General features: G+C 46.9%; 5 protein-coding genes and 1 long non-coding RNA gene across 9 annotated transcripts; 2 read left to right on the top strand and 4 right to left on the bottom strand.

Moving 5' to 3' along the window:
- The first annotated feature begins 21666 nt into the window (after positions 1–21666).
- On the top strand, positions 21667–25723 carry BET1 (Bet1 golgi vesicular membrane trafficking protein). The gene is made up of 5 exons (XM_027835869.1): positions 21667–21749; positions 22694–22812; positions 23337–23393; positions 24757–24908; positions 25303–25723. Exons 1-5 carry the CDS (start codon positions 21731–21733, stop codon positions 25658–25660), a joined length of 705 nt encoding a protein of 234 aa, XP_027691670.1. The 5' UTR covers positions 21667–21730; the 3' UTR covers positions 25661–25723.
- A 2679-nt stretch (positions 25724–28402) lies between these two features.
- Positions 28403–65360, bottom strand: LOC114023259 (probable acyl-CoA dehydrogenase 6). 2 transcript variants are annotated; one of them, XM_027835820.1, is made up of 9 exons: positions 64999–65360; positions 50241–50361; positions 45622–45751; positions 44764–44870; positions 40373–40540; positions 32901–33074; positions 31750–31911; positions 31519–31669; positions 28403–28669 (listed from the first exon to the last, which is right to left on the bottom strand). In XM_027835820.1, exons 1-9 carry the CDS (start codon positions 65206–65208, stop codon positions 28567–28569), a joined length of 1326 nt encoding a protein of 441 aa, XP_027691621.1. In that variant the 5' UTR covers positions 65209–65360; the 3' UTR covers positions 28403–28566. The 2 variants fall into 2 exon arrangements, with proteins under 2 accessions (XP_027691621.1, XP_027691622.1); XM_027835821.1 differs by lacking the exon at positions 28403–28669 and having other exon boundaries at positions 31531–31669; positions 31754–31911.
- Positions 61620–64200, bottom strand: LOC114023261. The gene is made up of 2 exons (XR_003566769.1): positions 63563–64200; positions 61620–62618 (listed from the first exon to the last, which is right to left on the bottom strand). It is a non-coding gene; the product is annotated as an uncharacterized LOC114023261 (long non-coding RNA).
- Positions 65361–65466: 106 nt separating the features above from the next.
- Positions 65467–72118, bottom strand: LOC114023260 (guanine nucleotide-binding protein G(I)/G(S)/G(O) subunit gamma-11-like). 3 transcript variants are annotated; one of them, XM_027835823.1, is made up of 4 exons: positions 71933–72118; positions 70694–70796; positions 69867–69980; positions 65467–65906 (listed from the first exon to the last, which is right to left on the bottom strand). In XM_027835823.1, the coding sequence occupies exons 2-4, from the start codon at positions 70787–70789 to the stop codon at positions 65781–65783; spliced, it is 336 nt and encodes a 111-aa protein (XP_027691624.1). In that variant the 5' UTR covers positions 70790–70796; positions 71933–72118; the 3' UTR covers positions 65467–65780. The 3 variants fall into 3 exon arrangements, with proteins under 3 accessions (XP_027691624.1, XP_027691623.1, XP_027691625.1); XM_027835822.1 differs by lacking the exon at positions 71933–72118 and adding an exon at positions 71346–71458; XM_027835824.1 differs by lacking the exons at positions 69867–69980; positions 71933–72118 and adding an exon at positions 71346–71458.
- A 5404-nt stretch (positions 72119–77522) lies between these two features.
- On the bottom strand, positions 77523–84468 carry GNGT1 (G protein subunit gamma transducin 1). Its single transcript, XM_027835934.1, has 2 exons — positions 84017–84468; positions 77523–77935 (listed from the first exon to the last, which is right to left on the bottom strand). Exons 1-2 carry the CDS (start codon positions 84110–84112, stop codon positions 77807–77809), a joined length of 225 nt encoding a protein of 74 aa, XP_027691735.1. The 5' UTR covers positions 84113–84468; the 3' UTR covers positions 77523–77806.
- An 11441-nt stretch (positions 84469–95909) lies between these two features.
- On the top strand, positions 95910–104361 carry TFPI2 (tissue factor pathway inhibitor 2). Its single transcript, XM_027835924.1, is given in 10 exon segments — positions 95910–95958; positions 96866–96927; positions 96972–97216; positions 97466–97528; positions 97643–97793; positions 97795–97942; positions 98563–98745; positions 100493–100672; positions 102172–102342; positions 102903–104361. Coding segments are annotated over 10 exon segments (1329 nt in total). The 3' UTR covers positions 102980–104361.
- Positions 104362–141762: the final 37401 nt, after the last annotated feature.

Raw genomic sequence — 141762 nt, 5'->3', positions numbered from 1 at the left:
TCAGACTACTGACCTTCCTAGGTTCCGGTCTCCCATAGGAGGTTTCCCCAACCCTCTTCATTCCTGTGCCTTCTCTCCGTTCATTCTTTCCCATTCATCCTATCAATAGCTGCTTTGTATATGCTAATTTGCCTGTTGTCTTCCCCACTAGATTGTAACTTTCTTGAGGGCAGGGACTCTTACCTCTTTGTATTCCCAGCACTTAGCACGGGCCCTAGCACACAGTAAATGCTTAATTAAATTTATTTACTAATTGGTTGGTTGAAAATTTGGTAGGAATTAATTGAGGAATGTTAGAGCAGGAAGGCCCCTAGCAATCATCCTGCCTCCCATCAGAGGTGGGTAAACTGAGGCCCAGAGGGTGAGTCACCAGAAGCAGGGTCACCCATGAGGTGGGTGTTGGAGACGGGAATAGAGCTGGGGTCTCCTGATACCCAAATCTGAATTTTGTTGTGGTTTTGGGTTGTGCGCGCTCTAGCACAGAATTGGAGAATTAGAAGGAAACAGAGAGCTGCCCTGATCCCTCTCCTTTTGTCTTCAGGTGGCTGGATATCAAAAATGCCTCAGTGGGTGGCATGTTGAGAGGATGGAGGAGAGACCTGGTATTCAGGATCCCTGAACTCTAGTCTCTGCCTATGACCTCCAGCACATTATTGTATTCTGGTCCTGAGGTCCCTGGTCTGGAGGGTTGGGGAATAGAACAGAGAGTCTAAAGGGCCCCTCTGGCTCTAATATTCTGAGGTTCTTGGCACCCTGGAAGACAAGAGGCTAAGAACCAATCCCAGGGCCATGTGTGAGCACCATGCCCCCATCTGGGACTGCCATGTTTGTGGCTTCTCTGGGGACCTCCTGGGGTTCTGTCAGAGTCCCTTTATTTCATTGTGTCTCTTAACATTCTTCTGATCTCCAAAATGCCATGAAATTGGTGCTTGGAACTCTAGAGTCTTTGCTAATGATAGATAAGTTGGCCTTGTGCTGAGTTTAAAGAATGGCCTTGTTTTGAATGTGCTGATTGATTGATTTGAAAAGATTTCCTCTCTTAGAAGTCTCTTCAACTAAATGGATTTCAATAGGCTAAGACTAGGTGTTTTTCTAGTGAAAAGTGAAAGTGAAGGAGATGGCCAACTCATGATACATTAAGCAAAGACTGGGAAATGTGTTGTTGACTTTTTGTAGATAAAATTCACCCAACAACTAAGGGAAACAAAAAGGGTTCCGTGTCCTGGGAGTCACTGGAGGGGCAGAACCTCTTGATCTCATTTAATATGTGGTCACACATTCTCTGCGTAACACTGGGAGTTTGGGGCATCTCTGTAGAGGGTATAGTTGGCCCCAGAAGCTGTCCAGTTGGGACCAGGGGTGCACCTGAGCCCCTTGAATGGACTTGGGATATTTTCTTGGGAGAAATGGGTCCTGCTACAAATAGGGACTTGACAGTGTTTTAATGATTCGTAGACTTAAGAAAGTGTAAATAATGAAGCTGAAACTGAAAAGTCTGCCCAGACATTTGTCTTTCCAGATAGCTCAGCACTAAAAACATTGCCTGAGCTCACCAGGGGTGTGGCAGACATCTCACAAAATGAGGCCATCACTACTACCTGGAGTCAGGCACAGTTATTATTATTCATTACTACTACTAATGATGTTTTCAAGGTGCCTTAATCCATTATCTCATTTGAAAGTCACATCACCCCTGTAAGAGACCCTGGGCAAGTCAGTGAACCTCAGTTTCCTCATCTGTAAAATGGAAGAATAATAGTACCTACCTCATGAGGTTGTTGAGGATCCTGTGAGACCATATAAAAGCAGAATTTTGCAGCCTTAAAGCACTATACAAATGGAAGCCATCATGAGGAGAAGAAGGAAGCAACATTAGGGCACAAGAACGTTTAGGCAGAGGAAGGCTGCAGGGTGTGTCGCAGTGTCTGTTACTGGACAGGCGTGGGGAAGGGCAAGTGGGGAAAAAGCAGGCTCCCCTCAGTCCTTGAAAAGGTAGGCTCAGCCAGTGGCATCAGCCCAAGTCTCCCCCTCTGAAGGTCCTGTGGAAAGTGGCTGATGCGTCTCATTTCAAGCTTCTGTTTTCACCTGCTTCCCGGGGCCCTCCTGTATTTCTAGTTCAGCTGCTCTTCTGCCGCTACGTGGCTGTGCTGCCACTCTGCTCAGTTCCTAAGGTCCCTCATCTTTCCTCCCAGTCTGTCTCCCATGCTGTATGTGTGCCGCCTTTAAGAGTTCAAGGGCATGACTTCTGTCATATCTAAGATCGACAATCTTGAATCACTCTCGGGACTGAGCAGAGAATGCTTGTCTCTCTGAACCAAAACCTCAGACTGCCGGGCAGTTCTCAAACACCCATCCCCCCACTTGTTTAGGGGTTCCAGGAAGAGTACGGGTGGATTTCAGTCTCAGATTGTTGAGATTTAGAGTTGGGAGAGCTGGTTCAGGTGTGAAAGAATTCACTTAGACCTTCTCTGTAACCACTGGGAGCTTTATTGATGCAAAAGCAGCGGGCTAGCTCTGGAAAGAGAACTAGCAACTTACAGAGGGATAGGGGTCTGTTTTATCTTACAAGATAAGGGGAGGGGTTGTCATGACACAGGATGAGGAAGATGGATGGCAGAATAGGGACTCAGGATAAGGAAGATGGGAAATTTTATGACTCAGGATGAGGGAGACAAGGAAGGTTTATGGTCCAGGATAGGGGGGAAGTTTTATGGCATCCCAAGATAAGGGAAAGAGACCCTACGACGCCCTCAAGTTCAGGAGGGGCCTCACAAGGAGCTGGAAAAACAACTCTTAATTAAAATTTGTTTCTTTAAAAAGCTTTTAGTTTTTAGGGCACTGTATGCCTTCTACTTCAAGATCACCTCCCAAGAGAAACATCATGGTCGCCCAGCAAAGCCATGAGCTCCCAAGGGCAGAAGGGTCCTCAGATTTGTCTCTGGATCACTTCCAACATCGCTACTCAAGCATCTAATAGTTTGCTGTTCTTTTTGGCTATGACCAAGGCAGCCAAGCCCCAAGTCCATTTCATATCCATCCTCCCTGACAGATCCTCTAAACTGCAATATACTCAGGCAGTTACTCAGAGTATAACATATGCTGAATTTGATGGACATCTGGATAAAAGCTGGACCCTGGCTTAAGAGCAAGAAGGTATCTAAAATTTGATATAGCCCACCAGCCCCTCCAGTTTATGGGGAAAACTTTGACCCTAGAAGAAGGAAGAAACTCACTCAAAACCACTCAGCTAGTAAGTATTAGAGGCAGGATTTCAGTCAATCAGTCAATAAATATTTGCTAACCACCTACTATGTGCCAGGCACTGTGCTAAGTGCTGGGGACACAAATACAAAAAAAAAAAAGGGAAAAAGTTTCTGCTCTTAAGGAGCTTACAGTCTAATGGGGGAAGACAAGAGAGGAAAGATTGAAAAGTTGGGGTGGGGGAGGTAGCTGATGCAGGGGTGTTGTGAAGTCAGAGATGTCCCAGAGGAGGGCAGCCAGGAGAGAAATGTCTGAGCCGAGCTCTCTCCTTCATTCATGGCCCTGCCCTCCAATCAGAGGGATGGAAGATAGTGATGGGGTGGAGTCCCAAGACTGATGGGACCTTATAGGATGATGAGGTGATCCCAATCATGAGCTTCCTGGGGCCCAAGGGAGAAGTCAGTCAGAGAAGTCCCAGAGGAGTGCAGCCAGGAGAGAATTATTTGAACTGAGGTCATCGGACTCCATAGCCAGGGATTGAATTCCACTGCACCATGTTGCCATTCAGAGTGTGGGAACTCCATTTTGGAAGTTTCACAAAGAAGCTTTGGAGGGGCAGCTAGGTGGTGCAGTGAATAGAGCTCTGACCTTGTAGTCAGGAGGACCTGAGTTCAAATCCAGCCTCAGACACATGAAACTTACTAGCTGTGTGACCCTGGGCAAGTCACTTAACCCCAATTGCCTCACCCCCCCCCAAAAAATTAATTAATTAATTTTAAAAAAAAGAAGCTTTGGGAATATAAAACAAATTCTTGAATGTATAGGTGTAGATGAAAGGAAAGTCTGAGGGCACAACTAGGAAGGGCTCTCTTCTGGGCACTTGGCTCCCTTTGTACCTCAATCCAGCTAGTTGTGAGGGGGACTCTTGGAGAGGGACACATTAGACTAGGTGGCCATTGATACCTGCCCCAGCTTTTAACTTGTGTGATTTTGTGAATTGAATTTTGGTAGTCCCATGGTTCATGGCTGCTATGGAGAGCAGCCTAGCTAAATCTGAGGAGGGTAGTCCCTGCCCTCATGGGACTCATGTTCCACTTGGGGATGGGATATGTGAGACAGTTAGAACTCTGGACACACACAGTGGTGCATGGTGTTGGGTGCTATCTGAGGGGAAGCAACCCTGGTGCTAGACTGAGTGGGCTGAGCAGGGATGACAAGTACAGAGCCCAGGAAGGGGGTGGGTATGAAAAAATCAACTTCTTAAATGCAACAAAGTATTAGTTAAATAGAAATTGTTCTGAGGAAGATTTGAGGGTCTGAGGAAACTGCAAGCTTGATATGAGTCAGTTTTTTGATAAGGCAGCTCAAAAATTGAATGTGATCTTGGGCTGTGTGTGCCCATGTAAGAAATCTATGTCCACATAGGGCTTGGAAGAGGCATTAATCAATATCTCTTCAGGGGTGACTATGGAAGCCCAGATTGCACAGGAGTAGCAGGAGCTCATCCCACTGTACTCTGCCCCCATTAGACTCATGTGGAGAATTTGCCAAGTTCAGAGCAGCACAACAGAAGAGGTTCATTGCTCAGCTTCAGAGTGTCCAGAGGTGGGCAGCCAAGATAGGGAGCAGCCTTGGGTCCACGTCAGATAAGGCCTGACTGAAAGACATGGAGAAGAGATAACTGGGGGAGGGGAGGTGTAGTGAGAGCTGTCTTCAAGTATTTGGGGGATTGTGTGGAGGAAAGACTAGGCTTGCTCTACGTGGCCCCAAAAAGAAGAACAAGGAGCCACGGAGGGGAGTTGTAGGGAGGCCCATTTGGGGCTGAGGTTGGAAAAACCTTCCCTACAATGGGTGCTGTCCAGGGTGCTGGAGCAGCTCCCAGGGCTCCTGAGAGCCCATGGTAAATGTTCAGTGTGAGTATCGACACCTTGGAAATTGGCAAACACTACAAATCTGGGTTTGACTTATTGTTTCGTTGATTGTCCAAACTTAGCTGACCCAGAACTTAATGGCTCAGGTGCTAACTGATGGTGGAAATGCTAATAATGAAAACTAAGCATGAAAGTGTGTCAAGTGGCCCTTATTGTGGGAAAGCTGGTTGTTGAACATTTACCAGCACACCACTGACTGTCCATGGTGAAACAGGCTGTCCTGAGAAGCTGTGGGCTGTCCTTGCTTGGAGGTCTCCAAGCAGATTCTGGACAGCCACTTGGCTGGTCTGTGACAGTGGAGATTCCTTTGGGGTATAGATCAAATTAGAAACTTCTAGGGTTTCTTCCAATTCAGAGATTAGGGGATCTGCTAAGCCATAAACATCAAGTCTAATTCACTGTTTGATGCCTCCAGTAGATGTTATTTGCGTATTGGCTATACCTTGTGATGCATAAAGCAGCAAGGTGTCTGTCATTATGCTAATTAGATTAAAATCATTGCATCTCAAGGAAGCGAAGGACTTCTAGTCCAATCCATACATGGTCCCTGCCAAGTGTTCATCCAGCCTGTGTTGAAGCCCTCCAGTGAGGCTCCACAGCCTTCCAACATGGAGCCTCGTGTGCCTCTGTCAGTTGCCACCTGCTGCTTCTGGTTGTCCTCTCTGTGGAGGAGCAGTGTCACCCCTCTTGGAGCTCATAGCTCTTCAGACAGGTGATGGCAGCTCTCATGTCCTTGGCAGTGTTTTCCTCTGTGTCCCTTCTCTCCTTGCTTACTTAATAAAAACAGCCACACCAGTGAAATCTGGACAGTCTACCAGCACCACACCAGGAAACTGAATCGCTTCCATTTCAATTGTCTTAGGAAGATTTTGAAGATCACTTGGCATGATAAGGTACCAGACACTGAGGTCCTTTCTTGAGCTAAATTGCCAAGCATTCAAAGTCTACTGAAGAGAGTGCAACTCCAATGGGCTGGCCATGTTGTTCAAATGACAAACGTAAGTTTGCCTAAAGGACTATGGTATGGAGAACTCATGCAAGGAAGGCGCTCGCATGGTGGTCAGAAGGAGTGATACAAGGCTCCTCTCAAGGTCTCCCTGAAGAACTTTGGAATCGATTGCATGACATGGGAAACACTGACACAGGACCTCTCAGCACCATGTGCTCACATAAAGATGGCTCTATACTCTATGAGCAAAGCAGAATTGGAGTAGCTCAAAAGAAATGTGAGATGTGCAAATTTAGAGACATCTCCACCCCAAATGTTCACGTGGACTATTTGTGGCCAACTCGTGGTAGAGCCTTCCGAGCTCATATTGGTCTGGTCAGCCACAGTTGGACTGTACCTTGACCTCAACATAGTGGTGTCATTTTGGCCCTCTTCAAGCATGAAGGACAACAAACATTAAAAATAGCCACAACATGGTGGGTTAGCAGTTCTGAAAAGACTGCATTGTTACTACAGCCTTGACTCCCTTACCCATGTCCTTTGGCCAGCCACACCAAGCCAGAACCTCCGGCATCCTCCTTCTCTGTAGAGAAGCTTCTAAGCAAAAATGGTGGGAGGCATCCAATGGTGTTGATGAAGCCACTAATGTTGGCGGCATTTCAGAGGCTCCAGTCCCTGATTCCCTTCTCCTGACATCAGCCATCTCCCATTTTTGAGTCTGAGAAAAAGGACAAAGGATTTTTTTTATTGATTTGATTCAAAGATAAACACCCTAGAGATTATAATAATGATAAAAATAATATCAATTGCTAGTATATGCATAATACTTTAAGGTCTGCAAAGTGCCTTTCTTACAAATAGTGACTTATTTGATCATCATAGCACTCCTGGGAGGAAGGTGTTATTGTTACTATTCCCATTTTGCAGATGAGGAAACTAAGGCAGACAGAAGCTGAGGGATTTGACCAGGGTCCCGTAGTTAAGAAGTGTCTTCCTGATGGGGTGCTTGAGTGGTTGTATTGGGACCCCAGTTCCATGACCATGTTTCTCCCTAGCCTCAGAAACACTGTCACTGGTGCAACCTTGACTGGGCCCTGAGCCACCCCAAGGTCTGTGACTTTGATCCTCTTTCTTTAAGTACCTTTCTTCTCTTCCCTCCTGTCCTCTCCTCTCCTCACTTCCCTTCCCTTTCCTTCCCTTCCCTGCCCTTCTCTTTGCCTTCCCTCCGTCCCCTTCTCTTCCCTTCCCTTTCCCTCCTTTCCCTTCTCTTTCCCTCTCCTCCTTTCCCTTCCCCTCCCCTCTTCTCCTCTTCCTTCCCCTATCTTATCTTCCCCTCCTTTCCCTCTCCTGATGAAGCAATCCATCCCATTGGTGGACAACTCCAGTGATCTCGGTGTTTTGGCTCCATTTAGGCTTAGGGTTATGTTCGGTTGTTTCAGTCGTGTCCGACTCTTCGTGACCCCATCTGGAGTCTCCTTGGCAGAGATACTGGAGAGGTTTGCCATTTCCTCCTCCAGTTAATTTTACAGAGGATGAAACTGAGGCAAATAGGGCGAAGTGACTTGCCCAGGGTTACATAGCTAGTAAGTGTCTGAGGCCAGATTTGAACTCACAAATATGAATCTTCCCGACTCTAGATGTGGTGCTCTGTGCACTGCAGCACCACCTAGCTGTACCTGTCCCATGCCCCATCACTTGCCCTATCCCTACTATCTCACATACAAAGTCTGCCCTGAGGGAAGGGTTATTGTTTGGACTGGATCTCCCACTTTTTATTTATTTATTTTTTTCAGTCCAAGACAAGGTTTATTAAAGATCCGCCATATTAGCCAGACTTTTAAGGAATCTGAGCATGAGCTATTGGCTAGATTTTAAGAATCTGAACCTATCTCCTACTTTTTAAAGGAGGGGACAGTGGTCCTTGACACTGATTCCTTCAGGCACCGACAGAATGAGAGAATCAGAGACAGAGACTGACAAAGACCAGGAAGAGATAAAGGGAAGAGGCATATGGTAAGAAGGACGCTGAATTTGGAATCAGGAGCATTAGAGAGCCTAGACCAAATCCCACGGGGTAGGATTTGAATCCAGCTTATCTGATTCTAAGTCCAGGCTTTTACTCAGGCTGCTCCTGGACTTAGCAGGAAGAACTAGATTCAAGTCCCACGTCTGACCACGAACAGCTTCGTGGCCCTGAGTAAGTCACTTAACAATTCTGAGCCTCAGTGACCTCATCTCTGAAATAGGGATCCAATTCAACGAGCATTTTTAAGTAACTACTGTGTGTTAAGCGCTGAGGACAAAAAGGAAACAAAGCAGTCCCTGCTGCAGAGCAGCTTACATTATATTGATGGTTACAAGAGATAATAGTAATAATAATTACATAACATTCAATATTATTATATTGTCACATTAATAATTATATAAAATTATAATTATTAGTAACATTTACAGTGCACCTACTATGTGCCCTGCACTGTGCTAAACACTTTACAAATATTTTCTCATTCAATCCTCAAAATCACCCTGGGAGGCAGATGCTATTATTATCCTCATTTTACAGATGAGGAAACTGAGGAAAATGGCAGTTAAGCGACTTACCCAAGGTCATACAACTAGTAAGCATCTGTGGCTGGATTTGAACTCAGGTCTTCCTGACTCCAGGCCCAGCACTCTATCCACTGACACACATAGCTGCCCCACAACTATGTATAGGACAGAGAATCACAACTTGTGTAAGGAAGACCTGAGTTTAAATCTGTCCTTAGTTACCAGCTATGTGACCAACCCTTATCAAGTCAGTTCCTGTAACCTCTGTCTGCCTCAGTTTCCTAATCTGTAGAATGGAGATAACAATCTTCAAATGAGATAATATCTGTCATGCCACCTAGCTCTCTCAATGCCCACCAGGATTATTATGAAGTGAAGACAAAGACTGCAAAGTGATACAAAGTGACTTCTTTCATTGTTACAGAAGCCACGAAAGAGGAAGGAGAAGAGTCTGGCCCCCTTCCCAGAGGGGCATCCCTGGAAGCTGGGGACTGCACGAAGCACAGAGGTGAGGGGAGGGGAGGGCATTTCCACAAGAGACGTCCAGGTGTGTGGGAGGACCAGGAGCAGGCTAGTCGGACTAGATAGGAGGTCTTCAAAGGGGAGCAATATGGAAAAGGACAAGAAAGCCAGTCGTGGAGAGGTTTAAACGCTGGGCGGAAGATTTTGAATTTCATCCCAGAGGCAGCAGGAGCCATTGAAGATTTTTGAGGAGGGAAGGTGACATATAGTCGGAGCTTCATGTTACCAATGTCAGATCGAAAGATACGTGGAAAGTGGCTTGGAGAAGAGAGAGATGAGGCAGAGAGATCAGCTCGGAAGTTATTGGTGATGCGAGAGATAATAAGGTTCTGGACCAGAGAAGAAGCTGTGTTCGTAGAGATAAGGGGAGCTGTTGGGGAGGTGGGATTGATGGTACTTGGCAGCCGATGTGGGGGATGGGAGGCAGAAAGTGGTGAAAGTCAAGGATGATGCCTGGGTTATAAGCCTGGAGACGGAGCAGGTTGGGGGGTCAGTTACACAGCAGTGACTCTCTCAGGGCCTCTGGGCACCTGTCCCATCCCCCTGGACAACTTCTTGTCCCTGTCTCAGGCTTTCTCTTTTCTAGCCTCATCACCAAACTCCTTTGTCCTTCTCTGGATCCTTCACTACCCTGTCCTGAGGGCTGATCTGACGTAAAGACCCACAAACAGCTAAGCTATGAATGGCTGCCTGGGCAGTAAAGCCTGACCCTACCAACACCACCCCCAATAAAGGGGCTTCCTTTTTAATAGAGAGGGGCTGAATTCCCGGCAGGAGGTTGAAGGTAGTGCTCTTGAACACATGCTGCTGGCTTTGGGGCATTATCCAGTCAAGTCCAATATATGTTGGGAAAATGCCACAGTCCAGGGTGCCACCCACCCCTGCCTGGGAATAGGATGAGGATTCCTTGCACTGCTGAAGATAGGGAAAGAAGAGCACAGAAGCCCAAAGCAGCACAGTCGGCAGACTCATAACCCTCGAGATGTGGGGGGGGAGGGGCAGCTATGTGGCACAGTGCACTGGCCTTGGAGTCAGGAGGACCTGAGTTCAAATCTGGCCTCAGACACTTGACACTTACTAGCTGTGTGACCCTGGGCAATTCACTTAACCCCATTGCCTAGTCAAAAAAAAAATCCTCAAGACAAAAACATAACACACTAAAATGAAGAGTTTAGCAAAGTATGCCCCCCCAAAAATCATCCATGCCACAGGGAGAGAGCCGAGGCTGCTCAGAAGAACCACTTGCCCTCTCTGGAAGCAATCGTAATTATTCATGCTACAGGGGCCCAACATATGGATATGACTCACTTAGCATAATTTCCTGGAAAATTACGTAGAAACCAGACTGAATGTTGAGATGAGCTGACTATTTTTAGAGGAATCCTGGTAAATCTCCCCCCCCCAAAAAAAACCCTGAGTAAAATGAGGCTTCATTCCATGATTGAGGGTTTCCATTGTCTGGATTTGCTTTCGTCAGATTTTCTCAAAGGGAGTCAGTCATCCACAAGTGGTTCATGAGGACAGTGAGGGCTATGAGGCTGCTGGGGATGGTGATGATGATGGAGAAGGTAATGTGGAAGAGAAGGACCACTGGACATTTCTAGCTAAGAATCAGACATCAAGCTCCTCCCAAAGAGGGAGAAAGAAAGAACACGCTCCACAGAATAGTTTGTCTTCCAAGGAACCATGCTATGGCAGTTAGGTAGTGAGTAGTGCACTAGGAAGATCTGAGTTCAAATCTGACCTCAGACACTTACTGTCTGTGATGCTGGGCAAGTCACTTAATCTCTGTCTGCCTCAGTTTTCTCAACTGTAAAATGGGAGTCATAAAAGCACCTGCTTCCCAGGGTTGTGAGATCATATATATATTTTTTAAATTGCTTAGCACAATCCCTGGCACATAGTAGGTACTTAATCAATGCTTGTTCCTTCCCTCATTCATTCCTTCAGATGAAGAAATTGATCCATGAAGGGTTGTCTTTCCAGAGGTCACACTGTTAGAAAGTAAAAGGTGAGATTTAAACTGGGCCCCCTGCCTCCAGGATCAGTCTCCCTGCCCCTCCCCTGGCCAAACATTCCAGCTCAGTCTTGCCAGAGCAGCAAGCCTTGTGGAGAAGGAGTCCACCATCCCTGCCACTCACAAAGCCAACTAAAGACAGATAAGGTAAGGAGCCCTGGCAGCCACCATGCCCCCTAGACTGCCAGCCATAGTCCAAGGAAGCAGCCTCCTCTCGAAGGTGCTGTAGCCTCCCCCTCCTCAGCAGCTGCAGTCACGGAGGGCCCAGAAAAGAGAGTTCTCACCCCAACATTCTGGGCTCTTCAAATAGCTAAATGTCAAAACTGGCAGGAGAAGCATTTATCAGGAGCCTACTATGTGCCGGGCACTGTGCTAAGCACTTTTTTGAAATTAACATCCCATTTGATCCACACAACAACCCTGGAAGGCAGGGTTTTTATAGTAGGGTTTTTTTTTAACATTTACATGTATTTTATATATATATATGTATATATAAAATTTACTTACATATTTTAAACAAATTTTACAGTTGGGGAAACTGAAGCAGAGGTCATTGACTTGCCCAGGGTCACACAGCTAGGAAGTATCTAAGACCAGATTTGAACTCAAGTCCTTCTGACTCCAGGGCCCAGGTCTCTATCCACTGAGCCACCCAGCTCACTGATAGGGTTTTATCAATAGAAATGACACTAAAAAAAATGCTGCACATTAAAAACTCCATTTTTAGGTTACACGAAAATTTTAAGACATGATATTTTCTTTAGTCTAAAAGCCCTGTTACCAGAGCTTCTCCCTTTAGGAAAGTAAGACCAGAAGCACCTTCACAAGTGAGTGGATCAAATGGGGAGCCTGACCCCCAAAGTGGCACAGTGACCCACTGGAAAGCACCATCCTGTCTCCCATTCAAGGCTGCAATATTGATGGTGGGAGGAAGCTTTTTTCAGTCCTGGAGAGGGGCAGTCAAGTAAGGAACCAGCCTGGAGTCCAGGCTGGCAGGTCAAAGGAGGATCTAACCAGGAGCCTTGGAAATATTAGTGCAAAGCTGCATCTTCCTTGTTTGAGATGCCTATGAGGGGGACCTGAAATCATCCTGGGTAGGACATGGGAGATAATGCCAGTTTGGGTTGTTCTCTCTCTCTCTTTCTTTCTGTCTGTCTGTCTGTCTGTCTCTCTCTCTCTCTCTGTCTCTGTCTGTTTGTCTCTCTCTTTCTCTCCTCTCCCTTTCTCTGTTTCTTGTTCTCCGCTGTCTCTGTTTGTGTCTCTCTAGCTCTCCATCTCTATCTCTCTGTATCTCTGAGCATCTCTGTGTCTATCCATCTCTATCTCTATCTGTCTATCTGTCTCTCTGTCTCTAAAATAGACATGGCTTGGGTATTAGATCAACATTAAATGAAATAACCTCATTTCTTGCCAATGTTCACCCCAAAAGCATTCAGTATCAATCTGTCTGTGATGGCACCTTTCCATCTGCTTGGCCACTGCCCCAGAGGACGCTGGGGCCCTTCTGTCAGCCCAGCATCTCTAACCTCCTCCATGTGGACTCACTTCCATCCAGGGTTTGTCCCCCCTGAGCTTGGCCCAGTCCTTGGCCTGTCCTGAGTGCTTCCTAAGCTTTTTTCATTCATTCATTTCTAGAATATGTTGTGGAATTTCTCTTCCTCAGCAGATGCAGGCACGTAAGCTGTGATGACCGCCTTAATGGTGGTCCTGAGGGGCTGACCATATGTCCCATGACACAGAGCTTCCTGGGGCCCATGGGGGCCTTGGGGGCTTCCTCAAGCCCCTTGAGGTCCTTCTCCAGAGGATCCTGGGAGCCGCCTTTCTGCGGAGTCTTCTGAGGTTCACTTCCTCCCACTGTGTGTCCACTTGTGGGCCACTTGGCAGGGATCAAAGGCCAGTTGAGTGTTTCCTGAGGTCTAGAAGCTTGTGCTCAGTGCAATGCCTAGCAGCCTCTGCCTTCTTTTCCACCACCAGTCAACCCATAGAGGAACCAATGACCCTTCCTGAAGCACCTATTGTGTGCCAGGCACTGTGCTAAGCTCTGGGGATAAACAGAAAGGCAAAGACAGCCTCTGTCCTCCAGGAGCTCCGTCTGATGGAAGAGGACATTCAGTCAATAGTTGGGCACCACATACATAAAGGGTGTATGGAAGGCTATCTCAGAGGGGAAGGACTTGATCCTGGAGGCCATAGGGAGCCGTTGGAGTTTACTAGGGTGGGGGGTGAACTGGGATGTAGGAAAAATCCCCTTGAGGGTTAAACGAAGAATGGGCTGAAGGGAGGGACCTACCCCCCTCAGCTAGGTCCATAGTCTGGAGGGCTTGTCCCAGGGCAGGGGCTTACACCAGACATATTGTGAAGGTAGAAAGAACAGGACATGGACACATCAGATATGTGGTGTGAGAGTGAGAGGAGATGCGGATGCCCCAAGGTGCTGAGCTTGAATGACTTTGGGGCATGCAGGGCCCAGGACAGGAATTAGTTTGCATGGGCATTGTCACTTAATGTATAGGAAGGAAATTGAGCAGAGGGGAAGGCTTGGGGGAGAGATCACTCCAAGTAAGGGGTCTGGAAGGACAGAGGCCTCTTGGTGGTTTTTCTTTTCTTCCCAGGCCACCAAGGCCATGAGGCAGGTTTATAGCACTGAGCCCCAGGAGATCATAAGAAGACTGGCCACCTGGTGTAGGCTCAGGCTGCTGTCCATACTATTCCTGCAGGCTTTCCAGCTTGATAGAGCCCACTAGGGCTAGAGCTTGGCTGGGACAGCCTTGAAGCCAAAGGCTGAGTCACCTTCACACCCCAAGAAGATGTCAGGAGGATTTGGGGAAGAGGTTGGATCCTGTTGACACTCATTCCCATTCTACTGATAAGGAGCCAGGGACCTGGGTTCGAATCCTGACTCTGCCATTGACTGCCTTTGTCACCCTCGCTATCGGTCTGAGCTTCGCCCTCAGTGAAATGCAAGGGTTGGCCTAACTAACCAGGAGCTCCCTCTCAGCTGCGTCTCTAGGCACTTGGCTCCCAAACAGGGACAGAACACACTCTGTGGGGCTGGAGCAGATGTCAGAGAAGCAAGGTCCCTGGACCCTCAGGCTGAGGAGAAGGGGCTCTGCGTCATCCCCCCACACAGATTCAGGCTCCTTTGTGTTGTCTTTATATTGCTGGTGACCAAGCTACATGCAGTAGGTGCTTAATAAAGGCTTGTAGAATTCCTTCCCAGCAATGTGGGAAACTTACAAGGCATGCCCTGCCTGCCTTTGTCTCCCCCCAGTGCCTACAACTGAGCTGGGCATATTTTTGTGGTTATTGTTCAGTCCTTTCAGTCCTGCTCGATTCGTCATTTGGTGTTTTCTTGGCAGAGATACTGGAATGGCTTGCCATCTCCTTCTCCAGCTCATTCTACAGATGAGGAAACTGAGGCAAACAGGGTGAAGTGACTTGCCCAGGGTCACCCAGCTAGTCAGTGTCTGAGGCCGGATTAGAACTCAGAAGATGAGTCTTCCTGACTCCAGGCCTAGGGCTATGTGCGCTATGGCGCCCCTTGGCTGCCCCAAGCTGGGCATATAGTAGAGCCCAATCAGTCCTTGGCCAATGCTTGGATGGATGGAAGTGCCCGGCCCTGGGGATGCGGTTGGGAGGAGGCAGCGGGAGACAGCTGAGCTTGGATGCCAGTGAGTCATGGGACCGAGGCACTTTCTGCTCATTGACGGAGGGGGGATGAGAACTGGCCGCCCCAGAAACCCTTCGCCCTCCCCCCGCCCAGGCTGGGCTGCGCACGAGGACATAGTGACGAGGGCTGAGCCCCGGCTGGTTCTGGGGCTGCGTGACTCACCCGGGGAGGATGTGAGTCAGCGCCCCAAAGGGCACGCTTCGCCCGGGACACGCGAGTCAGCGCCTGGGACACGGGCACCTGGCTCCTGGCCCCGCGGCCACCCGACGCTGGCCTCTCCTGGCTGTCCACTTGTCCCCATCCACGCTGGAGGGGCATCTGTCCCCACTCCTTAAAAATGATTTAGTTTATTTTTCATTTGCGAAATAGAGCAAGCATTTCCGTAACATGGTAGAAGCACAAAGACGATCGCCCAAGAAGCTTGGCTAACCGCTGTCCCTCCGCCCTGCCATCCCCCCCCCGCCACGGCCCCTGCAGAGTGACGCTCTCCCCCAGCTCGGTCCTGCGCTGTCCAGCGCCAGCCCAGCCTCCTTCGGCCTTTGTTCCAGATGGGCGGCTGAACGAAGCTGAGATCGCAAAACCCGGACGGCTCGATCCTGAACCGGGCCTTGGAGGCCCCTCCCGCGTCCCTCCGCTCCCCACCAGGCGGTCCTGGGCCCTCCCCAATTCTCCCTGCACACTGCTCCGCATCAGCCTCAGGCCCCCTTCTGTCCTCGGTCACGGCCGCCCTGCAGCTGGCTCTCATCACTTGGCACAGCTGGCAGCTGCCGGTCACCCGGCTCATCCTCTCAGGTGTCAGATCCGACCAGACCGCCTTTTTTTTAAAAAAATTAATTTATTTTGATTTATCAACAGTCACTTCCATAAGCTTTTGAGTTTTAAATTTTTCTACCCCTCCCTCCCCACCTCCCTCTCCAAGACGGCGGCAATCTGATACAGGCTTTACATATTCATTCCTATTAAACATATTTTCACATTAGTCATGTTGTAAGGCAGAATTAGAAGCAATAGGAGGAACCACCAGAAAGAGAAAACAAAACAAAACAATGAAAGAAAAGGAGAGCAAATAGTCTGCTTCCCTCTGCATTCAGACTCCATAGTTCTTTCTTTGGATGCGGATAGCATTTTCCATCACTAGGCCTTTGGAGATGTCTTCGATCCTTGTATTGCTGGAAAGGGTTAAGTTTATCAATAGTAGTCATTGCACAACATGGCTGTTATTGTGTGCAACATTCCCTTGGTTCTGCTCACTTCACTCAGCATCAGACCATACAAGTCTTTCCAGGTTTTTCTGAAGTCAGCCTGTTCATCATTTCTTATGGCACAATAGTATTCCATCACATTCATATACCACAACTTGCTCAGCCATTCCCCAATTGATGGGCATCCTATCCATTTCCAATTCTTTACCACAAAAAAAAGAACTGCTATGAATATTGTTGTACATGTGGGTCCTTTCCCCATTGGTATGATCTGTTTGAGATACAGCCCGAGAAGTGCTATTACTAGGTCAAAGAGTATGCACATTTTTATAGCCCTTTGGGCATAGTTCCAAATTGTTTGGATCATTTCACAACTCCACCAACAATGCATTAGTGTTCCAATTTTCCCACATCTTCTCCAACATTTATCATTTTCCTGTTTTGTCATGTTGGCCATTCTGATAGGTGTGATGTGGTACCTCAGAGTTGTTTTGATTTTCATTTCTCTAATCAATAGTGATTTAGAGCATTTTTTCATATGACTATAGATGGCTTTAATTTCTTCATCTGAGAACTGTCTGTTCATATCCTTTGACCATTTATCAATTGGTGAATGGCTTGTATTCTTATAAATTTGACTTAATTCTCTCTATATTTTAGAAATGAGGTACTCATCAGAGAGACTGGTTGTAAAAATTCTTTCCCAATTTTCTACCTTCCTTCTAATTTTAGTTGCATTGGCTTTGTTTGTGCAAAAACTTTTCAATTTAATGTAATCAAAATTATCTATTTTGCTTTTCATAATGTTCTCTATCTCCGGTTTAGTCATGAATTCTTCTGTTCTCCATAGATCTGACAGGTAAACTATTCCTTGCTCTCCCAGTTTGCTTATAGTATCAGTCTTTATATCTAAATCATGAACCCATTTTGACTTTATTTTGGTATATGGTGTGAGATTTTGGTCTATGCTTAGTTTCTGCCATACTCTTTTCCAGTTTTCCCAGCAGTTTTTTTCAAAGAGTGGGTTCTTATCCCAGAAGCTGGGGTCTTTGGGTTTATCAAATAATAGATTACTATAGTCATTGACTACTGTGTTTTGCATACTTAACCTATTCCACTGATCTACCACTCTATTTCTTAGCCAGTACCAGGCAGTTTTGATGATTGCTGCTTTATAATACAATTTAAGATCTGGAATGGCTAGGCCATCTTCCCCTGCATTTCTTTTTATTAATTCTCTTGATATTCTGGACCTTCTGTTCTTTCAAATGAATCTCGTTATTATCTTTTCTAGCTCTATAAAACAATTTTTTGGTAGTTTGATTGGTATGGCACTGAATAAGTAAATTAGCATAGGTAGAATTGTCATTTTTATTATATTAGCTCGGCCTACCCGTGAGCAACTGATGTTTTTCCAATTATTTAGATCTGACTTTATTTGTGTGAAAAGTGTTTTGTGATTGTGTTCATAGAGTTCCTGGGTTTGTTTCAGGAGGTAGACTCCTAAATATTTTATAATGTCTACCGTAAGTTTAAATGGAATTTCTCTTTCTATGTCTTGCTGTTGGGCTTTGTTGGTAATATATAGAAATGCCAATGATTTATGTGGGTTTATTTTATAGCCTGTAACTTTGCTAAAGCTGTTTATTATTTCAAGTAGTTTTTTACTTGATTCTCTGGGATTCTCTAAGTATATCATCATATCATCTGCAAAGAGTGATAGCTTTGTTTCTTCTTTGCCTATTCAATACCTTCAATTTCTTTTTCTTCTCTTACTGCTAAAGCTAACATTTCTAGTACAATATTGAAAAACAGTGGTGATCATGGACAAAATTGTCTCACCCCCGATCTTATTGGAAATTCTTCTAGCTTGTCCCCATTATATACAATGCTTGCTGAAGGTTTTAGGTAGATGCTATTTATTATTTTAAGGAAGACTCCATTCATACCTGTGCTCTCTAGTGTTTTTAATAGGAATGGGTGTTATATTTTGTCAAAAGCCTTTTCTGCATCTATTGAGAGGATCATATGGTTTCTGTTAGTTTCGATGTTGATATGATCAATTATGCTGATAGTTTTCCTAATATTGAACCAGCCCTGCATTCCTGGTATAAATCCTACCTGGTCATAGTGTATTATTCTTGTGATAAGTTGCTTTAATCTATTTGCTAATATTTTATTTAAAATTTTTGCATCTATATTCACTAGAGAATTTGGTTTATAATTTTATTTCTCTGTTTTGACTCTTCCTGGTTTAGGTATCAGCACCATATTTGCATCATAAAAAGAATTTAGTAAGACTCCTTCTTCACCTATTTTCCCAAATAGTCTATATAGTATTGGAATTAATTGTTCTTTAAATGTTTGATAGAATTCGCGTGTAAATCCATCTGGCCCTGGAGATTTTTTCCTAGGGAGTTCATTAATGGCTTGTTCAATTTCTTTTTCTCAGATGGGGTTATTTAGGTATTTTACTTCCTCTTCTGTTAATCTGGGCAATTTATATTTTTGTAAATATGTATCCATTTCACTAAGATTGTCAAATTTGTTGGCATATAGTTGGGCAAAATAATTCCTAATTGTTGTTTTAATTTCCTCTTCCTTGGTGGTAGATTCACCTTTTTCATTCTTGATACTAGTATTGGTTTTCTCCTTTCTTTTTTAAAATTAAATTAACCAAAGGTTTATCTATTTTATTGGGTTTTTTTTTTCATAAAACCCGCTCTTAGTTTTATTTATTAGTTCAATAGTTTTCTTAATTTCAATTTTCTTAACTTTTCCTTTGGTTTTCAATATTTCTAATTTGTTGTTTAATTGAGGATTTTTCATTTGTTCTTTTTCTAGTTCTTTTAGTTGTGTGCCCAATTCATTGATCTCCTCTTTTTCTATTTTATTTATGTCAGCATTTAGAGATATAAAACTTCCCCTGAGACCTGCTTTTGCTGCATCCCATAAGTTTTGGTATATTGGCTCATTATTGTCATTCTCTTGAATGAAATTATTGATTGTTTCTATGATTTGTTGTTTGACTCACCCATTTTTTAGGATTAGATCATTTAGTTTCCAATTATTTTTTAGTTTATCTTTCCATGACCCTTTATTACATATAATTTTTATTGCATCCGATAGGCCTTCCTTAATAAAGGTCTGACCATGGCACCCTCTTCTTCATTCAAACCCACAGGCTCCCTGTTGTCACTAGGGCCAGACATAAACTCGTGGCCTGTTGCTACTTTGCAGTGGGTGTCCTTGCCTCTCCTAAGTCCACACGTTTGGTGACTGCCCCCCATGCCTCATTCTCTCCCTCTTTATTTCTGCCTCCTGGCTCAGCTAGAGCACTCTCCTCCTCCCCCCCTCCTCACCCAGCCCTCCTGCCTTCCCCTCCCTGGGTCACCTCCAGTTTATCCCATCTGTTCCCCTCCCCCCATTGGGCCAGAAGCTCCCCCTGTGAAAGCAGGGACCATCCTTGGCCTTTCTTGTACCCCCAGGACTTAGCACAAGCCCAGCACAATAGTCAGTTTCTCCTGAATGCTTGACTTGCCTAGACCTCTCTGCCCTCACCTCCTGGAAGTATTATTCATTCCCATGGATTCAATGACCGTCTCTCTGCTGGGATTCTCAGATCTACTTCTGCTCTGACCTCCAGCCTCACATCTCTCCCCACCATTTCCTCAGACTGGATGCCCCAGAGGCACCTCCAAAGCAGAACTCACTCTATTTCCCCCAAACCTTCCTCTCTTCCAAATCCCCCCATCACTGCAGAGGGCACCCCCACTCCCCAGGCTCCCAATCCAGGAATCCTCCACCAGCCCCCCCAGATCCAAGATGGTGACAAGGCCTGACAACTGCCCGTTCCTCAAATCTCTCCCCTCTATTTCCTTCCAGGCTATTAGAACAGCTTGATATTGGGTCTTCTGGTTCCACTCTCTTCTCCAATACATCTTCCATAGGGGCAGTTAGGTCGTGTAGTGGAGAGAGTACCAGGCCTGGAGTCAGGAAAACTCGATCATCTTCCTGAGTTCAAATCTGGCTTCAGACACTTACTAGCTGTGTGACCTTGGGTACATCACTTAACTCTCTTTGCCTCAGTTTCCTCATCTGTAGAATGAGCTGGAAAAGGAAATGTATCTTTGGTCCAGTATCTTTGCCAGGAAAACCCCAAATGGGGTCACAATGTGTTGGACACGACTGAACAACACCACATCTTCCATGTGGGCTCCTAAGGTAAGAGTTGGTGACACCTTCCTCACTACAAACTCCTCAGCCTGGCATTCAAGGCCCTACGTAAACTTGTTCCTACTACCTTCCAGTTTTATTTCACATTCCTCACCTTCACACATGCACACTTCAAATTCAATCCATCAATTAAGTGGCATTTATCAAGTTCCTAGACAAACAAAGACAAAAGTAACATGCCCTCACCCAGCAGGCACACCCAGAAACATGCCTGGGGGGTGGAGTACCTGGGCAGGGGTAGGGTGGGAGCCGTGGGCACCTTTGGGGAGGGGGCAGGAGAGCACCTCTCCTCCTCTCCCCCAGCCTCTGAAAAGCCCTGGCCTTTCTCCTTGCCAAGGCCAGTGCTGCTTCACGGCAGGCAGTCCCACCCCACTCCTCCAGCAGATGAGTATAGCCTCAGTTCTCTCCCCCCAAACTCTTCAGGTCTACCAGGTCCTTCCCTACTGCCCCTGTCTCTATCTCTGTCTGTCTGTCTCTCTTCTCTCCATCTCTTTCTGACTCCTCTCTTGGTCTTTCCCTCCCCTTCCCCTGTCTCTGTCTCTCTCCCCCAGAAACACATCGGTTTCAAACCAGTTCCTTCCCTCTTCCTGGGGTGCTACCTCTCACATGCCTGAAGTTAACAGCGCTCCTAAAGACAAGGTGACCCTTCAAAGCAAATAAAGGTACCCCCCCCTTTTAAGAAACAGGGAAAGGATCCGCTTTTAGGAGAGAGTGGAAGGAACTACAGAGTAACTGACTAGGGTCTGTAATTGATTGATGGGACCAGGATGTGCAGGCTGGGCTCAGGCTGGGCTCAGGCTGGGCTCAGGCTGGGGATGAGGGGTGAGGACCCGAGGAGGGCGCTGCCCCTGGTGCTGGGAGGGTGGGCGCTGGGGCTTGTTTCAAATTCTGGGTAGTTCATTTATTTATCCATAATTTACTAAGAGCCCACCGGGTGCCAGACGGGGACTCGTGCTGAGGGTCCAAGGAAAGGCAAGAGCAGGGCCCCTGCCCCCAAAAGGCTTACATTCTAACGGGGGAGACACACACACACGGGGTAGGGGGGTGGGGGACGTGACCAGCAGGCGTTCCTCCCCCTGCCCCCCATCTCCGCGTGGGAGAGGGTTAGGGTTGGTGTCTCTGGTTGGGTCCAGTCAACCAGGAACGCACTGCCCCGCCCCCCTCCCAACCCCCCTCCCCAAGAGGACCTGAGTGTCCTCCGCCGTGGGAATCTCCCCAAGCACGTCCCGGCAGGGACGTCTCCGCCCGCCTCCCTCCCACCCTGCCGGGGGTCTCAGGGGCTCCCTCGGCCTTTCCTGGACTGCATTTCCCAGAAGCCCCCGCGGCGCCCCGCCTTTTAGGCTTCTGTTTCCTGGCCGCGCGGGCCATGACGTCATCCCCCCGCGCAGACTTCGGCGCTGACGTGGCGGGAGCGAGGACGGGGTTTGGGGCTCCTCGGGTTTGGGGGTCACGATGCGGCGCGCGGGCCTCGGTGAGGGGGGCGGGGAAACTGAGGCAGGGCAGGGGGCGGGGCTGCAGGGCGCCTTCCCAGACTGAAGAGCGAGGGGGCCGGGATCAGCGGTCTTGGAGGGAGGCGCGCCCTTGGGCCTTCTGCCACCTGGGGAGTTAATACTCTGTGTAGACTGGGAGCCCTGTGGCCTTTACCTGCAGGGAGCGCTTTACCCTGGGCAGGTCACGCCCTCTGGCCGCCTCAGTTTCCCCAACTGTACAGTGGGGGTCGTCCTCGCCCCTCCTTCCCAGGGCCCAAATCTTCCCCCTCCCCCAGTCGCCCCCTGGTGCCCCCTCCCCTCCTGGCATCGGGGTCAGTGCTTCCCCCGCCCCCCCCGCCGGTGCTGGACTTTGCTGACCGACAGACCCCAGGGGGGGTGGGGGGATGGGAGCTCACCTCCTACTGGGCGATGGAGGGAGAAGGGGGCTCGGACCTGTGGCCTGAGGTGACCTGGGGGCCCCTCCCCCAAGCTGCCTCGGCACACAGTAGGTGCCCTGGGTCTACGGCCACTCTTGTTCCCTGTAAAGAGGCATTTGGGACCCTTGTGGCAGATCTGGCATCATGGGGGGGGGGGGCAGCACCAGGGGTGGAGCCTCCCAACCCCAGCCTCCTCCCTGCCCACTGAAGGCAAACACACATCCAGGCACTTATTGAGTGCCTACTGCATGCCAGGCACCTGGCCAAGTGCTGGGGATGCAAAGAAAGGCAGAGCACAGTGCCTGCTGGGTGGGGCACGGCAGCAGGATAAATTGGGGAGGGTCTGGGGAAGGGGGAGTGCTGGGAGGGGCCTCTTTCAGAAGAGGGGGCCGGGAGACCAAGGTGGAAGGGGGCAGAGCAGGCTTCCTGGGGGGGGGGGCCTGGCTGGGAGAGGATCCCTGCCATCCCTGCGTGGGCCTCCCGCTAACCCGCTCCCTGTGCTCCTCCAGGCGAAGGTGGGCCACCTGCTGGGCACCACGGCTATGCCAACAGTGGCTACAGCTCCTTGGAAGAGGAGAACGCCCGCCTGACGGAGAGCCTGCGCACCAAGGTGACCGCCATCAAGTCGGTGAGTGGGAGCCATGCGGCCTGGAATCTGGGAGCTGGGGCCCAAAGCTAGCTTCCTAGGGCCTCCGGGAACATCCCCTCCAGAGCCAGTCAGCAAGCACTCAGTGGAGGCCTTGAACCTGGGGAGGGCCCGGCACAGGCCCCTCTCCCTAACAGGCTTTCTGAGGCCCCGTCTGAAAAGTTGCTGGGGGGGAGGGGAAGGGGGGGACTGCAGGGGGGAAATCCCCCTCGCCCTTCTCCCTCCCCACCTCCCATAGTGTTTGCTTGCACACTCAGAATAAGTCACAAAGCCTGTTTTAGGGCTCTCCCTTTCTTTGCCTGGATTGGTGACTTCACTTGCACAGGAAAGTTCCAGGGCACATGTTGAAGTAGAACAGACAGAAATGTAGGGGACAGAGCCTGGAGCGAAGTCGGGTCTGGGTGAGAAGGTGGTGCTCGAAGTCAGGAAGGAGAAGGAAGGGCCCTGACCTCCGCCTCCCTGGCCCCCCAGCGCCTCTCATGCTCTGCCTCCACTGTCCCCGGCAGCTTTCCATCGAAATCGGGCACGAAGTGAAGCATCAGAACAAGATGTTGGCAGAAATGGTGAGTGTTGGGCCAGGGGCGTCAAGAAACTTGGTCCAGTGGGACAGACCCTGACTTCTTTTTATATGGAAGTTTAGTTTTCCAGTGATCAGGTTTGTGTTTCTCTTCCTGTCTTCCCCTCCTGAAAGAAGAAAAAGAAAAACAAGCCATGTCCTCATTAGCCATGCGCTAGATGGGGGCCCATGGCCTCTCACATCTCAGTCAGGCCCTGGTGGTCACTGCACTGGCCAGAGAGCCTTCCAGAGGCTTGGGCCTCACAGACCACTTTATGTTTATGGGAGTGAAGCCGTGGCAGGGACTCCTTTCTTGGTTCTGTATCTTCCAGGCTTTGCCAAAACTGCCTTTCTTTTTGTTTTCTCTCTCTCTCTCTTTCTTTCTGTTATCCTTTCTTTCCCTTTCCTCCTCCCTCTCTTTTTTCCCTCCTTCCTTCCTCCCTTCCTCCCTCCATTCCTTCCTTCTTTCCCATACATGTGCCTTCATTCGTTCAGCCATCTCCCAGTAGTTTTGGGGTATAGACCTACTGATGTCGCTGGATCAAAGGGTTCACACAGTTAGTTCCACACTGCTTTCCAGAATGGCAGGGCCAGACCACAGCTCCACCAACAATGCATGAGCGTGCCTGTGTCTCCACAGTCCCTCCAGCCTTGGTCATTTTCCTTTTTTGTTATCTTTGCTATTCTGATGGAAATGAGGTGGTAGTTCAGAGTTGCTTTAATTTACGTTCCTTTTATTGTTACTGATTTGGAGCATTTGTTCATAGGGGTGTTGATGGCTTGGATTTCTTCCCTTGAGAACTGCCTGTCTATATCCTGTGACCATAGTCAGTTGGGAAATGGGGAACTTAGATGAACCAAGCAGCCCGCAGAGTGATTCTGCCTTCCAGCACGTCTCCTCTTAGACCAGAGGGGCCCCAAAGGAAGACCCCTCCCCCTCGGGAATAGCAGGAGGCAGAAGTCTCCATGGAAGGCAGGAGCTGACCCCCCTTCCTGCCAGGCTGGTCTGCCAGTGCATTGAGGGCTCCTGACTTGGGCATCCTACAGACAGCAGAGGGGATGGGAGACGACTGGGCTTGCTGGGGGTGGGGCTTCTTCCCGTCTTTCCCTAGAGGAGCCTCTTTCATCAGGGTCAGTCTTGTTCCTGACCCAGACTCCTCCTTCTCAGGTTTCTGCCTCCTCACTGACTGCTCTGTGGGGGAAGGGGTCAGATCCAGACCTGGCCAGAGGTCTGAGCTGGGTGACCACACTACTCTGCTCTCTGCAGGGGTTCAGGGAAGGCCACTCCTCAGATCACGTCAGGTTCGTGGGGGGTCAGGGCGTGGCCTGCACCTCACGGACCCCTGACCGCAGTTGCCTCCCTCTCACAGGACTCAGAGTTCGATTCGACCACCGGCTTTCTGAGCAAGACCATGGGGAGGCTGAAGGTCCTGTCCCGAGGGAGCCAGGCTAAGCTCCTGGCCTACATGGCCCTTTTCTCCTGCTTCGTCTTCTTTGTCATTTATTGGATCATTAAACTGAGGTGATGCCAGTGGCTCTGAGCTCACGTTTGTGCAGCAGGCAGCTGCCTCTCCTCTCCCGTGGGGACCAGGCTTGGTTTGTGTCCCCTTCGCCCGGGGGCTCAACTTGGCTCAGGGCTGAGGATCCCAGCGCGTGGGAGCCATGTGTGGGCTTTGGGAAGAGTGACGTCCCTAGAGGGCCTCTGGGGTCCAGGCAGGATTCCCCTACTCCTCCTCTCAGCCCCCTCCCCTTCTTTCGTCCCTCTTTCCTCCACCTTCCCACCCACCCCGTTGGTTCCCTTTGTAGATAAGTCGATTCCACGTGGAGAGACATTCTGGCATTTTCCTTCCTCTTCTCTCAAACATTCCTTCCTTCCTTCCATAAGATACTTTGGTCTTGGGGAATGTTTTTGGTAGAACCCAAAGCAGATTTGCCAGCCGAGGAAGTGTGATGATGAATTTCTCAGGCTATGACTTCCGCCTCCTGTGGCCGAGTTGTGGGGCGAAAGATGATTCCTTGGATCCCGGTGGGTCGAGGTCGCTGCCTGGCTTTCGGGCTGCTCTTCTGGTTTGGGCATCTCAGCCGCGGCTCGGCCCCAGCTCTGGTCCCCTTGGATCGCTGCTGTTTCCTCATGGAGATGAGGGCGTGGCAGAAGAGCCCTGGGGAGAATCGCGCACCCAACTTCCAGGAACTGTCTTCTTTGGACAATCTAAAAATAAATTTGCTTTAAAAGCAACAAAAGCTTGTTGGTACCTGGTTGTCAAATTGCTTTAGAATGAAAACACCTGTAATTTAATTCTTGTGTAACTGGGTTAGAAATAAAGGTCTGTCAGCATCCTTCTGTGGTCGAGACATCCATCAGCATGATATCACCAGACCCAGTGAGTCACAGCTTGCTCTTTCTGTCCTGTAAGGGTCCTGTTGGGTAATCGGGGAGGGGCCCTCCAGTGATGCAGATTACAGCCCCTCCAGGAGCTTCCCCCTGTAGCCAGCCTAAGGGTGAACCCCTTTGGCCTTAGCTCAGCCAGCTGGTCCTCGGGTGGCAGGCAGCCATCACTTTACCTTTGCCTGCCTCAGTTTCCTCCTCATAGCCCCTACCTTCCAGGATGGGTTTTTTTTCCCCCCGAAGTACAGGCATTTATTGAGATTGATACCTTTCATGAATCGAGCTAAGTTCCAAGAGGTACCAGCAGCTTTAGTGAAAGCAAGACAGATTTTTATAGGGTAAAGATGCAATTACGTAACAGGAATTATGAATATTAAAAAGGCAGGAGGGGTTTGTTAAGGGATTAGGTAATGGGGGAGTGGAACAGCCATGCGATTACCCACAATGCATACAGAAAACCCATGGGGGGGTATGTATGTATGATAATGATATCATAATAAGCCTCTCTACGTCATAAGTTCACCTAAAGGATGGCTTTTGCCATTACTGCACAGGTGCCTACTTAGGGAAAGTCCTTTCTGTTTTGGGATCCACATCCTGCTCGGGCATCCTGGTGGCGCTGCTTTCTGATTGGCTGGCTATTGTGGTCCTGTCTGAGATGAGATCGATGTGGTTGTGGTTGGGTGCATGGACACACCGGTCTGGGGGCAGTGGCTAGCTAGAGGCAGTGGCTGGGATCCCAGCACATGGACACACCTGTTCATGGACACACCTGTTCTAGATAGATGGAGAAGTTAGGGTATTGAGTCAGGGTGCCGGGCAGTGGGGCCTATAAGGAAGTTAGAATATTGGGGCTGGGGGCAGCTTTATTAGGATTCCATCATTCTCCCCTCAAAGTGCTGGGGCCCCAGTTCCTTTGGGGAAAGGTGAAGGTCTCTGCTTCTGCAGCTTCAGGCTGGCAAGGGGCATAGAGTCGTCCCTTCCTCAGTGGGTCCTGAGGAGGAGGTTGACTGGAACTAGACGGAGGCCACATCCAGGGGATGATTGTGTGGGTATGGGCTGGTATCCACTGTTTGCTGCCAACTGTAGGTGAATTGGCATACACAAGAAGTTTCACTTAACATCTTTACTTGCTTTTCTTTCCTTCAAGTTTAAATTTATTCTTTGAATTAGAGGGGTCCAAATCAGAGACTCCCCCCAAAACTGTTGCGGTTTCATGATGTGATGTGGCAGAACCACCTCAGAGAATTCAGTCAGACCGCCTCTAGTCCAGGTATAGGCATTTACTGAGATGAAGTGGTCTAAGTTCCAAGAGGAACCAGCCACCTTCCAGGACTGTCGAGAGGCTCCAGTGGGATAATGATTGTGACATACTTAGCACAGACCTGGCACCTAGTAGGTGCTTAATGAATGTTTGTTCCCTGCCACAGGTGGAGTGCTTTCTGCCCCAGTAATATCCCTAATGAGCTCCCTCCGCCTTCTCAGTCATTGTAGCCCGAGTGGACACTGCCTCACCCACTCTGTGGAAATCACCCCCGCCACACCCCTTTGGTTTTTTTGTTCATGGCCCTGCTCTGGTCTGATGACTGACAAGGGCTTGAATGAAGGTGGTGGGAGGGGAGGACAGAAGGGAGCCCATTGTTAGGAAAGAATCATTGAGAACACATGACTTTTGACCTCTCAGGATGGACCGTGGACAGAAATGACTGAGCCCGAAGGCAGCACAGCTGGATTGGAAGGGATTTAATTTTGCGTGTTTTTGGAGGTCGTGATGTAACATCCAACAGGAAACGTCTCAAGCTCCCATGGAGAGCTCAGGCTCAGACAGGAGGCAGCAGGCCTCTGGGGGTGGTCCAGAGATTGGCTGGCCTCCCTGCCTCTGGGCTTCCACCTCTGCTCAGCCTACAGTGATCTCCCTGGTAGCTCCAGGGTCACACATCAGTTCCTCTGGCATTGGAAGGCCATCAGAGCCAACCCCCACCTGCCTCTCCAGGCTTCCTACACATTATCCACCTTCTGTGCCTTTGCATTGGCTATGCCCCATGATGTCATCCCGTGATGGTGATGTCATTCCATGATGGTGATGGCATTCCATGTCTCTTCACCTCCACTACTCAGAAGCCCTAGTTTGATAGGTACATACTTTTATCCCTAGTTGATCTCACTGGGAGGCCCTCCACCTTCCCTAAAACGTGGCTTCCAGACTGGATTGCCACTCTCATGGAGAAGTTGGACCAGGAGGGGACAGAGGGCCCAGCCCCAAATCCAGCAGTTGGAGCCCGAGGCTGCAGGAACTGCCTCTTGGCTCCAATTTCACCATGTTATCCTGAAGCCTCTAAGGAGGGACTTTGCCCACACCTTTCTGAAGTCCAGACTGCCTAACCCATCTGAGGGCCTTCCCGTTTGCTGATCCCATGAGAACAGAGATGAGGCAGATATGATGGCCTGAGCTCATGAGGACCCGGGCTGGTCTCTGCTTTCTTTACAAGGGATCTCTTGTAAGACCTCTTTCTCCCCCCGACCCCACCTCAGGCTTTCTAGAATTGTTTTCAAGGCACCAGTATGTGTTCACCCCCTCAAAGAATCTTCCCAAGATGAGCAGTTCCAATAAATAATCCACAGATGGGGGCTTCAGTCATGTAATTTATTCAATCAACATACAGGACATTTGTTCGACCAGCAAGCGGGAAGGTGATGTTTGGCACTTTCCCTGGAAACATTCACGGTCTGCTCAGAGGGGTCTGTGTAGTGCCTGGGGCAGCCTGGCCGGCCTCCTGAGAAGTTTCCATTTGGATCATTTCATTGATTTGGTCGTTGGAAGTATGTCCATGTACTTGCATATGACAGAAAGCATGACTTCATCTGCACCTGCCCCTATGGATACTAGTCGCAGGTCTCTGAAATGAAGGGATAGCAGGGAAGGCGTCAGACCTTGGAATGGGGTTTCTCCCATGCTAGCCATGACACTGACCAATTAATAGCATTCTGTTTTTTTAAAAGAGAAATTTAATTATTTACTTTTTAACATTCTTTTTAAAATTTTGAGTTCCCTATTCCCTCCAGCCCCTTCCTTAGCCATTGAGAAGGCAAGCAATATATCAGTTATAAGTGTGAAATCATGCAAAACATTTCCAGATTTGCCATTTCTTTCTCTCTCTCTCTCTCTCTCTCTCTCTCTCTCTCTCTCTTTCTCTCTCTCTCACACACACGCACACACGCACACACACACAAGAAATAAAGAAAGTGAAAGAATGAGGCTTCACTGTACTCGGTTCAGCTCTCTGGATGTGGACAGTATTGTAGTGTATTGATCAGAGTAGCCAAGTCTTTCACAGATTAACAGCACTCTAAAAGCATATTCCTCACAGCTCCCTTATGACAACTGAGATGACTGCCTGTCCCACCGTGGAGTGGTTCCCCACGGTCATCTCTACTGGATCACAATGGGCCAGGATATCTCTCCTGAGAGGGCCAAGTTTTCAGTGGATTCCTGAGCCTGAGCCCTGCCTTCCATGCCCATTCCCAGAATCCTAGTGCTTCTTTTTATCCCCTCCTTTTGTCTGAGAGTTTGTATTCTTAGCTGAGGAATCACACTGGCCCCCCAAAGTGTCACTGCTAACTGACATGCCCTCCACTTATCTCAGTACTGAAAGGATCTATTGGACCCCTGCTTTATTCCATCCCTGCTTTAGGAGTTGGTCTCTGAATGTCACCTGAGTGGCTAGCTCCCAGGTGTTAGCTGGACTGAATTCAGGTGGATGGTGATGGTGCTAAGTGTCTATGGACTGAGCCAGAGGATGGTCTGTTGTTTGAGCTGGGTGGTGTCAGAGGAGGGCATTGCCAGAAAATGGAGACACCCTTTCCAGCAGCCCAAGGCCCCTCCTGAAGAGGCTTTGGGTTTGGAGAAGCCCTTATTAGGAGTGCTGCCTACATTCTCCATTCTTTGGGTTCCAAGTTTTGTACACTGAGTTTCCCTAAAACTCATGTAGGCCCTTCTGGTGTGTGTGTGTGGCCTTCCATGACATGGTTGGCATAAGCAGAGGCAGTCCTGCTGATGATGGCAGACTGAATGTCCACAGCCCTAGGTGGACCAACGTCCAAAGAATCTCCACCAAAAAACTATGTTTGATATCCACAAGCTCCTTCCAGCAATTAGATGTATGTGTGTGGTCACACCCCTGTCTAACCTGAAGGGACCTGAGAGTTCATCTGGCCCAAGCCCCAGGTCTTAGGACATTGAGGCCCAGAGAAGGGAAGGGGCTACTCCTGGTTAATGCCTGATAGCCAATAGGGTGAGGCTAACCATGAGAAGGCACAGACAGAACAACAGTCACTTCACTAACTCTGCCTGCCTCAGTTTCCTCATCTGTAAAATGGGAATATTAATACCTATTTTTTTTTCCCAAGGCTATTATGAGGATCAAATGAGATATTTATAGAGTGATTTGTAAACTTTAAAGTGCTATATAAATTCTGGCTGTTTTTTATTATTATTACGTTCTGGTTTGGGGAGGATACAGGGGATGGGAAACCAATCTGTATGTAAGTTAAGTATGCATATTTTGGGAGGATCAAGGAGGACCTTGTGGAGAAGCTGATGAGTCTGCTCAGCTATGAGATACTGTCGTGGGAAAGAAACCTTTGGGACTCGAGGGATCATAATCATCTGAAATGCTGATTTCCTATCTTCTATGAGGACGATTGGGCCCTGCATCCTGGAGGCAGCCCCTCAAGGAGGGAGGGGGAGTTATCCTCTGACAGGCCAAGTGTGATGGATTTGGGGTCAAGACACTTGGGCTTGCATCTCAGCTCAGATGCTTACTGAGTCAGGAGGACAATGGGCGCGCTGCTGCACCGCTCAGAACCAGCCTCAGCTTCCTCATGGGTAGAACAGGGGAAGCTGTCCTACCTCCCTTACATAGGGCTGCACAAAGAAAGTGCCCTGCGAGCCCATGCTGCCCTCTCAAGGCCAGGTACCTTTTTTTTCCATGTTTTGTTCCAGTTTCTTTACTGATTCCTATTCTAATTGTGTGATGTCTATAAAAATGTACTTTTAGCAGTTCTTGATGACCTATGATATGACCAGGTCGCTGCCTTGTGTACATATTAATAAAATTAACTTATCTAATAAGTCCATAGATCTGGGGAGAGGGGAATAGGGGGGAACAGCCTTTCCTTAAAGCCCTACCGTGTGCCGGGCACTGTGCTGAGCATGTTGAGGGGATGATCTCATTTGTTATGTCTATTTAATTTATCTAGCACGCTGCACAATTCTACATATGGATTTTCTTCTTTCTGTTCGATTTGTCATATTCTAAATATCGGGCGTTGAAATCTCCCACTCTTCAGTTCAGTCATTTTTAAATGCAGGTAACATTTCCCTTAAACACTTAAGAGCTGCTGTGCCCTGCAGTAGACATATGTATTTAACATTGACACCTTTACCCTGACAATAGTTTCCTTAACCAGGATACAGTTTCTATGTTGTCTCATTTAAAATCAACTGTATCGAAAATCATGTGAGTAACACCCCCGTGCTCCAGAAGCAGTTGGCACATTCTCCTGGTAAACACATTTTGTCTTAACAGTGTTTCCTACTGGAACCCTAATGTTTGGCTTTTCAAGTACATCTAAAGCCTTCAGAAGACCCCAATCAACCCATCCCATCACTGAAATTAGGAATGCCAGCTGATGGTAGAATAAAAGAAAGGATAATTGTTCTGTCAATTTTCTGAAACAAGCTCACCTGAAGAGTCTGCTGACCAAGGCTTTGTGAGTGTATCCCATGGCCCCCCAGTACTGGAGACAGCTGTCAGTCACCTCATGAGAAAGACGACCTGCCTTTAACTTACTCATTGACACCAGCTTGGTTGCATCAAGGCCTTGCGTGTACTGGGCTAGAGAAGGGGAGACGAGTGTGAACTGATGTGACTTGCTCAGAGCCCCCCTTTTGCCTCACAGGCTCTGGCCCCCTCACCTACAGTCCGGTACAACAGTGACCGAAGCAGCTCCAGTTCTGTGGACAGCTCTGCCAGACGGAAGTGCACGACCTGGCTGTCCAGCAGGGGCTTGTTGAAGACGATGCGATTCCGGGCATACTCTATGGTCTGGTGGATGATGTTGGTCAATGGGCTCAGCACTAAGGGACAGAGAACAGCATGACCACTTCTGGAGAGTGGCTGTTAGCCCTCCCCACCATGAGGCCTTTTATAAACAGACAAACCATGACAAAACCCTGAAAAACCTGAATTCTGACCCAGCGTCACAGACCTGCCCTCACTGAGTCCTCAAAGCCTTCCAAGAACCATTGGAAGTCTGTTTCCTGCTGTGGAAAGATGGGACAAAAACCCAGAACCCAGAAGACAAAGGAAATTTAATTAAAGCCACATTGTTTTGAATATAGCTGGCATGAATATGCATATAGAAATACTGTATGTAGAGGACCTGAGGAGGGTGAATGTCCAACTGGATCTATGTCATGAACCAAGGAGAATGAAACAGGGGAAGCCCCTGGAAAGAACAAGACCACCTTTATAGTCTATGGGGTTAAGTTACTTGCCCAGGGTCACATAGCTAGTAAGTGTTATGTGTCTGAGGCCGGATTTGAACTCGGGTCCTCCTGAATCCAGGGCTGGTGCTCTATCTACTGTGCCACCTAGGTGCCCCATAATATTTGTTTAAAAAAAATAGTGCCTAGCACATAGTAGGGACTATAGAACGTCTAACCCTTTTCCTCTCCCCTCCCCCCTTTCCCTCCCGTGGTCTCCATTTTAGAAACCCCCATATAAACTCTGATCTGGAAATGACAATCCCACAGCCTGAAAGTTTCAGCTGTGTGCTGTGGAACACACTGGGGACTTTGAGAGGAGATAAAATTCTCCAAGGTGTCACCTTGTCATTCCCAGTTCACATGTACAATTACACCAGAATGATGCTACAGGCTCATGTCTGCGTGAGAAAAGTCATGACTTCTGACCTGTGCTATGGAACCTCTGGTAAAGGAGATGGCCAATGAGAATGACTCACTGGGGGCAGATGACCAGGGGGCTGCTCCTGGCTGCCCAGGAAGTCGAGACAAAGGGCAGAGCTAGCAACATCCCCTCCCCTCCAACCAGCCCTGTACTTTACCCAGGGCTGTGCTAGACATCCTCTCCTCTTGGAACTGGAGCATCTGGTACTGGAAGCCCCGGCCTTCCTCCCCAATGAGAAACCGTCTGGGCACTCGGACATCCTCGAAAAAGACCTGCACTGTGTCTGATGCCCACATGCCCAACTTTTCTATGTTCTTGGAGACGTGAATGCCTAGGAAGGAGCAAAGACATTGTGAGCGTGGTGTGCAGCCCACACTCTGGACCAGGATGTATAGGAAGTAGCGCCAGGATGTGTAGGAAGTAGCGCTTTTCCCTTCTCGTCAGTGAGAGGAAAACTCCAGCACAGATGGACCTGGGGCTGCAGGAGAGCCTGGTGGGGTGGCTCAAGCCACTTTGTATTCCATGATGGAGACTCTGCTCTCTGGCTCTCACTGGCAATAGGGTGCTGGTCTTGGACTCAAGACCTGAGTGGTTATCCTGGCCCTGACCCTTGCTGGCGAAGTGACCAGGAAAAATCACTTACTCTGTGCTTCAGTTTGCTTTCTTGTAGGATGAAGCTTGTCATTACGAGTCTTTCTCCAGTCCTAAAATGTCACACGAACAGCCCCACATATATCCTCACAACAGTCTGGGGCTGGACAGTCTGGAGTGGAAGGGACCATGATGGGTTTGTGGGACCAGATCTCTTACAATCTCAACTCAAATAAGACATGAAGTAAGAGTGAAGCATGCAGAACCTATATCCGATTGCTTACTGTCTCAGGCAGGGGGGAGAAAGGGATAGAATTTGGAACTCAACAATTTACCAAAAAATGTTAAGAATTGTAATTGGGGTGGGGGGAATAAAACACGTAAAAATAAGAGTGGTGTCAGGTGACCTCAAACAGAGCATTTCTTGGGGGAGACAGGAAAGGGGCTTGGAGACAGGAGAGAGGGAGACAGAAAGCATCATTGTCCTCATCCTTGTTGGCACCTGGTGGGAGGTACTATGCTATCATAATTCCCATTTTACAGATGTGGAAACTGACCCTCAGAGAGGTGAAATGACTTGCCCAGGTTGCCCACATGGTGTCAGATGCACAATTAAAATCCAGTTCACTGCTGCATCTTCATGAACAGAGAAAAGCAGGCAGTTGTAGTGGAGAAAAGAAAGACTCAGAAGAGTCAGAGAGGAGGGGTGAGTGGAAGAACATTCCTCCAGGAGGAAGCAAGGCCTGAGTGACATGTGGTGGTCAGGAGCACATTTGGGGCTCTCCCTGAAGAGGCAGGACCTGGCTCTTTGAGGGACTCAGGAGCTGCTCTCCCCGCCCAAGGAAGAGAGCATGGTGGCTCCCAGGTTGGTCAGGGGAGAGAGCAGCTGGTGATGATCTCAGAAAAAATGGAAGCCAGTGGGTCCTGACCAGACTATTTGTCCCCCTAGAACAGGGGTGGGGAACCTTTTCATGTTGGAAGGCCACATTAATATTTAGCTGTAATCAAATAAGGATGCATTCAAGAAACTTCAATTAGATATACCTAAAAATGTACATTATTTTGTAAAAATCTAACTACTATGTACTTAATAATTTCAAAAAATGAAAACTGTCTGTTAATTTTAAAGTTAACTAACCTTTTAATGATTTTGATGGGTCTGCTTTTTGTTAGAAAGCTTTTGAATATTTGGTTGCAGCACAGAGGCTCTCAGTTTCAGTTGGTCCTCTAGGTGGGTATCAGTCATTTGTGACCTTAAGAGCATCTTGATTGGGGCTAGGTGGGAGAACGTAGATTCATAGAAATAAGTGCTTGAAAAGCAAGAAAGCATTTTTTGGGCATGTTGCTGAGGCTATGGGTATTCTACTGTATTTCTCCATATTTCAACTGGATCTTTCTTAGCATCTAACAATGACTTTAAAATGTAATCTACTGAGAACTCAATCAGTTCCATCTGTAGTTCTTTAGGTGCCTTGGTGATATCAACTAGGTGAGGCTGAAATGCTAATTTGAGTGTGATATTATGATTCTCAAAGTCAGTGAATCTTTCATTGTATTCTCCAATCAAGAGGTGAATAACAGCTGCATATTCTTCAAATAATTCGAATATCTCATCCTGCTCATCAATGACCTTTGCTAAGTGGGAAAAATGTTCATCTGAAATTTCATTTTGAAGAAGTGTTTTGAAAAAAAGATAGCTTTTTTGCAAAATGCTTGGATTTTTTTTTGCCACATATCATGTATAAACTTAATTTTACCTTGCAAAGACATATTCAAGTCATTTTAATTTGATGTGATATCACACAGAAATGCAGCATTCTCGTAGAAATCTTCTTTCAATAATTCACATTTCTGATTCTGTTCTTCATCTGTTCTTACAGAGATAAAATTTTGACTAACACCTGTCCCTGCAATAGCCAATGAGCTTTAGAATGAAATGGCAAATCCACACCGAATGCCTCATTGTTCAACTTTAGCATGTTACAAAACTGATGATGCCGTATTGTATTTGCATGAATATAGTTAACAATACTTATAACTTGTTTCAAAGTGTCACTTAAAATAGTAACTTTAACACAGAGATTTTGCTGATGTAAGACACAATGAAAAGAAATGAGAGCATCTGGATCTGTTAATGCTTTCTCTTTTTTTCATATGTGGGATAACCCTTCATGTTTTCCTGTCGTGAAAGGTGCACCATCTGTACACACACTCACTAAATTTACCAAATTCAGTCCAGCTTCATGACATTTATCTTGAAAGTTGTTGAAGATATCAATTCCCCATGTTCTGTTTGCAAGAGTGGCCAAAGCAAGTAACCCTTTGTAACAGAGAAAATTTTCTATTATGGCCTGAATGAAGTATAAAACCTGCATTGAGTCAGTAGTATCAGTTGATTCATCCAGAACAATTGAATAATAATTATTTTCCTTTTGAAGTATTGCATGCAGTTGTTCTGTTAAGTTGAAGATTAATTTATGCTGCCAGTCAGTTATGGTTCTCCTTGAAAGAGGCAGTTGTTTGTACTTTGAAACACTATCGGGGGTCTAAGAATCCCACAACTTCCACAATGCATTCTTTCACAGTTCATACATCACTGAATGGCTTACCTTTTTTTCCCCCAAGTATATAAGCTACTTTATAAGTTGCTTCAGCGGCATTATTTCCAGGTCTTATTGCTGCCTGAAAGAATTGTCTTTGCTTTTGCTTTTCATCTTTTAATTTCAGCAACACAACCTTTCATGCTTCTCCCTCTAATTTAAAATATTTGTGTTCCTCATGAGTGTTATAATGCTGATGAGCATTGAATTTCTTTAATGTTGATATTGCAGTATCACAAAGCAAGCAAATCATCTTATCTGTAGCAGAAACAAGATAATATTGCAATTCCCAATCCTCATTTAAAAAAATCTGTTTTCTCCCTTCAGCTTTCTCTTGGTCTTCTTTGACATGATGGGCTATTAAGCAGACAGAATTAAAAAATACTGTCAAGCTGTGCAACTATTCACAAATTTCCACTTCAAACAGAAACACTGTGCACCGTTGTCAAAAGCTGATAACAGTCCAGCAAACTCCACCCCCATAAACCTTCACCAACAAGCCTCATGTGGTAGTGGCACCAGTCATGAGGAGGAAGTTTAGAACTAAATAATGAGTGTAGCAGCCATCGATTTAGCCCTTATGACTTACTAATGTTCTAATTGTTCTGGTCAGTCTGGAGGATTATTTTGTTGAAATTTATTTTATTCTTTGGTATTTTGAATACTTTCATTTTAAAAATAAAATATAAATATAAAAGATGAACAAGAATGTATTAATAAAAATAAAAGGATTCAGTCAAAAAACTGCACGTAAGGACCTAGAAGGCCACATGTGGCCTTAAGGCTGCAGGTTCCCTACCCCTGTCCTAGAACAATAGAGAGCTCTTATTTTCCAAAAGCATGTGTCCAAAGTGGGACAGAAATCTCCACCCAGACCAAACCAGACTGAACCCCAAATATGCACTGCCGCCTGCTTCTGGTGGTGGTCATGGGCACCAATGATTGCCCCACTTTGAGGAAGATTGTGAAGTTTTAGTTAAGCAACTGAAAATATCAGGAAGAAAGGCAGCCCTCTCTGCATTACTGCTCACCACAGTTCACCTGTCTCCTCCAGCTCATCCTTAGAAGACTCACTTCACTGTATCTTCCTTCAGGGCTCAGTTCAAAAGGCTGGCCTATCCTGATCTTCCCAGCTAACAGTGCCCACTTCTCCCTACCCCATTACTTTGAATTTACTTATCAGCAGCTGCCCTGTTTACTTACAATAGAACATAAGCTTTCTGTGTGCAAGACTAACTTCACTTTTGTATTGTTTTCCCCAGCTCCCAGCCCAGAGCTTGGCACATAGTATGCATGAATGAAGCAAAAATATATTTTTTGTAGGGAGGACAGAATATTTAGACCTGGGAAGTCACAGGAATAATGAGAAGAAAAATAGCACAGTCAACTGCTATTCCTCTTTCAGATGAAATGGCCTTTTTGAAAGTGTTCCTGGGACCAGCAAGAGCACGGCAGGAAAATGGCCACAGAGAGGCGGGGGTTGGAGTCAGCTACTTGAGCTTGCCCACCATGGTCACCCCTTAGGGCAGAAGTGCCACAGGGCATCGAGCAAGCACTTAAATGAGCCCTGAATGAATGGATTTAGAAAGTGACAATAGTGTCTGAGGAGTGAATTAGGATTTGGGGAATGACCAGCTCCTGACCTGGCCCAAGGTTCTGGGAAGATTCAATCTTCCTAGAGTCATAAAAGGGTTGGATTTCATCAACCAGTCCACAAGCATTTATTAAGCACTCACTATGTGCCAGGTATCAGGCTAAGCCCTGGGAATAAAAAGAAAGACAAGAAGATGGTCCTGTCTCAAGGAACTCACAGTCCAATGGGAGAGAAAACTTATTCACAAACATGAACAAACACACTCCATCCAGGACACACTGGAAGTCACCCACAGGGGGAAGGTGCCAGAAGGAAGGGAGTTGGGAAAGGCTTCTTGTAGATGAAGCCTGGGATTGTGGCTGAAATAGAAGGGAAGTTAGGAGATGGAGACAAGCAATCCAGGCATGGAGCACACCCAGTTGCAAATACAGAGTTAGGAGAGTTTTGTGCAATGACTAGCCAAGAGGTCAGTATCACCAGACTGAATGGAGGTGGCTTAGAATGGGGAGAGACTGGAGGCAGGCAGACCCACCCCCATCCCTACTGCCCCTACCAGCAGGCCATGGCAATAGTCCAGGTGAGGTGAGGTGACCAGGGTCTGCATCAGGGTGAGAGAAGGGTCAGAGCAGGGAAGGAGACACATACAAGGGATGTTATTAAGGTACAACATGACATGACTCCATATTGCGTATGGAGAAAAGAACCTTTGGGGTGGATGGGACCAGGACTTCTGACCTTGAAAGAAGGTAGAACTTCATCCTCACTGGTTCCCCGTCCTCTGCCAAGGAGAGTGACCTTTCCCTTGGCAATGACAGAGCAACACTGAGTCACAGGGTGTTAGTCCCCAGCAGAAGCAAGGCTGGAGTGAGAGGGCAGCCCCCATGAACCCTGGGGGTGGGGGTGGGGGCTCTGGAGAGGTAAAGACTGGGCAGGGGACTTGGCCTCACTTAAGAAGAGGCCTTTTGATCAGGCAGATCTTCTGCTAGGCGCTTTGCCCCTGGCTCCGCCTCCTGCCCCTTCTGTACCCAGGATGGAACAAAGCCATGCGCCTCCCTGGGTTTCCCTCCAAGACTGTGAAAGAGTTCAACTGCTTCATGCTGCGGAGGCAGCACAATAGGAGAACACCTGCTCTCAAGGAATCACCATGTGCTGGGGAGGAGGTTCTAGGGATTGGTGCACTCAGTGCGTTCCAAAAGAACAAGGACTGCTGGAAACAGGGAGAAATTTGGTTGGCTTGGCAGCATCCTAGCAAACACCACCAGTTCTTCACCTCAGGCTCCCAACTCTGCCTGTAAAAATAAGCAGGAGCTAGTGTTCGGGGAAGGAGTGGACAAGCCTGCAGCCCCGGGGGGTGGGGTTGGCCAGTAAGCCTGCCTCTGGGGTACAGATGGAGCCACTTTTCTCCTCCGATTTTGTGACAACCGCCTTAGTGGCTGAGGTAGCCAAGTCTGACATTGGAGAGAACTAATCACTAGATCCAGTGGATTGGACCTGTCTCAAGGGGCAGGGCCCAGTTATCTACAGAGTAGCCAATTTCGGAATCCAAGGGACAGTCAAAGGTCTGTTTCAGAGTCTGGGAATACGCTACTTGTGGTCTGTCCATTGGGCGACTGCACAATTGGCCTGCCATAGTGGCTGTGACTTCCTTTCCTTATAACAAATGTGCTCATTCCCCCACTGACCACATCCAAAAATGGATCTCATTCTGCATGTCTCATGTGCCACCTCTCTGTCAGGAGGTGGCCAGCATTCCCCATCACTGTCCTCTGGAATAGGGTTCATCGCTGTTCTTAAATTGTTGATTGTCTTGACCTTGATACCGATATTTCAAAAGTTGTCTCTGCTTGATTCCCTCTGCATCTGTCCAGACGGGTCTTCTCAGGTTTCCCTGATGGACTAGTCTGACCACTGGTCTCCCTGTCTCAGATCTCTCCCCACCTGAGCCCATCCTCCACTCACCTGCCAAAGCGGTCCTCCCAAATCGATCTTAGTAACCTGTGTCTCCCAGTCCCAGGCACTTTCAATGGCTGCCTCCCATGCCTGGTACTCTCTCCCCCTCCCCTCTCTGCCTTTCCTGATATAGCTTCCTTTTGGTGCCTTCCTTCCATTGGTGAACTCTGATTTATCTTGTATGTATCTTGTCTGTCCAGAGGCATTGTACCTTCTGTGACCTTGGTATCCAATAGACTGGGAGCTCCTTGAGGGCAGGGGCTGGTTTTTGCCTTTCTTTGTATCTCCAGCACTTAGCACAGTGCTTGGTACATTTGTTGTTCAGTCATTTCAGCCGTGAACACTCTCTGTGACCCCATTTGGGATTTTCATGGATACTGGAAGGGTTTGCCATTTCCTTCTTCAGCTCATTTTATAGATGAGGAAACTGAGGCAAACAGGATGAAATGACTTGCCCAGGGTCACACAACTAGTAAGTGCCTGAGGCCAGATTTGAGCTCAAGTCTTCCTGACTCCAGGCCAACCGCTATATCCACTGCCCATCCTGGCACATAGTAGGTGCTTAATCCATGTTTATTAACTGACTCAGCAACAACTAGACTGGCATAACGTTGCTTCATTCTCATTTGCCACCCACCACCCTCCATAGCCACTCCCACATGCGACAAGCCTTATTACGGTTTATCAGAACCCTGCTCTCAGAGACGGAGAAGAGACTACTCATGGCCAGCCAGGTATGCCTTTCTTGGACCATGCAGCCATGCAGAGCATGCAGCCCCTCTACCTTTACAAGAGTAGGAGCTGGCATCCTGACCCTGGCCCCAGTCTCAAGGTCCAGTCCTCTTTCTAGTGCCCCACTCGACCCCTCCAGGACATCGAAGTGCCTGATCTTACCAGCCAGGTTCATGGGCAGACAAAAGAGGGACTTGTTGAGGTGGGGTGGTCCTGTGCTGGTGTTGGCCAGCAGACACATCCAGTCAGCTTGGCTCCCAGATGTTGTCCACATCTTGCTACCATTGATGATATAATCATCCCCTTTGAGCACAGCCTTTGTCTTGATACCTGTTGGCAAAAGAGGAAAGAGGAAGACAATGACTTTCCACACTCCAATTAATCTGGAAAGGCTGTGAGAATGGTTAAGGGATTCTGATCTGGGAGGTGCCTCAGGGGCTGTTGTTAATCAGCCAATTAACAAACATTTACAAGCACCTCTTCTGTCCTTTGCCTTGCTAAATTCTGGGGGGACAAAGGCAAAAATGGAAGCAGTCACTGCCATCGAATGGGTTATATTCTTTTTTTTTTTATTAATTTATTTTGATTTATCAATAATCACTTCCATATGCTATTGAGTTTAAAATTTTCTCCACCTCCCTCCTCTCCTCCCTCCCCAAGACAGTGTGCAATCTGATATAGGCTCTATGTATACATTCTTATTAATCGTATTTTCACATTAGTCATGTTGTAAAGAAGAATTAGAATGCATGGGAGGAACCATGAAATAGAAGAAACAAAATTAAAAAGAGAGAGAGTGAGCAAAGATTGTGTTTTGATCTGCATTCAGACTCCATAGTTCTTCCTCTGGATGTGGATAGCATTTTCCATCATGAGTCTTTTGGAGTTGCCTTAAATCTTTGTATTACTGAGAAGAACTAAGTCTATCAAAGTTAGTCATCATCAAATTACTTTTATGACACAAATATGGTGCTTATACTTAAACCAGGAATAGACAACTCAGAGAAAGAAAATTATAGACCAATTTCCCTAATGAATACTAATGCACAAATTTTAAATAAAATACAAGCAAAGAGACTATAGCACTATATCACAAGGATCATACACTATAACCAGGTGGAATTTATACCAGGAATGAAGGGCTGGTTCAATATTAGGAAAACTACCAACACAACTGACCATATTGTAACAAAACCAACAGAAATCATATGATTATCTCAATAGATGCAGAAAAAGCCTTTGACAAAATACAGCACCCATTCCTACTAAAAACACCATAGAGTGTGGGAATAAATTGAGCTTAATTTAAAATGATAAGTAATATTCATCTAAAACCATCAGGAAGCATTATCTATAATGAGGGTAAGCTAGAAGCCTTCCCAATACAATCAAGGCTGAATCAAGAATGCCCATTATCACTTCTATTATTCAATATAGTACTAGAAATGTTAGCTATAGCAATAAGAGAAGAAAAAGAAATTGAAGGAATTAGAATAGTCATTGAGGAAACAAAACCATCACACTTTGCAGATCATATGATGTTAATACTTAGAAAATTCTAGAGAATCAATTAAAAAACTACTTGAAATTATTAACAACTTTTGCAAAGTTGGAGGATAAAAAAATAAACCCACATAAATCATCAGCATTTCTATATATTATCAATAAAGTTCAGCAGCAAGAGGTAGAAAGAAAAATTCCATTTAAAATAACCATAGACAATATGAAATATTTGGAAGTCTACCTGCCAACACAAACCCAGGAACTATATGAACACAACTATAAAACACTTTATGAAATAAAGTCAGATCTAAAACAATTGGGAAAATAATAATTGCTCATGAGTAGACTAAGCCAATTTAATAAAAATGACAATTCTACTTAAATTAATCTATTAATTCAGTTCCATATCAATTGAACAATCAGAAAATTATTTTGTAGAACTAGAAAAAATAACAAAATTCATCTGGAGGAACAAAAACATAAGGATATCAAGGGAATCAATGAAAAAAAAATTAGAAAGAAGGTGGTATAGCCATACCAGATCTCAAACCATACTATAAAGTGGTAATTATCAAAACAATCTGGTACTAGCTAAGAAACAGAGTGGTGGATCAGTGGAATAGATTAGGTATAAATTACATTATAGTAAATTACCATAGTATTCTAGCATATGATAAACCCAAGGATCCAAGCTTTTGGAACAAAAACTCATTATTTGACAAGAACTGCTGAGAAAACTGGAAAACAGTATGACAGAAACTAGGTATAGACCAATATCTCACACCTTATACTAAGATAAGGTCAAAATGGGTGCATGGTTTACACAAATGGTGATACCATAAGCAAATTAAGAGAGTATGGAATAGTTTATCTGTCAGCTTTATGGATAAAGGAAGAATTTAAGACCAAAGAAGATATAGAGAGCATTACAAAATGTAAAATAGATAATTTTGGTTATAGAAAATTAAAAAGGTTTTGCACAAACAAAACCAATGCAACCAAAATTATAAGGGAAGCCAATGGGGGGGCAATTTGCAACAACTATCTCTGATAAAGGCCTCATTTCTCAACTATATAGAGAACTGAAGCAAATCTATAAAAACACAAGTCATTCCCCAATTGATGAATGATCAAAGTATATGAACAAGCAGTTTTCAGACAAAGAAATCAAAACTATCTATAGTCACATGAAAAAATGCTCTAAATCACTATTCATCAGAGAAATGCAAATTAAAACAACTCAGAGGTACTCCTTCACACCCATCAGATTGACTAATAAGACAAAAAAAGGAAAATGTTGGAAGGGATGTGAGAAAACTGGGATATTAATGCATTGTTGGTGGAGTTGTGAACTGATCCAATCATTCTGGAGAGCAATTTGGAATTATGCTCAAAGGGCTATAAAACTGTGCATACCCTTTGATCCAGCAATACCACTGCTAGGTCTATATCCCAAAGACATCCCCTAAATGGGAAAAAGATCTATTTGTACAAAAATATTTACAACAGCTCTTTTTGTGGTGGCTAAGAACTGGAAATCAAATGGATGCCCATCAATTAGGGAATGGCTAAACACGCTGTGGTATATAATTGTAATGGATAGTGTTGTGCTATAAGAAATGACAAGCAGAATGATTTCAGAAAAATCTGGAAAATCTTACATGAACTGATACATAGTGAAGTGAACAGAACCAAGAGAACATTGTACACAGTGACAGCAATATTGTTCAATGAAGAACTGTGAATGACTTAGCTATTCTCAGCAATACAATGATCCAAGACAAACCCAAAGGACTAATGACGAAGCATGCTATCTGCATCCCAAGAAAGAACTCATATTGTCTGAATACAGACTGAAGCAGGCTGTTTTTCACTTTCTTTCATTTTTTTCCTTTGTTTGAGACTTCTTATACAAAATTACTAATATGGAAATTTTTTACAGAATTGCACATGCATAACCTATATCTAGTAGCTTACTGTCTCAGGGAGGGGGTGAGGGAGGTGGGGGGCAGATAGAATTTGGAACTAAAAACTTTAAATAAAAATGTAAAAAAAACTGCTAATAGGCAAAAAGGAGAAATCAACAGATTATCTAGATATGCCAAACATCACATCAAATGTATATAAAATATTAATATTTAATAAATCTATGTGAAATTTTAAAAAGTTATGCCCTTTTGTTAGCTATAGTCCAGGCTCTCTCCACCAAATCTCTGGGAGGTCCCATTTGCCTCCTTGCATTAGAATCTGAAGTTCCTCCTTTTTTAAACTCCTCTTTTATAAATTTATGGATAGACATGGAGTAAGATGAGTTTTACTACTGGCTCCTTTCTTGGACTTTAATACCTTTTTTGAAGTTCTGTGTGTCTCAGCTGCCATTCTTTCTACATTGTAGATGCTTTCTATAGTAGCCCTTCATTGGATAGACATGAGAAGTTACCCCCCTCCCCCTTTTCTTCTTACTTTCAAAACATTTTGATTCAATTTGTAAACCACTAGGCAAATGCATCCTTAAGGAGCCCCCATTGGTTAGTTACTCTCTATTCCTGGTCAGAAGCCTGTTATTCATACATTTTTAAGAGAATGGTCGAAGATTCCAGATATCACTCTCATATATCATCTTTCTAGCCAATGGTTCATTTTCCAAATCTTGCTTTTGAATTTGTATCCCTAGTTCTTGGCACATAGAAATGATTCACTTTTGTTTTATGATTTGTCTCTGTTCTGTCCATCCACCTCTTTTGAATCCCTCACTTTTCATGACCATTGTTTCTGAGGTCTTGCTCCTTCCTAAAAGGAACCCCAGGAATCACCCAACACTCCCAGTTATGGCTGTCATTTAGCACCCAAGGGGAGGCAGCCCCAATAGCTGCTCACATCTTCCATTGTTCTCAATCGTCTATATAACCAGCATCACCTAACGAGGACGTTCGAAAAAGAAAGGGGTGAGCCAACACAGACGACTCAGCAGCCTCCATTATAGGGTAACAAGGCTCATCAATAGAACTCGGGAGAATCTACAGGTCTGTCACATGCACTCATTCACTCACTTGCAACATCAGAACCTGCTCCGGGCTCACTGACTCCAAGGCAGGCCACAAAATCTCCAGCAATGGATGGAACCAGGAATTGCTGCTTTAGCTCTTCGGCCCCAAACCTGAAAGTGGAAGAAAAGAACATGAAGAATTCAGGGCTAAAATTGTTTGGGAAAACAGAGTTTTCCCTGCACCAGGAGCCCACAGGCAATTCTAGGCTGTTGGAATAGCTGTGTGTATGTACATGTGTGCTGGTGCTTCCTCTTCACTTTTGAAACCACAAGATAAGAGGTAAAGGTCTTTCCGATACAACCCTTTCGAGCTGTCTAGCCCCACACATGTGCTCAGAAGCTTGAAGACCATGAGGAGTCAAGATGACAGTAATGGAAGATGAGTGATTTGATGCTTAGCCCTTAGAGAAGGCAATCTTCAGTAATCAAACCTGTCAAGGGACCTTACCTGTACAGGTAAGCTTATTAAGAAAGGAAGATAGACAAATGACAGATAGATAGATAGGATATGAATATGGATATTGCAGGAATAGATGTGTGCAATATGTAATATATACACATAATCCAAGAATTGTGAAGTAATGAATCTACATCAGTCAATCAACTACCTGTGCTAACAGCTTTGAGGGGTGAAAAGCATCTCTCCAACTAAATTAACTGATAAAAAGGCCACACTCTGGTACCATAATCATGTGAGAACTCTTTTCAATGGAATCAGCTCAATTAAAGACATTCCAACTAAGTGTGAAAAGGCCTTGATCAATGTAGACCTCTCCAATGTGTCATTGAATGAACTGGAAGTCTATTCAGATCAACTGAGGAAGCTTGGTCATGACCCAGGGAGGCATGCTTGTGAACATACCTTTCAAGGGCAGGGGTGGCCATGTCAGTCTGCAAGATGATGGCCATGGCAATGCCCATTGCACTGATATTCCCCAGTTCTTCGACCACTGCAATTTGATGAGATAACTCCAAGTTCTGGCCTCCATACTCTGCCAAGGAGGAGAGAGGTGAGGTCAGTGATGACAGCTGGACATGACACTCCTCCCTCCAGGGACCTTGGCATGCCTGGCAGTGAGATGAGCACACTCACCTGTTCCTGTTTGCCCCAAGAGCTCTACCATGGTGCTGTAAGTGGAGCATGTGATAGGACACCCAATAGGTGCTGAATAAATGTTTGTTGGATGAAAGACCTTTTAGAATCTTCTCAGTATGTTTCCTGAAGTGTGGCACCCAGAATTAAACAGAATCCTGCATCACCCTCAGGAGGGGGAAGGAAGGGGAGCCCATCCTCTCCCCATTCCTGATGAAATGGTCACTCAGTGGAGCCCAAGCCTGGGCTTGGTCTTGGCCTGCAGTGCCCTCCTTTGAGATCTCTGTCCTGTGAAGCCCTCAGGGCTCTTTCACTGCCCTTCCCCCATCCTGTGTTTGTGCATTGGACCATCTGAACCCACAGGTAGGAGTTGACATTTGTCACTAAATAGCACAGTATTCCATTCTGCCCTGAAGATTCTGGCCTGAAAAATCAAGGGTTAGCTGACTAAGGGCCCTTCTGACTTTTTTTGTCCTGCCATTGTCCAAGTGTTTTTGCAGTCTTGTCAAGTGACTAAAGATCATTCCAGATGGACATGGCACTGATCCCAGCACTGCCAGCAGGAGAAGAGTGGGCTGGGTAGCTGCAGAGGTTTCACTCTGAAAGAGTCTGATGGTCTAGTTAACACCAAGACAGTTAAACCAGCTGTGTGATCCTGGGCAAGTCACTTAGTCTCCCATTGCCTCAGTTTCCTCAACTGTAAAATGGAGGAAATTGTAGCACCTGCCTTGTAGGGTTGTTGGGAGAATCAAATGGGATCATATTGGTTAAGTGTTTAGCACAGTGACTAGCAAATAGTAGGCCTGCTCCAGATCTAGCCTATTGGGAGACCCACCATCCCACCCTGCCAAGTCAAAGTTCTGCTGCCACAGATTGGGCAAATGCAGAAGACATAATTACAAAATATAGGACTTAATCTATAAGAATAAAGACTCTAAAATTTTTGAGAGGTCAGGGAAGGCCATGCGGTGCTGTAGATAGCATGAGATGTGGAGTCAGGGGCTCTGGGTTCAAATTCTGGTTCTGCCATTTGGGATGCCTGAGCCCCAGTTTCATCTATAAAATGAAGGCATTCCACTAGATAGAGATCTGTGGCCATTGTGTCATGCAGTCCCTAAGCTTGGGGAAGAATGACAAAAGTCTGTAAGCAAGTACAAGACCTGGAGCTGTGACCCTGACTAAATATGGGATGCCATTAATGCAGGACCAGCCTGTGAGAGCCTGGAATGATGACCATCCACATACTCATCTTGGCAATGCAAATAAAAATATGGCACTGCCCTGGAGCCCAGGTGGCTTCTTCTCTGCCTCTCCTTCTCTACTCAGTGCATGTCCCTCCTCGGCTGAGGGAGGCAAAACGCCCTCTTTGGACCTTCTTCAGGAGAGAGAGGAAGGCAAAAAAGTAGATTTGGGAATTGTCTGTAAAGAAATGATCATCATGGGAGGTGAATACCAAGGAAGTCTGGAGAAAAAGAAGAGACAAGGCCCTTCAAGGGAAAGCGGGAAGGGGGACACCCCACATGCTATGGCTGTGACACGACTGATATTCTAACAAAGGAGGCTGAGAACTGAAGTCAGACAGGGAGGAGAACAAGAGGTCATGACAACCCAGAGAAGAGAGAGGATCAACAGTGTCTAAGACTGGACAGAGCCTGGGAATGGCCATCAGTTGGAGAGTGTAAGGATTCATTAGAGGGGGAGCCAAAGCCCAGCTGCAGGATGTCCTTAATAAGGTGAGCAGGGATGACGAAGGTGAGCCAGAGAGAGCAGACTCTGCTGTAGGGTTTGGAAAAGGTGACGGGATGATTGATACCTTGAGGGATGGCAGGATCAATGAAGAGTCTTTGTAGTTGCTGGTTGGATTTTTAAGGTTTGGAGAGATCTAGGCATGTCTGTCAGTAGCGAGGAAGGAGCCAGACTGAAGACGGGGCCTGGGGTAGAGGAGGTGGGGAAATAGCATGGGGAAAGACTTCCAGAGGAACCTGGGATGGAGAGCACCTCTTCCGCACCTCCCAGGAAAGCATGGCTGGCGGTGTGAAGACAGGATGGGGAGATGAGAGCATTTGCAACAGATAGCCTTGGTTTTCTCTGCTGAGAGACAGGAGGTTGGAAACGGGAGTGTTTGGGGCCAGCTGCTGAGGGGAGTGTCCGCCAGGTGAAAATCAAAGGGCACAGGAGGAAACCCAGGAACCAGGGGAGCTGTAGCTGAGTAGGCAGGTGGCAAGGTGACCCAGTGTGAAGGACTGCCGTCCACCTCCTGACCCACAGCAGTTGCTGATAATGTCACTAATGGCCTCCAGTTCATCATGGATATCTTCCTCACCTTGTCCTGGAGCACCTTGGGCAGCCCCAGAGCCCAAGACAACTAGATTCTTCAGAGACTCAGCCCTGGTGCCACTCCCACCCCCAGTCCTCCCTGGGCTGTGCCCAAGCTGAAGCCCCCTGCCCCAACTCCTGAGCACAGTTTTCCTCTTGGTAGCAGTTCTTCCTAGGAGTACAAGTGTTGACAGAAGGACCCACTTTCTCCTCAACCATCTCCCAAGTCCTGAACTTCCTTACGAATCAATTGAACAGTTGGGGGAATTACAAAATTATCTCAGGCTATTATTTTTCGTTATCTCTCAGGGAAGGGGGCTGGAGAGGACGGCACTCCCTGGGCAGGCTGGGCATCGAAATATGGGTGTATGTGTTAGTCTGGTTAGGGCCTGGAAGAGAAGCCAGAGAGGCTTGGGGTGGGGGACAGTTCCTCCTCTCCCCCTCCCTCTCTGCTCTGCTGAGAACACATCTGCCTTCAGAGCCTCCTTCCTTGGAGGCTGAACTGGGGAAGCTGCTCATTCAGCACAGGAAGCCCAGCTTGGAAAGGAAACATGGCCCTATCCTGATAAATATCAGGAAACTGCTTTGTGTTTCCGGCTGCCTAAGCCAACCCCCCCGCCCCCGAATGTTGTCATGTTCTTCTAGAGCAAGGCAGGAGCTGCAGAGCCATGCGTCCACCTCCCCAACTGGAGGCTTCCTCCGGGGCCTGACCCTGAATCCAGAAGCCTCCCTCTCTCTCCTCAGGCCAGGTTGGACTTTGGGGCATGTACAAACATTCTGTTCCTGGTCCTGCTCTGCCAACCACATGGTAAAGAGCAGTCTCTAAAACTGGCTGTGTGACCAGAACTGGGAGTGACAGTCAATCGCCCAGAGCTCGTCCCTTTCCTTAGGCAACTTCTTCCTGCCTGATAGGGCAAGAAAGCCCCAGTGTTGTAGGGGGAGGTGCCTTGGAGCTTCCCCCATCAGTGGGGGACATGATAGTGGCCCATGAATAGGGACTGCTGTTCTTTGCCTCAGCGCCAAAGGGAAGGAGGTTGGAGTCCACAGCCTAATGGGTTTCGAAAGGTCCAAGTTCACGTCCAACCTCGAGGCCATGAAGATCCAGGAGTGACCTTCAACCTCTGGGCCCCACCATTGAGGCGAAGATAAGGGGTCACCCTGTGTCAAGACCATATTTGGACATGAACTTGGTGAGAACAAATCAATACTGTACAGAAACTGCCTTAACTTTGGGCCCCTTGTCCCCAGAGGTGATGTGAAGTAGCAGGGAATGTGACCATCCCCCCCACACACACACTGTACAGGGAGACGGTTCTGACTACGTCTTTCCATATCCCTTTGTAAAAAGAAAGGGAGGTGAAATAGAAGCAGGACACTCAAGGCTAACTGAGGAGGGAAACCACATCAGAACGTGGTGCCAGTCAATAGCAGTAGAGGGAGACAACCCCAGTCCCTCAGGGGTATCTGTAGAACCCCTGAGAGGGAGAGGAGGTGGAGCCCCCCTGACTTTGGGAGAGTGAGACCAGATCATACTCACTGCTGAGGGATGGAAGACAATGTCTTAAAATACCCTCAAATCCCTCAGCCTAAGCCAGGTTGTCACATCCCATTAGAGAAGCAGCTACTGAGATCAGAAGGAAGGTCTGAGCCTGGCTGAGCACCCTCCTAGGCCTGCCCCCTCCTCACACTAATTCTCCTTTGCCCTTTCCTATTAGTCCTCTGCATTCTGCTAAGTCAGCATTTCCTGGGCCATTGTGAGTCAAACTGATGGGATCTGTCCACTGATGCCTGAGGTCAGGCAGTTCTTGGAACTCCTCCCTCCCCCAAATGCTCCAGAAAGAGGAGAAAAGTCTTTCTGGCCTCAAGAGAATGGTCCAGGTCTGGGCTTTGATCAACTCTCATTGGGACTCACAGTAAGTCGCAGAAAATATGGTTCTGCATGAATTGCCAGGGACCATCTCCTTAAAGCATACTATGTGTGAGCACTAATTTTCAAAGACAGCATTTGAAACAGCAGTTCACTGACTCAGTGTTTCAGCTGAACCACACATATCTCGCCCCCCCCCTCTTACTCTTAGCTTTGTTCACACCCAGGAAGCCAGCTTGCCCTAGAATCTTGAATATGTGATGGGCTGGGAAGCATCGATCCTCTTCCCATTTGTCCACAAATGGGTTAATCTCCTTATCAATAATCTACAATAAAAAGAAAAACAAAATAAATTTTGTTAGAAAGATGGGATGTTTCCTGCAAGAGCCCCAGTTTCTCTCCTGAAGGTTGCATTAATCCTTAGGCGTTCTGTCTTCCAAGGCCCTGGCACCAGAGACTGAGGCCATTCATGTTGCTGAGTGTTTCATGACCAACATCAATCTTGAATGAGTCTCCCCCATTACAGAAAGAAATCCTATTCATTTCTTCAGTCTCTGAGGCTGAATAAATAACAAACAGCCTTCTCACTGAATACTGAGTGCCTCTCCTATGATAATCTAGCAGGTTCACCCATGTTAGCTGTCCTGGAACTGTGCTAGACACCATAAGCTTGACACAGTGGAAGACATCGGGGGATGCAGACAGAGCCAGATAGGGAGTGAGGAAGACCTGGGCCCAAGCCCTGCTTGGTCATGCAGTAAGAACACTGGCTGTAGGACCCCAGTGATTCATTTAGCCCTCGATGTTTTGGGTCACTCTCTGAAACCTGAACTGGTGGAAAGAGTTCACTGGGGGTTCCCGCACAGATGAAATCAGAAGTTGAATCCCCCCTTCTACTCGTGATAATTACCTATGGTACAGAAGAACTGTGTACACGTGTGCATGTTTATAAACACATATGCTGGATTAAACACCCAATGTCTCAATATGATTACATAAAATCACTTGGTTTCCCTGTCTCCTGTCCCCTTGCACTTCTGTGTGTGTGTGTGTGTGTGTGTGTGTGTGTGTGTGTGTGTGTTTGGGAGGAGAGGGGACCATATGTAAGGATGGCTAAAGAACACCTATGATAATGCTGCATTTAGGGTCTTCCCCTGCCCTGCTAGGGTATTGAATGGTAGCTCCCTCCCCTTGTGAATGTGGCCAACCAGCGATCTCTGGCATGCTGGGGTCTGATCAGCCTGAGCACCAGCTTTGGACAACAAAAGTGGGCATGCAATTCCTGTGCTTTCTAATGCCATGATTCAATACTCACTGAGTTTGCCATAATTTGTTTTCTCCCCTTAAACACAACACAAACCCCTTCAAATGAGCAGATAACCCTAAATGCCTACAGACTGGCCAGGCAGTTTGACATTCATTTGACAAGTTTTTGTAATGACTAGGTACCAGGCAGGCTCCATGCTGGCCATCAAGGATGCACACACGCCCCAGTCCCTCCCCTCAAGAATTGTGGGAATGAATGAACCACACTGACTCCATCTTGTGACTCAATTCTGTATCTAGCTCAGTTCCCTTTCTATTCAACTATGGGTCTAGTCCAATGTCTGAATTGTGAAAAAACTTTATTCAGCTATGGGAATTGTGAGAAACCTTTATCGCATTGTTTGAACCTAGCCCTGAGGGCTGGGAAGCTGAACTACTCCTACCTGTTGCTTAGAGACCCTCGGTTATGCTGACCAGAAACCTGGTCATCTGCTAAGATTGATGAAAGGAGTTTTCTCACAATTACACATCTCAAGAAACCCATATGTCTTATCTAAAAACTAGCTCTGTCTGGTCAATCAGTTATTGTTTCCATGTTCCTTTAATTAAACACTGGCAGTTGGGGAATGGGGTGTGAGACACCTCTTTTTCTGAATTCAGGGAATTGCACCTGTTCACTCTCCCCCTCCCAACTTGGAAAGCCCCTATTTTTCCTCCAATTAGAAATCAGATTACCTAAGCTTGTATCCTGGTTTATATGCTGTTGTTTACTCTTAATGCATAAAAATCTATTTCTTCTTGTAGGCAGGGTTCAGTGCCAACTTGAGAAGGCCAGGTTCCAACTTGTTATGCAATTAGCATGCATTGCTTGCTCGAACCTTTGTCTCCTCAGTCGTTTCATCTTTTACCTGCCACGTCCCTCAGAATTTTATCATCTCTAGGGCTATTAGAGGGATTCTAATTAGACAAAAGGTCTTGGCGTGATTCTGTTGTTTGGAATGATCTCAAGAGAAGAATGGAAGAATGGGGAAGAAGAATGAACTGGGAAAGAAGGAAGGATGAATGGGAAAATTTATCTCCCAAAAGTGGAGTGAGAAAGAGAGTTTATGCAATGGAGGGGGCACAGGAGGAAAGCAGGCAACACTTACATTTTATTTTCATCTAAACTGGATCAAGGAGGGAAGAAAAAACATGAACAATTGGGTGTAGAAATTCACCTCACCCAACAGGGAAGTAGGAGGGAAAGGGTGAGAGAAGATGGAAAACAGGCCAAAGGAAAGATTAATCAGAAGCAAAACAGACTCTTGAGATGGAGACAGGGTAAAAACAAGAGAAGGATACATATAGGAAAATAAGATGGAGGGAAACACGCAGTTAACAATTACAACTATGAGTGTGAATGGGATGAATTCATGCATAAAACAAGAGACAGCAGAACAGACTAGAAACAAGAATGCAGCAATATGTTTTAAGAAACACAATTGAGGGCAGCTAGGTGGTGCAGTGGATAGCACACCAGCCCTGGATTCAGGAGGACCTGAGTTCAAATCCAGCCTCAAACACATAACATTTACTAGTTGTGTGAGCTTGGGCAAGTCACTTAATCCCACTGCCTAGCCAAAAAAAAAAAAAAGAAAGAAAGAAAAAGAACAAAAAATAAACACATTTGAAACAGAAAGATTCACATAGAGTTAAAATAAGGGTCTGGAGCAGAATCTATTGTGTTTTAACTAAAATAAAAAAGAACTGTGTGGCAATCAGACCAAGCAAAAGCAAAAATAGAACTAATTAAAAGAGATAAAGAGGGAAACTTATTTTGCTAAAAGGTACCATACACAAACTGAATATCAGTATTGGACAAACATATGCTACATAGCACAACATGCAAAGTCTTTTTTTTTTTTAAGATTCATTCATTTATTTATTTTTAGTTTTCAACATTCACTTCCACAAGATTTTGAGTAACAAATTTTCTCCCCATCTCATCCCTCCACCAACCTCAAGACAATGTGCATTCTGAACACCCTTTCCCCTAATCTGCCCTCTCTTCTATCTCTCCCCCTTCTCTTATCCCCTTCCTCTTCTATTTTCCTGTAGGGCAGGATAAATTTCTATACCCCATTACCTGTATATCTTATTTCCCAGTTGTTGGTGGAAACAAATTTTTAACATTTGTTTTTAAAACTTTGGGTTCCAAATTTTCTCCCTTCCTCCCTCTCCACTTACCCTCATTGAAAAGGCAAGCATCTTGATACAGGTTATACATGTGTAGTCATGTAAAACCCTTCCAAAGTAGTCATGCTGTGAAAAACTAACCATATTTCCCTTCATCCTATCCTGCCCCCCCATTTATTCTATTCTCTCTTTTGACCCTGTCCCTCCTCAAAAGTGTTTGCTTCTGATTACCCCCTTCCCTAATTTGCCCTCCCCTCTATCATCCCCACAATCTCAACCCCTTGCCCCCTATTTTCCTGTAGGGTAAGATAGCTTTCCATACCCAATTGAGTGTATATGTTATTCCCTCCTTAAGCCAAATCTGATGAGAATAAGATTCACTCATTCCCTCTCACCATCCCCCACTTCCCTTCCACTGTAAAAGCCTTTTCTTGTCTGTTTTATGTGAGATAATTTACCCCATTCTACCTCTCCCTTTCTTCTTCTCCCAGTATAATCCTCTCTCACTGCTTAATTTTATTCTCCAGATATCACCCCTTTATCTTCAATTCATCCTGTGTCCTCTATCTATCAATCTATCTATACATACAATTTTTTTCCCCTCCAACTACCCTAATACTGACAAAGGATTCATGAGTTACAAATATCATCTTTCCATGTAGGAATGTAAACAGTTCAACCTTAATAAGTCCCTTATGATTTCTCTTTCTTGTTTATCTCTTCATGCTTCTCTTGAGTCTTATATTTGAAAGTCAAATTTTCTATTCAGCTCTGTTTTTTTCATCAAGAATGCTTGAAAGTCCTCTATTTCACTGAATATCCATTTTTCCCCTGAAGGATTATTCTCAGTTTTGCTAGGTAGGTGATTCTTGGCTATAATCCTATCTTCTTTGCCCTCTGGAATACCATATTCCAAGCCTCTGTGGTCCCTTAATGTAGAAGCTGCCAAATCCTGTGTTATCCTGATTCTGTTTCCACAGTATTTGAATTGTTTCTTTCTGTCTGCTTGCAATATTTTCTCCTTGACCTGGGAAGCCTGAAATTTGGCTACAATATTCCTAGGAGTTTTCCTTTGGGGGTCTCTTTCAGGAGGTGATCAGTGGATTCTCTCAATTTCTATTTTGCCCTCTGGTTCTAGAATATCAGGGCAGTTTTCCTTGATAATTTCTTGAAAAATGATGTCTAGGCTCTTTTTTTTGATCATGGTTTTCAGATAGTCCAATAATTTTTAAATTCTCTCTCCTGGATCTATTTTCCAGGTCAGTTGTTTTTCCAATGAGATATTTCACATTGTCTTCTATTTTTTCATTCTTTTGGATTTGTTTTACAATGTTTTGATTTCTCATAAAGTCACTAGCTTCCAATTGCTCCATTCTAATTTTTAAGGAAGTATTTTTTTTTGGACTTCCTTTTCCATTTGGCCAATTCTGCTTTTGAAGGCATTCTTCTCTTCATTGACTTTTTGGACCTCTTTTGCCATTTGGGTTAGGCTATTTTTTAAGGTGTTATTTTCTTCAATGGTTTTTTTTTGGGTCTCCTTTAGCAAGCTGTTGACTAGTTGTTCATGATTTTCTTGCATCAGTCTCATTTCTCTTCCCAGTTTTTCCACTACTTCTCTTACTTGTTTCTCAAAATTCTTTTTGAGCTCTTCCATGGCCTGGAACTGATTCATATTTTTCTTGGAGGCTTTGGATACAGGAGCTTTGAATTTGTTGTCTTCTTCTGGTTGTATGTTTTGATCTTCTTTGTCACCAAAGAAAGATTCTATGGTCTGACTTTTTTTTTGTGAGGTTTGGTCATGATCCCAGTCAATTTCTTGAGTTTTAAACTCTTTGTTAAGGTAGGGGTCTGCTTCCAGTGTAGAGAATGTACTGTCCCAAGCTTTGGGGGTTTTGTGCAGCTGTTTTCAGAGATTCTTCCAGGGACCTGTAAATTTTCAGTTCTTTCAAGGTGCTATGATCAAGGGTGAGGTGTTTACTCCTTTTCTTGCCTGTGCTCTGGTCTATGAGTGACCACAAGCATTCTTTTCCACCTTGGAACTGTGAGAAGGATTCCCTCTCCACCACCACTACAAGCTCCACCATGCCAGCATCAGTACTGTCACCCAGAACTGTGACCCAGATCTAAGCACAGGCAAAGCAAGAGAATCCTGCCTCAGCACTGGCAAAGAGATCCCTGAAATCCACCTCTGATCAGCCACTGGATTCCCCCTCAGTCTGTGGGCTGGAAGCTCTGGAAGCAGCTGCTGCCCTGGGGCTGCACCTGGCCTGGGTTAGGACCAAGCTTCTCTCTCACAGCAGTCACAGATTTTTCCTACTGACCTTCTAAGTTGTCTGTGGTGTTTGTGGATTGAGAAGTCTGGAAACCGCCACAGCTGCCTGTGATTCAGTCCTCCGAGGCCTGCTCCAGATTCACTGAGGCCTGGTCTTTGTCTGCATGAGCTCCCAGCCTGGTGTGATGGACCTTTCTAATTAACCACCCAGGTTGTCTTGGGCTGGAAATTTGTTTCACTCTGTCTTTTTGTGGGTTCTGCTAATCTAGAATTTGTTTAGAGCCATTTTTTATAGGTATTTGGAGTGATTTGGGGGAGGTCAAGCAAGTCACTGCTTTTCCATCCAAAGTCTTAAAGGAAAAGTTGGATGAGTTACAGGATAAAACAGGAAGTAGAACTATACTAGTAGGGGACCTCAATTTATCCTTCTCAGACCTAGATAAACCTGACTATAAAATAAAAAAAATTAAGGAGATAGTAGAATTTCAGAAAAGTTATATACAATAGACTTCTGGAGAATAAACTGTAGAAGAGTTTTTCATTTTTCTATTTTTTTGTGACTCATTAACCAAATATGACTTAAGCATTCTGAAAATTTCTTTGTTACAAGTAATTAAAAATCACTATGTGAAATAAGTCAATATGTATTGCTAAAAATCAGTATATTTTCAAAAGCAAGTTTCAATATTAAAATAATCACAATATACTATTCATCAAATAAAATGAGTTAAGTACTTTAGGTTTCAGAACGCAGTCTAATTTATGGATAGTAATTAATTGCTAACTGGAAAAGGAAATGGCAAACCACTCCAGTATCTTTGCCAAGAAAACCCCATGGTCAACATTGGCTTGCTGTGGTCCACAGGGTCAGAAAGAGTCAGACACTATTAAATGATTGAACAACCACAACCTGGAGAATAATGAATAAGAATAGAAAGGAGTATACCTTTTTCTTAACTATGTATGACACCTTCACAAAAATTGGCCATAAAAACCTCACAAATAAATGCAGGAAATCAGAAATATTAATGCACCCTTTTTAGACCACAAAGCAATAAAATTATTTTCAATAAAGGGCCTTTAAACCATAAACTAAACAGTCGTCAGAAACCAAATTACTTAATCCTAAAAAATGAGTTAAAATTGTCTTTACATGTAATTAGGAAAAAATAAAATAAGAGGCAGAGTCAAGATGGAGGGAAAAAGGCAGGGAGTTGCCTGAGGTCTTCTCAGTTTCCCTTGAAACAACTTTAAATCAAGCCTCAAAATGAATCTAGAGTGACAGAACCCATAAAAGGATGGGGTAAAACAATTTTCCAGCCCAAGATACTTAGAAGGTCTGCAGGAAAGGTCTCTCTCACTTGGATAAAAGAAGAGTGCAGCCCAGCTTGGACAGTGTCCAGGCAAGCCAGCGTCAGGCTCCTAGGCCCAGCACAGATCAGTAACTGAGGCTGAGTTGTCCTGGCTCAGCAGGCCAGCGGCACAGTGGGTCAGCAGGTGAACCCCCAGCCCTGGTGGCCCCAGGGCAGAAATCCAGAGATCAGGCCTCTGACTCCAGTGGGATGATGGTCCCTGTACCCTAGGAGCAAAGCTCAACTTTAAAAGTCATGAAATAGCCTGGAAAATGAGCAAATAACAAAAACAAAAAGAAACCCTGACCATAGAAGGCTACTATAGTGACAGGAGAAATCAAAACACAAACTCAGAAGAGTACAACAATGTCAAGAAGCTTGCATGTGAAGCTTCAAGGAAAAATATTAATTGGTCTCAAGCCCAAAAAGTCCTCCTGGGAGAGCCCAAAAAGGATTTTAAAAATCAAATAAGAGAGGTTGAAGAAAATTGGGAAGAGAAATGAAGGTGATGCAAGAGAATTGTAAAAAAAAGAGTCAACAGCTTGGAAAAATAAAACAACTTCTTTAAAAAGTAGAATTGGCCAAATGAAAAAGGAGGTAAAAAAGCTAACTCAAGAAAATAATTCCTTAAAAATTAAAGTCAGGCAAGTGGAAGCTAAAGACTCTATGAGACATCAAGAATCAGTCAAACAAAATCAAAAGAATGAAAAAAATAGAAGAAAATGCAAGATATATCATTGGGAAAACAACTGACCTGGAAAATAGGTCCAGGAGAGATAATTTAAGAATTATTGGACTACCTAAAAGCCATGATCAAAAAAAAAAGAGCCTGGACATTATCTTTCAAGAAATTATCAAGGAGAACTGCCCTGATACCCTAAAACCAGAGGGTAAAATAGTAATTGATAGAACTCACCAATCACTTCCTGAAAGAAATCCCAAAATGAAAACTCTCAGGAACATTATAGCCAAATTCCACAATGATAAAGTCAAGGAGAAAATACTGCAAGCAGCCAGAAAGAAGTAATTCAAATATCAAGTAGCCACAGTAAAGGATCAGAGGGCTTGGAATATGATATTCTTGAAAGCAAAGGAAATTGGATTACAACCAAGAACCAACTAGCCAGCAAAATTGAGCATAATCTTTCAGGGGGGAAAATGAAAATTCAATGAAATAAGGGACCTTCAAGCTTTCACGGTTAAAAGATCAGAGCTGAACAGAAAATTCAATTTTCAAATACAAGATTCAAGAGAAGAATAAAAAGGTAAACAGGGAAAAAATCCCATGTTATTCAATGAGGTCAAACTGTTTACATCCCTAAATGGGAAGTTGATACTTGTAACTCTTAAGAACTGTATCTCTATTAGGGCAGTTAAAAAAAGTATTTATATAGACAGAGGGTGTGGGTATAAATTAACTTTGATGTGATGATATAAAAAATTGAGGAGTGGAAAAAAGAGTTATACTGGGAGAAGAGGAAAGGGGGAGGCAGAATGAGGTAAATTATGTCACATGAAGAGGAACAAAAGACCTGTTACAGTAAAGGGAAAGAAAGGAGGGGGATGAGCACTGTTTGAACCTTACTCTCATTGGATTTGGCCCAAAGAGGGAATAACACACACTCAATTGGGTATAGAAATATATCTTACCCTATAGCTAAGTAAGAGGGGAGAGGAACAAGAAAAGTCAGGAGAAGGCCTGATAGAAAGGAGGGCAGATTGGTGGTCAGAAGCAAAACACTCTTGAGGAGGAACAGGGTGAAGTGGGGGAGAGAAAGAGAGAGAGAGAGAGAGAGAGAGAGAGAGAGAGAGAGAGAGAGAGAAAGTATAAACAGAGAAAAATAGGATGGAGGGAAATAGTAATCATAACTATGAATGTGAATGGGATAAACCTTCCCATAAAATGGAGATGGATTGCAGAGTAGATTAAAAACTGGAATCCTAGAATATGTTGTTTACAAGAAACACACCTGAAGCAGAGAGACATATACAGAGTAAAGGTAAAAAACTGGAGCAGAATCTATTATGCTTCAGTTGAAGTAAAAAAAAAAAAAAGCGGGGGTAGCAATCTTGCTCTCAGACAAAGCAAAAGCAAAAATAGATCTAATTAAAAGAGACAAGGAAAGAAACTATACCTTGCTAAAAGGTAACTGAGAAAATGAAGTAATATCAATACTAAACATATACACCAAATGGTATAGCATCCAAATTTCTAAAGGAGAAGTTAAATAAATTAGAGGAGGAAATAGATAATAAAGCTATACTCATGGGGGACCTCAACTTTCCCCTCTCAGAACTAGATAAATTTAATCACCAAATAAACAAGAAAGAAGTTAAGAAGGTGAATATAATTTTAGAAAATTTAGATATGATGGACATCTGGAAAAAATTGAATGGGGATAGAAAGGAATATACCTTTTTCTCAGTGGCACAGGGCACCTACCCAAAAATTGACCATGTATTAGGGCATAAAACCTACAATCAAATGCAGAAGGGCAGAGATATTAAATGTATCCTTTTCAGATCATGATGCAATAAAATTACACTTAATAAAAGGCCATGGAAAGATAGCTTAAAAATTAATTGGAAACAAAATAATCTAAACCTAAAGAATGAGTGGGTCAAAGAATAAATCATAGAAACAATCAATAATTTCATCAAAGAGAATGGCAATGAGACAACATATCAAAATTTATGGGTTGCAGCCAAAGCAATACTTAGGGGGAAATTTATATCTTTAAATGTGTGTATCAATAAAACAGAGAAAGAACAACTCAATAAATTAGGCATGCAACTAAAAAAAAACTAGAAAAAGAACAAATTCAAAATCCCCAATTGAATACCAAATTGGAAATCCTGAAAATCAAAGGAGAGACTAATAAAATTCAAAGTAATAAAACTATTGAATGGAGCAGCTGGGTGGCACAGTGGATAGAGCTTTGGTCCTGGAGTCAGGAAGACTTGAGTTCAAATCTAGCCTCAGACACTTGACACTTACTAGCTGTGTGACCCTGGGCAAGTCACTTAACCCCAATTGCATCACCAAAAATTAAAAAAAAACTATTGAACTAATAAATAAAACTAAGGTCTGGTTTTATGAAAAGGTTAACAAAATAGATAAACCTTTGGTTAATTTGATTTAAAACAAAAAAGAAGAAAGTCAAAATACCAGTATCAAAAATGAAAAAGCTGAATTCACCACCAATGAAGAGGAGATTAAAGAAATAATGGAGAAATTTTGTTTTACATGACTACTCATATTTGTAATAAGTTTTGTTTTTCTTGCCTTCTCTTTGGGTGCGGTGAGAGGGAGGGAAGGAGAGAATTTGGCAATGGGGGAGGGTAAAATAATTTAAAAGTCTCTGTGATTTAAAGAATAAAAGAAAGTTGTTACTACAGCCATGTCACTGGGAAAGAGCAAAAGAGGGTCTTCTGCTCCCCCACTCTCTCACTGCCAATGTGGGATGCAGCTGGAGACTGTCCAAGCCCCACAGAAATCCATCCTCCCTCCCACATCCTCCCTCCAACAAGCCTTCTTGCCTGAGGCAAGCAACAAAGGAGGCTCAGGTTGGGCTCTTTGCCACCTGGCATGCAGGACAAGAGGCCAGCTTCTTTGGAAGCCAAGATCTCAGGGTGCCCTGTGGCCTCCAGATTTGGAGTGTAGAAGACTGAGCATGCCCCTTTTTCTGGGCACCAAAGGAGATTAAGAGGAACTGGACTAGAAGGACTGGACAGTCCAGTGGGGAGGGTAGCTTCAGATGGAGGTAGAATTGACAACTGGCAATTGATTGGATAAGAGAGGAATCCAAGTGATTCCAAGGTTGCAATTCTGAGTGCTTGGAGGGCAAGGGTGCCTGAAATGCCCTCACCACAAGATTACTCAGGCTTTGGTCCTCTCACACCTTCTCAACTCTCCCTCCTTGACCTGTTCCCTCTAACTGGAGGGCTGGAGGGTAGAGCAAAGCCTTCCTTGTTAGAAGGCTCACAACCTTTCAGGTAAAGTGATGCGTAGCTTTGACTCCATGGAACTTTCTGCCCTGGTATTGGGTACCTCCCATCCCTTCCCATTAGATTATAAACTCCCTGAGGGTAAGGACTGTCCCTCTTTCTTATTTGTGACCCCAGCACTTAGGACAAGTGCCTGGTACATTACTATATGCTTAATAAATATTTATTGAATTGATAGGTTAGGGGCAATATTATGTGATCTGTTTTGCACAGGATGCATTTGAGATGCCTAAAGCAATTGGAATGGTGTTGTGTCCAGTAGCGTCCAAGCACAAGTGAGTGCTTAATTGAGAGCCCGAATGGCCAGATAGAGAGAATGTTGGACTTAGATTCCCAAAGGCCTGAAATTCCACCACAGACACCTACTAGCTTCTGTGACCCTGGGAAAGTCACGTGACTTCTCTGAGGCTCTGTTTCTTCATCAGTAGATTGGGATAATGGCTGAGGGGCTTATCTCACAGGGCTGTCTTGAGGGCCAGATGAGTTAATGGGTACAAAATGAACTCTGAACTTTAAGGTGCTGCATAAATATCAGTTATTAACACTTTTTATTTTATCATGTATGTGTGGACTGGCTGGTTCTCAGAGGTTCTGATGTGGGGGAAAGGAGAGAGGTTTCACATCAACCTTCAATAAGAAAATAAGCCCTCACACCAGCAAGCTTCAGGCGACCCACCCACAACCCCACAAGATAGAATATATGTGTTCGATTGCCCCATTTGGCATGTGAGGAAATCCAAGCACAGAGGGTCTAAAGCAGGTCAGATCCAGGTTCCCCATGCAGAACTCTGCACCACAATGTCCACCAACCCCAGGACACAGGAGCCCCTATTCCTAGGACAGTAACTGCTAACTAGTCCCAAGGGGCTATCATTTCTTTGGGAAGGGAATCCCTCTTTCCCTCCAACCCCTACCCCAGAGAGGCTTCTTGGTCCTGAGTTGAAGCAAATGGAATTGGGGGCCTCCGTCTCTTCTAAGGAAGGGGAGAATCCCACATTAAAGGGAGCTGAAAGAGTCAATGTTCATCCAGTTATTAGAGAAAGCTTTCCTTCCAAGAAGTGGATGCCTAGCAACCAGAGAGCGATGGTGCTGTCATAAGACTGATCCAGATCAAAGTCCAGCCTGCTAGAGGGGAAGCTAGATCAGGTTAGGGGAGGTACTGAACTGTGCCCAGAAAAAAGGGCCTGAGACTGTGAGGGCCATATCCCTGGGTCAGAGACTGCTGAGGTGAAGGGAGATCTCTGAGGATAAACTCAGCACAGGTAGAATCTGAAGGTGGGTAGCAAAGGAGGAAACACAGTGAGTAGCCTTGCAAGTTGCAAAGCGTGAACTGCCCCCCTCCATCTCCCCTCTCCCCAGAGGAAATCCAGGGTCCAGCCAAATTGAGTCACAGGCTAGAGGCCAGTGCCAGTGAGCAGGAGCCTTGCAGACTTCTTCCAGGATGGTCAAAGCAGTAGCCACTGCAGAGGGACAACCAAACCCCGCTGCTCTAGCCAAGGATAATTGTGTCCTGAGTGAAAAACACAAAAGCCCAAAACCACTCCTAAGACAGGCACAGGAGAATGGCACATGTGGACGGATGCCCAGTTGGATCACGTCCAGATGAAGGTAGCCAGGCTGGTGGTGAGATGACTGGGCAGCAGACCAGGTGAAGAGGAGAAGGAAGAGGGAAGAAGAAGAAGAGGAGGAAGAGGGGGGGAAGAAGGAGGAGGGAAAAGAGAGTCATTTTGAATCATATTTCAGTCATATTCAACTCCTTGTGACCCCAATTGGGGTTTTCTTGACAAAGATACTGCAGTAGTTTGCCATTTCCTTCTCCAGCTCATTTTTACAGATGAGTAGACTGAGGCAAATGGTAACTTGCCCAGAAAGAGGAGAAGAGGGTTCCAGGGACCCGGCTATGGGACAAACTTTTCCTGGTCACCAGGAGGGTCCACCAACAAACCTGCTCTTTTATTTGTAACAAATAAATAAACAAGTCACTCCCCCGTGTGGAAGGCTCACACTTGCAGCATGAAACATGGAGCCAGAGGACTCATTTCCACACTCCTCAAGGAGAAGACAAAGGGGAGCCCCAAAATTACCAAAAGGAAACATGATTTTCTAAAAGGTGCTTCAGGGAAATGTGGCCCTTTCAGAAAAGACCCCTCTGGGTTTGTTTTTTGAAATCAGTTCAAAGAGTGTTAGGGAACCACAGGCATTGTCCTTCTCAAACCACTGGAAAACTGCCCAGGGAACAGGGTTCATGCTCTCCATTGTCACAGACTCAGACTGGGGCTCCCTCCCTGTGGTCTGGTCCTAATTATAGACCTGGGGAACAGGAAGGACCTGGAAATCCAGATGGATCACCTGATCCCTAACAGAAGGGTCAGGAACCAGCCCCACAAAAGCCTGAATTTCCTGTGGAGGCAAGCCCAGGGTTGGGGTGGGGTGGGGAGTAGGAAGCAAGCTAACCTGATGTTTTACAGCCTCGTCAACCAGGCTGGGATCTGGGACAAAAGTGAGTGGGCGCAATAATTTCACTCTCTCCTTCCACTTGTTAGATTTTTGTGGGGATTTCTGTCTGTAACTAAACAAACAAGAAATGTCAGGGCTCTTAGCCAGCTTACACAGGAGAAAAGGCAGAAAAAGAATTCAAGGTAAACTTGCCTGGGCAAGATGTATTCAGATTTCAAAATCACTGGCAAATGCAGCTGAACTGATGTGACCCTGTCCCTGTGGCCCGCCTCGGACCTCCACTTTGTGGAGAGGCCCAGGCCACCAGCCATCCTTACCCTCTTGGCTCTGCTGCCGACTGCTGGACCCCCTCCCCCACAGGGTACCTCCCCAGCTGCTGATTCACTTGTGTTGGTCCTCCCAGCCTTTAGCACCGTGCCTGACACACAAAGACCCTGAAATGCTCCTTCTCTTCTTTCTTCCTAGAGCCTTAGATCATAGAGCATATTCCTAATGGTGCTTGTCATGCGTCTTCTCACTGCCTCCTCCACATCCTTTGAGGGTAGGTGGCATGAATAGTGTTATCCTAATTTTATAGACAACATAAGGGGAAGGGGAGGGGGGAGGGCGAAAGACAGACAGGCAGAGGCCCAGAGAGCTGCAGAGACAACAGAGACAGAGAAAGAGACAGCAAAGGAAGAAGAGAAATAAAACGGCAGACTGAGAAAGAGACAGAAAGAGGGACACAGAGACAGAAACAGAGAGGCAGAGACAGAGAAAGAAACAGACCGAGAGAATGAGAGAAGCAAAGACAGGGACAGAAAGACAGAGAGAAAGGTGTGTAAACAGTAGCCAGAGGTCACTCAGCTGGCAGCACCAGAACATCTCCTGGCTCCCACACCAGAGCTCTCGCCACGATCCTGCAGGGGCTTGGACAAAGCACTCTCCTCCCTTGCCCAAACCTCCTGCCCCAGGAACCAAAGGCACCAGCCCCATGTCCTGACAAAGCCTAATTTAGCACCCACCACACCGAGGCCCACACCCTGAAAAGCTCAAAGAAATAGCCACTTTCAGCCGTAGGTCCGAGCCCGCTGGACTGCCAAGGTCACCCCTTCATACGAACTGAAGGGAACGAAGACCAGATGCCTGCCTGGCAAGGGGAGGGTCAGACCTCTCCCTGCACAGGAGAGCTCAGCGTGGCTACCGGATCTTCCAGCCCTGGGTGGTCTGCTTCCTTAGGGGAATTCCCCAGGGGGTCAGTTAGCAGGGAAGCAAGTCGCTTAGCTGTACAGCTGAGCAGAGACCTTCGTGTCGGGCTCCCAGAGCCCGCTGGGGCTCAGGGCCTCAGCTAAGAGGAAAGGAAGGGCAAGAGAGGAAGAAGAAGGGAGGAGAAAGAAGGGGGAGCGCTCCCGGGAGTTGGTGGGGGCCCTCCTTGGACTGATGGCCGCTGCTACCTTCCTCAGGGAAGCCCGCAGGGCCCGGTGCTCCTCCGTGTAGCTCAGCGGGTCTGCGCTGCTGGGGCTGCCACCTTCCTGGGTAGTCTGTGGGGAGGAGGGATGCGAGGAGCAGCTGCGGCTGCCCTTGGGGATCCCTGGAAAAAGGGACTGGGCCCCGTCTGGACTGCTCAGCCAGCGTCCAGCCAGCGCAGCGCAGCGGCGGGCCATGATGTACAGAGACAAGGGAGTACCGGAGAGGCCAGCAGGCTAGGGAGTGGGCCAGCACGGAGTGGGGCCTCAGCTCCCAACCTCTCTCGGCTAGGCCGCCTCTACCACCCACCTCCCTCCAGTCAGCCCCTCCCAGGACAAAGTTCGTCTAGCCCTGGTGCGTAGGTAGCCACCCCTCAGGCTCAGGGAGCATCCTGGCTGCCTACCCACCAGCCCAGCCTCCCAGAACCCAGGCCCGATTTTGGCAGAGAGGGATGGTGAAAAGGGGGGACAGAGCTTTATTGAGGGAAAGGAGGACTGGAGGCGTGGGCGGGGCTGCTCCCCAGCAGAGCGTTGTCGGAGCCGGCGCCTCTTTCGGCAGCCCAGGGGCGAGGGTCGGGAAGACTTCCAGAATCCGCTTCTGGAGCCGCCGGAATCATAGGGCCAGAGCTTTAGCGTTTCCCTGCAAAGCCGCGAGGAAACACACACTTGTGACTATGTCCGGGGGAACCTAAGGTCTGGGCAGAGCCGCCTTGGCCTTGGCCTTGGCCTTGACCTTGGCTGGCAGCCGGGGCGGGGGAGGGGGGAGCCGCTCAGGAGATCGTGCAGCCTGCTTTCTCCTTGTACGGATTCTTGTCTTCCGGGATGCCCTTCACCAGAGGGTCTTCACCACAGCGCGCCTCGATGTACTTCTTGATTTCTTCGGAACACTTGGAAACCTGAAAGCAGAGAACAATGTGTCAGGTGGGACTGCCTGAGGAGGCCACCAAAGGCCTGGTTCTACCTGCCCAGCTGCCAGTGCCCTCTCAGAAAGCTTTCCGTTTCCTGTCTACCTGGCTCTCTGCATGTGGTCTGCCCATCAGACTATGAGCTCCCTTTGAGCAGAGACGGGCCTTTTTTCTTAGCCTCAGGGCTCAACAGAACAGTGCCTGGCACACAGTTGGTGCCTAATACATGCTTCTTGGTTTGACGGGGCCTCAAGTGAGTGCAAAGCTCTGGGGACAGTGGCCACAGAACCTTCTCCTGTGGAAGCTGTTACAATTTTCCCATTCATGTGAGGAAGGAGAGAGCCTGTTTCCATGATTTCTGTCCTTTCCATAGTTACTCTGCAAGGCTATAGCTTGCTTTTAAGCCCTGCTACTTGTGAATGTGGACTGGAATGTTTATTCTTGCCCTGTTGTTCAGGCATGTCCAACTCTTCCTGACCCCGTCTGGGATTTTCTTGGCAAAGATACTGGAGTGATTTGCCATTTCCTTCTGCAGCTCATTATACAAATGAGAAGCTGAGGTAAACAGGGTTAAGTGACTTACCCAGGGTCGCACAGCTAGTAACTGTCTGAGGCCATATTTGAACTCAGGAAGATGAGTCTTCCTGACTCTAGGCCAGGCGCTCTATCCACAGTGACACTTAGCTGCCCCAGACCATTTGTTAGGGGTTACAAAGACCTGGAAAATGACATCTGCCCTTAAGGAGCGAATGTTTTGCTCTACTGTGTACAGAGTTTAGCAAACAGGAAAATCTGAGGTGGAACATTAACCCATGGGGACATTCGACATTGCACTTCAGAAATGAAGGGGTGCTGAGCAGCCCCAAAGGAATTCTGATGAATGCTCCTCCGTGCAGTCTTTGCTTGACCACCTCTGCAAAGGGGAAGTCCGCCAACTCTGACTCCACCACCATCTTCACAGTTCTCAGCTTTTCTTCACATCAGACCTTCCTACCCACTGCTCCAGTCTCTGCCCTCTGGGGCCAAGCTGAACTGAGAGTAACCCTTCACATCTTAGCCCTTCAAAGGCTTTTGTCACCCCTTAATGGTCTGTTTTCCAGCCTAAATAAGCCCAATTTTTTCAATCAGCCTTCCTAGGGCACAGACTTGAGGCTCTTCACTGGTCACCCACCCCGAACACTCTCCAGATTCTTAATATCCTTCCTAAAATGTAATACCCAGAGAGGGTTGGGCACCAGACCTGTTATTTCACGGGTCTACAGAATTCCTGGGAGAGGAAACTCTCTCTACTAATGCATTGTGACACCGACCTTGCAATTTACTGGCTTTGACAGTTGCCTAGAACGGTGAGAGGCACAGTGACTTGCCTAGGGTCATAATCCTGATATGTCTGAAGTGAGACGTGAACTTCCAATGAGATAAAATGTGTAAAGCACTTAGCACATATTTGGTGCTAAATAAACGCTTGTTTCCTTCCTTCCTGGCTTAGAGGCAGGCTTGTAGCCACCATGCCACACTGCTTCCAACTGAACCCAATATTGCAAGCATAGTCTGCCCAGGGCAGAGTAAAGGAGGTCTCTTTCCAGCCTGTCCCTGGATGTTCTCCCAGGATTGCATTCACTGTCTCACCCACAACATCACTGACTCTTCCCAGTCACCACCAAGTCACATTGCCTGCACTCTAGCAGAGTCCATCCTCCCCATTCTCCTCCCACTGGAATTTGGACTCCACTGGGACCCTAGGCTCAAACTGGTGAGTTTTGCCTTATCTTGTCTGGTCCTGGGCCCACCCTACCACTCCCTGACCATCTTTAAGATATGCTAACCTCCTGATTTCCAACTCCATTAGTCACCCCAAATGAAAAGGCATGGGAGAGTTGTGATCTTCACCCTTGAAGGGATGCTGTCATCGATGAGGTGCTGGCTCCAGGATCAGATGTGACCCACATTTCTTGATATGGATCTCTCAGGACCAAGAGAAGGGATTTATCTAGAATCCCGCATCAGGCCGATATTCAGTCTGGGACCATCGTATGGATTTTGCTCTTTGAAAGCTAAATGTCTCCCCATTTGAGCTCTAACCTTGACATCCCAATCCCCAGGATGCTACCAAAAGATATGCCTTTCAACAAACATTTAATGCTAAGTATCTGCAAGGCACTGAGGTAAAATAGACATAGTCATTACCCTCAAGAAGCTTACAGTGTAATAGAAGGTATGAAACATGTAAAGAAGCTTGAATAAGTGAGGTTAGGGGAGGGGTACAGCAATAATGTATCCTGACAGATTCGAGGACTCAGGGTTCATGTTGAACTGAAAATATCTGGGAAAGTTTCATGGAAGAGGCAGCATCTGTGCTGGACCATCAGAAGAATGACTTGGACAAGCAGAGATGGCAGGAACGATCTGTCCTGGGCATGCCTGAATACACTGAGACAAGAGGTGTCCAGTGAGTATAGAGTATGCACAAGAGAATATGATAAAATAAGGCTAGAAAGGAAGATTGGAGCCTGACCTCAGAGAGCCTGGAATGCCAGGTTAAGTCTGCATTTTAATCAGTAAAAAATAGAGAGCTACGAAAGACAATCAATGAGATTGTCCCTTGAAGAAGTTGTTGGTTAAAGGAAGCTAAAGAATGGCTTGGAGAGACAAGAGAAAGGAGGCAGAGTGGCCAATGAGGAGATGGTGGCTCTTGCAATATCCCAGGTGAGAGGAGATAAGACCTGAATTATAGAGGTAACCATGGGAGCAGAGAGAAGGGACCAGATTCAAGAGATGACATGGCAGCTGGATTGACCAGACCTGCTTGGCTTTCAAAGAAAGTCAATGGGAACAGCTAGTTGGGCCCTCCATGGGAATAGAGATCTACTTTGGAAGAGGCCATTTAGGGACATGGGGATTGAGGACCTTGTGGGCTGGGGAGAAGGAGGACAGACACAGGACCACATTCCAGGGGAGAGGTCATCTTCCTAGAAGTGATATTTGAAGTCATGGCAGAAGATGCAAACATAAAAGGAGAGAATGTAGAAACAGAAGACAGCAGAGGAATGAGTCTTGAGGGGCATCCATGCTGAGGAGCTGGAAGAAGGAAAAGAAATAGCAAAGCACCCCAAGAAGGACCATTCAGAGAAGAGGATAGAGAACCAGACAGGAATCAAAAACAGAAGCTGCAAGCATAGGACAAGATCATTGGGCTGGGTTTCTGAGACCTCGGGGTGTAGGTGAAACTGGACAAGCCTGTTCACCTCTTCGGGACTCAGTCTCCTCATCTATAAAATAAAGCAATTGAACTAGATGGCCTTTGGGGTCCTCTCTAGGTCTGCTAGAGAGAGAGAGAAAAAGAGAGAGAGAGAGAGAGAGAGACGAGGGGGAGAGAGAGAGAAAGAGAGAGAAAAAGAGAGAGAGAGAGAGAGAGAGAAAAAGAGAGAGAGAGAGAGAGAGAGAGAAAGAGAGAGAGAGAGAGAGAGAGAGAGAGAGAGAGAGAGAGAGAGAGAAAGAGAGAGAGAGGTCGAGAGGTCTGATGGTTGCATAGCATCTCCCTTATTCCCATGGAAAAAATCAAAATAACCACATTAAAGGAAACATTATTGGTTTTTTGGGTGTTCTAGGAAGCTGGAAGCTGGCTCAGCCAGTGTGTGACTGTCCCAAAAGGCAGGTCTTTGAAAAAATACACCCCATAAGTTTCATCCTTTAACCCTCTATGAACAGGAGTTGTCTCCAGGCACAGCCCAAAGACAGATCTGACCAAAAGGAGACCAAGCCTGCAGTCCTTAGTCTCCCTAATTACACTGTACACCAGTGCAGCAAGGATTGATTAAGCTCTTACCTTGTGCCAAGTACTGCACTAGGCCCTGGGGACCCAAAGACAAAACTAAAACAGTCTCTGCCTTCCAGGAACTTGGGAGGGGGAGGAAGGAAGGAGAAGGGAGGTCAAAGCTCACATAAACATACAGAATGAGGAGACTTCGCTTGTGCAGGGCACTCTGGCCAACCTTCCCAGCCAGTCCCCAGGAGACCTCCATGGGCAGAGGGAAGCCCACAGCACTTCCCTAATGTTATTTCATTCTGTGGAGAGAATGTTGGGGTCAGCACAGTCCCCTTGGGCTCCTCTTGCCTCTTGGCTCCCTGGGCTTGAATCCACTGGTATAGGTGAATGAAGGAAACCATTTATTTTATCTTAAGAAATGCTTGTTGATTGAGAGATTAAGGGAAGAAAAGTTATCTCCTCAAAGAATTCCTAGAAAGAACTGGGCCAGGACAGGATTTGGATACTTCTGCCTTGAGGCCCAGTTCCCTGAAGTTGGGCCTGGAACCTTGCCCCCATCCTTTCCTCCATATTCCCCAGAAAAGGCAGCCTGTCAGAGGCGGGAGGTTTGGGGCAGAGGAGCACAGAGCTGCCACAGGGATAGGAGTTTTAGGAAGGAAACCTAAGGCTGTCTCCTGTGGCTCTAGAGACACCAGAAAGGCTGCTGTCTCTGCCTTAGCTACTAAGCCCCGGGATGCGGCTGGAAGGACTTGACCCCACACTTCCTCCCACGGGTGGTGGCCTCAAAGTTCTTCTTCCAGCGGGGAGGAACAAAGAGCATACCGACCTTGGCTGCCCAGCTCTCGATTCCCATCTGCCCTCACCTCACTCCTCACTAGGCCGCTGCTCCCAGGCGGGCTCCCCCCTCCCATCTCAGCCTGGAGAGCCCTGGGGGCCAGAGAGGCTCGCTTCCCCAGCACGAAACCCGCCTCTGGCCAGCGGTCTGGGTTATGGGGGTGGGGCTAGGGGTCACCTGCTGCCTCTGCAGCTTCGCCTCCTTCCGGAGCTGCGCCACCTCCATCTTCAGCTTGTCCTTCTCCGACAGGTCTTCGACGTGAACTGCGGGCATCTTCTCTCTGCGGAAGGTAGAGGAAGGGGCTCCAAGCCGGACCCGGAGCTGCCTCGGTAGCAGGGCTTGTGGAGGTTGGCCCAGAGCGGAAGCTGCGCCTGCCTCACCTCGCCCAACTCACTGCCATCGAGGCATGGGGCCCTCGCGCCCCAGCTCCTCCTGGGCACAGTTTCCCCTCCCAGGGCTCATGGCACAACGTCTACCAAGATCTAGATGCCCCGCGATGCGGATCTTCTCGCCTGTCCAGTCCCATCTCATCGCCAAGGGGACGTCCCAGCTCTTCCTGGGCACAGCCTCCTCTCCCAGCTCCCAAGGGTCCGGCCGATGCCCCACGACCCCGACCTTCCCGCTGAGCCTCCACGCGCCCAGTCCCATCCTACCTCTGTAGGGTCGGAGCCCCGATTCTCAGTTCTCGGCACACAGAGACACCCTTCCCGGCTCCTAGCACTGAGTGTAGCCCTGCCCTGGGATGTTCCAAGCGAAGCATCCCCCCAGCCACACACACACACACACACACACACACACACACACACACACACACACTACTTCTACTCACATCTGGTCCAATCCCACTGCCATAGGGGCCCAGCACCCAGCTTCTCAGCTCCTCATGGCCACAGACTCCCCACCCAGAGGACCCTGGAGGACCCTGGCACGGCTTCCACCAAGGCCTCGGGATGTCCCACACTCGAGACCCTCCCACTGTTCTTCCTCGGTCCCTGACCGGTCCCACCGCGGGTGGCGACGCTCGTGATCTCCAGCTCCCTGAACCCCGTCCCCTTCTGGCTCCTGACGGTGCATCCACTTGGGCCTCGTGGTTATCGAAACCCAGAATCTCCCCTGGGTCTTTTAGGACCTTTGGAGCCCTGTCCCAGAAAGGGGCCAGGGCCCTTACAGGGTACCTGCCGGAGGGGAGGGGGTCAGGGCAGTTGAGGAGCGAGGGGGTTACTCATGGGCTTCCCAGGCTACCCTTCAGAGTGCTGGCGGACCCCCAAGGCTGGATCCCCGGATCTCAGACTTAAACCTAGGAGAACATTGGAGATCCTCGAGTCTTCTCTCCTGTTCCAAGCCCTGCCCCCTCCCACTCCAACCCTTACAAGGGAAAAACCCTGACAAGTAATCTAGAGAAGGAGAGAGACTTGCCTGAGATCACCCAGCTAGTAAGTAGCACGGTCACAATTCAAACTCAGGATCTCTGCTGCCAGCGCCAGCGCTCTGCCTACTGCGCAGCCCGCCTGGACCCCCGGGGCCCAAGAGCAGGGAGGCGGCTCTGAAGCGAAGCAGGTCAGAGGGTTGGGGCTGGGTTTCTTGTTTTTAGAAGTTACATCCGGGCTTTGTGTGTGAATCAAGGAAGAGGATGCGGCCCTTCCAGAACCCTAGTCCCCTATGGGGCCATCCTTCCCTCCCGTCCCGGGCTCCACACCGCCCCTCTCCAGCCAAGTCTGTTTTCCCTGGGGCAGGGGTGGGGGGCAGCTGAGGAGGAGAGGTTGGGAGGAGGCTGTGGTTGGGAATCAGCTGACAGGGCAGATTGCCTTCTTGTCGGGTTCCTAAGACCCAGGTTGGTTTTCCAAGGACCTAGCATTAGCCATGTGTAACTGGGGCCCCCAGGGGACTCAGCCTGAAGGCAGGATCTGGTTAGCTGGATCTGAGACGCCCCATGAACCGTTTGATAATTAGGGAGAAGTGGGGGAAAGCTAATAAATGCAACAAAAACTGGGGATCAGAGAGCCTTTTAAAGATTAAATCTTCATACCTACTGTCTCCTTTGATCTTCAAAATGACCTAGTGAGCATACCCTGCAGGTATCATTATGCCTGTTTTTTTTCATTTGGGGAAACTGAGTCACTGAGCGATGAAGTGGCTTCCCATGGTTAACACAGTAGTGTCTGAGGCAGACCTTGACCATGGGTCTGCTTGAACCCAGGACTCTTTCAGGAGAAAGAGGCAACATTGCCTATGGGCAGTCCTCCCCTCCCCCCATGCCCTCCAGTACCTACACACACACATATACACACACACAGACATACACACACAGAGACATACACACACACATGCCTCCTGCTGCTGGTTTGATAGTTTTGTGTGCTGTACACTCACCTACAAACCCTCAGATTGCTCATCCAGATGTCTGGAAGGCTCAGGAAACAGCAGAACCAAACAGAAACTCAGAACTTTTTTTTAATTCAGAATTTAACAAGCATCAAATAAAATGGGTATCTCCATAGACAGAGTAGAACAGGAAGAGAAGCTTCGGTGTGAAGCTGTGGGTCTCCTCTGTCCAGTTTGATTTTCCTTGTTCACCTATAAGAAGTCCGTCCTGCAGCTTTGGTCGCTGTCCTGCTGTCTGTCAGTTTTTTGGCCTTCCTTCTGTTTGCTGCATTTTTGAAAAGGGTGCCTCAATGCCCCTCTCCTTTGTTTTGTTTTTTTTTTTCTCATCTTGATCCACTCTAATTCCTCGCACCTTCACCCTCTGGGGAAAAAAAGGAAAAAGAAAGCCCTTGTAACAAACACGCACAGTCCAGCAGAACTGACTGACCTTGGCTGTGTCCTAACATGGACATTTAATTCTGTTTCTTGGGTCCGTTGCCCAGCTGTCAGGAGGTGGGCAGAATGCTTCATTATACATCCTCCAGAGCTGTGCTTGGTCACTGGACTAAACAACCCAACTCTCAACGAGATGCAAAAGCACTAGGTGAACCCTAGATGGGACCTCAGTTGTCAAAGGAGCCGTCCAGCCAGGTGCAGTCATGTTCACCATTTTGAGGGTAATTACCATTCCATCTGCTTCTTGGGCCTCTGGGAGTGGCTGCTTAAATCTCCACCCTAACTCCTCTGATCTTCAAGGCCCCTTCCCTGAGGCCTACAAACAGTCACAGGTCTCCTCCAGCCTTAAAGCCCCCAGGTTGTTGTACAGCATCCTTCTTCCCTTTCAGTCAAACACTCCTTGACTTCTCTTCCCTTCTCCTCATTCTCTTCTCAACCCAGTGGCTTCCACCTGGGCCCCTGGACTGGAACTGCTCTTCCCAAGGTTTCCATTGATGGCTTACTTGCCAAATCTGACAGCCTTTGCTGCATCCTTATCTTTCTTGGCCCCTCTACAGCCTTCAGCATTGTTTTCAGGATCCACTCTCCCCTCTGGGTTTTCATGACCCTGCTTACCCTTTCCTGATCATCCTCCTTCCTGTCCAGCTCTTCCTTCTTAGTACCACTTTCTGAATCATCACCTACAGTCTGGACCCTATGAATGAGAGAGAGCTTCAACCCTCTAGCCTTGGTCTTATCTCTCTATACTATCTCTCTTGGTGATCTCATCTGCTCCCATGGGTTCACTGATCATCCCTGTGCAGATGACCCCCACGTGTATCAATACAGCCCCAGCCTCTCTCCTAAACTCCAGTCCCCCATTACTGACTGCCTTGTGGATATTTTGAAATGGATGCTCCATAGGCATCTCAAACTCAACAGGCCTAACATGGATCTCATTGACTCCTGCCTCAAACTTACCCCTTCCCAACTTACCTGTTTTTGCCATACGCCTCCAGAAGAATCTCAGCTCTATGGGGGAGAAAACTATTTTTGTTTGATCTTTGTTTCTCCAACAGCTCAAGAGATTGGATTGGATTGGATGCCAGCTCCTGTGGCAGAGTGGGCTTGTGGGTCTAGTGGATAAGGAATGTTGTGCTGTCACAGATAAAGTCACAACTGTTTCAAAATGGGTTTATATAATCACACATTATATGGACTATTTGTGCCCAACCAGTGGTAGAGCCTTCCAAGCTTGTATTGGTCTGGTCAGCCACAGTTAGGGACACTGTACATTGACCCCATCACAGAGATGCCATTTTGGTTGTCTCCACGAAATACAACCAACTAAGCATGTGATGGCATTAATAATCAGTTAACAAGCATCACTTAAGCACTTATTATGTGCTTAAGCCAAGCAATTTAGATCAATTAAACAAATGTTTAAAGAGCTCCTGCTGGGCTAGACATTGGAGATAACAAGACAGACATAGACCCTGCTCTCAAGACTGAGTGTGGGGAAGGGGTCAGGTATAGAAAGAACTGATACAGTGGAGAGGGAACATCAGGGATGGTGGAGTCATGGAAGCTGTGTGAAGGTGAGGGCATTGAAGGAGAGGAACAGTGACAGAGGGTGGGGGTGGGTGCCAGTCCAGGCAAGATGAACCATGGGATCCAAATCATAGGGATGGGAGAGGGAAGGACAAGAGCAAGGGTGGGAAATAGACCACTTTGGCCTAAAGATAAAGGATGGAATGTGTAGTGGTGTGGGATGGAAGTTGGGGCAAATTGAGGACAAATCCTCAAATCAGGATCAGAAGTTTGGGCTTTATTCGGTTTTATTCTGCTTTATGGCAATTGTGAGTGGCGGTGGCCCTATCCAGGTCCCTTCAGATTTCAAGCTGCACTTCTACCATTCAGGTCCTGTAGCAGCAAATCATATTTGGGCTGAGGCATACTGACTTTCGACAAGAAAAGCAACTTCCAAGGGGCTCCTTCCTGTTCCTAGTCCTTACATATGGGTAAGGCATGCGGAAGACTGAATTTACAAAATATCAGCTGGAGAGAGATAGACAGATGAAGACACAGAGACAAGAGAGACAGAGACACACAGAGAGAAGAGAGACAAAGACAAACAGAGAGACAAGAGAGACAGAGACACACAGAGAGAGACAGAAAGCCAAGAGAGACAGACAAGAGAGGCAAAGACAAGAGAGACAGAGACAGAGAGACAAAGAAAACAGAGAGAAAATGGAGAGACAAGAGAGACAGAGACATAGAGAAGAGAGACAGAGAGACAGAAAGTCAAGAGAGACAGACAAGAGAGACAGAGAAAGACAAGAGACAGAGTCAGAGAGACAAAAAAGACCAAGAGAAAACAGAGACAGAGACAAGAGAGACAGAGACAGACAGAGAGACAAGAGAGACAGAGACACAGAGACAGAAAGCCAAGAGAGACAAAAACAAGAGAGACAGAGACAGACAAGAGAGACGGACACAGAGACAGAGAGAGCCCCCAGCTCAGGTGCTCTGGGCAGTGAATAGCTACAGCCCTCCCTGGGCTCCCCCATTCTCCTTTCTCTATTACCTTTAACCTAATTCCCTGGGTTTCCGAAGAAGCAAGCCCTGAAGACAACAGGAAGGAGTGGCCAGCAGCCTCTGGTCAGGGACAATGGCAGTGATTTCATTTCCTCTTTGGTCTCTATCCTGCCCCAAACCCTCCAGAGTGTCTACTTTAAGTGCCCTGGTCCTAGATTCCTCCCAACAGTGAGGTGGCCTGGCTTTCAGAATGCTTCCAGCTCCTTTTGTCCAAACTAGTGGTCTCTGGGAACCGGAGAACTTACATGAAATGCCAGACACACCCTCCCTGGCCTGAGAGAAGTGTGAAACATTCTCCCACCTCCACCAAATTCCTGTAGCCTGAAGGCAAATGTAAAAGGAACACCGTCTGGGATAGAAAGAGCCATCAATGGGGCCATGTTTGATGTCATCAAACGCTCCCTCTCTCCCTCTCTTTGGGTCTGGCCAGGCAGCCATCACACTCTCCACCTGGCACCAGAAAACCACTGGGGAGCTTATCTTGGCTAAAGTCTAGTTGAGCTGTATCTTCAAACCCTTTTGATTTACCAGTCTCAGAATTCTGTCAAAAAAGGGAAATGAAGTTAGCTTGCCATAAATTGTTCTTAAAACCACCATCTGGTCTTATGTGATGGCTGCTTCCTTTTCTAGATGTCCACTAACCATCCCTTGAAGAATGCATTATGAAACATGAATAACGTGTCTTATCATTTTTCTAGGCTCCCTGGCCTAGACTTATAGACTATTCTCTTCCCTCTCAGACCTCAACATTCCTCTCCCGATTTGTGAAAGGAGACAGAGCAGGGGACCCAGCCCAGGGGAGTGAGAAGAGCAATGGCTGAGGAGTTGGGAGGTTGGGCTCATCTTAGATTTGCTGCCTTTGAGGTGGGGAGCCTTTGGTAGGTCACTGAACTTCTCGGGACTCTGGTTTCCACAACTATCAAGTGAGGGAGTTGGGACGACCCCGCTTCTAAGGTCCTTTCCTGTCAGAACTAGGGTTCTACTCAGCTTTTCTCTCTTCTCAGTTCTCAGCATCCAGAGGTGGAGCTGAGCCAAGGCATAGCCCAGGGCCCTCCGCAAGGGAAGGCTGATCTCTAATAGAGATGGGGGCTGTGTTCTGGGGGCTCAGATGGGGGGGAGGGAGGGCATCTCCAGCCCTACTCAGCTCCTGGCGGCCAAGGACAGCAGGTGGCTGACTCAGTTGGGTCTGGCGCCTTCCTGATGATGCTGGGAGCCAGGGACCCCCTTTCTGGCGCAGCCTGGTCCACAAGACACTGAGAGCTGACTGGCTCTGGAGTCAAGTCTGGAGGAGCTGAGGTTGATGGAAAGGATGATGGAGCCCTCAATGAGTGGTTTTCTAGACAGAATTGTCTGAATGTAGAATAAGAAATGAGGCAACTGAAAACCTGGTCATTAATGGATACCAGCACCTGGGTACATGCCAGATCCCTGGGGAGGCTGTGGGGATTGCTTTTGTGACAATGATAGAGAACAGGGAGAGGGGAAACCCTCCTTAGGGATCCCAGAGTGAAAGTCTTAATGAAAGAGATTGATGATCACCAAACAACCCAAAAAGTTCATTGAGCCCAAGAGAAACCGGAGAGAGACACAGACAGAGACTCAGATCTGCCACTTCAATGAACTGCCTTCCAATCTTTATTAAAAGTGAATCCTGAGAGTGGGGGCAGGGGAGGGAACAGCAGTCCTCAGCCTGTCGCCAAGGGTCTGCATCTTCTCCCACTGTGAATGGCACCCCTGCAGGTGGGGAGGGGCTGCCCTGATTCCCACAGAGACGGCCGTGGTGAGCCTCAGAGTTTTGGTACAGGATCCTTTCATTCTGGTCTGTTACAGCAAAGGGGTTTTAAACTAATTTTAAAGCATCTTGGTCATTCCACGGTCCTCAATGCACCAGGGCCTTCAGGAAATGGTGCAGCCTCCCTTGAGCTCCTTGAAGGGGTTCTTGTCCTCAGGGATCCCCTTCACAAGAGGGTCCTCACCAGACCTTTCCTCAATGTAGTCCTTCACGTCTTCACAACATTTTGAAACCTTTGAAAAAAGAAAGGGTGGGAGAATTGCTGCTGCTGGATGGATGTCATGGCCCTAGTGCACAGAGCACCCCCAAAGACAGGCCATATCCGAGGACGGCTGGCTCCCACTTCTTCCTTTCTCCAACTTTTCTTAAGAGTCTCGGATCCTCTGGGAGGCTTCAACCTGCATGCTCTCCCTTGTGCTAAGTGATGAGGACCCTGCTGGGACCTTCCAGGGCAGTGATTAATTTGGTGCTCTAGTAGGCACGGGGGTGGCAGAGAAAGAAAAATCAGCCCCTATCTTCTGGGGGCTGACATTTGGCTTGGGGGCAAAAACCCATGAAATAATCTGAGGAAGGGGGATGCAGTCATGACCAGATGGTCAGGAAAAGCTTCCTGCTGAGGCAGCCCCTGAGCCTTGCGAGAAGGCATGAATTATAAAAGGGTGTTAAGCGCTGAGCTCAGGGAGCAGCCAGGGTAACTGGAAAGTGCCTGCCTCACAGAGGGGCTGCTGTGATGCTGTGCACCTGCAGCAGTCATCAGAATAATGGAGTGCTGCGAAGCATTTAGAAGGCAGGTGAGCCTTAAATATCACCACAGCCCAAGCATGTGTGACTGTGCATGCCAGCTGCCATGGGAACAGAGACAAGAATGGAGGAGCCCCATGGCCCCCAATGAAGAGTGCATCTTGGACCATGAGCAATGGCCACTTGGAGGCTGAGCACAGGATCAGCGCCCAAGGGCCTGGAGGGGCAGCTCTGCTAGGCCTCAGACTTCCTGGGGCGTGTGAAGACACTACTACTTCTGCCTCTCCTTCTGCACCAGGGGCTTTGGGAGCAGTGGGGACAGAGAGCTTGCTCCTTGACCCTTGAGTCTCACCCAAAGCAGGAGTTCCATGTTTCCCCTGACAAAGCAGAGCATTGTTGCTTTGTGCTTGGTGATCAAGCCCTAGAACATGAGCAAGGGAAGGGAGGGATGGCTGCTTTGTCTGAGCTGGCTCTGAAAGTGGCATGGATGTGAGCAGGGCATCCACATGACTGGTCCGAAGGGGGCATCCCACTCCTAATCCTGACTCAGCTTATTGCACCCAACTTCCTAAGTGGCTCACCACCTGCCTCTGGGAGGGGGTGGGGAGGGGAAGGCAGTTGTCCTACAAGCTCAGGGGCCACTAGATGTGGGGCTGGGAGGGACAGAACAAGGGACAAGATGGCATCAGGACCACACCCTCCCAGAGGCTTCAGCACAGGATAGGGGTACAACGTGCTCCCTGATAACTACCACCACCAGAAGAGTAGGGGGATGGAGCCCCCCGACAGTGGTCTGTCATGGGCACTGAGTCCCTGACCCCAGTCTCATTCCAGGGCACCCTTTCCAGTTGGCCTGGAAGCATCAGCATTAGGAGCCACTGAGCATAAACCAAGGGCAGTCTGGCCACTGCCCTTCAACTGAGACTCAGGCCCTCAGTGGCTTATGGCCATCAAGGTCTTCACCTTTAGGCCATTCCTTGGGCCTGGGATGTGACTATGAACTGCTTGGATCAGGAGCTCACACAGAATCCCAGCCCTCTCCTCACATCCCCTCCGATGAGCCAAGATGCCCTCAGTCTATGCCCAGAGGGTCCTGCCAAGATGAACGGGCCCTGGACATAGGCCCAGTGATGGAGAGTGTGAGTGTTGTCATTCAAGGCCTGGTCTTCCTGGGCTCAGATGCACCTGGCGGCACAAAGCTAGGCATGAAGCCTCTCTAGGGGCGGGAGCAGAGCTCCCCCTGACACTGGCCTCCCGGCAGCTGGCCTCCTGGGACCAAGGGAAGCCCCAACAAATTAGGTTTCTCAGCACCTTCTCTGCATCTAACTCAGGCATCAAATCCTCAGCCCCCTTCACCCCTACCCCCACCTCTAGGAGTCAGGGGCAGCTTTACCTAAGGGCAGGTGGGACAGTACAGAATCCCCTGGAAGGCAGGCCTGGCTGCTTACCGTATCTCCTATTGTCATGGATCAGGAGAGAGGTATGTGAGTGTGTTGTGCATGCATGATGTACATTGTGCTAGTGTGCATTTATGTGTGTTGTGAGTGTGTTGTGTTAGTGTGTGTATGTATGTTAATGTGTGCATATGTGTGTGGTATGTATTTGTGAGTCTGCATGGTACATGTGTGAATGTGTGTGTGGTGTGTGAGTATGGGTGTCAAGGTATATGTGTTGTGAGTGTGGTGTGTATATGTGCATGGTATGTGAGTGTGTATGTGTGTGATATGTGAGTATGGGTATCAGTGTATGTGTGGTGTGTGTATATGGGTGTAAGAGTGTGTGAATGTGAGTGTGGTGTGTCAGTGTGTATGTGGTATATGAATGTGTATGTGGGGTGTGTGAGCATGGGGATCTGTATATGTGTGTGTGTGGTATGTGTATGAATATGTGTGTGGTGCGTGGGAACAGGTGTCAGAGTGTATGTGTGTGAGTGTGATATGTATATGTGTATTTGTGTATGGTATGGTGTGTGAGTATGGGTGTCTGTGTGTGTGATGTGTATATGGCTGTGAGTGTGTGTAGATATGTGTGTGGTATGTGAATGTGTGTGTTTTGTGATATAAGTATGTGGTATATGCATGTATGTGTTGGTGTGGTATGTGAGAGTGTATGTGTGTGTGAGTGTGAATGCACATGGTTTTTGTGTCGCTCGGGCCTCAAACTCCAAGGCATTGTGACTCCCTTGATGGACTCATCTTGAGCCCTTCTTGGCCATGTTCTCCAAACAGCTCAGCCCAGATGAGGGCTTCATCCGCCATATTGGAAGCCTTCCTCCTTCTTGATGCATGCACCAAGAGCCACCTTGATACTAGGCCATGCTCAGGTTTCAGACCCCAGAGTTAGGGTGAGGACTGCCATGCCCAGATCCACAGGGCAGACATGTCGTGGCAGCCTGTCCTCAGCCCAGGGTCCTGCTGGAGGACTACCATGCCAGGGAGGCCATCAAGGCAGGGCAGGAAGCTGGACAAGGACCCAGAGCCTGACGGAGAGGCAGTGAGAGAGTCTTTGGGCCAGCAGTTCTATGTGGGGGACACAGCTATGGGAGAAGCATTGTAAGGGAGGGAAGGAGTTGCTGGGGGTGGATGGGTGTGAGATGTGTCAAAGGGCAGGGAAGAGGGACTCATAGAGGAGGGGGGACTGACCTTCTGTAGGAGCTGAAGAAAGTTTTTGGCCCTATTCCAGCCAGGGGGATTGGGGGAGCAGCTGCTCAATCAGGGGCAGGACACAGCCAGGAGACCAAGGCCACTGGACCACAGAGTACATGAAGGGGGGTCTGGTTAGGAAAGGCTTTAAACACCAAACAGAATATTTTGTATTTAATCCTGGAGGGGACAGAGAGCCCCCAGAGTTTGTTGGTTAGGGGGTGACATGGTCAGACCTTCCCTTAGGAAGATCCCTTTGGCGGCTGAGCGGAGGATGGACCAGAGCAGGGAGACATGTGAGCAGGCAGCCAGCCAGCAGTGACTCCCATAGTCCAGGCACTCAGCACTGAGGGTCTCCAGAGTGTGGATGCCCCGGAAACCTTTTCTCCCCATCCATGGAGGGCACAGTCCCTTACCTCTCTCTGAGGCTACGGAACAGTCCCTCTCTGCTGTTTTTCTCTTTCTGACATCAGAATGAGTTTGCATTTCCTGGAGCCCACACCCCATGCTGCTGGGAAGTGGGGTGAGTGTGCAGGCTGGCCTGAGGTTGCAGCCTCATGGCCAAGAGGGGCCCTCAAGCACATCAGGAGGGGGTCTCTGGGGCACTCAGGTGGCATGATCCCCTTTCCCTTCTTTCTCAGGAATGGGGCTAGGGAGGGACTTCTTTTGCCCTTTGGTTCTCTGGGATGTCCGGACAGAGTTTTGGGGTCTGACTAGGGTTGTGCCCTAAGCCCTGGGCCATGACTTACGGACAGGATGAATGCCACATCACTGCTTCTGGTCATGAGGAGAGCTGGCCTGAACTTCCTAGGAAGCATCCTGTCCTTTTTCACTTTGACAGTGGGCACACACAAGGTGAGCCAGAGGTGATGCGCAGGCAGATGGAGGGGGCGAGGCCCAGCTTTGGGTCACTGAGGAAGCCTCGCGTGTGGGAGACACCAGAGAGCATACATGACTATTTTTAGTCACCCAGGGGGTGTCATGGAAGGTGAGAGCGAAAACACACTGTGGCAGACCGCGGCACCCCCAGAGAAGGCTAAGATTTAATGCTTAGCACACTGCCTGGTGCCGAGTAGGCGCTTACAAAATGTTTGTAGACTGAATGACTCCAGGTCCACGGAGGCTAGAAGAGGCCTGCTCCTTGTGGAAGATGGGATGAGAACAGGTCTCCAGAGAGGACAGGGTGGGCCTCAAGGGTCTTGCCCCGCCCTGGGGGAGGTACTAAGTCCATCAAACGTTTGCCGTAAAGAATTGGATTAAACAGAAATGACTGGAAAGAGGGTAGACTTTTCTCTCTAACGACCTGGAAGATGGGCAATGGCCGAGGTGCCTCACAGGGCCGGAGATTGGAAGCAAGGCCCTGCTCAAGACAAGGTAACCCCCAAGCCACCTGACTTCTGGTCCAGGCTCTTGGCGCGCTCTTAACCCAGGTCTGGTGAAGCGCATCTGTTCCTTAGATTGCTGGTTTGTGTTACACCAGCAGACCACAAGGACTGCAGGCAAGAGGGACTTGAGAACCAGAGTGGACCAAATGTCTTGTCCAGGGCTCTAGCAACAGTCAAAATATCGACGATGGAAGGCTCAGAGCCTCTGTGTCCTCCCACGCATCCTCCACGGCTGACAAAGTCTAGCCAGGCCTCCTCTACTCAGTCACCACCAACCCCTGGGAGCAAAGAGTATCTTTCTTTAGGCATATGAAGCCTTTCCTAACCTTGCACTGGACACTCCTCACCCCGTCCCCAACAGGGAGTGGGCTAACCCTGGCTTCCTTCAGGACAGTCCCAGTGCCCCCTCCTCGGAGGCCAGCAGCCTACCCCTCCCTCTAAGGATAGCCTGCACCTACACCCGGATGTGTCTGTACATGAGCATAAACACTTGAGGCCAGGAACTATTTCTCTTTTGTCTTCGCATCCCCAGCACCAGCTGGCCACTCATCAATAGTTATTGATTGGCTGCCGGATTGATTGATGCTACAGTTCAGGCCTTGGAAGCCTGGTGGCAGACACTTTGTGTATCCCTAGCTTAAAAGGCAACAAGAGGGAGCCCACAAACAGAATGGAACCCAATGCTCCTCTCTTCCCTTCCCTCCCTTCCTTCACTTGGTCAGGGAGTCTGCAGGCAGACAGATGTGGGTCTGGCAATGGAGATGACCCTAAATGGGCTGCTGTTCGACCTCAGGATCCATCATGGTCATGATGATCCTGTGGTGTGGAGGGTTTGGGGAGAAATGCCCCAACTGCAGTGTTTTTAGAGGCCATCTGATGGCTGAAGGCCAAGGCAAAACAGCGTTGCATAATGGGTGGAGAGCCAGCCTCTGCACTGGGAAGACTGCCTCTGACACGTCCCTGTGCTGTGGACCACGGGCAGCTAGCTACCCAAGACCACGCATTATAGTCAGCTGCTGGGATGAGCCCATTTTGCAGGTTAGAACAGAAGAATGGGATGGGGAGATGGGGAGGGTGGCAGCAGCCCCCCATGAGCATTTCAGAATATTTCATCTGCTCTTTTGCAGGGAGTGCTGGGCCCAACGCCCTGGCAGGCAGGTAAAGAATGCAGGGACATCCCCATAGTGCAGGTGATGAAGATGAGGCTTCAGAGCCAGCCTTCACCCCGGGGCCTGAGGGCCTTCCCCTGGACTGACCCTGAAGTTTTTGACCAAGCAGCTCCTTGCAGAAGTGAGCGGCTTCACAGCCTCCTGGGACTGGGCCTGGTCTGGGGTCAGGCACGCGTGTGAGTGGAGGGCACTGCTGGCCTGGCCTGGGAGCCTCCTCCCTGCTCCTGGGGCTGGCCTAAGCAGGGGCAATCCCCAGTGGTTTCCCCCAATGTCATATCTTTTCAAGTCTGAATTGGTGAGGCTCTTCCTCCCCAGGAACCTCCCCTGTCCTGGTCCTGGCCCTAGAAGTCCCAGGCCTCCCCAAAGCGGCCACTTACCACCATCCTTTCCAGTGTCACCTCTTTCTTCAGCTGGTCTACTTCCATCTTCAGCTTGTCCTTCTCTGTCAGGTCTTCAATATTTATCACTGGCATGTTGTCCCTGGGCTGGCCCTTCCACCAGAGCCTCCCTCACTTCCTTCTGCCAAGGGCTCGGTCTGCCTCACAGTCTGCCTTTCCCTGACTGGCTTGTCAGGCCTGGCTCTTGCCCCTCTCCTGCCTGACTGCCCAGTCCCAGGGTTTTAAAGCAACTTGACATAAGCTCTCCTAATGTGATTAAGCCACGGGTTTAGCGCTCTGCCCAAGGCTGCGGTCACTGAGTCTACAGTGTGGACTGAAGATAGAGGGGGTCTCTCCACAGCCCACTGTGGTTTTCCTTCTCAGTGAAACTGTATTTTTTTCTAAGTACTCACGGGATGATTCATATGTTTTCTCCTCCTTTTTGAGGTCATTGAGGAAACTGACCACTAATCCACGAAAGTGCTGATGTGATTAATCTGGTATTATGGGGCCCCAGGAAGAGGTGAGCATCATTCTGAAGGTCTGGACCAGAGCCAGGAGCCCTGGAATAAAAACACAGCCAGGGAGGAGCATGCACTGCCCACCAGTGACCAAGATACTTCCTGGGAGGAAGTAGCTCCAAGAAAGTGTTCAGAGCTGCCAAAACAATCATGGCCTGGGGAGAAAGAGGAGCGATGTGCCAACCAAGCCCACCATGTTTATTTATCAGGCCTGATTCCTATGGGCTCTCCTCCAACGAGGGACTCCAACCACAGAAGGAGGGACTCAGGCTCCTGCCCTGTTAAGGTTAAATGCTAGGTGGCTTTACCAGGCATCCCTTAAGCTCCCCAGGGTTGGACCGGGGGACCGAAGATGGAAGAGGTCACTATGGATTCTAAGGGGGAGGAAGAGGAGGGCTGTCATCCAATCCTGGAAAGAGGGCAAAGTGCCCTCCAGACCATTAGCTGAGAATTGGGTCCCCTGCATTGTTGACCCAGAGAGGACCTGGAGGAGGCCAGTGACACCTCCTCCCTCCTTCCACCTAGCTCTGCTCCACCCGGACTCCACTTGGGTGCAGAAGGGGTAGAGAGCTTCCCTGGCAATCATGCGTTGCATTGCTTCCTATCTTCTTGACAGGGTGTAGGGGAGAGGAATCAAAACAAGACAAAGAGAGGTCTGGGAATCTCCTCCCTAAATGTTCCCTTCGTTCCTAAGCTTTTAACCAAGGATAAAAAGCTGATGGGTGCCCCCATCCCACCCCTATGCTGCATCTTCCTGCATGGCCTTTTCTTAATCTTCGCCTGACCACTTGACCTCAGCAGCCTGTGACCCTGAGGATGATCCCTCTCTCCTCCTTGACACTCTTTTCTCTAGGTTTTTGGGACAGAGCTCTCCTGGTTCTCTTCCTTCCTATACAATGGCTCCTCAATTCCCTTTGCTGGATCTTCTCCCAGCTCTTACTCAATAACAGTGGGGGTCCCTCAAGGCTGTGCCCTAGACCCTCCTCTTTTCTCCCTCCATGCTTCACTTGATGATCTCATCAGCTCCCAAGGATTCAATTATCATCTCTATGTTGATGATTCACAAATCTTCTCATTCAGCCCTAACCTCTCTGCTGACTACCAGTCTCAAATCTCCAGCTTCCTTTTCAGACATCTTGAACTGGATGTCCTGTAGACATCTTAAACTCAACATGTCCAAAACAGAATGATTTCTACCTCCCCCCCCCAAATCCTCTTCTCTTTCTAATTTCCCTATTTCTGTCAAAAATACCACCTTCTTCCCAATCACCCAGCCTTGCAACCAAAGTGCCATCCTTCATTTCTTATTCTCAACTTCCATATACAATTTATTGCCAAGGCCTGTGGATTTCACCTCAGCAACACCTCTGGTGGATTTCACCTCTGCAGCATCTCTGGTTGATCTTCCCCACTCTGCAGCATCTCTCCTATGTGCCCCCTTTTCTCCTCTGACCCTGCCCCCACTCTGATCCAGGCCTTCATCCCCTCCTAGGCTATTGCAATAGCTGCTCATAGGTCTCCCTGACTCAAGTCTCTCCCCACTCTACTCCATTCTCCGTTCAGCCACCAAAGTGATTTTCCTAAAGCACAGGTGCAACCATGTCACCCCCATACTCTATAAACTCTAGTAGTTCCCCTTCATCTCTAGGATCAAACATAAAATTCACTGTTTGACATTCAGAGGTCTTCATAACCCTGTCTCCCCATACCATTCCAGTCTTATACTTTACAACACCCCTCACCCCCCACCTCCAGGTACTCTGTGATCCAGTGACACTAGCCCATTGTTATTCCTTAAACAAGATCCTCTGTCTCTTGACTCAAGGCATTTTCACTGGCTATCCTACACTGGCTATTCTCTACACAGGGAGAGAATGCCCTCCCTGCTCACCTTTACCTCCTGGCTCCCCTGGCTGACATTCCCAGAATGTTTATTTCATGAAGGTGCCCAGGTCTGGATAGCTAGGTGGCACAGTAGATGTAGCACTGGGCCTGGAGTCAGGAAGAACTGAGTTTAGATCCAGCCTCAGACACTTACTAACTGTGTAACCTTGCTTTCCTCAGTTTCCTCATTTGTAAAATGAGCTGGAGAAGTAAATGGCAAACTACTCTGGTATCTCTGCCAAGAAAACCCCAATGAAGTCATGAAGAGTTGGATACAACTGAAATAACCAAACAACAACAGCCAGGCCACCCTGGTTCACTTTCCTCCAGATTTCACTCTAGACCTTCTGTACCATGGCCTCCTTGCTGGTGCTCAGCTGTATGATGTAAATGTTGCCTCCTTTGGGCTTTGTTTTCCCTTCACAAGCCCAGAGACCCCAGGTTCAAATGTGCCCTGAGACAACCTACACAATGCCCCAGCCCTCCCCACCAACCTGTTTACAAACTTCTCAGTGGAAAAAATTCAGCAAAGCAAAGAGAGCCTAGAATGATCCTTACTAGACCTGCAAGTCAGCTGACTCAGTTCATAGAACTGCAAATCACCCCCAGCACCTCCTGCAACCACTGCCTGCTCTCCGCTCACATGGTCCTACCTGGTCCAGGCCATCATTGCACGCACCACATGCAGCCCTCTGTGATACCTTTAGCTGCTAATGCCAAACTGTCTTGGATGGATTTCATATGTAACATGAATATATTCTGCACAGTCTAATACACACATCTGTTGTCTCTCCCCTCAGACTGCACACTCCTTGTGGACAAGGACTAACATTTTCTTCATAGACCTAGTACCAAGCAAAGCTCCTGGAACACAGTAGGTGATTATTAGTCATTGATGTTGTGGGAAAGGAGTGTGTCCAAGTGGCTGGAGATTGCAGTGAAGACAGGGAAGCCAAGTTAACCAGCATTCATAAAGTGCTCATTAGGTGACAAATGCTGCTAAGAGATAGTTGGTGGATCAGTAGATAGCGCTGGGCCTGGAGTGAGGAAGACCTGAGTTCAAATCTAGCCCTTCTCAGCAATGCAAGGACCTAAGACATCTCCAAAGAGACCTAGTTGAAGTTCAGTAATGTATATTTGTAGTAGGTCCAGTTGACAAGGCTGTGATTTCTTCACTAATGAAGCAGGAGAAGAGGAGGTGGGTGGGGAGAAGAACCCAGAGGCATCCCCCAGGGGTGAGGCTTGGCCAGGAGTTAGAGGGGAAATGATCAGGTTGAGGTCAGAGCTTGGCTGAACAGTCAACCAAAGTGTCAGGGTTTTGAAGGGTTAAAAGCCTGCCCAGAGAAGCTGTGAAAGGCACAGGGTGGTTCTGCGTCCGACCCGGAGGGCAGAATTCTGTGCAAAAAGGGGCAGAGTCAAACTCGCGGAGTAGGACAACAAAGTACAGCCTCACTCCCCTCCCATACTTCCTCTACCAAGATCTAGAAAGAGCATCAACCTGCATGCTGACCTGGAAATCCAGTCCAAAACATCCCAGTGCATCATTCTTGTGGCTCGGGCTGTCTTGTGGATCCCAGGAGTGAGGTCTGGCTGAGAGTGAACCTCACATGGAACATTACAGTGCCCAGGACTGAAGGAGGGCCTGTCTGAGGACCAGAACTGGAAGAGATCCTGGGGACTGCTGCGCTGGCACAGCGGGCAGGAACAGGTTCCATCGGGCAGGAACAGGTTCCATCGGGCAGTTCTGTTCCCCCATCCTCAGTTCCAGGACAGACTCAGGTTGGACTGAGGAGGTGTGGCCCAGCCATGTGCTGAGTGAAGAGCACATTAAGGAGCAAACACATGCTGCATGACTGACCCCAGGAACAGAGCAGAGGTTCAGTACTAGCCCCCAGACCAGGCTGAAGCTGCCATGGAATAACCTGGGCAGGTGCTCCAGACCAAAGGGCAGCCAGCACTGAAGTCACTCTGAGCCTGCAGAGAGAGCCTTCTAGTGGTGGAGTCCAGCAGCAGTCTGCTGAAACTTCCCACCCTGGGTCAGAAACTTGCAGATATCAGGCAAGGAGAGCAGGAAGCCGATTGGCCCCAGGTCACATCTCTTTGGAGCTTTGAAAGCTTGCAGGCCCAAGGAAGAGGACACTAGCTCCAGCCAGACATCCAGCCCAGAAGTGTGCCAGCCCACTGTGAACAAAGTTCAGAGAAAAGGTTGGAAGAAAGAGCAAACACATACACTCAGAATTCTGTCATGAAGAACTGTTATGGCCACAGGGCAACTCAAGAAGCAAACCCAGAAGAAGAGAATAACTCAAAATTATCTACAAGCAAAGTCTCAAGTGAAAATGCAACTTGGGCACAAGTCCAACAAGAATTCTTAAAAGAACTAAACCAAGAATTTTAAATAGAACTAAAAATGATTATAAAAACCAGATGAGAGGGATATGAAAAAATGGGAAAAGGAATGAGAGCTGTGGAAGAAAGACATGAAAGGAGAATTAAAAGCTCAGAACAAGATGTACAAAACCTTGCCCAAGAAAGCAACACCCTGAACATTAGAAGTGACTAAAATGAAAATTCCCAGCATCACTGTAGCCAAAATGCAAAGCTCTCAGGTCAAGGCAAAGCAGTCAGAAAGAAAGAATTCAAGTACCTAGAAGCCACAGTCAGGGTCTGCAAGACTTAGCTTGGAATATGATATTCTAGAAATCAAAAGATCTAGGCTCACAACCAAGAATCAACTTTATTCATCAAGGCTGAGTATAATACTACAGAGGAGAAATGGACCCTGATGAAAAGACCATATCTGGGTAGGAAATCTGACATACAAACACAGAAGTTAAAAGAAACATGAAAAGGAAAACATGAGCAAGCAAACATATGGTACCAAACTAGGTTAAACTGTGTACATTCTTAGATGAAGAGATATACATGTATCCTTTCAAAATTCTATCATTATCAAGGGTCACGGAAGAAGTCTAATTAGACAGACAGGCAGGGAGTGATTCTGTTATGTTTTGATAATCATAAAAGAAGAATTTAAGGGAGTGGGATGGGAAAGAGGAATACTAAATATATATCTACCAAATGGCATAGCATCTAAATTCCTAAATGTTAAATGAGTTACAGGGAAAAATAGTAAAACTGTGGTAGTGAAGGCCCTCAATTTAACTCTTCTGAGACCTAAATCAATCTAAACTTCTTCCTCCACAAAACAAACAAAAAAGTATGAAGGACCTGAATAAAGTTTTATGGAAGTTAGATACGCTAGACCTCTGAAGAACACTGGATAAAAAATATAAAGGAGTATGCTTATTTTTCAGCTGTGCATGGCACTTTCACACACACAAAAAATTGATCATATATTAGGGCATGAAAACTTCACAAACAAATGTAGAAAAGCAGAAATATTAAATGGATATTTTACCAACCATAATACAATGAAATTATATTCAATAAAGGATCTTTGAAGCAAAGATTAAAAATTAATTGGAAACTAAATAACTTTATCTAAAGAATAGGTATGTTAAATAATAAGTCTTAGAAACAGTCAATATTTTCATTAAAAATAATCATAGCAATAAGACAATATACCAACATTTTTGTGATGCATCCAAAACAATACTTATTGGAGATTTTATATCCCTAAACATTTCCATCAATAAAAAAAGAGAGCAAATCAATAAATTGAGCACACCACTAAAAGAACAACAACTAGAAAAATAACAAGTCAAAAACCATGAATTAAATGCCAAAATAGAAATCCAGAAAATCAAAGGAGAGATTAACATAATTGAAAGAAAAAAATTAAATTAAAAATAAAACTATAAGCTGGTTTTCTGAGGGAAAAAAAGCCTTTAGTGAAATTGATTTTTAAAAAGAAAGGAGAAAACCAAACTACCAGTATCAAAAATAAAAAAGTAAATTCAATGAACACTACAACACAAGAAACAATACAAGAGAACTGCCTACAACTTCTGAACACAAAAGAATTCACAATGACCCCCAGAAAGAAATAAAACACCCCAAGGCTGCACTATGACCCTGGGCAAATCACTTAACTTCTGTTTGCCCTAATGCACTGGAGAAGTAATTGGCAAACCACTCTAGTATTTTTGCTAAGAAAACCTCACGGACAGTGTGGTCCATGGTCATGAAGAATCAGACATCACTGAGTGACTTAATAACAACATTAAAACTGGAAGGGTACATCAAAGGTGGAGGGAAGCAGAGGGATAGGGAGGAGTGTGTATGGAATCCAACTGAGGGCCAACAATGAGCGAAAGTGACCCTGTGGTCTCTGAGGAAGAAAATAATCTACAGAGGAGTGGGTGCAGAGGAGAAGGGAAAAGATCGAAAAGCAAAGGCAAAAGGTTGGGGACTTCATTTGGAGAGGGTTCTACTGACAAATGCTCCTATGGGTGAAGAAAGATGTACTGTGAAGGCAATGAAGACCTTGTGCTGGGACTAGGGGATTTGTTGCTTGAAAAGATGGCAACTGGGGGAATGGGAGTGGGGCATGTACCAAGGGATGAGATTTTGAGGCAAATGAGGAAAAGAAGGTAGCCAGGAGGAGGGTGTGGATCAGTCATGGTCTGCATAATCAAAGAGATGAAGAGGAGGAGAGGGATCTACCATAGGACAGTGTTTTCTCTAATACCTACAGTAATCGGCATTATTCTGGGAGTGAGGCACAATGGAAAAGAACAATCCAAGGAGAAAGTTCTACAGGGCAGCCTTAGAAACCACCTAGAAGAGAGAGCCTAGAATGGATACCTTGAAAGCTTTAATTACATGAGAAATATGGAGGATAGAGAGAGACTAAGTCTAAGAGAAAGATAAACAAAAGTGAAAATACAGAACTGACCAAATTGCTGGAGAAAGTAGAGTTAAAAGACTTATGGAGTCTTCTAAATGGGAGAGTGAAAGAATGTACATATTCTCAGAACCATAGGGAACTTTTGCAAAAATTGACCTGGTTACTAGGGCATGGAAATATTGCAAATAAATGTTAAAAAGCAAAAATAGTTAATATATCCTTTACAGACCATAACACAGCAAAAATAAATAAATAGTCATTGGCTCAAGGACCTTAAGAAAAAGACACAGACTCAAATGGAGACTTAACAATGAAATCCTAAATTATTAGATGGTCAGAGAAAAAAATCATAGAAATAATTAATAATTATGTGAAAGAAAATAACAATGATGAAACAACATACCAAAATTTCTGGGATGCAGCTAAAGCAGTCCTCAGGAGGAAAATCATATCTTGACAAGCATGCATTAACAAAAATTTTTAAAAGAGAGGATTAATAAATTAAATATGTATTTAAAAAATTAGAAAGTCAAAAAAAGAAACAAACCTAAAAGAAGCACAAATGAGGGGATATTAGAAATTAGAAAAGAAATAGATAAGTTGGAAAGAAAAATTCCATAGAAATGATAAATGAAACTAAAAGCTGGTTCTTTGAAAAGATTAATAAAATTCGTAAGCCCTTAGCTAATCTGATTAAAAAGAAGAGGACAGAAAATCCAATCAACAAAATAGCAAATAAAGTGAAATCACAATAAAACCAGAAGAAATGAAAAGAATGATTAGAACATATTATGCACAGTTATAAGCTAACAAAACTGAGAACATAAAAGAAATAGAGGAATACCTACCTTCAAAAATATAAAATACCCAAACTATCAGAAGACCACATAGGGACTTTAGATAAGTCAATCTCAGAAAAAGAAATAGATCTAGCTGTAAAGAAATTACCAAAATTGGGGGGTGGGGACAGAAATCCTGGTCTTGGTAGACTTACAGGTGAAATCTATCAACCTTTTTTTTTTTTTTTTTTTTTTTTGGTGAGGCAATTGGGGTTAAGTGGCTTGCCCAGGATCACACAGCTAGTGTCATATGTCTGATGCCAGATTTGAACTCAGATCCTCCTGATTCCATGGCTGGAACTTTATCCACTGCACCACCTAGCTGCCCTTCAGAAATCTATCAAAATTTTAAAGAACTATTAGTACCTATACTTCACAAATTGTTCTCAAAAATTGAGAAAGACCCCCCCACATACACCAAAATCCTTTTATGAGACAAATGTAGTCCTTATACCTAAACCAGGGAATGATAAAACACAGAAGGAAAACTATAGGCCAACTTCACTCAAAAATTTTAAGCAAAATCCTAACAAACTAGAGCAATTTATCCAAGAAATCATTAATTATGATTTAGTGGGATTTATATCAAGAATGCAAGAATATTCAACATTAGGAAAACAACCAACCTAATTAATCATATTAAAAACCAAAACATCCAAAATCACAGGATCATCTCAATAGATGCAGAAAAAGCCTTTGACAAAGTAAGGCACTCTTTTTTGCTTTAAAAAAAAACATACAAAGTATAGGTATAGAGTGACCTTGTTTTAATCTGATAAAAGCATCTTTCTAAAACTAACAGTGTCATATACAATGAAGACATATTAAAATTCTTTCCAATACATACAGTAGTAAAGCAAGAATGTTCATTTTTCCCACCATTATTTAACATATTCTGGAAATGCTAGAAACAACAGTAAGACAATAGAAAGAAATTAAAGGCATAAAGATAAGCAAAGAAGAACTCAAACTATTCCTATTTGCTGATGATGTGACGATATACTTAAAAAATCCTAGGGACTCAACAAAGATACTAATTGAGACAATTAAGAGCTTCAGCAAAGTTGCAGACTACAAAATAAACCCTTAAAAATCAATGGCATTTCTATTTAACAATAACAAAACACGAGAAACAAAAATAAAAGGGGAAATTCCAGTCCAACTAACTCTAAAATACATAAAATATATGGTGTTTGACCTAACAAAACATACAAAACACTTACTACAAAATGTTCCTTAAAGAAATAAAGAACAACTTAAATAGCTGGAGTAACATTCAGTGCTCATGGCTAGGTCATGCCAATATAATAAAAATGATAATATTATCAAAGTTAATTTATACTTTTAATGATAGCTATACCAAATTACCAATGAGGATACTTTGTAGAACTTAATAAAATAACAGAATTCATTTGGGCAAAAACAATATCTAGAATGTCAAAGGAAATTATTCAAAGGAATAAAAATGAAGAAATAGTACTCCTAGGCCTCAAATCATATTATAAAGCATCAGTCATCAAAACCATCTACACTTGCTAAAGAACAGAGGGATAGACCACTGGAACAGACTAGATGAGAGAGAATCAGAAACAATGGAACTCAATAACCCAGTGTTCAATAAAGTGGAAAACATAAATGGTCTAGGGGAAAATATTCTAATTTGATAAAAACTCCTGGGAAAACTAGAAAGCAGTCTGGTAGAAATTAGACTTGGACTGGCATCTTACACCATATTCCATAATGCATTCTAGATGGGCATGCAACTTCAATGTTAAAAAATCTTATTAAAAAATTAGGAGACACGCAGTTTGTATGCCTCTCATAGCTATAGTTAGAGATTTTTTTTTTTAACAAATAAGGGATAGAGGCAATTTAAAAAGATAAACTGAAAAGCTTCTGAACAGACAAAATTAATGCACTTAGGCTAAGAAGAGAAGTGTTGGAATGGGAAAAAAATCTTTGTATCAAATATCTCTGATAAAGGTTTGGTATCCAAGATACATAAACTATATTTGTGTGTGTGTGTGTGTGTGTGTGTGTGTGTGTGTGTGTGTATGTCTATGTGTAACTAATAACATTCCTGGTCACAGGATATGAACAAACAGTTCTCAAAAGAACTGCGGAGTATTCATAACCACATGAAAGAATGCTCTAGTTTAAATCACTAATAATAATAGGAATGCACATCAAAACAACCCTGAGGTTTCACCTCATACCCTGCAAATCAGCAAAGACAACAAAAGATGAGAATAGTTAATGGTGGAAGGGTTATGGAATGATAGATACAATACCATATTGTTGGTAGAGCTGTGAAATGGTATAAATATTTTGGAAAGCAATTTGGAATTTTGTGAATAAAGTAACAAAGATTTCTACACCCTCTGAAGCAAGGATTTCATTATTGGGGCTTATGCCCCAAGGAAACCATTGATAAGAATAAAGGCCCCTTACATGACAAAATATTTATAGCAGCCTTTTTTGTGACAGCAAAGAATTGGAAACAAAGTAGATTAACACAGATTGGAGAATGGCTAAACAAATTATGGTACACGAATGTAATGGAATATTAATATCCTGTAAGAAGTGTGTGTGTGTGTGTGTGCATGTGTGTGTGTGTGTGTGTGTGTGTGTGTGTGTGTGTGTGTGTGTGTAGAAGCCTGGAAAGATCTATATGGACTGATGCAGAGTGAAGTGAACAAAGCCAAGAAAACATACAATATAATTACACTGATGTGAATGTTAAGAGCAAATAAAAATCACCAAAAAAAAAAAAAGTCAAAAGTGAATTCAATAAAAATTTAAAGATAAAGCATGACTCTAATGGAGAGATGTGAGAAGAGACTCCCAACCCACTTGTTGTGGAGGCACAAGGGCTCTGTGTGTTCTACATTGCACAGGTTTGGGAACTTTTTCAAATGTATTGATCAGTCACTGATTTTTTCTTCCTCTTCAAAAAATTCTATGTGTAATGCATGTGTAATATGTAATGTAATGTAATGTATAATACATGTGTAATACATGTAAATATTGTTATATGGGACAGCTCTCAGAGAGGGAGGGGGATGCTGGGCATAACTGTGATGATGTAGGAAACAGAAGACATCAATAAAAACTTGTTTTAAAAAAGAACTAGTGGATGTGAGGAAGAACAAAAAAGGAACAGGGCTTCTGCTCACAACGAATGGGACAACATTATCACAAACATCGGTCTACTGAATCTCAGTGTTGGAACATGGTATAGAAGGAAGTCAGGCATGTGTCAGACTACTCTGAAGTTCTCTGATTCTGCAAGTCTATTTATAGTTTTACCTGCAGCCCTTTCAGCTTTGGAAGGGTAGAGGCCAAGGAGTAAGTCACTAATGGGGACCCTCACTACTCAAGGCTCCACTGACTCAACTAGGAAGCACGTATCAAGAAGCACCGTGTTGGCACACAATTCCCAATTCAGCTAAATCGTCTAACTTTGCATGGCTCTCTCACTCAGCTTCTGGCAATTTGATGGCTCAAGCAGCTCTGATTCACATGGGGAAAATTCTCTAGTGGTTAGAGTCTGAGCTGTGGAAGCAATCTTTGCCTTCTCCTTCCAGGGGAGTAACTCCTCGATGCTTTGCCGAATCTTACCATTGAAAGGAAATGAATGCTTTTGTGGTTTACATTTTTGCTTATTGTCCCAAACTTTTCACTAGATCATCTATATTCTTGTCATATCCTCCCCCACCCTTCCAACCCATCCTCAGATACTCAGTAGAGGGCCAAGACCATATTCCTTTCCTCTTCCTAACCTCCTCTTGTGAGCTCAGTGTTATAGCTAGCTATCCTTCCAACTAAGGTTGGCCATGAGGGGCCTCAGGATGCTGGGCGTGAGCATGTTTGAGGACGAGATAGGTTGAGAGAAGTTTGGAGGTTGCCCCTGAGACCCTTCCTAGCCCTTGTCTGGTGGAAGCATTGGCTGTCTTCTCAAGACTGGTGACTGGTTCCTTGGATTGAGAATGAATAGGGAAACACAAGATGTAAGACCAAAGATGGACAGGGCCAGAGCAACGTCAGAGCACATTCGTGGTGTGCCATGAGGGCAAACAAAGTATCTAGGGTGGATGACCGGTGGGGGGATGGGGCTAGAGGAGAGTCCTTAGGTAAGAGGAGAACCTGTGGGAGGGGCCCTGGGCTCCCCATGAAGCAAGGCATTCCCTCCAGCTTTTAGCCTGAGTGTGGAGATTCAATAAGGGCCTAAAGAAATCCATTTTTTTCCTGGAGGCCAATGGTGACTTAGGGTACAGTGTTACACACCCACACAAACACACACACTTTCGGGCTTCGGGGGCACTGAACATTGTCCCATCCCAGAGATACCAGGAACCTCTTCTGGGGCAGCAATGAAAAGGGCCCTGGGGCAACGGAGCATTGTTTCTGGAGAAGGGGGGCAGCTAATTAACACTGCCCATCTCTTAGACAGTCACACTGATAAATGCCATGTTAATAAAATTCAGGGAGATGAACAAGGTTATTTGAAACTCTATGTGTAGATTTTCCTGTTCTCAAAAGTCTTTTTTTCCCTCCAGCTGCTTCTTCCCCAACCTATCTGGGACCAGAGCATTTTAAGAGCTAGTGGGCCACTGAGGGGTCCTAGAGTCTGCCCCACAATCCATTTTATGAAGGACGACACTGAGGTCTAGGAAGAGACGGTTTTAATCCAAGGTCACTCGGACAGTTACTAACCGGCCAGGTAATAGGGCTTCCGGTCTAATTCAATACCCATTATACGACACAGCCGCGTGTTCCCTCTCCACGCCAGGGTTTCCCAAGTACGTGCTAACAGCCCCCCCCCGATTCCCCGCAGTAATTAGGGGGTGTGTGGTGGGGGGGGGGGGGAGGTCACCTCCTCTGATGCCATTCCTAAGCCAGTGACAAAGAGGCTGCTGGGAAGAGCCGAACAGGCACAGCCTCCAGATTCCCCAGCATCGGAAAAGTGCTTCTGGCTCGCCTCGGGCCTTCCCAGAAGTTTGGAAGTGAACTGGCTTGGGGAGTCTGGCTCTTTCTGCCACGGCTGTCTTCCCCCGCGTGTGGCTACCAGAAGCTGCAGGTGCACGCACCGCACGGTGTCGCGAACCGAGAGTGACTGGCCCGTAAACAAGCTAGCCACCAAGTGAGGGTTTTTTGGTGAGATCTTCCTGGAGAGTGGGGACTGCCTTTTGCCTTTCTTTCTCCCCCCAGCGCCTAGCCCCGTGCCTGGCACACAGCAGGAGATTAATAAATGCTAGCTGACTGACTGACTGATCGTATAAGTCTTAGCTCCCTGGGATGTGCTTGGGTGTGAGAGAGAGAGGAGGAGCCTCTCCTCCTCGCCTTTCCCTCCCTCCCCCCCACACACCATTTCTTGGTTCCCTCCCCCTAGCCCCGTGGCCTTGCCCTCTCCCTCCTCCTCCCCGCCTTGCTTGGAGAGCAGGAGATGCGCAGGGTGCGCCCTGGACCTAGGCCATCCCTTTCCTTCCTCCCCTCCTCCAGCTGGTTGTTGGCGCCAAGTTCAAGTTCTCTGACTGAGAACCGCCCCCGCGCACCCACCCCGCCCCAGTCCGACCCGCTCCGCCCCAGGGCTGGGCCCAGAGCAAGGGACGATCACTCCCCTAAATAAATCGGGAACCCCCGCCTGGCCCGGCCAGCACCCGCGGGCGTCCAGGCTGAGACCCAGCAGCTCCGAGCCAGCCGCCTTCCGTCCTACAGTCGGTCAGTCAGTCTACCGCCCAACTCTCATCCCCTCATCTCGGACCCGGACCGGAACGCAGTCCCTTCATCATGCTCACGCTCCTGCTACTGCTGTGGTCCGCTCTGCTCTCCCGGCCAGCGCTGGGGCAGCCTCTGCCAGAGTCCAGAGGTAAGGAACAGAGAGCCATGGGGAGAGGGGAGGGTCGCTGTCCAGAGCTCGGGTCCGTCCAGCCTCGGGGTGCGGGGTCCGCACTGAAACCTCGGCCCTCTTTTGCCCTCTTTTTCCTGCTCAGCGCCCCATCCCACCCCTCGCCTCGGAATTCTTCCCTCCTCTTCACACCCCGCCTCCCCCCACCGTCCTCCCCTTCCTCCACCTCTTCCACTCTCTCCCCCCTCCCCCATTCCCCGATCTCCCTGTCTCTCAACTCCTCTCTGTCCTCTTGGTCTCTCCATTCCCTCCCCGCCCCATACACACCCCATTCTTCTTTCCGTCCCCCTCCCTCCCCTTCTCCTGATGCCTGTCTCCTCCCCTCACCCTTTCTCTTGGCCTCCCAGTCATCTGGTCTCCTCTTCCTCCTCGTCCCCTCACGCCACCTCGGCTCCTTGTGCCCCCTGCCGGGGGAAGGGGCTCTGCCCCTCTCCCCACTTTCCCCCTCTCCACTTTCTTTCCCCTCCCCATCTGTCTTATTCTCCCCCCGCCGCTGCCTCCCCTCTGTGTCCTCTGGTCGTGTCCTCTGGCCTCCTCTTCCTCCCAGGGCTCTCACTCCTCTCTTCTTCCTACGCCCATAGACGTCCCTCCGGCGCGTTGTCTGCTGCCCCCCGACGAAGGGCCATGCCGAGCCCGCCTCCCCAGCTTCTATTATGACCGCCACCTGCAGAGCTGCCGCCTCTTCTTCTTCGGGGGCTGCCAGGGCAACGACAACAACTTCGAGACTTCGGAAGACTGTGAGCAGGAGTGCGGGTGGATTCCGAGTAAGTGGGACCTCCCAGGGCGCCGCTGCTTGACCCTCCCCCATCCTGGCGCTGCCGCGACCCGCCCAGGCTTCCCGGTGTTAGCTCTGAGCCCCCATCCCTCTCGTCCTGTCCAGCACCTCCCCTTCTCCTCCTGCCTGTCTCTTCCTGGTCACGGGCTCCCCGGTGTTAGCTCTGAGCCCCCATCCCTCTCGTCCTGTCCAGCACACCCCACACGTCCCCCTCCCCAGTATCCAGACATAGTCCCACCATCGTCATCGTTGCCCATAACCAGTAATTTTGTCCCTTCGGTCCTCAGACCTCATTCCTAGGTGACTCATTCCTTCGTTCATTCATTCAGTCAATCAGTTATTACGGCTCAGTTATGGGCCCACTCGGGTGCTAGTGGTTGGAGATTAAAAAAAAAAAAAGAGTCGTGTGAAGGAGTCTCTGCTCTCAAGGAACTTGAGGGAAAGGCCCCAACAATAAGCACCGAGGAGAAGGCACTATAGTGGTGAAGGGAGGGAGTCCCGAGAGCTGCCTGTAAGAGGTAGCACTGGAGCTGACAGAGGCCTGACAGAAGCCCAAGATTCCGAGCAGCCTCAGAGGTGAGGTGGGAGGGCCAGACTTCAGCCCCACCTGCCCTGGCCCCACTCTAGGCATGTAAGGGACAGATGCAAAGTGGCTGCTCCTAGATCTGATCAGCTCAAGGACCCCTGAAGATTTCTTTGCTTTTAGATAAAATCCTTCTGCCACTTGAGTCACAATCAACTCCACATGACTTGCACTAGTAGCCTTTGTTAACTGGCTGCCTAATTTTAATTGTTATAGCCTTAGACCATGATTTAAAAATGCTATTTTTTCTGGCAAATTGGAAATTCTCACCCCTCCTCCCAGACAGCAAGACTTTCTTGTGGTCCCTGCCACAAGGAATGGGTCCTAGGGAAGGGAGCAACAAAGACTCTGGTTTTCCCTTTGACCCAAAGACTGACTTACTTGGCAGAGCTCCCATCTATGTTCACAGAAAACCAGGGCACAGTAGCCAAGGCCTTTCAATAAGCAATGCATGGTGAGTATGGAGCCCCAGCTGAGGCTGTAGCCACCCGAGTCTGGCTATTGGCCCCCATGTGCTTTTGAATTAGTACCTCAGGACTACTCTTTACTCATTTGAGAGGGAACCAGGTCACAGTGCCCTGGAGTCCTCAGGGCTTGAGTCTCACCTTGGCCATTGCCTGGCTGTGTGACCCTGGGCAAGTCTTTTCACTTCTTCTTGACCTCTCTGCAGCCTTTGGCATTGTTGACCCCCTTCCACTAGATGCTCTCTCTCCCCGGGTTTTCATGACATCTTCTGACTCTGGACATTTTCAGAGGCTGTCCCCTCACCTCCACCTTCTGGCTTCCCTGACTTCCTTCCAGATTCAGATTGAATCCCATATGCTGCAAAAGCCTCTCTAACCTGAAATCCGTTTCAAGCCTTTCCACCCTCCCAATCCTTTCCCTCTGACCTCACCTCCAGTTACTCTACCTGTCTATCTTGTATGTACCTAGCTATCAGCATGGTGTCTCTCCTATTAGAATGTAAGCTCCTTGAAGGCAGGAATTCTTTCTGCTCTTTTCTATTGCCAACATTTAGCACAGTGCCATGCGCGTGCACACAAATATTTAGTTACTGCTTACTAAACAGAGTGCTGTAAACCTTGAAAGGCTAGAGGAACACACATCGTTATCCTCACTGTCTAATGATGCTTAAATGTCCTCCTTCTCCTAGGAGTTCCCAAAATATGCAGGCTGGAAGTCGATGGAGCAGAGTTTGGGGAGCACCAGGAGCAATATTTCTTCAATCTCAGCTCCATGGCCTGTGAGAAGTTTGTATTCGGTGGTGGTCATGGCAATCGCAACCGATTCCCCGATGCTGCCATGTGCAAGAACTTTTGTGCTCCCGTGAAAAGTAAGACATTCTCTTACTTGAGCGATGTACTTGAAATGCCTCAGGTATAACTCAGACATCACTGTCCAGGAGATTTCATGCCATGACCCCGTTCCAGCTGAGCATGAACACTGGCCAAGTGTAGGCCATCTAACTCATGGATGCCACGACCTGAGAAGATTCAGCAGGTCTCCCTTACCCCTTCACTCTTTGCAGGACAGAAGTCCTCCTGTGGAGGGAGATGAAAAGGACTTTAGATCTAGCTCTTGAAGGGTAGTTGCACTGGGAATTCAGCCTCAGGGAGGTAATTACAGAGTATGTGGAAAATCCTGGCCCTCTTCTCTTCAGCAAGTGCAAAAGCCTTGGTGAGATTGGGGGGTCTCTATTTGATGTCTCCTCCCGGACTGCTGACAATAATCATATACGTCCCTGGTTACCCAAGCAAAGCCCGGGGAAGCAGGAGAGTTTGTGTTCTGGCTGGACTCAGTGTGGTGTAAGAAGGGCAGTGATGAGCTAGAGAATGTCCAGAGGAGGCAGACAGGAAGGTGAAGGGCCTGGAGTCCCTGGGGAAATGGAAGGAAACAAATATTTACATAGCACCTATTACTGGCCAGGTACTAAGTGCTTTACAAAAATTATCTCATTTAATCCTCACAACAACCCTTCCAGGTAGGTGCTGCTATTATCCTCATTTCACAGTTAAGGAAATTGAGGTAAAGAGAAGTGCCTGAGGCTATGCCACTAGAAGTCTTCCCACTCCAGACCTCCTGCTGCTCTAACCACTGCACCACCCAGCTGCCCCAAGGCCCCTGTGGTATAGAAGGATGGACTGAAGGAGCTGGGCATGCCTGGAGAAGACTCATTGGGTGGAGAGGGGGCACTTGAGGGCTGTCTTCAGGTATCTGAAGATCCAGGAGTTAGAAAGGCTCTTTCCCTGAACCTGGAGTCCAAGGTCTGGGAGTCTGTCCTCTCTGCCTCTGTAGAAGTCAGCCATTCTGCACTGTAGAGCTGCAGAGCTTGGGCTGATGGAGGCAAGGAAAATCTCCCTAACACTGAGAGATGGGCTGTCTCGGGAGGCAGTGACTCTCCCATCACTGCAGAGGATCCAAGAATGGCTAGATGATGTTGATGTGGTTATGGTTCGTGGTCAGATGTGGGCTAGACCAGATGGCCTCTGCAATCCTTTCTTCCAGCTAAGAGATCCTGGGATCTTTTGACTCCTTCCTGAGCACATCAGTGGCAAACTTTGCAGGGGCTGCTGGTGCGGTGCTTGCTCCTGTTCTCAGATATCAGAGGTGTGGGTAGAGAGGACTGCACAAGGGAGGCTGCCTGCATGGAGAGGGCTCCTTTAATGGCCTTGGCTTCACCCCTAGGCTTCTGCCCCAGCAGATCATTCTTCCCTGAATTTCATAGCTTCAGTTACAATTCAGTTACAATTACATGCTGTCAACACCCCTTTGGGGCTTGGCTGACTCAGCTGTCAAGAGCCTTCTAACTCAACTTTCCTTTCTCTCCAAAAGTACCACCCTTCTGCTATAGCCCCCAGGATGAGGGGCCTTGCTCAGCAAATGTGACTCGGTACTACTTCAACTGGAAAAGCAAAATCTGTGAGCCCTTTACCTACACCGGCTGCGGTGGCAACGAGAACAACTTTGTCTCCCTGACAGACTGTGCCCACGTCTGTGTGAAAGGTACAGGTAACAATCAGTGTTGGAGCAAAAAGAACTGGTCCTGCTCCAGGACAGATTGTGTCTTTGATGGCCCCTTCTTGATCTGGCATTGTCTGACTCCCCAGGCTGGCTGCAGAGGCTGGCCAGGGGCCCCAGCCCATGTGCCAAGTCAGCCACAAGGTTTCCTCCCTGTATTTGCTATGTAGATCTTGTGTGTGTGTGTGTGTGTGTGTGTGTGTGTGTATGTGTTTGTAAACCAGAACAACACAGATGGGAGATGATCTTAGATTCATACTCCCAGCCTATTTGGCCCCACTATACCTGTGTGTGTATCTTAGCCCAAAGACCTATGAATCCAATTAGAAATGCCAGTCAGGCAGTCAAGGACAAGGGCTACCATGGCTCGGGGGAGCAGCCCTCAGGGTGCTTTGAAGAAGAATGGGATCAGTCAGCCAAGGGTCATTTCAGTGCAGATGCGTGGACTGGTACTCATGCTCTCTCTAGGATGCAGCCGAAACCCAGGGGCTTAGTCTGGTTTCCAGGCTAGATCATCTGTGATCTCTGTTCCTTGTTTCTCTCAGCCCTGAAGAAAAAGCTCAGGAAGATGCCCAGACTCAGCTTTGCCAAGAAGATGAAGACATACAAGAAGCTTCCCTGATCATGCCCCTGCCTAGGACCCCCAGGACTGGGACGGAAGGGTTGGCAGTCATCTGGCGACACATGGGGAAAATGGGAGAGATTGTACGGGCAGAGCTGCTTGATGCCTGGGATTCAGAAGCTGTTGTTGTATTTTGTGTGTTGTCCTGTTACCGGCAGCTCTTTGCTAAGGATCTGTGGCTCATTGGTTCACTTCTTGACTAAGCCCTGTAGGACATATTAACCGAGGGTCACCCTTCTTCTATTATTCTGTTCTCTTCTGCTCATTTTGGTGGGGTCTGTTTGGGAACATTGAACCACTGGGCTCTCAGAAGAAGACATTGTTGAGTGTCTTCAAGCTCAATCCACTTCAAGAAGTGGATTTCTGAGGGCAGAAAAAAGCAAACTGCCGACTGAATGAGGCTCCTCAAGTCTCGGCAGTTCTGTGGATCCGAAGGCAGAGGTCCTTCGTCTGACCATTGTAAGACGCAGGTGTAGTCCTCTGTCCCAATTGGTGCAGGATGGCTGAAGCACGGTCGGTGGGGGGAGGGGGAGGGGGAGGGGAGGAGGCTGGGACAGCGCCTTTGACCCTGGCATCTAAGTCCTCCTCCCAGTAACCAGCAGCCTCTCAAGTGCCCCACACCAGGCCCAAAGTGCCCACCAGACATGACTGTTTACCCTTGTGAGTAAAAAGACCAGGGAGCCCCTGCTACAGTCATGTGAAGCAGTCTTCAGTTAGAGAAAACACTAAAAGTTGGGCTTTTTAGGGCAGGACAGATGAGTGCTTACTTTTCTCCAGTTTGAGAATCCACTGTCAGAAACAAGAAGTCAGTTCTGGACATGGGAAGGGGAGGAGGAGAAATGGATGAGCGAGTCCTTTCGAGGGGCTTACCTGCCCAGGGTGTGATGTGGCAGCAGCTCTCTGCCCTGCTGTGGACACACCTGTGCCATCTTCCCTAGGGGTCAGTGCCTCTGCCCATCCACCCTGACCAGGAGGCTTTTCCTCCTCAGCCCCTGATTCCAGAAGCCCAGCAGGGAGGGGTCATATCCATCCACAGAGAAATTCACCGAGGCCAGGAAGGAAAGGGCCTGTGACCACGGGGATCAGGGACCCAAGGGGTAGAAGGGCTTTGGATTCCTCCTAGACCATTCCTTTCACCCCAGAAGGACGGGATGTTCTCCTTTCTTTGTTGTTATCCCAAGACAAAAAAGTCGATATTTCTGTGCTTGTCCAGTCTTCTCTTCCCAGCTTTAGGAGTCCCTCCTCTGAGGGGTTAAATCGTCTACACCTTAGTGGTACTACCTGTGATGCTTGTTTTCTTTCTATCAAGAATCACACTTGGATTTAACACATATCTTCAGTATCACCAAGTTCTTAATAAAACGTTGATTTGAATGAAACCATTTCCTTCTTCAGTGGATTTTTTTCAGGGATTTGCTGAATCAGTTGCAGACATCCTTCTCACCACTCCTTCCCCCACTCCCAACTCTCTAGGAGCAAGACAGAATCTCAGGGGAGAGGGGTCTGGGGGCTATGTGGAGCCCCACCCCCACCCCCAATAGCCTGGGAGGAAAGCAAATTGTGGAAGGAAACCAGTAGACACCACAGGTCTGACCGCTCTCTCTGCACCAAGCCCCCTGGTCTTGGCTCCTTCAAGGGTGTGTGCCAAGCCCCTCCCCCCATATTTGGCCCAATGTAATCTATAGAAGTAGAACTTCTCTGATTTCTGCTCCCTGCTCTCTTTGACAATGGAGGGTACTGGCCATTCTCAAAACCACCCAAGTGGTGGAAAGGGACAGACTAAGCTGACCAGTGTAAACTAAGGGCTGACCCCTCCTTTTTGTTCAGAACCCTGGAGAATCATACCCTCAGACTGGAGATGTTTGAGGTGTGGCAGATGTCTAGCCTGATGGCCCTCTTGAAGATAAGATAGTCTGTGATAAGGCTGAAGATAAGGAGGCTGTGACAGCACCTTTGACCCTGGCATCTAAGTCCTCCTCCCAGTAACCTCTTGAGTGGGCCCTCATCAGTCCTGGCTCTCATCTGCCCGTCCCCTAGCACTAGGCTGCCAGTCATACCAACCTGTGATGAGTTCAGACTAAGCTGAGTTGAGCTTTAGATATGCTCAGGTCTATATCCAAGGTTCCCTACTGGTGACTCAAGAGGTCTTCTCCGAGATGATCCTGAGCCTCCCACAATGTCCCCCAGAGGAACATCTACAGAAAGCCTGGCCCACTGAGCAAACTGGTCTTACCCTGCATTGATGATTTTCTGCCCAGTTAAGCTATGAAGGATCCTGGTGAGTCAGCCCTTTTGGGACCAGATCCAGACCTGCCTCCCCCTGAATGCTCATGGAGCTGCTGATTCCAAACTGCAGAGGCTTGAGCCCTGATCTGTTGGAATCAGGCACATCTTAGGAAGAAATGGCTCATTTTACTTTTGGACCATTCCCTGCTCAGGTCACCCAGAGCAAAAAGAAAGTCTGTTTGCTTCCTGCTATTTCATCAATCCCGAAGTGCCTTGGGGCTGGGGTGGGGGAATGGAGGAGGGGGCCAGGGTTAGGACAGTGACCAGGAGGATGACGTGACAACAGGAGGAGTCATATCCTCTTCTGCCAACCTCCCCCTTCTCTTGGCTGGACTTAGCACCTTAACCCTAATCCTTGTTCTGTTCTGTACTTCGGGGCTAAGGTCTCCTTTCAGCCATGTTAACTTTGGCAAGAATTATCCTCAGGTGCCTTTGCCCTCCCTTGGGAGGAGGGGAGGAAGGAATTGAAGGCCCTGCTTCCTGGGGCAGGTCTACAATGCCTCCTGGCCACTCACGTAGCCCAGGGAAAGGAGAGCAGGTGGTTCCCAGATGTTCCTTCGTTCTTCTGAGGCCTCTGCCTCTCTAACCCTCTGGCTTCATCTCCTCCCGATGGATGCTGCCCCTGACAGCCAGCCTCCTTGGGTTCCCTCCAGATGGATGGAGGGTCCCTGAAGCTCCCCTGGAGGGGGAGGAGGGAGTGAGGGTAGGATGCCTGCTTCTAGCAGACTAAGGGTGGGGCTTCAGGAACCTCTCCACCCACCCATAGAGCCCAGGAAAGCCCCTTCCTAGGCTCCTGTGAGCTGTCATGACATAAACATTATGTGCCAAAGCCTCATTTGCTTATTTTTTGAATTTTCTTTTTGTTATGAGCTCAATGGTCAGCAACAGCCATGACCGTAAAAAGAAACCCGAAGGAGAGGATTGCGCAAGAAGCCATGACTTCTCATGACATGCATTCGTTTTTAAAGGCGTCTGTTATAATTTAACTCAGTGGCGACAAGATGGCTCCTTTTTGTGTCCCCTTCTGAACTGAATACCATAGAGTCCTACCACCTGAGCTAGAGGCCTGCTTGAGCGTCCATCAAGGAGGAAACTGAGCGGCCCTGATGAGGGAATCAAGGAGTGGCCAGGGAGGGCCACTGATTTGGCCATGGAGGGACTTTGTGAGAGCTGAGAGGATCATCGCAGCCAGGCTGGGTCAGAGAAGCCTGTTGGTTAAGCCCATTCCCGTATCTGCAGGGCACTTCACTGAAACCAGAGCATGTGTTCTTTTCACGTCCAGGAAACATCCTCAGCAGGTCTGTGGCTGCTGGATGGCAGACCCTCGCTTGGGGCCAGCCAGGCCTCAAACTGGATGTTGGAGACAAGAAGGCACAAGGTTTCCCCTCAAGGCACTTCTGTCCTCCCAGGTTATAGAGCAGAAGAATTTAGACCACTGCATCCAAGGTGACTGGTGTGTGTGTATGTGTGTGTGTGTGTGTGTGTGTGTGTGTGCGCGCGCATGCGTGCACTCATATGTGCTTGTGTGTACTTGCCTGTGTGTACAAGGGGAGGCTCCGTGGAGGAGGTGACCCCTGAGCTGAGCCTTGAAGGAGGGAATTGGAGAGTTGCAAGTGAGGAGAAAAGATATGCCTGGCTTCTGCAGATGGACGGAAGGCAGAAGATGGATGGACTGGTGAGTCTGGGAAACAGCAATCAGCAGCTGGGGTATAGTAGGACAGGCAAGTCACCCATCCCAGGACAAACATTTGGGAATATTTGGCTGTCTGGGAGAGTGGGTGTCTAAAAACCTGGGTTCAATCACTCATGAGCGTCACCGAAATGACTCACCTCTCCTTGCCCCTGCCTTGTCCAGAAAAGACAGAATCAAGAGATGTCATCTCTTGATTTCTTGACTTCATCTCAGGCCCTACTGTCCTTGTGGGACAGAATGGCACAAATCAGCATTCATTCATTCATTCATTCATTCATTCATTCATTCACTAATCCCACAGACTTTCATGGAGAAGAGCCCCAGTAACGCTTTGCTCTCCACCAGCTGCCGCACTCGGGGGACATTTCCACAGCTTTGTGCCGGTGACCAAAGGTTCTCAGTGAACAGTCTGACTGGAGCTTGTAAGGGAGGTACTTTAAGCTCCTTCATTCCACTTTACAGATGAGGTGGGATTCTAACCCAGGCCTTTCTGACCCCAGGTCCAGCAGGACATTCTTCCTTTCCTTGAATTCATGGAGCTTGTTCTAGTAAAGAAGAGAAACCTTCACACACACACACACACACATACACACACACACACACACACACACACACACACACACACAAGCATGACCAGGTCAGGGTGCCCAAGCACTAGGGGAGAGGCATGGAGAGCAATCTTACTGGAGAAAAGGGGAACTCTATCACTGCTGACTGGGAGATCAGAAACATTTTTGGAAGGGCCACAGAGCAGAGCTTCTGAAAGGAGGGTGGGGATTGGTCAGGCTGCAAGGAGGAAGAAAGTATTCCAAGTAGAAGAAATTACATGAGCCAACACAGTGTGACGACAGTGCTGGGCCCTGCCCAGCTGGGGTTTGAGATACACAAAGGCAAACAGAAGGAGCTCAGACTGGAAGGTGGGTGACCACCACTCAACACAGGATGAGAGACAACAGGGAGCCTCTGGACGCTTTTGGAGAAGTAATGACACGCTGCTCAGAGCAGGCTTTATCAACACACCTCCAGCCTCACTGAGGAGGGGGTTAGAGTGAGGAGAAGTTAGAACCAGGAAAACTGGGATAGAAGGCCTCTTCTGCAGAGGCCTCTCAGAGTGCCCAGGGGCACACCAAGCAGTGTCCCAAAGGGTCCCAAAGGTCATCAGAGATGCAGCCACACCATCGCAGACCTAGCTGTCCTGGGGGGCTAACTCCCAGGGAACAGACAGACCAAGGGGAGCTACAACACAGCTTCCTTGTCTGCCCTCCAGCAGACCAGAAAAGGCGCCCAGATACCCTCACATCAGGAGATGCTCCCAGGAGCCCCAACTAATGCAGTCATGGCCTAACGGAACCCCCGAGGCCAAAGCCAAGACTTGCAGCCAGGCCCTTTGTGAGGAATTGGCTGTCAGAAGCACAAAACTGTATGTTTGCAGCTCTAAACGGGAAGCTCTCAACGCCTCAGAGGCCCCCTCGTCTGACCCTTCCTCTTTATAGAAGAGGAGAAGGAGGCCCAGGGCTGAGGTCACCAAGGAAGCAAACATCAGGTGTAGGATTTGAACCCGGGCCTCCCAGGACAGCCAGTGCCTGCTCTCTCCAAGGTGACTGGTGTGTGTGCATGTGTGTGTGCACGTGTGTGTGTGTGCGTGCATGATCCTATGTGCTCGTGTGTACACAAGAGTGGCCAGTCTACCAGCAAAGGTCCACTCTGCCCTGTTCCTTTCACCTCTATGATGCAGGATTTTTCCAGGCAGCCGCCAGCTGTGAGGCAATGTGACCCGGTGGTAATCACTTAGCCTCCTTTGTGGTAAGAACCCATTGCTGTCTCTGTCCATGGTGTTGATACAGCCTCGGTCAGAGGTTACAGGGACCCGATCTAGGCATGTTGGCATTGGAAAAGGAGGCAGCTGGAGAGATGCCTGACAGAATGTGTAAGAAGAATGCACAGACTGGTGGCAGCTAGGTGGCGCAGTGGATAGAGCACTGGCCCTGGAGTCAGGAGGACCTGAGTTCAAATCTGGCCTCAAGCACTTGACACTTACCAGCTGTGTGACCCTGGGCAAGTCACTTAACCCCATTGCGTAGACCCCCCCCCCAAAAAAGACTATACAGACTGGATGGAGAGAGTGAGGGGCTAGGGATGAAGAAGAGGAAAAGCGATGTTTTGAGGCACATGGCTCACCGGAGGAGGGTGGTGCCACCAGCAATGATGACCATGATGATGATGACAAGGACACATGTGGGCCGCCTGTTCTGTTGAGCTGAATCTGTGGAGACACAGGGATAGGTGGAGCAATGTTAGGGAACACTTCCTTCAACAGACAATTCCTTTCTGAGTAAGCAAAATTCAAATTAAATGAGTCCTTTACCAAAATCTGGAAATGTGTCAGCTTTAGACCCACTGCACAGTGCCACCCCAAGACCCGGGGGCTTTTCACCCAGGAAGCTGGGCCCTCCGTATCCATAATGAGTCGCAGGAACATGGAATAAGTGGGGTCAGGGGAAGTGAGGCCCCCTACCTCGCGCCATCAATGCTGCACTAATCCCCTGCAGCCTCCACACGGACCTGAAGCATTACACTGCCAACTCCAATCCAGTAGACATTTATAACATGCCTACTGTGTGCCAGGCACTGTGCTAAGTGCTAGGGATACAATTAACTGAAGGAAAGGCAGTCCACACCCTCAGAGAGCTTACAATCGAAAGCGCACAAAAGAAGGCAGAAAAAGGGAGGGGGCACCCAGCAGGGGCATCTTGTTCCCTGGAGTTGAAACAAGGCAGGGCAGCAGGTGCCAAGGGAAGAGAGAAGCCCACAATGAAAGTGCTCACACTGCCCCTCCTGTATCCTCAATAGAACTCGGAAGGCTGAGGACACACTTGGGATCTGCTGGTGCTACCCTGGGTCTGCTCCAAAGCAAATTTCTGACAAATCTGAATATCAAAGGAGGCTAGTGTAGCGAACAACTCTGCTTTCCTAATTAGACAGGAGAGGGAATTTGGGCATGTGGCTGGATGAACTGCCACAGAGGTCTGCCATGTTTTAGTGGGGCTTGGTTGCAATATGTCACCAACATTATTGTCAAACAAACCTTATTGGGGCAACTCAGTGCCAGGGGTGGGATGAAGGGGGGAATTCTTTGTGAAGTGCTTGATCGTCCCAATGCCTTTTACATCTGTCTAACTCCCACTCTGGGTTTACCCAGACCAAGCTCAGTCTTGAAAGCAGCCATCCCCCACTCCTACCCCAAACTGATCACTCTCTGTTTGGCTTGTGTTGCTTCCATACAGAATTACCTGTGGGAATCTCAGAATAGATTTCATATCTAGGTTTCCACAAATGTGGTCCCAAGATCCCATACAAGCACTTGAGGCAACTTCATACATCTGGTATAGGGAAGTCTTCATTATACTCCACAAAAATGCAAATAATGCATAAAGGACTCAAGTAGTCCATAAAAGTAGATGCAAGTATTCTCTTTCTTTGCTGAGCTCTAATTTTTATGAGGGACCTAGGACCTTTCTGATCATAGCACTACTTTGTGATTTGAATTCATCTGGGAAAAGTAATGAACTTCAGGCTGCTAGCGGGGCAACTCCTTCATGTTCTGATGACTCCTATTTTTACTTCAGACACAAATGCAGACGTAGATCTTTATGCTGTTACATAGGATTTGGACTGCTCTGGAGGGTAACACCCTTGAGGCTGCTAAAGAGACAATCTTCTGTGAACCCCACTTTCACCTCCAGGAACCCATACAATCATCTAACCTTAGTGTACCCTTGGAAGAGCCAGGGCTCCTCCAAGATTGAAAATAGAGTGGCTAGAGAGGCATTTCCCTTCCATCAGGTGGCACCATATAAAATAATTCATGGTAACAGCAAAGGACAAATTACTGGTCTTTTGATTCCACCTTGAAAGGGAGCACAACGAATTAAGAAGTGGTCAACGTGCTGGGAGAAAATGAAGATCAGAATGAGGACTCAGGAGACAGGAAGGACAGAAGGCTGCCATCAGAGAGGGAGGGACACTTCAAGACTTAGAACTTTAGAAGTGGGCATGCTCTGAGAAGGTGGATGAGATCCAAGCAGTTTGCAGAGCCCCTGAGAGTGGTAGAGGTGGAGTGGAGATGAGAGTCCCTGGAGGAGGAGAAGTGGAGAACCCATGAAAGTGGTCATAAACAGGCATGTTGGCTTCCTGGGGAGGAAGTCAGGGGAAGGGACAGAGAGCAGATGCTGAGGACATTGAGGATGGGGAGGAAGGGAATGTGTCCTGAAAGTCAGTGATGAACAACTCCAGGGATGGGAAGAGGGTGATACAAGGGAAAACCCAGATTTCTAAAGAGGACAAGTTGTTGAGAAATGGTACAAAGCAGCCAGTACACCAGCTTCACTTCGTGATTCAGAATGAGGAGGAGGAGTCTATGGAAGAATCTATCCCCTATGCAGATATTCAGGGAAATGGTGTTATGGCAGGGGAAGGGTAGATACTAGGTGCTCTAGAAGATGAGGAGGTGAGTGAGGCCTGGGGAAAAGGAGGTGATTGTCTCACAGGCCACAATGGAAGGAAAGGGTCTTAAGGGGGGCCAGTAAGAGGGTATGAGTGGAGGCCTTGGATGGAGATTAAGGATCACAGGAATGAAAGAGTTGGGATGCTGGGAGGTAGATTTGAAGGAATGTGGTATGCATATGTGTGTGTGTGTGTGTGTGTGTGTGTGTGTGCAGGCGTGCAATGATGTGAGGCATCCCATTGCCAGAAAATCTTCTTAGAAGGGTTTGTCTATAAAATTCAGTGGCCATTTATTAAGTGTCTACTGTGTACAGGACACCATACAGAGCACTGGGGAGCAGAGGCAAGAGCGGAACAATTCTGCCCTTGAGGTGCTTCTGCTCTACTGGGAGGCAATGATGTGCCCATCGACAGGTGGGTAGAGACAAAATCAACAGGCTGTAATGTTCTGAGGGGAGGCACTGAAAATCAGGAGGATTGAGAAGGGGGTCTTACAGGATATAGCCCTTGAGTTGACCCTTGAAGCAGCTACTATTTCCGAGAAGGAGAGGAGAGGCGATGGGGAGAGCATTCAGGGCGTGAGATGGAATGATGTGCACAGGACAGGGTCAATGGCCAGAACATCATGTGTGGTGGGGGAGTGAGGGGCACAGCTCAGGAAGATGTGTCAGAACCAGAGTGTGGGAGGATTTGAACACCAGCCAGGAGTCTGTATGTTATCCTGGAGTCAATAGGAAGTCAGTGAAAATTCTTGAGCAGGGTCAGTCTCTAAGTAAACAGAACTTCAGACAACAAGAGAGTGATGGAGTTTCTACAATGGCCATTTTCCCCAATCCCTCTGCCAGAGCCACTGCACACCAGCTTCCCAAAGAAGAAGAGACAGGATTCCAAGCACCGAGAGATTTTCATCCAAAGGCTGGAAACCATCCCAAGTTTTTTTTTCAAAATGTTTTATTAATTTATTTTTAATTATCAACAATCACTTCCATAAGCTTTTGAGTTTAAAATTTTTCTCCCCCTCCCTCCATAAGATGGCACGCAATCTAATATAAGCTATACATATGCATTCCTATTAAACATATTTTCACATTAGTGATGTTGTAAGTAAGAAGTAGAACCAATAGGAGGAACCACCAGAAAGGAAACAAAACACAACAGAAGAGAAAAAAAATAGCAAATAGTATGCTTTGATCTGCATTCAAACTCCATAATTCTTTCTTTGGATGTGGGTAGCATTTTCCATCAAGAGGCTTTTGGAGATGTCTTAGATCCTTGTATTGCTGAGAGGGGTTAAGTCTATCAGAGTCAGTCATCACTCAATGTGGCTGTTACTGTGTACAATGTTCTCCCAGTTCTGTTCACTTCACTCAGCATCAAACCATACAAGTCTTTCCGGGTTTATCTGAAGTCTGCCTCTTCATCATTTCTTATAGCACAATAGTATTCCATTACATTCATATATCACATTCACATGTCTGTGTCTTTCTCTCTATTCTTCCTTCCGCTAACCCCTCCCCTGGTTATGCTTTTTTTTTCTCCTTTCCCCTTTTCCCTCCTCACAAACGTTTTGCTTTTGATCACCCTCCCTCAGTCCCATCTCCCTTCTATTAGCCCCCTCTCTTTTCTTTCCCCTTTTCCCTCCTACTACCTACATGGCATGTTAGATTTCTATACCTAACTGATTATGTTATTCGCTTCTTGAGCCAAATCTGACGAGAGTAAGGTTCAAGCAATGCTCATCTCCCTCCCTTCTTTCCCTTTGCTGTAATAGGTTTTTGTGCCTTTTCCTGTGATGTAATTTACCCTTGTCTGCCTCCTCCTTTCCTTTTCTCTCAGTACATTTTCTTAGTTAGATCAGATTAATTCACTTACTTGGATCCATTTAACCTACTTGATTAGATTTTTTTCATCATTACATCAAAGTCAATTTATACCCACCCCCTTTATGTATACCCCTTTAACATGAGTTACAAGTGTCATCTTCCCTTGTAGGGATGTAAACAGTTTGCCTTTATTAATAACATGTTGTTTCTTTCTGTCCCATTTACCTTTTTATGTCTCTCTTGAGTCTTGTATTTGAGTTCAAATTTTCTGTTGAACTCTGTTCTTTTTATCAGGAAGGTACGGAAGTCCCCTATTTCATTGAATATCCATCTCCTCCCCTGAAAGATCACGCTCATTTTCACTGGGTAGTTGATCCTTGGTTGTAATCCAAGCTTTTTTGCCTTATGGAATATCATATTCCACATTCCACAGTCTTTTAATGTAGAAGCTGCAAGGTCCTGTGTAATCCTGACTGTGGTTGCAAGATATTTAAATTGTTTCTTTCTGGCTGCTTGCAGTATTTTCTCTTTGACCTGATAATTTTGGAATTTGGTTACTATATTCCTTGGCGTTTTTAATTTGGGATATCTTTCAGGCGGTGATCAGTGGATTCTTTCTATGGCTATTTTACCCTCTGGTTCTAGGACCTCAGGGCAGTTTTCCTTTATGATTTCCTGAAAGATACTGTCCATGCTCTTTTTTCCATCGTGATTTTCAGGTAGACCAATAATTTTTGAATTGCCTCTCCTGGATCAATTTTCCAGGTCAATTGTTTTACCAATGAGGTATTTTACATTTTCATCTATTTTTTTCATTTTTTTGTTTTTGTTTGACTGATTTGTGTTCTCTCATGGAGTCATTAGCTTCCATTTGCCCAATTCTAATTTTTAACAAATTGTTTTCTTTTATTAGATTTTGTACCTCCTTCCCCATTTGGCCAATTATATTTTTTAGGGACTTGTTTTCTTCAGTGTACTTTTTTTCCAGTTGGCCAATTGTATTTTTTAAGGACTTGTTTTCTACAGTTAACTTTTGTCCTTCCTTTTGCAAGCTATTGACTCTCTCTTGCATACCTCTCATTTGTTTTCCCATTTTTTCTTCTACCTCTCTCATTTGACTTTTAAAATCCTTCTCGAGCTCTTCTAAGAAGACTTTTTGGGCTTCAGACCAGTTCATATTCCCTTTTGAGGTTCCAGATGTAGATTTGTTGACAATGTTGTCTTCTTCAGAATTTCTGCCTTGATCTTCACTATTCCCATAATAAAAATCTATTGTACGTTTCTTTTTGCTCATGGTGTTTGCTTATTTCCTGGCCTTTAAAGAGATTGGGCTCTCCTGCTGGGGAGCAGAGGGCACTGACCCAAGCTTCTTGTTTTGGGAGCCTAGGGCCTGGTCAATGACTTTCTGTGCTGGGGCCTTCAATGTTGGCAGTTAGAGGCTGTAGGATTCTGGCAGCTTCCCTGGTGTTGGACTGGAATCAGCAACACTGAACTCTAAGGGTAGGATTGGGTAGTGTGGCTCCTGGAGATTTCCTGCTCACCCAGGCCTTTCCTTCTTTTTGCTTTCTTCATTTCCTTTCAGATGGATGTTGTAGGGTGTTTGTCCTCCTGGGGCCCCTTGGAATGCTGCTTCCCTTAGTTTTGCTGAGGCACTGGGAGAGCTGGTTGCTGTAGAATGCCGAGGCACCTGGTGGTTTTCTGAGCTGGTTTCCACCAGTACCCCCACCCTCAATGAGGCACTGGGGGTCCAGGTGTTGGTGTTTGCCTGCTCCACCACCTGGGCTTCAGGACCTCCTCCTGATATGCTGAGGTGGGGTTTTCTGCTAGCTTGCTGGGATGCCTCCCGTTCTGTACTGCTCCCCTTTCCCCAGGGTAAGAGGGGCCTTTCCAGTTAATCCTTCAAGCTACCTGGGCTACTGGACTGCTGTACCCCATCTTTCCTCTGGTTCAGCTGTTCCAGGGTTTTTCCTGGGGGGATATTTTCTGGGCTTTCAGGGGTTAATAAGGGAAGGTAAGAGAGACACACCTCTTACTCTGCCATCTTGGCTCCCCCCATCCCAAGTTTTACAAAAGGAAGCAAGAGATTTCAGGTAACCACAGACTCAGTCAGATCTTGGACAGGCAAACTACAGTAACCCATGTGACTGGCAGGTCTTGTCAGTCTCCCACAAATAGATGTTTTTAGAAGATTTGGGCTCAGTCTCAGCTCTGCTACCAATGAGCTGAGTGACTGTGGAGCAGTCCAGCATCTTTGTCTGGGCCCCCACTCTTGGTTTCCTCTTCTGGACATGGAGAGCTTAGACCAGACGGCCTCCAAGGTCCCTTCAGGCACTCATGTCCCCCAGATCCTTTCTCCTTTCTCTTGATGATTAACTTAAGGTCCTCATTCAGCCTTAGTGTAGACATCCACTAGGTCTCTGCACGGGTCACCTTGGGGCAGTGAACCTTGTGGCTTCGGCTCCATTCTCTGTCTTTAGAAGCCAGACCAGAAAAGCAGGTCCTTCATTTGCCTGTGAATCTGGATGGAAAAGAGCCTTGGTTCATGGCTCCCTGGCAGAAGGAAGGGCCTTCCTGGGGAGTGGGGGTGGGGTGGGGGTGGTGTCAACATCTCTGCTGATGGTGCTTGAGCTAAACCAGAATATGGGCCAGAGAAGGCAGATGTCTGGTGATTCAGTGCAGGGTCAGAGAGAATGGGAAGTGGCCTTCACTGTGCCCCTCCTGGGGCTGTTGTAAGGGTTACATAGTCACTTATTTCCAGATCCCCTGAAGTCAAGGGCCAGCTCATTGGAACTCATTTCACACTCAGGGTCAATGGAAGCACAGCACAGTCTCCCAAAGACCATCTGGCCAGCTCTCTTCAACCCCCCTCTTTATCTAGGTGCAGGACTGACCTAGGCATGGGGAGTGGCAATGCACCTCTTGACCCTCTGGTAACTGTAGGTCGCAGCCTGGGACCGGATGCTGTCAATCCATTCCATTCAATAGACATTTCTGAAGTGCCCACTGTGTGTCAGGCACTGTGTCCTGCAGGGAGTCTTAACGGTAACCTCTGACCTCTGGCGGACCGCCTTGTATCTACCTGTGTCCGTGTCAGTGTGTCTGCTCCTCTGCTAAAGCAGGTAAAGAAGGGGTTCAGCATGTCTGGTATGCCAGCCGGGGGTAGGGCAGGCATACCACAGGCTGCCAAAAATCAGGTCAACAGCAACCTCATCCACCACGCCCTTATCTGCACTGCCTACCTGGCAGCAATTGCCTTTTCTGAGTCTCTGGCAATCTGTTTTCCTGCTCGTCTTTGTCTAGAGATGCCCGACTGTGCCCAGGATCTTCTGGCTCTCCCCTGTGTGGGTATGATTCCTTAAAGAATACACCCGGCCCACTCCCAAGGCAAGGGCCATCTTCCCCCGTCACATGCTTCACTAATTTCTGATCTGGGACCGTTGGCCCTGGTGTCTACTCAGCGACTCGGGGCTGGGGCCAGGCTTTGGCTGAACCTCTGAGGAGGTCTTTCTAAGGGGATTTGTGCTCCTAAGAAGGCAGGCCACAGAGACGGTGACTGGGGCCTGGACGGTCCCGTTGGGTGGACAATCCTCTGATCTTCCATAGAACTTAGGTCTAGAACTGGAAGGCACTTCAGAGGCCACCAAGCTATCCTCTTTATTTTACAGATGAGAAAACTGAGGTCCAAGGAACACAATGGCTTGCCCAAAGCATTGAGTATAAGTAGCAGAGACAGGATTCGAGCTCAGGTCCTCTGACCCCTCTCCAAGCTCAGTGCTCCTTCCATGGCCCCAGCTGAATGTGGGAGGGGTCCCTAGAACACATCACTCCCATGCCCACCCCATCCCCACCCAGGGCTGCTCCAGGCACTCGAGAGGATGAAACTCAGGCAGCTACAAAGGGGGAGCATGGGGTGGTCTGACCCCTGCTAAACTCCCATGAGTCCAGAGATGGACAGAACTGGAGTTACAGTGTTAGCCATTGTACAGAGAGCTGTTAGGGGAGCCCCACAAAGGGCAGTCTGCTGGGGCCCTGCAGCTGTGGGGCTGGCCCCGGTCAAAGGGCTGCTCAGACAAGAGGGCGGCAAGGGACAGGGTAGCCCTTGTCCCTTGTGCCCAAGCCTCTCCTGTGACATGAGGGGCCTGGGGACATCCTCAGGAGTTCTCTTTTCTCTGGCTTATTGCTCCCACCCGGGAAATCTGGGAACCACTGGACCATTTTGTCTAGAAAATCCCCTGCAAGTGTATACCTCCAGCCAAACGCTTAAAGAACGATCAAAGAAAGGAGAGAAAAGGGGCTCCTGCCAGAGTCATGGGAAACAAGGATGTCTGACTAAGTGCAGCTTTCTCTCCATCCCCCAGATAGCTGTCTAGCCCCAGGCACCTGCAGTCCAGTTTCACAGGTATCAGGGTAGGGCAGGCAGGAGGGATGATGGAGACGTGTATGCCAAGAACTGATTTGTCACCTCCTCCAGGAAGCCTTCCCCGCTCTCCCAGAAGCCAGGGAGCTCCCTCCCTGAAGGATCTTGTTTTCATTTTGTATCTGCCATGGACATACATACATATGACTATGCTGTCAATCCCTGGTAGACTGTAAACTCCCGGAGGGCAGAGAATGTCTCATTGGTTTCTTTTCCCCCCTAGTCTCTAGCCCAAGGCCTGGTGGATGGAGTGAGGAATGGATGGGCCACACTGGATAGAAAAGTCGGCTTAGTGTAGCCTTTATCTATACATATAGAGACACTGGTCTCTCCTGCTTTGGCTTTTTGTTGTTCAGTCGTTTTGGTTGTGTCTGACTCCATTTGGGGTTTTCTTGACAGAGATACTGGAACAGTTTGCCATTTCCTTCTCCAACTCATTTTACAAATGAAGAAACAGAGGCAAACAGGATGAAGTGACTTGCCCAGGGTCACACTACCAGTGTCTGAGGTCAGATTTGAACTTGGGAAGATGAGTCTTCCTGACTCCAGGCCTGGTGCTCTATGCACTATGGTGCCACCTAGCCATCCATCTAGTGCACCGCCCTAGCTGCCTTGTCTTGACCCACGGCTTGGCCGATGGGGAGATGTGGTCACCTCCTATTCCTGGAACGAGGTGTCCAATTAGAAACAGAAGTGAGTGGATGAGGCCAAATCTGCCCAAAGGTCTAGGCAGATGCTAGTTGATTCTGTGGCCTCTCAAAGCTGTCCTGGGGCTGGCTGACCACTCCCTCTGGCAGGAAGGCTTGACCATGAGGGTCGATAGGTTTTAAGACAGTAATTAGCCCCCAGAACCTAAGAGGCACAGACCCCTCACTTTACTGCCCAGTCCACAGCTTGGGCTCATCCCTAATGAGCAGAAGCATACAGTGGACACACACAAAGATGAATTGTGTAACACAAGGGCACACACAGAAATTACTCACACGCTAGCTTTTCTGCTTTGTTCCCTCATTTTGTATTGACTAATGGTTCAGCATTTGCCCATCAATACACTGAACTCCATCGTCAGTGCCTGAAGGAGGCTGGTCCCCCAAAGCTCCATTCTGCTGGGACTCTTCGAGAGCTGCCCAGAGCGGGCTGTCTCCACTCCTACTCACGGTGCTGCCTTAATTACGCAGTGTGGTGCTAGGGAGGGGGGCCCCCGACCCCCGGCTCACATAGCCAAACTGCCAGAGCTCAGCAGTGAGACTGGATTCATGCAGAAGCCTGGTCCTCCCCCCTGGGGCAGCCACCAACTGTTTCTCCATTTTCCTGAACAATGGCCCCAGCTGACAAATAAAGGCGTGTGCCATCTGGTCCCCTTTCATTCTGCTCCTTAGCACCCCTAGAAACCGCTGGTCATTCATGCTGATTCAAAGCCCACATTTGTGGCTCCTCCCTTTCCTGTACTGTGTCTCCCTTCATTGTCACATTGGCTATGGCAGAGCATTCATAGCCCCATCACCGTTTTGGCTCTCCCTTTGTCCCAAAGCCAGGAAACAAACCAAGCAACGTCACTCAGTCCCCTAAAGATGGGAGCTGCTGGGTGCTCAGCTCTGATCATTGGCATCAGTAGGAAGGCTCGGGGGTATTCCACCAATGTATATAAAAAACACTTCCATTTTGGTAAATCCACATCTCCTGTACGTTGATTTTTTTTTAAAAAGACCCTGCCTGGGAGCACATGGTTCAGACCTGTGATTTCACACAAATGTAAGGATCTCCCTATGTGGAAATTGCCTCCACTGATACAGGCCAACCCATCTACGATTACAGTCTTAGAGTTTCCTGGGGCACTTGTCTGGGGTCCCCCAGCCAGTGGGTATCCAAGGTGGGACTTATATCCAGGTCAAACTGATTGCGAGGCTGTCTTTCTGTCCACTTCACAATTCTATCTGTCCCTACCACTTGTTCAACTAATGCAATAGTGCTGCTGGCAGGGCTTGAGCTCCCTGCTTGAGGATGGGGGTGGGGTTGGAGTAGGGGCTAAGTCACCAAAGACCCCACAAGATGTATTCCTTCCCAGCTTGGGTAGAGTGGATTCTTATCACAGTATTGAGATCGAAAGGCAGAGTTTGTCACAACGACCGCAGCTTTAAAAATGGCCAGAGGAAAAGGACATAGGGACGGGGAGAGGACCGGTAGTAGCCGTGATGGGGGCAGCTTCAAAGGAGATGGGCTCTAAGACCTGCAGCCAGCTCGGAGCACAGCCCAGAAAGAGGGCTAGAACTCAGCAGCAGAGTGAATTCTGGCTGCTCAGAAAAACCACAAATTGGAGCCACTCTGTTTGTCCCTTCAGTTTGCCGGTGTGGTGGGTGGTGAGCCACTGAGGATTTCTTGGCTCCTGAAGGTTTTTGTTTGCTGGTTCTTTACACTTCTAACAGTAGCTTGCTAGATAAAGACCAGATGGTTTAAACTGCGGCCTGATGTGTGTTTTTGCTCTAGAGAGTGAGAGAGAAGACAAACCTGGGGATAACTGATTACACTAAATTAAACTAAGTTCCTGGCCTGGCCATCAACAGATTGTCTAGGGGCTTGAAGCATTTTATGACTCCTGTTTGGAATTGCTATTTTTAGGTTTTTTTAGCCCTGCAGAGGAAGGAAGCTGAGTAGAGCTGGGACCTTCACCTGGGTTAAGTCCTAGGGTAAGCTGATTTCACAGGTGTCTCAGGAGGTTGGGGGGAGGGGCAGGGCAGGGGGACTGAATTTTCCTTCCCCCTCTGAGAGACAAAAAGGGAAGGTCAGACCCTGAACCAGCCACCTGGACCTCCTCTGGCAACACTAGATATAGAACTCTTTCTAGATGTGAATGAATGGGAGGGCCATAGAACTTTGTCATCACATCGGCCACCCTTTCCTACCTTTCTACCACATTCAAATTGTTGCCTGGATTCAGATTCCCCTAGCCATGAAAGACTGATGTGGTGGACATAGTCATAGGAGTGGGGAAACTCCCTTTCTCTGAAAAGTGGGAAAAGATCCGAGACCTTGCTCACAAGCACTGGTGGGTCACAGACATTAAGCTCCTTCTAAAGGCCTTCTCTCCACCTATTGTGTCAGTTTGAAGTGTTCAAAGAGTCTGGCTGGAACAGATCTTGGGGGAGGAGGAAAGAAGAGATGATGGAGGGTGTGTGTGTGTGTGTGTGAGAGAGAGAGAGAGACAGACCGACAGACAGACAGACAGACCAACAGACAGACTGACAGACAGACAGACATATAGATAGACAGACCGACAGACAGACAGACAGACCAACAGACAGACAGACAGACAGACCAACAGACAGACAGACCGACAGACAGGCAGACAGACAGACCGACAGACACACAGACCGACAGACAGACAGACCGACAGACAGACAGACCGACAGACAGATAGACAGACAGACCAACCAAAAGAGAGAGTGACAGGGAAACAGACACAGAGAAAGAAACTAAGATGTGGGAGGCAAGCCAGGATCAGGAGGTTTCAGTGACCATGGGTATAAGGGAGGGTCAGAGACTTAGGTCAGTGTGGAGCTTGGGAAGCCTAGCTATAATGCACAACTGTCCCTCGATATAAAAAAGACTGCACAGAGGCTGGGCTGTGGCTGTTTACATGCAGTTCAGAGATGGAAGGGACTTCAGGAACCATCAAGTCCAATCTGCACTCCAAAAGGAATCCTCCCCCCCCCCACCATGCTGAGACAAGGTCACACAGCATCTGCTTGAAGATATTTTCTGGTGGGGAGGCATTCCATTACCTTCAAGGCAGCCCATTCCAATCAATCAACACATATTTATTAAATATTTAATTGTTAAGAGGGTTTTATTCCCCCTGAAATCAAGCCAAAATTTGCCTTCTTGCAAAATTTACTACTCTTCTCCAGGGCCAAATAAAATAGTGCAGGCCCTTGACCCACAGTTCCCCCGCCCCTTCCCTCCAGGCTTTTCTTCCCTAGGTTGGATATGTCTAGTTCCTTCCACCAATCCTCAGATGGCATGACTCCAGGTCCCTTCCCTCCCATTCACCCTCCTCTGGGTGCCATCCATCTTATTGGCATCCATGCTGAATGGTGGCATGGAGAGATAAGCCCAGAAGACCAGCTATCCTTGGACAAGGTGGAATTCGATGGTGCTATCATTTCCTTGCCTCTGGACACTCAAGGCTCTCTAAGACTGCACTAGCAGTCTTGACCACTGTGACATTCTGCTGACTCACGTGGGGCTTGTAGTCCCTGAAAATGGCCAGATGTGTTTGAAACGGCTAATGCCTCCCCCTCTTGTCCTTGTGAAGCTAACTTCTGAGCTCAAAGAATAGCTTGACATTCCTTTGGGGAGAAATATCTCCTCTTTGAGATTGTATGGCAGGTTACTACTGCAGAAATAAATCTACCAAACATAGAAATTATAGAGGCAAAAACCTAAGCGTTTTTGTAGTTAAGCACAGGTTCAGGATTCAGAAAAATAACCCTGAACAAATATTAGGATTCTAATGAGGCTTTTAATAGACAAAATTATGTCAGAGAGACAGAGAAATAATTCTTCTACATATTACAATCCCATCTGTTAACAAGACAGATTCATAACACCATGCTTCCTTCAGTGTCATAAAAGTTGAATAAACTTAGTTAAACAGAATCCTTATCTCATACATCCCCTAAGGAAACAAACCTAGTTAAACAGACTCTGGAGGTAATTTAAGTCAGGTCACAAATTTAACTTCATTTAGAGGGTTTGAAATGGGCTTATTGAAAGAGGAGATTTACATACCTACAGAGTCAGTTCCACAAATAACTAAACTGCTTTGGGAAGCTCAAACTTCCCTTTTGCTTCTTATCAGAAGAATGTCAAAAGTCTTTCCGTAATTCTATTATGATATAAGTTGGGTTTTAGCCAAGTAGGTTAATATTAACAGAAGACAGGCTTTTAGTTAACAAAAAATTGCAGGAGAAATGACCCTAAGTTCCAAATAATAAGATCCAATAAAGGAAATTTTAAAATCCTAATAATGGTTTATAGAATTCTTATAACACATTTAACTGTATTGCATTTCTCCTTATTGGATTTAGCCCCATGCTCCATCTAGCTTGTCAAGAACTCTTTGGACCCTGGCTCTATTATTCAGGCTATTTTCCATCTTTCCCAGCTTTTGTTCCATCTTTGAATTCCAAGGCTATCTATACCTTTAGCACAGTCATTGGTGAAGATGTTGAGCAGCACAGATATGCCAAGCCTAGACTCTTGGGGTTCTCCACCTGAGATGTCCTATGGAACTGAACTGTGATTAACCATTCTTTGGGCATGGATACCCAACCACATCTGAAACCCCTTAATTATCCTATTGTCTAGGTGTAAGAATAGCATGAGAGAGTTTGTAATTAAGAGACTTTTTGAAAGCAGAAGAGGGAAGAGCTAGGTATTGACTAGGCAGAGAAGGACTTTTTTTTTCAGTTTTCTTTTGTGTCTACATTTGCCAAGATCTGAAGAGTCAGCATTTTATCAAGGGTAGTTCAGTTGAATTGAGTTAAGTGGATTCACCTGAGGGATGCACTGAAGAAGCATGGTGAGGGCAGAATTGTCCAGAAGATAGAGCTGCAGGCAACACGGAAAGCCCCGATGAAGGTTATGAAGTCTCAGACAAGAAACCACAGACTTTAGGGGGGCAGGTCCCATCACTGCTGCCAACGAGCTGAAGGTTAGATCCCTGGAAAAAGAAAGCAGATTTGGCGAGCAAACCGCCCCTGGTTAGGAAGATACTGCTACATTGGACTCCGTGAAGACCTCATTTACATTCCCCTACCTCTTGAAGTGAGTGGCCATTGCCTCTCTGCCCCTCTAGGGCCTCCCTGGGCTTGGATAAGCCAATTTTAGCCTTCTCTCGCTAGCTGAGGTTCAGGGTTCCACTGGTCATCTTCAGTCATACCATCAGACCTGTAATCCCCCTTTCCTCCCTCCAAACCTCCTCAGCTCCCCGTGTGCATTGTCTCCCCTCTCCCAAGGCTGGGAGGGTCTTGTTTGCTTGCATTTGAATCCACAGTGTTAGCTCAGTGCCTGGCACATAGCCCTTACTAAGCTCATTAAACCCAGTGCTAACTCACTGCTATCTGACCAAGGCTGTCTCCCCACACTCAGGATTCAGGGGCTCAATGATAATGAACTTGAAAGTGATTGTCCTACCATGAAACCTTCCGGGAATCTGGGAACACCGTTCTACCTCTCATCTGAAAATGGGTTCATGACTTCAACTGTAGGAATAGGAGGCTCTGGAATACAATGATATTTTCCCAAAGTTATGCACATCTAATCAGGGGATTTAATCTGATAAGGAAGGGAGAGCGAGGAGCATGTGTGCCAAGCTGGGTCCCAGAGAAAGCAGTTAGCACTGGAGATGTCCATGGGGTCACAGGAAAAAAAAAATCCAAGAAAAGCACACCCTGCACCAAAAGCCTGGATCTTGAATGCTGAGAGCAAATGTGTATAGTGTGGGCAGGAAGCAAGGTGACCCAGGTACCCCAACCAAGGTGCTGAGCAGGGAAACTGGAGAGGCCAAATGAAGCTTAGTGTCAAGAGGGGAGGCTCCCTTAGGATGGGAGGAAGCATATGCTACCCTCTGAGGCTGCTGCCATCAGAGTTGAACCCAGGTTTGGAAGACAGATGCCAGGGTGCATCTGGGCAGGGCCAGGGGGGCAGGGAAGAGGACAGGCAGTATTGTTGGGGGCAAAGAAGTCAAAGGAGGAAACAGCTCCTGGAAGTTCTGTCCCCTTCTAAATCTTACCCTGGAGCCAAATCCCTTTCTGCAGCACCTGAGGACTTACTGCTTTGCTAAGGACATTTACATTATGAAGCAGATATATTCAACTCTGCAGAAATCAGCATTCACTCAAAGGATAGTCACACTTGGAATGTGCTAAGGAAAGTGTCATGGAAACAACAGGGCACAGAGATGACTCACTGCCACCCACGGCTGCTTTCCTATGCTCAGGATTCAGCAGCTCAAGGATAATGAACTTGAAGGAGGTGGTCCTGTCATTGAACCCTCCCACAAACCTAGGGACACAAAGCCAAAGGATGAAAGGGAACTTAAACTAGGAATAAAGAATGAGGAACCCAGGGCTTCTGTGGGCAGACTGTGTGGGCTTGGCTCTTCTGACCATGCCTCAATTAAAGGCATTGTTGTAAATGGGGGTAGGAAATGACGACAATACCTTTCTGAGCAGGTTCCATGCAATGGAATGACAAAGGGATCTGAAAGGTCCATAAGGACAGGGACAGTCAGGGAAGGCTTTCTCCCATCTACCTCTGCTCATTGCAGACAAGGGACCCTGTGTTCCTTCTCTAGGACAAGTCTCCCGTAGGATTAATCATCTCCACCTTCATGTGGAGGCAGGCACCTAACCAGAACTGCACTTTGTGGAGCTGGTCTGCACCTTCTGTTATAAAGATGACCCCAGACTCAGTTTCGAAGACTGGCGTCTCAACAACTTTTTATGAAAGAGGTTGAAGTGTGTCCTTTTGATTCTCTCCAGAAGCAGGCTCACCTCTTTGGAAGGGGAGAAATGTGTGCGTGAAAGAAGCCAGAGCAAGCTTTATAGTTAGTAATTGCCTAACTCTTCCCTTCTAGATCAGGTTTGGTCCTAATCCTTCTGGGTTACAATCTTCCTTATATGCCCCACCCTTAACATACATTATGTGCCTAGAATTGTGTTATCAGTCCCCCCCTCCACGGAGAAGTTAGCCTGTCTGTGCTGAGTTCTTATCTACTTATGTGGAAACTTAACTCTTTCATTTCTCACAGTTCCTACTTTTTTTTTTTAAGTAAAGATTTGGTTCCCACACCTTCCCAATTTCCTTATCCTCTAATCTCCTTAACATGATTTCGCATTCTCTATCACTGCAGAAAGTCTCACTGGTACCTTCAATCATCATCTTTATATTGCCAGAGCCTGCCCTCTGAACTCCTACCGTGGGTCCTACTGGGATAATCTTTAGTGAGGGATGTCTCTATCAGTTTTTGTACCAGTCCCCTAGTGCATGGAAGCATACAACATCCTACAGCAGTTAATACTCCTGAATGGATACAGTCGTTCCTTTCCATTTGCCAAACCAGGATTTTAATTATCCCTTTAATCAATTGTCTATCCAAGAGTTCTCTGCCAACTCCTCAGCTAAAGTGGTTAAACTTTGCGATGCCTTAATGATGGTTCTATCTGGGGCTGTACTGCTGCGCAACATTTCATCAAGGGATTTTGGGGACTTAAAACAATATGGGAGAAGGAAGGGAGAAATTGACTGGTGCAATGACAAATTTAAAAAGGGCAGTCCCCTTATTAAGTACAGATACAGAGACCCAAAAGTAACGATAAATTGTCCATTTAAAGCTTCTCTTCTCATACAGCTGTCCGACACTCTGGACATCATCTTGCGAAGTCTTCTGGTCCAAGTGCTGTTCGCACAGTGTCCAGAAGACCCTCTTCTTGTAGAGATCCTCCTTCTTGTGTCCACTCTCCTATAAGATTGGTCTCAACACAATTTTTAAATTACCTTGCCAATAACCAGGGCAAATAATGAAAATTAACTCAACCCCCATGTCTCCACTATTACAAGGTCAAAATTGGAACCTTGGCCAGTTGTCATATTTTGAGAAACTCAAATTAGAAAAATTAGAACCTAGCCTTACCCTCTGCATTACGTCTAGTTTTATACTTGCATTAATTCAGTATCATTCCTATTCATATTCCCCATCAGGAGGGTGAGATTCCACTAAGGAATTAATAAGACTCTAATACATAGTAGTTAATTTAAAACCAGCACATATCAAATACTAAAACAATCCCAACTTCCAGTCATGTACAAATAAATAATCCTTAATTAAAATGGATGCTTCTTTAAAGGCATTTGCAAGATAAGTCACAAGCTATTCTTTTAACATTAATTGTATCAAACTAACTTTAACATTAACTAAGTATTAACTAAGTAGCAGAATGATATACTAGTTCCACAATCTCCTGGCCTAATTATTCTCATACCACTATGAGAAATTAAAGGATCCTGACCTATACAGGAATATACTAGTAACATTTCAAGACTGAATACTTAACTCTGAAGTTCTAGGCCAAATAACTCAATCTTATACTTGCATCTTACTGTAATAACCTCAGATATTCCCACATCAATCTGTTTTTTTAAATGGATTTGATATTTATACTTACAAAACTTGTGATTATAAGAATTTGACATGAAAGAATAGGAACATAACTAAAGTAAGGGAATAATGCTTTCCTAGATTCATGTCAATTCCAGGCAGAAGTTATATATATAATGACCAACTGCGTTGAGCCAGGCTTAAAGTCTGCCAGGTGTCATAGTGGGGAAATTGAGTCAGGAGAATCCTACCTCAGTCATGCAGAAAAGTCATTCTCCTGACCTTCCCATGAGAACATCCTTTTGCAGCCCATAGGTGAAGCTCACAAACCTCTTTGCAGATTGCTGACGACACGAGTCAGTAGCTCAATCAGTTTCTTGTTAACTGTACCTGGAGTTAGACTCAGAATAATAGTTCATTAACAGTCCCCAAGATCTTAGATAGCAAATTCCCCTTATCAGTGTTTCAGGGAATATAATTTCACATTAATTAGGGAACATGTCTGAAGTGAGCTCTAAGTAGTTTGCATAACTTCCTACACATGTTCTGGGTCCTAATAACATCCTGAGTAAAATAAAATTTCCACTAAGATCATAATTTGCTACTGTAATAAATTTGCCTCTCTGTTTCTCAAGCTTATTTATCCCTCTCTAACCATTCTTAATCTGAAAGAATGAGACACTTTCAGGACTTGAATCATATACATATGATAAGTTCAAACAGTAATTTTAACTCTTGCTAGACCATGGAATGAATTCAGATCAAAACAGTAAGATCTTCCCTACTTACAACTTATATGCTTTAGAATTAAACACTAGCCTTAGATCTCTGATGCTGCTTCCATTGAGACTTTCTCTAAGAGCACCCAGTTAAGTTCAATCCAAGGACACAACAAACCCAGGAATGAAACTCTATGTTCATAGTATGTTTGGATATAATTTTCTTACAAATAGAAAGTTAGTAGGCCCTCTAAAAGAATATAAAAGATTTCATCAAAACATTTTCTTCATAAAAGTATCTCTTTTTAACTTAAATTCAGAAATATATAAGCAATATATTAAAAACCTAAAACAGAACCAATTAAAAATCTTTTTCTTTCTAGACCCTTTCACCAGGTCCAACAGTCACCTGGGGCCACTCCCACCCCGATAGACTAGCTTTTTTTTTCTATTATCTATCCTGGCCCATCATTGCCTTTTTACTGGTCTGATAGCCTCAGGCCACATCCAGATTCAACCTCAATGACACTCCCAATCAAGGAATTTGGTGGATGGAGGCCTAGATTTTCCCGGGTCTGCTAGTCCCCTCCTTAAGAGCCTGGCCCATGTGGCCCATCCTCCAACAACCCCAGACTTTAGCCTAAAGAAGGCCTGGATTAAAAAAAATTTTTTTTTAATTTCTAATTGAGGCCCTGATATATGAAATAATATTTCATTAATTCCAAATCAATACATATCAATACATTTTTCACAATAAAATATGTTTGTACCACAAGGCATACATTATAAAATTATTTCCACAATTGTAATAAACTTTGAAACAACCCATTATCACTTTAGATGAATGCACTCCCAAATCACTCTGCACCAAGAATCATTCATCTCATCATTAATATGTTGGAACTATAACTTTAAACCACCACATATTTTTATAATAGTCAAGATTTCAAATGAAAATCTGCTGTCATATTAAATATCAATATCATTATTGCTGATAGCCAAATATACCTCACTAGGTATTTAACAGTTTCAAATTATCTCATTTTTATCACTAAAAGACCCATTCCAGGTCAAGAGTTACTTTAACACCATTTCTACCTCACAATGGTCCCTCAAATTTTACAATCTAAGAGTTTTAGAAATACTATACAATTTAGACATACAGTAATAACTTAAACATTAAATTTCAGATAACATCAATTGCATTTCCAGATTATCACTTTTAACAATTACATTAACTAATAATAATGCCACATCTAACATATGCCATTGATCTTTTTTTGTCCTATAACAACCATTATTATTTTTTTCTTTATAGAACAGTAAACTTAAATCCAATCAGATCCAAATTTATAATCGCTAATGATAAACATTTTAAAACATTTTTGTTTTATTTTATTTTTTTTTAGGCAATTGGGATTAAGTGACTTGCCCAGGGTCACACAGCAAGTAAGTGTCAAGTGTTTGGTCTGAGGCCAGATATGAACTCAGGTGCTCCTGACTTCAGGGCAGGTGCTCTGTCCACTGTGCCACCTAGCTGCCCCTAACATTTTTGTTTTAAATCCAATACTCTTGGCCCTTTAAAAGGAAATATTCTCCACAAATTTATATATTCCCTTAAAAGGACTCGTGGTGACAATTCCTGCTCTAAATAATTCTCTCTCCTTTTCTTTCCTACTTCCTTAATGGAACAAAGGAAAAGTACACTCTTCTTCTTAGAGGCTTATCAGATAGAGTCACCTTCCTGGAAATCTCAGGCTTCCTCAATTTGAACAGGATGTAGTCAGGTTTTCCCACCCAGCTTAAGTAAAGCCCTCCTACAGGTTTATCCTGAGAGGTGGATGGCCTTTGTAACCCTCTACAACTTTATTGGTTTTCAAATCAAGCTACAAAATTTCCATTTTCCAGTCCTTCTATTTAAAACAAACCAACCTTCCTCACACCTTCTCATTATACTTAAACCATCTAAAAACTGGCACAGACACCCAGAACCACCATCCAAGGGTGATGAACTTTCACTCTCCCTCTTCCTCTCTCTCTCTCTCTCTCTCTCTCTCTCTCTCTCTCTCTCTCTCTCTCTCTCCCCCCCGACAGCTTTTACAACTTTAACAAATCATTGAAGTCTTATCACATTAAAAGACAGAAGAACCCCTATTTTTACAACTCTAAACACATTGCCTTGATATCAGATATATTGGCAGGAGGGATACAAAGACAGCAATTCAAACTCCGAGACTTAGGGTCCCATTAAACCTGAATTCAAATTCTTCTCAGCCCCCTCCCCTTTTTTTTCCTTGGCCCTAGCCATCTCAGGCAGCATGCTCCAAATCCTTATCAGTAAAGGTTGCTTGCTGTACCTTCTACTAACTTCTGAGAGATTCTCTCCCTGACTTTTTGATTTTAATCTCAATTTCCCTCTGAAAGCCTGAGATGGGAGCTCTTTCCCACTGTTCCTTCTCCAATATCAGACCTCAAAAGTTACCCCAAAATTGCTCTGGCAGACACAAAACATCCACAGACAGACACACAGACAATGTGCACACAGTCAAAAGAAATTCATTTTGTCCCAGGGTCTCCTTTGAATGGGTTCTGATGTTTTTCCTCCCCTTTTCCTTCAATAGGAAAGGTTTTTCCTGGGTAGCCCCACTACCTCAATTTGGTAGCTAGCATTCTCCCCAGAGGCTACTTTGGGGTATCTCCGGAAGGGGTTCCTTGAGTCCCTTCCCTGGTGCCTTTTCCTTTGAATTCTTCCCTCCCATCTCTAAATCAGGTCTATTAACTAACACTTAGTTAACTCAGACAAAATGACTCCCAGAGATAAGGTTCTCTAAGTCAAGTCTATTAACCAACTCTTAGTTAACCCAGACAAAATGACTCCCAGAGATAAGGGATTCCCAGATCAACAAAGGCAGAATTTTGCCACTAATTTCTTCCTACCTTTGTTCAATATATATTGACTTGAGTGGTCCTTGGCTGTGCTCCATTTTTTTTTTTTATGTCAAGGTTCAACCTCTCTCTATAGCAATCACTGCTATCTTCGGGATTTCACGAGCCCTGAGGAAAACGAAATCTAAGCACTGGACCATTAAAATCAACAGGAGTGCTCTTCCCAGCCCACTCAGATCTCACCTTTCTCAGAGGTCTCTTGCATCCCTGAGATCCCCCAAATTGTTATAAAGAAGACCCCAGACTCAGTTCCGAAGACTGGTGTCTCAAAGACTTTTTATTAAAGAGGCTGAAGTGAGTCCTTTCGATTCTCTCCAAAAGTGGGTGCACCTCTTTGGAAGGGAAGAAATGCACATGTGAAAGAAGCCAGAGCAAGTTTTATAGTTAGTAATTGCCTGACTCCTCCCTTCTGGATCAGGATTGGTCCTAATCCTTCTGGGTTACAATCTTCCTTATATGCCCCACCCTTAACATACATTATGTGCCTAGAATTGTGTTATCACTCCCCCCCTCCCACAGATAGTTAGCCTGTCTGTGCTGATTTCTTATCTACTTATGTGGATACTTAACTCTTTCATTTCTCACACCTTCCTGATCTTGGTGACCCCCTGGGCTGGCACCACTTTGGCATGAGCAGGGTACAGATACCTCCTAACCTACAAGCTCCTTCAGACCTACTTTGCTAAATTTCACACAACACAGGTCTATCTGCCGCTGATCTACCAGCCTGCCTCTGGGGCAGAGATGATGAAGATCAGGCTAGCTCAGCTGCGTCCTACCAGACAAAGCACTCTCCTACATTATCATTGTTTTTATTTATTTCCCCTGGGAGAATAATAAGAAGGATACCTCTCTGTTCTATAGGAAAGGAGCAAAAGCCACGTGTCTTGTGGGTCTGCAGAGATTTCTCGTTTCCAACAGAAGCCCTGGGCCAAGTGCTGAGGAGATGGAGACGGATGCTAATGTGTGTCTAGGAGACTGCTTTCCTCTTAGAAGCACCATTATTTAACTGAGTCAGTCTCTGCAATTCGTGAGGCAGAGGTATATGCTGAAGGACCCCAGTCATCCCAGGATGCCTCCATGTGCCCACAAATGGACAAAGGAAGGGAAGGAGAAATTACAATGAAGACTGAGAGGAAGGAAGGTGGCAACCGGGGCAAGGCTAGAGAAGAGGCCAGCTCCTGCTTGCCATAGACTGAGCTTCTCCACATCCCTGGGCTATGCAAATCAAGTGGAGAGCCCAGGAAGCCAGCTTCAGAGGAAAAGCAGCCAACTGGGCGTGGCTGAACAGTGTCTCCTGCCCAATGACCATGTCTCTAGAGAGCCTCCTTTTCCTCTTCTGGAAACATGTGCCTTGGCTCTGGTCTCCCCATCGGGATTGTCAACCTGAGGCACCTGGAGCTAAGGTCCTGGAATGGCAGGGGGCTGCTGCAGGTGATTCTGAGTTTAGAGGATCAAGCTTTAAATGGTTCAGAAATCTGCTCAAATATTTGGGGGATTACACAAAGAACGATCTCAAAACTAGCCTTTTATGGGAATGAGAGCTAGAAGCAGGGTTTTTACTCTTTGAAGGAAGACCCATCACCTTCGTTTAAGACTTAGATTCTAAGTGATTGTTACATTGTGTGTGGTTGTGTGTGCGTGCGAGAGAGAGACAGACAGAGAAAAGACAGAGAGACAGAGACAAACAGACAAACTTGGGAGCTGGACACAACTTCAGTGGACATTATATTCCAAATTTGAATATTCCAGCAAGTGCAACCATACTGATACTTTTTAAAAACCCATTTTTGTCTCTATCCAGGTAGAAAGCACCCAGTGAGAAAGAATCCAGAAGTGGCTGGTGGTTGCATTTGACCAGAGACCCCTCAGGTACAGCCAGGCAGGTGTGCAGTTGGTTGCTGCCTTGTAGCTATCATCTGAGTAACCTAGCCTCCTATCTAGGGACAAAGAAAGATAAGGTGATGAATAAATAAAGAATTCTCCTAGCTCACTGCTGTCCCACTCCTTCCTCTCCCGTGACTAAGTCCCAAACCAGTAAGCTGAGCAGGTTAGGCAAACAAAAGTTGTCAGGGAAGTATCTGCAATATTGACCCAAAGAACTAGCTGGTCTCACTTCTGCAGGATGCCATGCTGAGGCTCAAGAAAGGTGTCTTCTCACTCTGAGTCATCAGGGACAATGACGCATCTCTCACATAAATGGAAAAGGGTCTTCAAGGTTAACCAAAGAAGACAGAGTGAGGGGTGGGTTTCTGCTACGCTGTGGCCAGAAGATGGAGAATGGGAGGGAGGAAAGTGGACCACTGAACATTTGGGGCTAAAGAGCAGACCCTTGGGGTGTCTAAAGAGCAGTAAGTAGCTGACTGCCCTCTCTGCCAGCAAGAGATGATCCAGGAGAGGTCAGAGGAAGGAGAGGCAGTGGCAACTTCCAGGCTGAGCAGGACTGAGGCAGCTCTTTGTCTGCCATAAACAGTCGAGGGACCGGCTCTCTTCCCAAGGTTTGTAGACAAGTCTTCAGACTCTGGCAATTCATGTTGGGATTGATGACCCAAACAGAAGGAACCTGGAAAACACTGCCAGAGACTGATATCTCAGGTCAGATGATAATTATGATAATGGGTCAAGTGAGGTCCTATGGAACTGAAGGCATCTGAGATCAGTGAGCACTAGTGGCCAGAGGGGTGGACAAGGTTGTCGTGAGCCATTGAGCCATGTGTCTGTGCCATGGGAATGGAAGTGACTTGGGAGGGCAAATGAAGAAAGACCCTGGTGGTCTCCAGGCACCAGACAGGTGTGAAGAGAGCCTGCAGGCACGCAGGTCTTAGACCATGGTAGACTCAAGCACATCACCTAAAAGGTAAGTCCTCCACTTTAGTTACAGAGAAATATGCCTTCCTAGGGGTGGGGTAGCAGGCAGGATGAGGTGACCCATCTGTCCACCTTTATTCTCTTTCCTTTTCACCCTATCCTGTAACTAATATTTTGCAACAGTGCCTGGAGGTATGTGTGCATGTGCATGTGTGTGTTTGTTAATGTATGTGTTTGTACTTGGCTACATTTGTGTATTTGTGTGCGTGTGCGTGTGTGTGTGTGTGTGTGTGTGTGTGTATGTGTGTGTGTGTTTGAAGGACTGGGAAAGGGTGGTCATGAAGATGGGAGGAAGAGCAGGAAGTAGAGAATGGTGTGGACATGCAGAAGGTGCTCAGGGCAGGTCAGAAGGCAGCACCACAGGAAGCTTCCTCCTCCACAGTCCTGACATCTTCTCACACACCAAAGGCAGCTCCATGACCTCAATCTCCTCACGTGATATTTTGCTCACCACAAGTCATTGCTTATCTTTTAACTGTTGACATTGGAGCCCCAAGGACATGCTCACTGCCAGAAATCTTTCCCAGCAGTAGAACCTCTCCATGTGTTTAGGACAATGAAAAGCAGATTTACTCTGGAGAGTTTAAGACAATCCCTGACGTTGTAATGGAAATTTCCCCATCAATATTCTTTGGGTCAAAGACAGAACTCTTATTTTCCTCTTGCAATAAGCCTTCCTTGGCTTCCCCCACCATTGGTCCCTCCCTTTTTCCCACTAAGTTTTACTAATGTGTTTAGTTTTTACGTTTGGAAATTCCTCCCACTTAGTGAGAGGTCTTTGGTAACAAAGAAAAACAAGTAAAACTCATAATATGGTGACCTCATCTGAAGATGTAAGCAACATCCCACATCTGTAGCCCCCTCTACCTCTCTATTTATTTTAGTTAACAGAACTCTGTTGTCTCCTTCCATCTCCCACTCCATTAAAAAATAAAAATAATTTTACTGGTTGCAATTGCATTTCTCTAAAATTAAATTATTTAATTGCACATGTATAACCTATATCTGAGGGGAGGGAGGAAGAGATAGAATCGGGAACTCATAAAATTCGAGAAAAATAAAAGTAAATGATTTGCAGCATTTTTTTCACATAGTTATATATAGCGTGGGTGTCTTCCCTTAAGAATTGCCTGTTTTGCCTGGAAAGACTTATATGAACTGATAAAAAGTGAAGTGAGCAGAACCAGGAGAACATTGTACACAGTAACAGCAATACTGTATTATGAAGAATTGTGAATGACTTAGCTATTCTCAGCAATACAATGATGTAAGACAATTCCAAAGGACTCATGATGAAAAATGTTATCTGCCTCCAGAGAAAGAATTGATGGTATATGAATATGGACAAAAGCATATGATTTTTCTCTCTTTCGTTCCCCCTTTCCTTCCTTCTTTCTTTCTTTTTCTTTCTTTCTTTCTTTCTTTTTCTTTCTTTCTTTCTGTTTTCTTCCACAAAATAACTAATATGGAAATGTTCTACATGATTGCACATGGCTCCTAGGTTGTGAGCCTAGGGAACTGGGAGGATAAGGGTGCCCTCAACAGTAATAGGGAGGTTTGGAAGGCAGGAGACTTTGGGAATAAAGAGAATGAATTCTGTTTTGGACACGCTGAGTTTCAGACATCAGCAGGACATCTAGTTGTTAAAGATGTGAGGCCAGAGGTCAGTAGATAAGTTAGGGCTAGATAAAGAGATCTCAGAATCCTCAGTATAGAGATGAGAAGTGAATCCATAGAAGTTGATGAAATTACCAAGTGAAATCGTATTAAGGGAGAGACACCATAGTTGGTAGACGTGACAAGGATGATGCTACATCAAAGGAGCCTGGGAAGGAGAGGTTAGATAGGTAGCAAGAGAGCCAGGAGAGCAGAGTCATGGAACTCGAGAGACAAGACAGGATCAGTGACTGGCTGCATCAAAGGCGGTAGAGAATGAGAAGACTTAAGAAAGGGCATCGGGCTTGGCAATGAAGAAATCAGTGACCACTTGAGAGAGCAGCTTCAGTGGAAGGATGAGGTTGGAAGCCAGATAGGAGAGAGACAGAAGAAAGTGAGAGGAAGGGCCAGTAGGACACCTTTTCACAAAGGACAGCAGATTTATGGGACAACAGCTGGAAGAGTGGATGGTCAGGGGAGGGTTAAGTGGTGGTGTTGCTGCTGCTGCTGCTGCTGCTGTTGTTGATGGTGATGAAGAAGAAGAAGAGAGACGTGGGTGCTTGTAGGCAGTAGGGAAGTGTCAGCCAAGGTAAGGGGAGGATTGAAGATGAGGGAGACAGTAGGGATGATAGAGGGGCAGTCTGCTGGAGGAGATGGGGTGCACTAGGGTGGCCTTGGCAAAGAGAAGGGCCACCTCTTCACAGGAAATGGGCTGAAGGAGAAGAAAGGGGCAGAAGGCATTAAGGGGGTGTAAGATGAAGAAGAAGAGAAAGAGCTTTAGGTGAGTGGCCTTGTTTTGTAAAATACGCTAAGCTTAGCTTTAGAGCAAGTATATCAGAAGACAGGTTTTAATCTGAAACACAGAATTCTTTGGAAGGATTTTTTGTGTGGAATAATTTAGGGTTCAGGCCTTATTGAATCTTGGCTCCTAAATGAGTCATATGTACTCTGTTCCCATGATAGTCACCAAAGGGACACACATTCCTGGAGTCCCCAACCCTTCTGGATGCTTAATACAATAAATCTAGGCAGCATTCTGTGGAGTGCTCAGCAAAACCCAATTTTCCCTTCAAAATTTAATCTAAAAAATTCTCCTTTTCAGAGAGAGTTTAGCTAGATCAATAGAGAAAAGGCAGCCAGAGCCAGATTCTGCCAACCCCCACCCCACCCCCAGGTTTCCCTGGGGAAAACTATAGAAGCTGCAGGCCTGGTGGCCTCATGAAGCATTTGGGATGTGCTGATACTCGGGGGGTGGGGTGGGGCAGGGGGTGCTCTTACTGAATTCTCCAAATGCATCCACATTCCTGACTTGGACACTTGGCTGGCCTTCTGGGAAACTGCAGGGTTTATGATCTGATGATCTGTGTTTTTCTTCCAGGAAATTTTAACAGGCTTCTGAAGGTAACTAGGTATAAGCAAGGCTGGCTTCCCAGGAGGGTGGACCCTGCATGTTCTCTGAGTAGATTTCTTCCCGTTCTCTGGATGAGACTGAATATAGCAGCTGTATTTTGGCTCAGTGCCCAGAGCTCTGGGCCTTGGGTCAGGAAGTTCAAATCCAGCCTCAGACACTTAACTAGCTGTGTGATCCTGGGCAAGTCACCTAACCTCTGTCTCCCTCAGTTTCCTCATCTGTAAAAGGGGAATAATAATGACACCCACCGTTCAGATAATATTTGTAAAGTGCTTAGCACAGTGTCTGACACATAGGAGGTGCTCTCTAAGTGTTATTATTATTATCCTGCTTCAGTTGTCCTGAGGCTTCTGGAGAACTTGGCAGACAGAAAAGGTTCAGAACAACCCATCACAGGGTGTGATCGGGGACAAAAGCTTCCCAGATTGCTCAAATGCCCTGTCTGTCTGTCTGTCTCTCTCTATCTCTGTCTCTTCATCTCTCTCCATGTCTCTGTCTTTTTCTCTATGTCTGTTGCCATGTCTGTCTCTGTATCTTTCCTTGCTTCTGTCTCTCTATCTCTTTCTCTCTCTGTCTCTTTCACACACATACACACACATACACACAGAGTCATATACACACATGCTTAACATAGTGCCTGGCACATAGCAGGAGCTTGATAAATATTTCTTGACTGACTGATGGACACATGGACCCCAAATCTAAAAGCATAGAAATGGAGAATACTGGGATGAAATCTGCCCCCCGAGCGACTGCATTGGCATTGGGAATAAGCCTTCTCTCTTTCAGGAAGGGAAGAACTTAACTCTTGGACTTTCTTTTCTAAGAGTATTATGGGGGCAGCTAGGTGGTGTAGTGGATAGAGCACCAGCCCTGAAGTCAGGAGGATCTGAGTTCAAATACGGCCTCAGACCAAACACTTAACACCTAATAGCTGTGGGACCCTGGGCAAGTCACTTAACCCCAATTGCCTAAAAATTTAAAAAAAAAAAGATTAACCTGATGACCCAATAAAATCTATCTTAAAAAAAGAGTACTATGGAACAGTGGGATAAACACTGGATTTGGAATCCAGAGAGCTGGATTCAGAGTCCAATCTTGACTCTGCCACCAAGTTGCTGAGTAACCTTGGAGAGGTAACTTCACTCTCTGGGCTGCCTCAGTTTCCTCCTCTGGAATTGGGTCAGATGATCCCCAAGGTCCCCTCCAGCCCTAAAATTGTGACTATGAGGCTGACCATGACTCAATGACTCAATTCTATTTCTAAAAGGCCTTCTGATGAACTGAATCTTATTTGTGAGTCTCTGTACAAGAGGGAAATTCTGAATTCTTGATGCGCTGAATGACCACAGTGGAACATCATCGAGAAAAACCACAGTAACCTGGAAAGCACCAGGACCAGAAGTGCTTTTGTCTGCAGCAGGACATGGCCAAGGAGGGTTCACAGTGACCTCTGGGCATCCCAGCATCTGATCTTCAGGCTGAGGCTCTGATAATGCCCATAGCCAGGGCCAGCCCTGCAGATGGTGGGGGAGGGGTCCTGTTGAGACCAGCCCTGCTAACTGCCTCAGAACTTAAAGAACTGAGCTGGAAGGGACCTCTGAGGTCAGCTGTGCAAAAGAATGATGATTGAGGAGAAATGCAGGAAATGCCCCCGAGGCAGCACCTATGATGTGTGGGGTGGGGAGGGGAGTCGACAAGGCTACATGCTTGCCTCCCCACTTCTCTCTAAACCAATTCTGTAATTAAGCAAAAAATCCTGGGAAGGGGAGAGGGGACAGACAGATATAGAAAAGAAGCAAGCCAAGGAAAACTCCTAATTCAATCAAAAACACATCATGGGGTGGGGGAGACCCTCAGGACAAAACTCCAGAAAAATGCACCAATCAATAAGCATTTATTAAGCACTTACCATGTGACAAGCCTTCCCTCCAGGAGCATTCTGGTCAAATGAACATGTATACACATAAGTGTGAGGACATTGAGCAAGTAAATCAGTAAATCACCCTGCCCCCTAAATAATGTGCGTGATAAAATGTGCCGTACAAATGTACGCCCAGTACCATAGCCGAGGGGACTCATCTGTATGCACTGATCATGCTAATCAAAGGTATTTCCACAAAGTGTGACAAGCCTTCATCAATTTGAATGACTAAGGATCTTGGGAGGGAGTGATGCTGGACAGGAGGAGAGTTTGGATTGGGTTAGAAAACGTGGTCATGCGCTGGGAGTCTTGGACCAATAGCGACCGTTGCAAAATGGAGAAAGTGGTGAAATTATGGTAGCTCAGCTAAGGACCTCAAGAAGGAGCCACTCTGGGAAGGGCTTCCTGACAACTTTCTCTACAAGAGCCTGAATGCTGAGAAGGGAAGAAAGGACTTCCAGCAACCCCAGCAGGGACTTCTGACTTTTACCCCATCTGTTCTCTAAGCCTGAGCCCACCTTCCTCGGAACTCTGTGGGTCGCTGCACAAAAATCCCTTTTCCTAAAGCTACCAAGCAACAACAACAAATAAATATCTCTGTGGGTGGGGAAACACGGGAAGCCAGATGGAATGTCATCCACCAAAGGCAAGTCCTGGCCGTGAGGTCCTAGTCCTTGGCCTCCTGCATCAGAGTAGAAGGAGGCAGAGTGGACGCAGCTGTCCCTGCAGGTCCCCCAGGTGGGCGCTGGATGGACTTCAGCTGGATGCTCATGGTCAGCGTGTCTCCACTGGACAGCTCACGTCTCATCTTAAACAGCTGCTCCTTACTTTCAGTTCTGGTTGGAATCATTGCCAGACATCAGACTGTCATGTAGGAGATAGATGCTTTCCTATGTCTCCTGACGTAAGCATGGCCCTTTCTGCTCTCTCCTCCACTCAAACAAAGGCCAGGAGTTGTCTCTGCCCAGAAATGAATCATTTCCTTTCTCAGGCTCTGGGGGAAATTACGCTTGGAAGACTCAAATTTAAAATCCTGCCTCTGGATTCATGGAGCACATCGCATGCTAAGCCAATGACTCATCCATCCCAGCCTCACCCGGTTGTAGGGAGGAAAGCACTCTGTCCCATTTCACGGTGTGAGTGATGTATGGTCTGCTGACCGACGTTGTTGTCAACACAATCTCCTGGTGCAGAGGGTGCAACTGGATACTCCTCATTTTACAGATAGGGAAACTGAGGCTCTGAGGGGAGCAAGAAGGTTGGGTCTTCAACCTCCAGGCCCATCACCACATGGCCTCGAGGGGCCCTGGCTAATCCTGATGGAGGGCTCTGGAACAGGCCCTTGGGGCTCAGGAATCTTTGGCACTGTTTTGTCTGGCATGTGGCTGGGGGCATCCAGAGGGGCACTGACCTAGGTAAATAGCTTTTGGGAAGTGAGGAGGAAAATGCTTGGTTCAGAGGGCAGGGACTGAGGTCTTTACCTTTTCTTGCACCCCCAGGCATCAGCAGGGAGCCTGGCCCACCCCAGCAGCTTAAGGCAAGCTTGTGGATCGAGTGACTGATTTCTGTGCATTCCTGTAGGCTTGGCTCACACAGCTCCTTTCCTGTCTCTGGTAGAAGGCACACACCTGAGCCCTAAAGCCCTCCCAGGATACCAAGAGAGTAACTCAGTCATCTGGACACTCTGGGCAGGGCTCCCTTTCTCAGCCAGAAATTCACTGGGCCTTTTTCCCAGGTCAGTTAAGCCAGGGGAAGATGGATGTGAAGAGGAGGTCAATGGAGGAGAGAAACATTCTTCACATGCCTCGGAGGAACACGCCAGGCACTGAAGCAGGAGAGACAGAATGAAGAAGGGGCCTGTGAATTATCCCCTAAGCCAGGCTGGGCATCTCACATGTGGGGAACATTCCTCACTCTCACCAGTTTGTTCAGTCATCACATTCCACATTGGCCTCAGAATTCATTCCATCTGCTCCCCCTAGATCCATCAGCAATGCCTGGGAGGGAAGAGCAGGAGGGAGGGGAGAAGGGTAGCCAGCTAGCCCACAGGACAACTCTGCCACAGCCCTCCCTTCCCCTGGCCCACCAAATGCCCACCCCATGGGACCCACAGCAGGGCAGGAAGGTGGGTATGATGGGACTCTGGGGCACCTGTACTCGGACCCCACTTCCAAGACCATATTTCTCCTTAGCCTCAAAACACTATCCCTGACAATTTTCTCCCCAGCTCAAAGACTCTGTCTCTGGCATTAACTCAGGAGTGGGCCCAGTGAGGCAAACTAGCTCACTGTCTCTCCCTGTTACAAGAACAAGCTGACCTCTGTAGAATTGCCCTGGTATGAATAGGACTATCTTGTACCAGCAGAACCATCATGCGCTGATGCCCACAGTTATTGTGTACGATCCAGAGGTCAAGTTATAGACATCAACTCCCGAAGCCATCTTGTCACAGACATAACAGACTGAAAACACACCCCTTCAGAAGTCCCCTCCCCAGTTTCCAGTACTGGATGACGTCTGTGACTACGGTTGTACGTTATCACCTACTTAGCTTGCTTGGCACACAATCCACTACGTTTCCTTTGTAAGCTTTAGCATCTTTCCTATTAGGCTGCAGAATTCCCTAGGGAGCTCTGCCCACCATGTTAGCATTATAATAAACATTTGCCAACTTGATTGGAAGACTGCTTGAATCCATGAGTTCCAGACAACTCTGCCCTGTACCTCAGTATTTTGGGGTCCCTACACCTGAAACTGCAACAGGTGTGGATCCAGGGGGAGCAAAGACTGCATCCCCCAGGATGCTCTGGGTCAAAGGTCCAGGGACAATGTCCAGAGGCCTGAGCTCAAGTGCAGAGAGCAGATACTTAGGGGAAAAGAAGGAATAGCATGGCTTGGAGGACGCTCAAGAAAGAAAAGCCTTGGTCAGCTGAAGGTCAGAGGGGCCAGGCTAGTAGCAGCCCCTGATGGCAGTTGCAGGCAGAGTTCTGCACAGTGACAGCCAGGAGACACACAGCAGCAGCTACCCAAGCTGTGGCAGCAGCCAATGAAAGGGGGAAGGGAATAAGCATTGATTAATCACCTATTATGTGCCTTATTTGCTAGGTGCTTTACAAATATGACCTGTTATTATCCCCATTTTTACAGATGAAGAAATTGATGCAGACAGAGGTGAAGTGGCTTACCCAGGGTCACACAGCTGATAAGTATCTGAGGCTGGATTTGAACTCAGGTCCTCCTGACTCCAGGCCCAGTGCTCTACCTACTGTGCCCCCAGCTGCCTGTGAGTGTGGGTGTGGAAGGTGGGGATGCAAGTATAGCAGCATCCTCTTTCTCCTGCCTGTCCCCCTTATTGGGACTGTTATTAAAGCATTGAG

The sequence above is a fragment of the Vombatus ursinus genome, unplaced genomic scaffold, assembly GCF_900497805.2.
Source record: "Vombatus ursinus unplaced genomic scaffold, bare-nosed wombat genome assembly UNPS02014817.1, whole genome shotgun sequence".
NCBI lineage: Eukaryota > Metazoa > Chordata > Mammalia > Diprotodontia > Vombatidae > Vombatus > Vombatus ursinus.
Note: the sequence above shows the minus strand (reverse complement) of the source record. Positions and strands in the feature narration are given on the sequence as shown.

Bases quoted from the DNA above. Each gene is read 5' to 3' on its own strand.
- GNGT1 (XM_027835934.1), bottom strand. From the start codon at position 84,112: ATGCCAGTGATAAATATTGAAGACCTGACAGAGAAGGACAAGCTGAAG. The intron at 77,936-84,016 runs GTAAGTGGCCGC...CTTTTTTCAAAG, and splicing joins TGACACTGGAAAGGATGGTG to GTTTCAAAATGTTGTGAAGA.
- BET1 (XM_027835869.1), top strand. The intron at 22,813-23,336 runs GTGAGTGGGAGC...TGTCCCCGGCAG, and splicing joins AGGTGACCGCCATCAAGTCG to CTTTCCATCGAAATCGGGCA. The intron at 23,394-24,756 runs GTGAGTGTTGGG...TCCCTCTCACAG, and splicing joins ACAAGATGTTGGCAGAAATG to GACTCAGAGTTCGATTCGAC.
- LOC114023260 (XM_027835822.1), bottom strand. From the start codon at position 71,368: ATGGCAGTGGGATTGGACCAGAT. The intron at 70,797-71,345 runs GTGAGTAGAAGT...TACCTTCCGCAG, and splicing joins GCAGTGGGATTGGACCAGAT to AGAGAAGATGCCCGCAGTTC. The intron at 69,981-70,693 runs GTGACCCCTAGC...TTCTCTCCACAG, and splicing joins CGAAGCTGCAGAGGCAGCAG to AATGAAATAACATTAGGGAA.
- LOC114023259 (XM_027835820.1), bottom strand. From the start codon at position 65,208: ATGGCCCGCCGCTGCGCTGCGCTGGCTGGACGCTGGCTGAGCAGTCCA. The intron at 50,362-64,998 runs GTAGCAGCGGCC...TTTTTATTGTAG, and splicing joins TGCGGGCTTCCCTGAGGAAG to ATTATTGATAAGGAGATTAA. The intron at 28,670-31,518 runs GTGAGCTTGTTT...CCTTCATTTCAG, and splicing joins TTGGTCAGCAGACTCTTCAG to AGACCTGCGACTAGTATCCA.